Genomic DNA, 144179 nt, shown 5'->3' on the forward strand with positions numbered 1-144179 from the left:
GTTAAACATTAGTTAACCTAATTAACTAAGTAACTAATTAATAGGTTAATTAGGTTAACGTGGCAATGACAGACGGGACCTAACCGTCAGTTTGGCCGGTCAACGGTCAGTGTTGACTGATGACATCATGTTGACATCGCGCTGACATCATAATTGGATTTTCTAAATAATTAATTAAATAAATTCTAAAAATGATTTAAAACTTTAGAAAATCATATAAAATAAACCGTAGCTCAGATGAAAATACTTTCTACAGGAAAGTTGCTCAGAACGACGAGACGAATCCGAATACGCAGCCCTTTCGTCCGCCACACATCCCTAGTATAGAAAACACACAACTTTCCCCCTCCGGTTCGTCTGTCGGAAAACGCGAAACACCGGGGATACTTTCCCGGATGTTTTCCCCCTTCATCGGTATCACCTCCTACCGCGTTAGGGCACACCTAGCACCGTGCATTGTCTTGTCATGCACCGTCATGCTTATGTTTGCATTATATTTATTGTTTCCTCCCCCTCTTCTCTCGCTAGACACCGAGACCGACGCCGCTGCTACCCAGTACGACTACGATGTTGACGACCCCTCTCTCTTGCCAACTTGTACGACCACTGATATGGCCCTTTACACATATATCCATGCATATGTAGTGTAGCTCCTTGCTTGCGAGTACTTTGGATTAGTACTCACGGTTTCCTTGTTCCCCCTTTTTTCCCTATCTCTATCTGATTGCTGCGACCAGACGACGGAGCCCAGGAGCCAAATGCCACCATCGATGACGACTACTATACCGGAGGTGCCTACTACTACGTGCAGCCCGCTGACGACGACCAGGAGTAGTTAGGAGGATCCCAGGCAGGAGGCATGCGCCTCTTTCGATCTGTATCCCAGTTTGTGTTAGCCTTCTTAAGGTAGACTTGTTTAACTTATGTCTGTACTCAGATATTGTTGCTTCCGCTGACTCGTCTATGATCGAGCACTTGTATTCGAGCCCTCGAGGCCCCTAGCTTGTATTATGATGCTTGTATGACTTATTTATGTTTTAGAGTTGTGTTGTGATATCTTCCCGTGAGTCCCTGATCTTGATCGTACACGTTTGCGTGTATGATTAGTGTACGATTGAATCAGGGGCGTCACACGGGGGCGTCGGCCGGATCGAGTGGGGATTGAGGAAGAGTGTGAGTGATTGTGAGTGAGTGAGAGAGAGGGGCGCGCAGGCCGGCATGGGGAGAAGAAGAGGTGGGCATAGCAGCAGCGTGGGGGAATGGGCCAGCGCTACAACTAAAGGGGCCGAGAGCGTGGCCCATTAGCAGCAACACTGGGCGGGAAACCACGCGCTACTGCTAATATGCGTTTGCAGTGCTGGTATTGCCAGGCGCTACTGCTAAATAGTAGTAGGTGGGGTCTTTACCCAACGCTACTGCTAATTGTCTACCTATAAGCATTTTCCTAGTAGTGTTAATTTATCATGAACTTAGTCCTGATAGTTATTTTGCATGTCCATGATATTCTAGATCAATGGCCCGTGCTACCGTTCCTTTTTAATTTTAATGCGTTCCTAGAGAAAGCTAATTTGAAATATGATGGTAGCAATTACACGGACTGGGTCCGTAACTTGAGGATTATCCTCATTGCTACACAAAAAGAATTACGTCCTGGAAGCACCTCTAGGTGCAAGGCCTGCTGCAAGAGCAACTATGGACGTTATGAACGTCTGGCAGAGCAAAGCTGATGACTACTCGATAGTTCAGTGTGCCATGCTTTACGGCTTAGAATCGGGACTTCAAAGACGTTTTAAACGTCATGGAGCATATGAGATGTTCCAAGTATTGAAGTTACTATTTTAAGCAAATGCCCGAGTTGAGAGATATGAAGTCTCCAACAAGTTCTATAGCTGCAAAATGGAGGAGAATAGTTCTGTCAGTGAAAGCATACTCAGAATGTCTGGGTACCATAACCACTTGACTTAGCTGGGAGTTAATCTTCCTGATGATAGTGTCATTGACAGAGTTCTTCAATCACTGTCACCAAGCTATAAAGGCTTCGTGATGAACTATAATATGCAAGGGATGAACAAGACAATTCCCGAGCTCATCACGATGCTAAAAGTTGTGGAGGTAGAAATCAAAAAGGAGCATCAAGTGTTGATGGTCAACAAGACCACTAGTTTCAAGAAAAAGGGCAAAGGAAAGAAGGGGAACTTCAAGAAGAACGGCAAGAAAGTTGTTGCTCAGGAGAAGAAACCCACAAAGGGACAAGTCTGGACCTAAGCCGGTAACTGAGTGCTTCTACCACAAAGGGACAAGTCATTGGAAGCGGAACTGCCCCAGGTATTTGGCGGATAAGAAGGATGGCAAAGTGAAAGGTATATTTGATATACATGTTATTGATGTGTACCTTACTAATGCTCGTAGTAGCACCTGGGTATTTGATACTGGTTCTGTTGCTCATATTTGCAACTCGAAATAGGGGCTACGAATTAAACGAAGATTGGCTAAGGACGAGGTGACGATGCGCGTCGGAAATGGTTCCAAGGTCGATGTGATCGCCATCGGCACGCTACCTCTACATCTACCTTCGGGGTTAGTTTTAGAACTGAATAATTGTTATTTGGATCCAGTGTTGAGCATGAACATTATATCTGGATCTTGTGTGATGCGAGATGGTTATTCATTTAAATCAGAGAATAATGGTTGTTCCATTTATATGAGTAATATCCTTTATGGTCATGCATCCTTGTGGAGATACACATGTTCATAATATTGAAGTCAAAAGATGCAAAGTTGATAATGATAGTGCAACTTATTTGTGGCACTGCCGTTTAGGTCATATTGGTGTAAAGCACATGAAGAAACTCCATGCCGATGGGCTTTTGGAATCACTCGATTATGAATCACTTGGTGCTTGTGAACCATGCCTCATGGACAAGATGACTAAAACTCCGTTCCCAGAAGAATGGAACGAGCTATTGACTTATTGGAAATAATACATACCGATGTATGAGGTCCAATGAGTGTTGAGGCTCGTGGTGAGTATCATTATTTTCTTACCTTCACAAATGATATGAGCAGATATGGGTATATCTACTTAATGAAACATAAGTCTGAAACATTTGAAAAGTTCAAAGAATTTCAGAGTCAAGTAGAAAATCATCGTAACAAGAAAATAAAGTTTCTACGGTCTAATCGTGGAGGAGAATATTTGAGTTACGAGTTTGGTCTTCATCTGAAACAATATGGAATAGTTTCGCAACTCATGCCACCTAGAACACCACAGCGTAATGGTGTGTCCGAACGTTGTAATCATACTTTATTGGATATGGTGCGATCTATGATGTCTCTTACTGATTCACCGATATCATTTTGGAGTTATGCTTTACAGATGACTGCATTCACTTTAAACAGGGCACCATCAAAATCCGTTGAGACGACACCTTATGAACTGTACCTTCTCCCGAATTGGAAAATAGTTCATCACATAAATTAGTTCCAGTGATTCCTACACCAATTAGTGAGGAAGCTAATGATGATGATCATGAAACTTCAAATCAAGTTACTACAGAACCTCATAGGTCTTCCAGAGGACGGTCCGCACCAGAGTGGTACGACAATCCTATTCTGAAAGTCATGTTACTATACCATGATGAACCTACGAACTATGAGGAAGCGATGATGAGCCCAGATTCCGCAAAATGGCTTGAGGCCATGAAATCTGAAATGGGATCCATGTATGAGAACAAAGTGTGGACTTTGGTGGATTTGCCCGATGATCGGCAAGACATAGAAAATAAATGGATCTTCAAGAAGAAGACTGACGCTGACGGTAATGTTACTGTCTACAAAGCTCGACTTGTTGCGAAAGGTTTTCGACAAGTTCAAGGAGTTGACTATGATGAGACTTTCTCACCTGTAGCGATGCTTAAGTCTGTCTAAATCATGTTAGAAATTGCCGCATTTTATGATTATGAAATTGGGCAGATTGATGTCAAAACTGCATTCCTGAATGGATTTCTGGAAGAAGAGTTGTATATAATGCAACCATAAGGTTTTGTTGATCCAAAGGGTGCTAACAAAGTGGCAAGCTCCAGCAATCCATTTATGGACTGGTGCAAGCCTCTCGGAGTTGGAATAAACATTTTGACAGTGTGATCAAAGCATATGGTTTTATACAAACTTTTGGATAAGCCTGTATTTATAAGAAAGTGAGTGGGAGCTCTGTAGCATTTCTAATATTATATGTGGATGACATATTGTTGATTGGAAATGATATAGAATTTCTAGATAGCATAAAGAGATACTTGAATAAGAGTTTTTCAATGAAAGATCTCCGTGAAGCTTCTTACATATTGGGCATCAAGATCTATAGAGATAGATCAAGATGCTTAATTGGACTTTCACAAAGCACATACCTTGATAAAGTTTTGAAGAAGTTCAGAATGGATCAGTCAAAGAAAGGGTTCTTGCCTATCTTACAAGGTGTGAAATTGAGTCAGACTTAATGCCGGACCACTACAGAAGATACAGAGAAAATGAAAGTCATTCCCTATGCTTCAGCATAGGTTCTATCATGTATGCAATGATGTGTACCAGACCTGATGTGTGCATTTCTATAAGTATAGCAGGGAGGTACCAACGTAATCCAGGAGTGGAGCACTAGACATCGATCAAGAACATCCTGAAATACCTGAAAAGGACTAAGGATATGTTTCTCGTTTATGGAGGTGACAAAGAGCTCGTCGTAAATGGTTACGTCAATGAAAGCTTTGACACTTGTCCGGATGACTCTATGTCGCAATACGGATACATAATTTTATTGAATGGTGGAGCTGTCAGGTGGAGCAGTTCCAAGCAAAGCGTCGTGGTGGGATCTATGTGTGAAGCAGAGTACATAGCTGCTTTGGAAGCAGCAAATGAAGGAGTCCGGGTGAAGGAGTTCATATCCGATCTAGGTGTCATACCTAGTGCATCGGCTCCAATGAAAATCTTTTGTGACAATACTGGTGCAATTGCCTTGGCAAAGGAATCCAGATTTCACAAGAGAACCAAGCACATCAAGAGACGCTTCAATTCCATCTGTCATCAAGTGTCGGAGGGAGACATAGAGATTTGCAAGATACATATGGATCTGAATGTTGCAGACCCATTGACTAAGCCTCTTCCATGAGCAAAACATGATCCGCACCAAGACTCCATGGGTGTTAGAATCATTACTTTGTAATCTAGATTATTGACTCTAGTGCAAGTGGGAGACTGAAGGAAATATGCCCTAGAGGCAATAATAAAGTTATTATTTATTTCCTTATATCATGATAAATGTTTCTTATTCATGCTAGAAATGTATTAACTAGAAACTTAGTACATGTGTGAATACATAGACAAAACATAGTGTCCCTAGTATGCCTCTACTAGACTAGTTCGTTAATCAAAGATGGTTATGTTTCCTAACCATAGACATGTGTTGTCATTTGATAAACATGATCACATCATTAGGAGAATGATGTGATGGACAAGGCCCATCTGTTAGCTTAGCATTACGATCGTTATAGTTTCATTGCTACTGCTTCCTTCATGACTTATACATGTTCCTCAGACTATGAGATTATGCAACTCCCGAATCCCGAAGGAGCACCTTGTGTGCTATCAAATGTCACAACATAAATGGGTGATTGTAAAGATGCTCTACAGGTGTCTCTGAAGGTGTTTGTTGGGCTGGCATAGATCAAGATTAGGATTTTTTACTCCGTGTTTCGGAGAGGTATCTCTGGGCCCTCTCGGTAATGCTCATCACTATAAGCCTTGCAAGAAATGTGACTAATGAGTTGGTTGCGGGATGAAGCATTACAGAACGAGTAAAGAGACTTGCTGGTAACGATATTGAACTAGGTATGATGATACCGCCGATCGAATCTCGGGCAAGTAACATATCGATGACAAAGCGAACAATATATGTTGTTATGTGGTTTGACCGATAAAGATCTTCGTAGAATATGTAGGAACCAATATGAACATACAGGTTATGCTATTGGTTATTGATTGGAGATGTATCTCGGTCATGTCTACACAATTCTCGAACCCGTATGGTCCGCGCGCTTAACGTTCGATGACAATTTGTATTATGAGTTATGTGTTTTGATGACCGAAGTTTGTTCAGAGTCCTGAATGAGATCACAGACATGATGATGAGTCTCTAAATTATCGAGACATAAAGATTGATATATTGGAAGGCTATATTCGTACATCGGAATGGTTCCAGAGAAGTTCGGGTATTTCCGGAGTACCGGGAGGTTACCGGAACCCCCCATGGAGTTGTTGGACCTTAGTGGGCTTTAGTGGGAAGGGGAGGCAGCGGCCAGGAGGTAGCGCCAGCCCCCCCCCCCCCAAGTCCAGTCCGAATTGTACAAGGGGTTGGGGTGCGGCCACCCTCTCCCTTCCTTTCCCCTTTTCCTTTAGGTGGAAACCTACTAGGACTTGGAGTCCTAGTAGGATTCCCCTTATCCCAGCGCGCCTAGCTTGGACGGCCGGCCTCCCCCTCCCTCCTTTATATACAGGGGCAGGGGGGCACCCTAGAACACACCAAGTTTTGCGTTAGCCGTGTGCGGTGCCCCCCTCCACATTTACACACCTCGATCATATCGTTGTAGTGCTTAGGCGAAGCCCTACGCCGGTGACATCATCATCACCGTCGCCATGCCGTCATGCTGACGGAACTCACACTTGTCCTCAACTGGATCAAGAGCACGAGGGACGTCATCCAGGTGAACGTGTGCTGAACGGGGAGGTGCCGTACGTTCGGTACTTGGATCGGTTGGATCGCGAAAACGTTCGACTACATCAACCGCGTTACCAAACGCTTCCGCTTTCGGTCTATTAGGGTACGTGGATACACTCTCCCCTCTCATTGTTATGCATCTCCTAGATAGATCTTGCGTGATCGTAGGAAAATTTTGAAATACTATGTTCCCCAACACGAGGAACTTCAACCTTTCTATCAAATAACTCAAGTGACTTGTCTTGTGATTCCTCAACTTTATCCTTATACACATTCCAATGCATTTGGGAGGTGATGGGCATACTCTTTAATCGGGACTTTACTCCCACTCCCACATCATACCTCCCAATAACCTTCACCTCATCACTTGGGTTAATCCAATTTAAGACGGTTCTCACTTTCACTACAAATAATCATAGCTTGGGCTTGTGTCATAAACCATGGCCTCCTCCCCTTCATTGGCATTTCCATTCATAAATGCCGCCTTGTTCAAATAATGCACATTCACTAGTTTATCCATCTAAAAACAATGGAAAAAAATTGAGTCATCCATGGGTCAGCCATTTCATATGGATGAACTATCTACAATATGCATACTTGGAATTAAAGAACTTGTATACCTTAATCATAACATTAATCCAAACCCTAACCCTAACACTTCCCTAACTAAATCACTAACCCTTACACAAAAGCTAGCTTACCACAACTAGGACTGACACACAATACTTAGGCCAAGCATAAATGCACAATAAATGCAAAACTTGAGCAAAAACTAGGGTTTGCAAAACTAGCCGATTCCAACCAAATTAGGTGATTCCAACCAACCAAATGAAGGAGAGTAGGAGAGGTACCTTGGGTGATGCAAATCCACCGGACAAATCTCAAGCAATTGAGGGGGATCTAGTGGGTGCTTTGGTGGGTGAGAAGAGGGGGAGAGAGCTTGAGCTCGTGGAAGAAGATGAGTGTCGTGGATGGGTGGTGGGTGGGCCCCACAACCTTATCCTCCAAGTGAACCTGCCACCAGCCCCCCCCCCCCCCCCCCCCCCCCCCCGACGGTAGGTTGTATAGACCTACCACTGGAGGCTACGGTGGTAGGGTACTTTGCCACGTCAGCGGTTGTTAACGGCCAAACAGTCGTCTTTGGTACCTACCGCCAGGTAGGGCAGCGGTAGGCTGTGTACAGCTACCGCCGGAGGCCATGGCGGTAGCCAAAAGGGTAAAATCCCGAAAAAAATTCAGAGCAGGGTCAAATCTAGGTAAACTATACGGAAAGGGTCAAAACATGAATTTTTTTGCCTCCATGGCAACATTCAACACGTCTTGGATGTCGGAGTGGTGCGATCCAGCCCTGCAGTTTTCGTATTTCAAAACAGACGTCATGGGGAAACGTGCCAAATAGGCTGTTTTTGCAGACCAGCTAACCTATTAAATACGAGAGAGGCTGTCGTCCGAACAAATTTTCAATAAAACAGGACTAATGAACCTCGTAACTGTGTTGTAGCAGAAAGCAACCATGCATGTGGGCAGAGTTGGTGCAACTCTCCTTAAAGCATCTACAATCAGACCCCTAAAACCCGTCTGAAACGCCCGGGCAGGCCGCCCGGTCGCTGCCCGGACACGAAATTTGGATCCAGACAGGCCCCTCAAACGGCCCTCAAACGTCCGGGCTGACCGACACTCCCCATAACCAGCCCAAATATGGGGCGGATATGGGGTCCCTGGGCGCGGCCGGGCACGCCCGCCACGTCGGACCCGGCCCATGCTGGCCCACCCTACCACACTTATATTCATTCCATACTTTTGCGGGACCAAACCCTAGCCATTTCAGTCCAGTCCCCTCGACTCCCCTCCGCCACCCGAGCTCACCTCTGGCGGTTTGCGACCTTCTCTGCTATGGCAGACAGCGGATCGGACTCCGACTAATCCGGATCCGTTGACTGGGGTGTCGTCTCGTGTGGGTTGGAGGAGGCAATGGCAGTCCGCATTGCACTACGCCGCTCCCGGGAGGACAGTTCCCGGCCGACGGACGGATCCATTCGCCGCGACGCCATAGCGTCGGCTCATCGGGCGCTCGGGTCCTCTGGTGCTAGATCCTCGCGGTCCAGGCCGGAACACCTCTCCTTCCCCATCACTTGTCGGGCAGATTACGAGTCCCCCCAGGAACGGGCGGCCCGCCATGGGAAGAAGAGGATAAGGGCCGCCGAGGCCCATCTCGCGGCGGAAATGGTGGCGGCGGAGGCGGCCGAAGCGGCGGCGCGGGCGTCCGCAAAGGTGGAAGCCATCTGCGCCCGCATTGTGAAGAAACGACGGCGGAGGAACACGCGCGCCCTCGCCCGTGGTCAGTATCGGGCGGTCCTTGCCATGGCCGGACTGCCACCGAAGGAGGATAGCGACAGCGAGGACAGCTCCGGCGACGAGCAGATCCGGCTCGATCCGTACTGCATCTTCGACCGGTACTTCCACGAGAAGGACAGCAAGGGCACCGGGAAGGGCAAGGGCAGCTATGGATGAACTCCATTATAGCCAAACATGCCAAATTTTGGTAGTCCGATGGCATGTTTAGTGTAGAGTGATGGAGTAGCCGGACGATGCGTGTGCGTCGACGTAGTTGCACGAGTTTGTATGGATTTGAGATATGTTAATTGAGGTGTCCGGATGTGGATTCCATTTTTGGAGGAGTGTCCGGCCAGTGCCCGCATTTGAGGGGCCGGATTTGTCAAGTCCGTCTGTTGATGCCCTTATATTATTAAGATTCCTGTACGTGATTAACGGGAGTATCCTTAATGACTCTGCCTGGCACATATCGCCATGCCAGATCGGCCGGCAAATTGGGGTGGAGCTGTGTTCCCTGTTCTCTCAGACTTTGAATCTAGAGGAGAAATATTGAAGTGCATTCCAATAGATTGTGAATTCTTATTTTTCAATCGACATCGGCTTATGGTGGTCTTGCACTTGTATTTTTCTCCACTGTGCGTCTGTGCCTCCGCCAACGACCTCCTCCCACCTGCCACCTACTCTGATTTTCTCATTTCTGGATGGCTATTATTATATATTACTCATCAACTGGAAAATATATTTCTTTTTTAGCCACTTGAACTATAACAATTCTGTAATTAATTATCTTCAAGTTGTCGCCGAAAGCCATTCCTTTCGCCGAAAGCCCTTTCGTAAAAAAGAAAAAGTTGTCGCCGAAAGCCAAAGTTGCTCTGTTGTTGTCCATTCTTTCGGGGCCAGCTAGTGTTGTCAATTATTGCTTCGGTGGAGTATATTGTAAAGGTACAGACAGAGGTGGTTTTTCTTCCCGGTCTACATCTCAATCAATCAATCAAAACTTGTTTTGCGCGTTGTCCTCTATACCACCCTCCTCTGCCTTCTCTTTCTGCTCATGCGAGCCGTTGAAAGCATCCGGGATTAAGGTCTCATCTTCTTCCCCCTCCGGAAGGTACCTCTCCAGGTTAGTCGAGGACTCGAGGTGCATGCTTCTAGGGAATTGCTAGCTACTAAGGATTCCTTTGTCATCCCTCTATGGTCGATTTTTGTTGAAGAAAGCCCCTAGCTTCTTCCCTTTTCTTTTGTTTTCCTTCTAATATTTGTTCTTGCTCTTGTTAGCTACTCCATCCGTCCGGAAATACTTGTCCTAAAAATAGATAAAATGAATGTATCTATAACTAAAATAAGTCTGGATACATTCATTTCGGGGACAAGTATTTTTGGACGGAGGGAATAGTTGTTACAGGTTCTATTTCTTGTTAATTAGCTTGCTGCTGCTTTAGCCACAAAGAAATGAAGAAGTTTTCAGTTAGCTAGCTAGGTATGCAGTATGCTGCGCATCTCAGCAAGTAGGTCAATATGAGATTATCAATCCTAACAGAAAAGCATCTAAAAGTCTGAGTTAGTATCTGTAAAAAGAACAAGGTATATGCTGGCATTTCTATTTCTTCTTTAATTCAGAAACATATACGTTCTTTGTAAAAGTTATGTTTGCAACCTTTCAGCTCATCAATTTGAAACGATTTCTGTGTTATTAGATCGATGGGACATGGATGCTCGTCCTAGCCAGCAGGAGATATAGGATGCCATGGGGAGCAATTTTCAAGATAAAAGTCGACTGACAAACAAATTTACACTCGACTTCTTACAACATATTACAAATAACTTTTCTGAGGACCGCATACTTGGCCGTGGTGGGGGTGGAGTAGTTTACAAGGTGTGATTGTTAATTACTTTTTTTTAATTTTCTTAACTGATCTGCTACTGCACCTGTATACATGTGCCATATCAACAAGTAAGATTTAACAGGGAGTGTTGGAAAATGGGGAAGAGATTGCTCTGAAGAAGCTTAATCAGATTGGGCTTGACGACAAGGAATTTACAAATGAGTTCAATAACATTATTAGGGTCCATCATCAAAATATTGTACAGTTTGTTGGCTACTGCTATCATGAAGAACGTAGATGTACCGAGTACAATGGACAATATGTCTTTGCTCTTGAGGCTGAAGGAATCCTATGCTTTGAATATTTGCACGGTGGTGACCTTGAGAGGCACCTTTCTGGTATGACTGTGCTCTGCTTACACAGTTTGACTATCTTATATTGCATGAAAAAACCATTCTACCTGATTTACGACCTCTTCCATTCTTTAAGTTGACGTCTTTGAATACACTTCATGCTTATTTCTACAGAAGAGCAGCCATGCAGACTTGATTGGCACACATGTTACAAAATAATTAAGGGAGTGTGTGCAGGTTTAAATTATCTTCATAGTGGAAATATTTACCATCTAGATTTGAAGCCTGCAAACATATTGCTGGACAATAACATGATGCCGAAAATAGGAGATTTTGGTATATCAAGAATCTTTCCTTCAACAAAAACCATTACCCCCACAACAAGAACATTGATAGGGACAGTGTGAGTTGCTACCTTATGAAAAGTAAGCAATTCTTATATAACTTTGTTGCAAATTAATTGGATATGATACCATGCAGGGGATTCATGCCACCGGAATATATTGACAAACAAGAAATCTCACCAAAATTTGATGTGTTCAGTGTGGGTGTTATAATTGTACAAATGATGGCAGGACGCAAGAACTACTTTGATTGTGGAAGTGTTCCTTCTGAAATTTTCAATGAGCTTGTAAGTCAAAATGTTCCAATTCACGAATACTCGTCTTCTCCTAAAATTATGGTTTGTATTATTCTTGCTACGTACAAGTATGACATTTGTTTCGACTTTGCAGGTATGTGAAATATGGCGAGAAAAACTAGGTCCAACAATGTTGTCACACACATGGAAAGAAGTTAAGACATGCATCGGAATTGCATTAAGATGTCTGGAGGATGACCGAAATAAAAGGCCAACTATAAGAGAGATCGTCGATGAGCTTAACAGGATTGATATTGAAAATTTAACACTTGCAGATGAGACCGTTGATAAACTTGATAGGATTGATATTGAGATTTTTTCACTTACGCACGAGGTATTGAAAGATTAGTGATATTTCTACTCAAGCTATTGAGACTTATTTTAGCAAACAATAGAACTACATAGTGAAAACCAATATTTCTTGCATATTGAAGTATTAGGGTTTGTAGAGTGTTTATAGATGTACTCCCTCCCTTCCGTCTTATAAGATCGATGATCTAGAAATAACATGCAACCCTTATAAACCACAGGGGGGGGGGGGGGGTAAGTAGATAGTTGGATCTGTAATATTTTTCCAGCACACCATTTTACCATTTTCCCAGGTGACTAAATCGTGAAGTGTTATCCAGGCCAACTAAAATATACCAAAAAACGTGTGCAAATTTGACACCTCATTATTTTGTGGTTTATAGAGCACTAGTAGTTATTCTCTGCAGAAACTTCCAAGCAATCGCTGATCACTGAAATCTGGTTTACATACCCCTAAAAATATTGTCCTAGTATAGGATGCAAAATATCAAACAGTACTGCTTTAGGATAGGCCTCTATGAACATGGAATAAACCTCTACAATTTTTGTTGTCTGTAGGTTACCAACTTACAAAACAGGGTGGCATTGGCCTATAACCATTACAAGAACGCAGGTAAGCATCTCCATTAAAACAAGGTTTTCGCTTGGGTCCTCTGATTAGAAAAGTTTGGTATTTTAAGTATGGATCAACAGTGGTGTTTAGAATGTCTCATTAGTCATCGCTATGGTCAAGGTGTCACTCATCGTATATTATTGTCCTCATCATTTTCAAGTAATCCCGAGCAGGCATTAGTACAGAATTGGAACTAAAGCCCTTGGAGGCGGTTATTCCTCCACCTCAAGGAACTGATGATCGGAAAAAAAATCATCCACCTCAAGGACTTTGTTTGTCACGTATTATTTTTGAGTAAATTTGTCACATATAATGCTTTGTCACTATTTCAATTGTTAGAAATAATGGTCCTAGCCCATGTAGAATTTCGGAAATCTCAAAGTAAGCTCATGAATAGATGGCAACTGGTGGTTCTGAAGTTTAGTACCACCCTAAAAGTTGAGGAAGTGTGAGACCTCTTTATATAGTGGGTTATCTCCACCACACTAGGTGATGTGTTGAGGAGAGAAAGAAAATACCACATGCGCGCTCGCTCACCAAACCCGGGGCGGCGCGTGCGACATGCGTATGAATGGTTTGCCAAAATCAGGTCGCTGGCCTTGCAGGAGCACGGCCTCATTTAACCGTTTTTTTGGTGTCTTGGCGGACCTTGGTCGCTCACCTGGTTACAACTACAGCTACAAACCAACCGGATCTTGGTTATTTAGAAATGGTATTTTTTTTAATGTTGGCAGGAGAACTGTCAAATTCATTGATCAGAAGAAAGCGTTACACCTTCACTCTTAGCACCATCCTTAGACATGGACGCCTTCTTTGCAGTGTCACTGTTGTACCCATCACTGCTGTGATACAGCAGGGACACTGCAAAAGACAGTCCTACATCATCACAACAGCGAGAAGCCAAAGACCTTTTAACCAACTGTTTTCCCACATCCTCCTGAAAAAATATTTCTGGGGAGTGTGAACATCTACACTTAAATACGTAGAACACCACATACGTACCAAAATTGGCATTTCTAAGATCACAACTGAACTAAAGAACAAATAATAAATAAAAATGTATCCCTCTGTTTCTACATACAAGTCTTTTTAGAGATTTCAATATGAACTGCATACGAAGCAAAATGAGTGAATCTACACTCTAAACTATGTCTATATACATCTGTATGCAGTCCATATTAAAATCTCTAAAAAGACTTATATTTAGGAACGGAGGGACTGGATGCCAACACATTAATTAAATTGAACTATGTTCTGGCATACAAGTTCTAAAATTAAATATTCTTGTTAGTAGTTCCCAAACCATGTCTGACAAAGGAAAGATCATTTATGTACTATATATTCAATAACATTAATTGTACTACTAATATTTAACCATGCATCATTTTCATTTAAATACTAACAAGTTAGAATAATAACAAAATGCCACACGATAATCCAAGTACCTAAGCGTCTGTAATGTAACATTACCTAGAGTAAATTTCATATATGCCACTGAAATTTTACCGATATGTCACTCAAAATTTTCCTCTCCCGTGTATGCCACTGAAACTTAGCATCTGGTACACCTATGTCAGTACTGCTAGTTGACCGCTAGTTGCCCGTCCAGTGGTAGTTGCTATGATGTTTGCCTTTGAAAAAAAATGGACTAATTAGTTCAAGTTCGTACCCCCTCAATTTTGCAAAACCATTAAAAACATATAAATTTGGACAGCGGTTTGGACTGCCCAAGTGGCATTTGTGTTTTTAGCCCCGAATAAGTTGGGGTAGGCTTAGAGGTGAAACCCATAAGATTTCGTGACCAACTCATGGTTCTGGTACATGGATAGGTAGCTTCCACACAGCCTTGTCCATGGCTACTTCTTTGACGATACTCCTGTCCTTTAGATCTTTCTTTATGAACTCCTATCATGTCAAGTTCGGTCCACACCGACCTCTCTTGACATTATCAGCACGCTTGAGCTGTCTGCTATGCACTGGAGTTTCTGGAGGCCTACGTTGAATATGCTCAAGCCATCTCAGACGATGTTGGACAAACTTCTCTTCAATCGGTGCTACCCAAGTCTATCTCGTACATCATCATTTCGGACTCGGTCCTTCCTTGTGTGGCCACACATCCATCTCAACATGTGCGTCTCCGCCACACCTAACTATTGAACATGTCGCCTTTTAGTCGACCAACACTCAGCGCCATACAACATTGTCTGTCGAATCGCCATCCTATAGAACTTGCCTTTTAGCTTTTGTGGCACGCTCTTGTCATAGAGAATGCAAGAAGCTTGACGCCATTTCATCCACCCGGTTTTGATTCGACGGTGTACATCTTCTTCAATATCCACATCCTTCTGCAGCATTGACCCCAAATATCGAAAGGTGTCCTTCTGAAGCACCACCTACCCACCAAGGCTAATATTCTCCTCCTCGTGCCTAGTAGTACTAAAACCGCACCTCATGTACTCAGTTTTAGTTCTACTAAGCCTAAAAACCATTCGATTCCAAGGTTTGTCTCCATAACTCTAACTTCCTATTGACACCCGTCCTACTACCGTTGACTAGCACCACATCATTTGCAAAGAGCATACACCATGGGATATCTCTTTGTATATCCCATGTGACCTCATCCATCACCAAAACAAAAAAGATAAGGGCTCAAAGCTAACCCCTGGTGCAGTCCTGTTTTAATCGGGAAGTCATCAATGTTGCCATCACATGTTTGAACACTTGTCACAACATTTATCATACATGTCCTTGATGAGGGTAATGTACTTTGCTGGGACTTTGTGTTTCTTCAAGACCCACCACATGACATTCCGCGGTATTTTGTCATGGCCCTTCTCCAAGTCAATGAACACCATATGTATGTCCATCACTTGCTCCTTGTATCTCTCCATAAGTTCTCATATCAAATAAATGGCTTCCATGATCAACCTCATAGGGATGAAACCAAACTAAATTTTGGTCACCCTTGTCATTCTTCTTAAGCGGTGCCCAATGAATATCTCCCATAGCTTCATTGTATTGCTCATCAGCTTAATTTCATGTTAACTACTCCAACTCATCCAGTTCAATAGTAGAGCTCTCATTCTTTCCATTGAACAGCTTGTCGAAGTACTCCTGCCATCTATGCTTAATCTCCTAGTCCTTCACCAGGAGCTGACCTACTTTGTCCTTGATGCACTTGACTTGGTCAACATCCCTCATCTCCTCTCTCGGTCATCTTATAGATGTCCCTTTCGCCTTCCTTTATGTCTAACTGCTGGTAGAGGCCCTCATATGCCCGACCCCTTGCTTCACTCACTGCCCGCTTTGCAGCCTTCTTCACCATCTACTACTTCTCTAAGTTGTCTCACTCCTATCCAGGTATAGGCGCCTGAAACAATATTTCTTCTCCTTAATAGCCTTTTGGACATCATCATTCCACCACCAGGTATCTCTAGCTTCGCTTCTACTTCCCCTTGACAGTCCAAAATCCCCGGAGGCACCTTACGAATGCAAGTCGCCATCTTCATCCACATATTGTCTACACCCCCTCCTTCCTCCCAAGGGCCCTCCTTAACGACCCTCTACTTGAACGCCTGAGCTCACTCCCCCTTGAGCTTCCACCACTTCGTTCTAGCAACTTTGTCACGCTTATCCCGCTGGACACGAATTCAAAATCGGAAGTCAGCAACCACAAGCTTATGTTGAGGGACAACACCCTCTCAAAGTATTACCTTACAATCTAGGCATGCACGCCTATATTCTCTTACCGAGAGGATGAAATCAATCTAGCTAGAGTGTTGACCACTAGTAAAACTCACTAGATGTGATCTCTCTTTTTAAAGAGGGTGTTAGCTATGATCATGTCGTACACTCACTACTAGGGAAAACCCTAGCAATAGCGTGAGGTTTTTGTCTCGCAGTAAAGTGGGTCCCCGCGCTACTACTAGGGAGCTAAAGCTAACTTTTAGCAATAGCGCGGGTATGACTCAGTTAGCAGTAGTGTGTGTTCCCACCAGTGCTACTGCTACTTACTAGCAGCGTGCGCTCTAACCCGTGCTACTACTATTTGTCTGTATTTCATTTGTCTTTTGTTTTATACTGTATTTCTACACCATTATACATGTTTTGATATAGTAGAAATTTAGAGATTGTTATATGATTATGATCATGATGGTCGTCCTACTAATCCAACTTGGTCTCTTCGAATCCATCCACTTTAATCTAATCTGCGTTTCTTTCATCCAATGATATAATAACTCATCATCATCATAATAACAACTCATTATCATCATAATAACAACTCATCATCATCATCATCATCTTCATAACAACTCATCATCATCATCATCATCATAGTCATATAACAACTCATCATCATCATCATCTATGAATCATATAACAACTAATCATTCTAACACATTGTAGCACATAACCTGTCATCATCATAATAAGAACTCCTCCTCATCATCATGGTCATAATCAACACTAGCTAATTTTTCTTACTACCTAGGACCTACTCCTCTCTCTTAGGTAAAATAGCATAAAACAGGTAAACCGGTCCATCTCCAAAATGGAGAATGGAGATCCTCCAGTCGCCAACTTGTGACTTGCGCACATTCATGTTATCTCCAATTGGTTGCCTACCCACATTCATTAGTTTGCACCATTCTTTAATATTGATCCTTTCATCTTTAAAAAATGGAGTATGCACTTTGGTAAGCCGTCGGCGGAAATGGTTGTAAGCTCACGATATGCATATGACCGTCGGTAAACATCATGTCAGACACAACCTCCTTCGGGGGCTTCTGTTAAACAACATAATAGTAACATATATCATTAGCACTGTAGTTTAATTAAGAAGAATATGTGCAATGAAGTTACCATCATTAACAAAATCATACCCTATTTTTTGCAATGAAGTTATCATCATGCAACTCGTGGACTAGAGGAACATATCCACTAAAATTTGGGCTGATAAAGTGATTGGTCTTAAAAGTCTCAACAACTTCTATAACTGAGACAAGATATCCTTTCTCCTCACAATTTAAGCTCGAAGCCATAGCTATAGTACGTCTTCTCTACAACCTTCCGAGTATTTCTTTAAGATAAGAAGTAAGATGACAATTATAAATAAAAAAGTTTAGTAGGGATGAACACCAAATATTTTCAAATTAACAATATAAATTATTTAACAAATTTGTTTGACAAACTCACATTTAGCCAGAACTGGAGGCATATCCACATCCACCAAAATGTCGATATTATCTTCAATATCATCTTCAGGACGAAGATCGAAGCTTATTTGCATATTCCCCTCAAGTACGTAGGCCTTGCAGAGAGCTCCCCAATTAGAGCAACCAAAATGTGAGTGATTAAGTGCATTGTAGAGATTAACCCGAAAAGCATAACCATGTTTAGTCCTGAGGTGAGATCTCCTCGTCTTCATATTCCCAATCTCTTGGAAACTGAGCTTCTCCAAGACATACAGTCTTGCATGGCAGGGGATGTACTAGTCGAATTGATATATTTTTTTGGAAATTACACGTTGAAGCAAAGAAGCACAAGCCATGGTTAATTACGAAGGAATACTTGTCATCATTGCGTACCATAAAAACATCGAAGGTCTCTTCTAGGTTGACCGTGAAGAACCTACCGTTTTGCAGGTGAGGCCTGTCGCATATACCCCGATCGTCGTAGCAGTAATCGCACTCAGGTATCCTATCATCGTCAGACATTCCCTATGTTCAAAATTCAAAGATTATAAATCGACGACAATTACCATGAACTTGACACACAGATCAATATTCACCATGGGTTGACTTTCGGTCTATCGAGCCTTTCCTTGAAAACTCTCATCCTACGTGATGTATATGTGGGCACTCCCTCTCTGATATATTCAGCCATCGGTGATGGTTGCTCCTCCCTTCGTGGGAACAAAGGAGAAGCGACCCCCACGACAATAGTCGGGATTCTTCCTCCCTGAGATTTGCAACCGTAGATGATGGTTGCTCCTCCTTTCATTCGAAAGTGCATTACACCAAAATGTCTAGCACCTTCAAATGAATAAGAAGCGACATCCATGACAACAAACATGATTCATCCTCTCTCATATATGGTGGACACTGCCTCACTGATTTTTTGCCCATCTGTGATGGTCGCTGTTCTCTTCCTTCCCGTGCATTACCAAAAGGTCTATCATGAGAAAGAAGAGGAAGATGGACCCCCATGACAATATTCGACATTCTTCTTTTCCCATATATGGTGGACACTCTCCTTCACTGATTTTTTGACCGTCATGTATGGAGCCCCGATAGACTAAAAGTCAACCCAAAATGTCGTTTAATTCTCTTTCCGATACATCTCACGCACTCGACATCTCCTACATTCTAGCACAAGTCATGCCAAAATTCACGAATTTTTTTGGCATGACCATTGCTAAAAAACAAAACATATCGAGCGCCTGAAATTTACCGACACGGAAATGAATCGAAAATCCGGCAAAACATAGACCACTCATAGTTTCCATGCAATAGAAAGAGATATATGGGGCCATCTTTGGCACAAAATACACAGTAGCTCGAGATCAACATGTCCATACACATACACATGTCCAAATAGTACAAAGTATCAATATTGAAATGATCTTATACAAACTTCCTATTGGTATTAATTCGGAAACACTAGATATAGCCTAAAAACTCTAAATAATCTAGCCTAAAACAATTTGGCCTAAAAAACCTAAAAATAGTTGTAATAGCCCTAAATATAGCAAAATAACCAAATAATGAATTGTGCTCATATATATGAACACCTAGGGTTCATATATATGAACACCTAGGGTTACATATATCTACATTGTATTATACTAAAAACCCTAGTGTTGTAATGATGAAATGGGCTCATATATATGAACACCTAGGGTTCATATATATGAACAAAATTAGTAAAACAAATTGAACATATTGCACATGCTAACTAATCCAACACATTCAGAGATACCTAGCTAATTTGTTTAATTCATCCATTCATTCAAATATACAATCAAAGGAAAATGAATTGAGAGAAGAAGGAGCTGCTCAAGGTAGGCAGGGCGGTGACAAGAAACAGATGGAGTGGACCGGCGCCGGGGAGGGCGCCGCGCATGGAGGGGGGCCGGTGCGGGGGCGGGCGGTCGGAGTAGTGTAGTGTGGGGGCGGGCCGACGAGCCTGGGGGAGGGACGGCCGGGAAGGGCCCCACACTACTGTTACATGTCTACCTTTAGGGTTTCCGCTAGCTGTGGCTAGAGCAAAGCATAGGAAATCTTATCCTTCTTGATTCCTTATGCCACGACCGAAGTCCCCATGCACCCCTTCAAAACCTGTGTCAGACGTACCCACGTGGTCATTGAGGTCTCCTCCTATGAAGAGCTTCACACCAATCAGTACACTCCTAACCATGTACTTCAGGCCTTCCCAGAATTCCCTCTTGGTGTTCTTATTGTGGCCTACTTGTGGTGCATAGGCGTTGATAACATTGACAATTAAGTTCTCAACTACCAGCTTGACGAGGATAATTTGGTCCACATGTCTCTTGACATCTCCGACTTTATACTTGAGGCTCTTCTTTATCAAGATGCCTACGTCATTTCTGTTTGCCGCCGTCCGTTGAGGGTAAATGGCTAACGACAAACCACTTCACGTCATCCATTTGCTGCCAAACCATCAAGTGCTTTCCTTTTTTGTTTGCTGATGGAGAAGGCATGACAATAACGATGAATTGCTTGTCGTTAGCCTGATAGAAAGCTTACGACAAAGTACGTCTTTGTCGACAATCTTTGTTGTTAGTCAGCTGACGGCCCAATCTTTGTCGTCATGATATCAGCCTTTGCCATTTCTGTTCGGCTGATGGCAAATTACCTGATTCCTAGTGTGTACCACTACTGGAAGCCGATATCTTCCACCTCCTTCGCCTTCTGTCCCTCCATCTGGTTTCTTGGAGGCAAAGGATATCTACACCTCTACTCATCGTTGCGTCAACTAGCTCCCGAAGCTTACCTATCAGGGACCCTACATTTCAGCTACCTAAATGGATCCTCCTAGGCTCGGCTAGCTTCCTTACCTTTCACACTTGTCGAGTCAAATGCGAAGACCCTTACTCATTTTCTACTACACCCATGCATCGATGTAGCGCGCTCACTTGCCACCCTATCCAGATCAATATATGGCGTGCCACCGCAGGAGTGATGGCCCGCCCATTGCCCATTTCACACCACACCCTGGTTCTGATATAGCGCCTTGCTGAGAGGGTTACGCCGCAAACGAAATCTTTTGAGTTTCATCTCCATAAGAGTAGTTGAGTTTTGACTTGGCTCACCAAGCCTAACACAAGCCCGCTCCTTTACCCGGGCTTGGGTCCAGATATGTTGAGACAACAAAGATGAGGTAAACAGAAAATAGTGGGCTATAGCGCTGCTAATAGCATGCTATATCTGAGTAATTTCTCGCCAAATGAAATTGGTGTACAATTATTTTCTATAGTGTGATATAGCATCTCTATAGCATGATATAGCTTCGTTATAGAGGAATTTAATGGTTGCACTATTTTTCACAACACGCTATTTTTTTATTGGGTTGGCTTCAACATAGACATACTTCACCTCGATGGGTGCGTTCCCCATGATGTCGAGTGTTGCACCATAAGCTCGATGAAGCTATGGGTGTTCCATGTGTTCGCGAGTGCATGAAAGTCGTAACGACATGAACGTCTTAGTGCTCCCGCGACATCCGGCCGTCGGACAAGGACACGTAACCCATGAAGACCAAGCTCGAATCGGCGAGGAAGGGCTAGAGCATGGTGGCACTACTAGGGATAACCCTAGCAGTAACGCTGGATTTATAGCTCTTAGTAGCGCTTGTACAAGCGCTACCACTAAGGCGCTACAGCTAACTGGTAGCAGTAGCGCTGGTTTTCCAGCGCTACTACTATACCTAGTTAGTATAGCGCTCGGTAGGGAACAACACTACTGATAATAGTAAGTAGCAGTTGCGTTTCTTATGAAAAACGCTATTGCTAAATTTTCATGTATTTTTGAAAATGCAGCTTATTGTCACTGTATTTGTATAGGTTTTATATAAATTACTTTCATCATATTAGATTCAAGTGGAGGCAACATGTGATGCACATATCGAAAGTAATTATACTTAGTACTTTTGATATGTGCACCACGTGTTGCCTCCACTTGAATCTAATCCATATTCATTTCACCCACTGATATATATATATATATATATATATATATATATATATATATATATAATAACTCATGATGCTCATATAACAACTTAGCATCATGCATCATCATCATAATATATAACTCATCATTGTTATCATAATAACAAGTCCTACTCATCATCATCATACAATTCTACTCGTTATCATAATAAGAAGTCATACACATCATCATCATAGTCATATAACCAACCCTACTTAATTGTTCTTAGCACAATATCATGAGTATTAGCTAGGACCTACTACCCTCTCTAAGGTAAAATAGCATAAAACAAGATAGGCCCTGACTCTCCATTATGGAGAATGGAGATTATACTGTCTCTAATTCTTGCGCTTCGTACAATGTTGCTTCCATGTAGCTCCCTACGATTGTCCATACATTTTTTCCAATCTTTGATTGTCATGTCTTCATCGGTTTTTGAAATCCGGTATGAACAACAGTGAAGCCTAGGACGACCTGGCTGCAAGCTAGTAACATCAAGGTGACCTTTTGAAAACGTCAGATCAGGCACACAATCCTTCAGGATTTTCTGTTGAAAAACATAGTAATAACTTCGTAGTTAGCAATGTAGTTTAGCATTAGAAGAATTTATGCAAAAGATATACGGATGTCGTAACAGTAAAGAATCTTACCATGCCATCTCCATGGATGTTACTGTAGTTCAAGACGTGCACTAGTCGCACGTAATGACCATAATGTGCAGGAGTTTGATAATTGATATTGTAATTCTCAACATCTTTAATAAATGAGATAAGTTGATCTTTATCCTGATAAGTTAATTCTGCGCCATGAGTGTAGTAGGTTCTGTCTACCATCTTCCGTACATTTTTTGAAGAATGAAAATATGCTGTCAATGAAAATAAGTTGTCAACTATTTTGAAATAAGATGTCAATTATTTTGAAATAAAAAATATAAATTACTTCATAAATATGTTTGAGAAACTCACGTAGAGGTAGAGGTGGAAGCATACCAACAAGGACCCAAAGGCCATCATCATGATCACCAAGATAGAAGGTGACATACATACCCTCCTGAAAATCATATGCCTTGCATAATGCTTCCCAATTAAAGCAACCAAAATGGGATACACTCTTCGAATTATATAGCTTTACAACAAAATCATAACCATGATGGGTCCTGAGATGAATTATCTTTGTCTCCATATTTTCATGATCTTCGAAATTCAGATGCTCCAAGACATAGCGTCTTGCATGGCAAGGGATAAGCTAGTCGAATTGTAAAAGATGAAAATTACACATTGAAAAAGCATAAGTCATGCTTAATTACAAAAAAAGACTTGTCGTTGCGTACAGTTTCAACTTCAAAGGTCTCATCGAGCTTAACACTGAAGCATCAACCGTCTACCAGGTAAGGCTTGTCACACAGACCCCAGTCTTCGCCGCAGTAGTCGCACCCCGGGATCCTATCGTCGTCGTCAGACATTTTCTATATTCATAATTCAAAGATTAAACTTGTAAAGTTCAATATATGTACTAGAAAAACTAAGTTATATCATTATTATTCATAACGGGTTGACTGTCGGTCTGTCGAGTCTTTTCTTGATTGGACCGCACGTGGTGTATATATGGTGGACACTCCCTCGCTGATTTTTTGACCGTCACTGATGGTCGTTACTCCTCCTTCCCATAGTGCATAATAAAGGTCTAGCATAAGGATAAGAGGGAGAAACGACCCCCACCACAACAGTCGGGATTCTTCGTCCTCTATCATATATGGTGGACACACACCCTCACTGAATTTTCGACCATCGGTGATGGTCGTTATGCCTCCTTCCCCTAGTGCATAACAAAGGTCTAGCACAAGGAGAAGAAGGAGAAATGACCCCCACGACAACAGTCGGGATTCTTCTTCTCTCATATATGGTGCAGACTTTCTCCCTCGCTCATTTGTTGACTGTCATGTATGGAGCCTCAACAGACTTAAAGTCAACCCGAAATACCGTTTAATTATCTTTCTACAAAATTCGGGCGACTCGATATTTCCTACATATTCTAGCACAAGTCATGCCAAAAATCATGAAAAAATCCAGCAAGACCTTTGCTAAAAAGGACAAATATCGAGCGCCTGAAATTTGCCGGAATGGAAATTAATCAAAACTTTGGCAAAACATAGGCCACTGTGAGGTGTTCCTTGCAAACATAGGCCACTTGGGCAAGCACTAGTACTACAGAACACTACATATCACATGTCTAAATCTCCATCATATTTTAAAGATCTACATTGAAAATTTTCTATTCCATGAAAATTGTCACAACAACTCGATCATATGTAGCTACTACTCTACTACAACTATCAAAATATCTACATCATCGTCGACATGGGGATTTGGCTGGTCCCACCTCAAGGTCGGAGGGGGTCGGTGACGGGGAAGGCGGTGGGGATGATGCAGGGGCTCCTTGATTTCTGCAAAAACAAAATATAAACAAAAACATTATTATCCTAATCTTAGGACTTAGTGAAACCCTATGTCTAAAACTTTCTCCTAAATCTATAAAACCTAGTTCTAACCCTAATAATTTGTACTGCCTATTTATCCATCCGTTTGTCTAAACCTAGTTCTAACTCTAAAAATTTGTAAAACCTTGTTCTAACCCTAAAAATTAAAAGACCTATACATTTAATAAAATTCCGTAGTTCTAACCCTATCATCTATCCATCCATCCATCTATCTATATATCCATCAATATATCCATCCATCCATTTTTCTATCTATGTAATATATAAAAAAAACATTGTTCTAACCATCTATCTATCTATCTATCCATTCATCTATCTGTCCATCTATATATGCAATGCAACAGGGATCGGGGGAGGGAGAGGGTCGGAGTTAGAGGGCTGGAAGGGAGAGGGATGAAGGGAGGGACAAGGGCAAGGGATGGAGGAAGAGGCAGGGTCGGAGGGAGGGAGGGAGGAGGGAGGGAGGGAGGAGGGAGGGATGGAAGGAGAAGGGAGGGAGGGAGACATACCGGGCGACGACGGTGGGCGGCGGCAGCCGGGGTTGGACGATGAGAGTGTGGGAGAGAGAGTGATCGATCGGGCCGGCGGGGGAGAGGATAAGATAGCATTAGCACTAGCGTTGGCTGGTGGCCCAGCGCTATTGCTATGCTCTAGTAGTAGCGCTGGTTCCAGCCAACCGCTACTACGTGTAGCCCCTGCCGGTGGCCATGGGACAACTTATCAGTAACGCCGCCAAGGGGCCAGCGCTACTGCTACTTTGCTACCTATACCGCTTTGTGTCAACCAACGCAACTACTAAGTGGCAGTAGTGCTGGACCATAACCAGTGCTATTACTAAATTTCTATCTATAAGATTTCTCCTTGTAGTGTGGGGTCGGATTTGACATCGACCTAGTCGAGGTGGAAGATGAGGAGATTGTAGTAATCGCGCTGCAGGGTGGTCGGCGGTAACGTCTGCTGCCCATCCCCACAATCTACGATGAGGCGGACTGGGTCAGCTGGGTGGTGGCGCGACTGGGTGGGTGGACTGTAGAGTCAGACCAGGAGTTGTTGTCGCCTCACTTATGCTTGATGTTGTTGGACACGAGAGCCGAGGCCATTGCGGCCTTCAACTTGTGCCTTCCTTGCCGCACAGTGTCGTGAGAGGAGGAACAAGTCCGAATACGCCCGTCAAGCGCAGAGCCCTCACCACCACTGCCCTCATGTGTGCGATACCTGCATCGCACCATGTGAGGAGGCGACCACTGACGCAAGTTTGAGGCGGACTGGGGGTGCAACACGGGTGGGGACCACGGCTGCCGCCTGGGGAAGTGTGGTGGCAATGATGTGGGATAGCAATAGCGTTATTGCGGGGATGAGGTCGGTTGGTTCGTGAGAGAATTAGGGGAAGAGTGTAGTGTGGGAGAGAGAGAGAGTACATGCCCCCCCCCTCCCACCCTCTCCCCCTTTCTAAACGTGTGGGCGGACAACACAGACAGGAGAGAGTAAAAAGACACCCAACCGAACCCCCCAGTTTCCCCCTATATGTCCGGACGGACATGCACCCTAAGAGCAAGTCAAACAACTCTTGTATCTCAAAAAAAAAATACCGTCTACGCGAAGTTGGGGCAACAAAAGCTCGTCAAGAGCTCCTGTAAACCCGAAATAATTTTATGGGTTCCTGTAATCTAACCTCAAACTCTCCCGTGTTTAAGGGAAGATGACCTTCCTCAAATTGTAGCGCCACTTCTATCATAATCGCCTCCTTGCCTCCTGCCCATGTGCACCTTCTCGCGTCCTCCCGAGCCTATTGCCGCCGCCTCCATGGAGGCTCATGACGGTGCCGTCACAACCGTCGCTGAAAGTCGGGACAACACAAGGGCGTGAACAAGTGGAGTCGCACGGCTGCCGCCGATCCAGGTCAGCCCCTACCGTGTCACGTTACGCGTCTTCCTCACCGTCGAAGAAGCGTCGTGCTCTAGGGAAGACGAGTGACGGTCCTGCCTTGGCTGGCCCTTCCTCCATGTCGCCTCCACCTTCGGCATGTCCTTTACCGATCCTCACCTTTGATGATGACACATTCAGTACATAATGAGAACTTAAAATGTATACTCTTGCAGCGAGAAGGCTCAATAAGGAAAGGGAAAAGAACCACATAGTTCAACCTACCACAATGCAAATTTAAATTAGGCACTAGATTTCTTTTTCCATCGAAGTCACTCCATTAGGACCACCAGTGTGTTCTCATTCAGAATACTCTAGATCAATCAGTCAGGATCAATCCTGATTCATAGCGCAAGATTAACTTAGGAAAATCCCACATCCTTTTTTTTTGAGAATCACCGGGGGGGGAGTTCCCCACCTGAATATATTGCTCAAAACGGCTGTAGAAACAGCAGGTCCAGATTACATAGACACGAGGCATCGTGCAGAGAGGTAGGAACGCCACGAGGAGACGTCCTCCTTGTCACCCGTATCAACAAGACGGTGTGACCAGAGATCTAAGTCCGACAGAGTTTTTCTAATAGTTATTACAGAGCGTTGATCGACATTCCTAAATAGCATGTCATTCCGCGCTGCCCAAATATTTGAGAGGAGCGCTAGGAGGAGGAGGGGCCATGCATTTACGGGCATGTGCTGAGGTAGTGGAGCATCCCAGAGTTCATTAAGGTCATCTTCGTGTGGCAGTATCCCCAATCGTTGCCAAATTCTGTTGGCAAGGGGGCATGTGATGAAGAGGTGAATGGAGTCTTCGGGCAGCAAAGCACACCATGTGCAAAAGTCGGAGGGAATTATATTCTTGTGGGCAAGATTGACTGTGGTGCTTAGGCGATCTTTGAAGAGAAGCCAGGCGAAGATCTTTGTTTTGCGAGGAGCCTTGGTGTTCCAGATGAGTGGAGCAAGGGGGTCCGTTTCTGGCCTAGCCATGATGGTGCCCTAGGCCTGCCTGGTGGAGAAGGTATGACCCCGAAGGAGGAACCGTTGATCTTCTTCTAGCGACGGCACGAAGTCCTGCAAAGCAGCCAAAATCGAAACCAGCTCTGTTTCTGCTGTGAGAGAGAGACGATTACGGAGGTTTGTTTCGATGCCGAAACGCAGGATGTTATCCACTTTAACCAGCTTTTGTGTTGAGTGTGAAAAGATGTGTGGGTAGGTGGTGGCTAAGGGTTTTGGGGTGAGCCAGGTATCTAACCAAAAATAAGTATGTGTTCCACTGTTTGTCAAAACGAAGGAGATTGTTTGGAGGGTGGGGAGTTGTTGCGAGATCGTGCGGCAAAGAAAGGATGTTTGGGTTCCCGCAGAAACTAGGGCATTGGGATGTTGTAGGTCTAGCCAATCTAGCCATGGTGATTCTGTGGATGATAAAGCTTTGGCAGCAAACTTCATTAGTAGGCAGTTGTTTTGTACCTGTAGGTTCATTAGCCCTAAACCACCAAAAAAAATTGGCGTACATACATTTTTCCATGCAATCAGGCATTTAGCTCCCGAGCAGGCGTCCTCACCAGCCCAAAAAAAAGATCTTCTCAGGGAATCAACAAGCTTGAGGGTTTTCTTGGGAATTCGAAAGACATACATGAAGTGTAAGAATGGAGTCAAGAACTGAAGAGATGAGAATGAGGCGATCGCCCCTGTCAAGAAGCTTTGCACGCCAGCCGGTGAGAAGTTTGCGAGAACGTTCAATCGGCGGGGCGAATACGTTGGAGGGAGGCTTGGTCGGGGCAAGTGGGAGGCCGAGGTAGGTTTGAGGGAGGGAGGCACGTGAGCAGTTCATGGCGAGGGCAATGCTGGCAGCTATCGTTTGTATGCAGGGTTGCTAGGGTGGTTTTTGAGAAATTGATGGTGAGGCCAGTGGCCTGGGCGAAGAGCTGGAGTATGTTCTGGAGTGTGGCAGCAGCGTTGGGTGAGGCAGCAACAACGATCAGTGTGTCGTCGGCGTATTGGAGAATGGTAGGGGGCATGTGGGTGAAGATGGGATGGTGAAGATTAGGGTCAGGGTTTTGGAGGATAAGCTGCTGGAGCAGGTCGGCGACAATTAGGAAGAGATAGGGGGAGGCCGGGTCTCCCTGGCGCAGTCCATTCTTACATGGAATCCATCGACCTGGGATGCCATTTAAGAGGATGGCAGTCTTGCCAGTGGTGAGCATGTTCTGAATCCAGTTTCGGAAAGTTTGGGAGAAACCACGGACAGCCAGTATTTTGTCTAGGGCGTTCCAGGCAACCGAGTCGAAGGCTTTTCTGAAGTCAAGTTTGAAGATCATGGTGGGGCGTTTGCGAGAGTGGCAAGAACTGATGAGATCTGCTGCAAAGACATAATTTTCGGCAATGTTCCTCCCAGGAATGAATCCAGTTTGATTACCGTGTACTAGAAGTGGGATGAAGGGTTGAAGTCGTGATGTGAGAACCTTGGCACTGGCTTTGACCGGGCAGTTTTGCAAGGATATGGGCCTGAAGGCATCAGGTGAGTTTGCAGAGTTAGATTTTGGGAGGAGGGCAATGTGGGCGCGGTTTAGACGCTCCGTATCCGCAGTACCCTAGTGGAACTGCGCGAAGAGGGAGAGAATTTCGTGTTTGATAGAGTGCCAGAAGGTTTTGTAGAAGGACGGGCCAAAACCGTCAGGGCCAGGACTTGCTTGTGTTTTCATATGAAAGAAGGCTTGTTTGATCTCTTCTTCAGTGAACTACACATCAAGAGCATGGAGTCTGGGCACTAGGTGGGGATAGATCGATTGTAGGTCAAAAGGACAGGTTGTGGAAGTAGTAGATCCGATTAACTGAACAAAGAACTCTCGCAAGATGTCAGCTTTTTATGGGTGTGAGGTAAAAGTCGAGCCGTCTTGGGTGAGGGAGAAGATCTTGTTCCTACGCATTCTATGTGAGGCAGACATGTGAAAGAAACGGGAGTTTTCACCGCCATGGATCGCACGTGACACTTTAGCACGCCATTTCCAGTAGGAAACTTTTTCTAGGATGGTGCTCTTTAGGAGAGAAACAATGATCTGTCTTGTGAGTTGTTCTGGGCGGGAGAGGGGCCTAGATTCTTCTACGAGGTCAAGAGCAGAGATGGCTATTTTCCAGCGTGACTCACGTAGTGGGGCGGGAACGCGCGAACGAGCCCATTTTTTGAGCGTGGCACGGGTTTGTTTGAGCCATGAGGCGAGGGAAGCGCCGGCGTTCAGCAACGAGGTGGGCTGAATTGTGGCCCAAATCGATGAGACAGTATCACGGCAGGGTTGTAGTTGGGCCCAATGAGGTTCAAATTTGAAGAAGTTTGAGCGCGGGATTGTTGTTGTGACGGTGATGATTAGGGGAACGTGATCTGACATGAAACGCGTGAGAGATGTGAGGGAGGAGTTGGGAAAGGCATTTGCCCAAGCTAGATTGAAGAAGGCGCGGTCGATGCGTTCGAGGGTGGGGGTGTTTCTATTATTGGACCATGTGAATTGTCGATCAAGAAGCGGGGAGTTCAATGAGAGCCAGGTCATCAATAGTTTGGTTGAAGGCGTTGGCCTCTGCCTGTCTAAAAGCCGCGTTGTTTTTATCTGAGGGGAATCGGAGGAGGTTAAAGTCACCAACGAGAAGCCAGGGTGAGTTATCTGGTTGGGCAATAAGCAGTAATTCATTGAGGAATTCTTGCTTGAGGGCACGCGAGGAGGGAGCGTAGATGTTGGTGATGCCTATGTTTTGGTCACTCATCGTTGATCGCAAGATTAGGGTTGAGGAGAAGGAGAGGTGTGAGAAGGAGATTACTTGAAAGAAGGAAGGGTTGACGGCAGAGATGGTGCCGCCCGCAGAGCCTACATCTGGTAAGGAGAAAACTTGGTCAAGGTGGCGGGGCATGAATGACCGTAGCTTCTGGTCGGGTAGCGTTTCAAGTTTGGATTCTTGAAGAAGGGCAATATGTGGGTTAATGGAGATTAGCTCTGAGAGAATGTCAGTGCATTTGTCCTGATCACCGAGGCCGCGCACATTCCACGAGCATATAGAGAAGGCTGCGTTACTCATGAGAAAGTTTCATACACCATGGAGGTTTTAAGACCGGACTACAACAGTTGCACATAAGCAAAAGATACACCGCGGCAAAGGGACAGTACATGTTTGGGCGATCACATGCGAGGGTCCAAAAGTACAACGACAGGACTGGAGTAAGTAGAGCACGAGGTACTGACGGCGGCGGCAAGGCACACCCATCCGAGCGTGATGGAGGCGTGCTAATCATGGAGAGTCTTCAGCACCAGAGGCCGCGTCATCGGCCTCGAGGATGGCATCAACATGGTCATCATCTGCACCGCAGAGCAGGGCGATGGTGGCGAGGTCTTGTGCTGAGGCAGGGGGGCACACATCCTTTTGTGGAGATGCAAACTAGACTATGCAAAGGTAAATTACATGATATGTTCCTTTAGACTCAGCACCTCCCCCGGCTGGTGTGTTTTCATACAAAATCCTCCAGAGCTATCCGACAAAACTGATCTTGGTTCAAAACACATGATTAATGCCAAATTAGAACACACAATCCCATCTTAAGTCAACACACAGAAGATCTTAAGTTCATCAAGACATGCTTAATAAGGTTTCAAATTTCAGTTCAAATGAGCATCTCTACCATATGGAAAACCAGAAACTAGACTAGCGACAACAGTCACACAAAATAAAATAAATGGCGGATCACGGATTAAATTATCACTAGAATAGAGACTTCACCGGTAAATGCAAACATTAAGAGAAATTAACTGCGACAGAAGTATTACATGGGCAGTCTCGAAAACAACTAATAAATCTAGCAACAGTAGATGAGATTTCGCTTTCAGGAAACACAACTATAGCCTCCTGGTCCAGCAGCTTGTAGCTTCCGAGCACACAGGCGGTCCAACGAACCTGGGCTCACTTTGTACGATGCCACCTGGTTCTCCGACATGGCATATTTTCATCTCGGCAATGCTAAGGGAAGCATGCGACTACACCGGCCTGACCTCCGATGGTGCCCTCTCGCATTGTTCATACCTAGCCTTCGACAGGACGACCCGCAGCACTTCGCCTCCGGTCCAAGCTCTGCAACCGCCCAGCTTGTCGGACCGATGTTCCTCCTTTGACCCCCTCTGCATCTAAATTTCCAACGCCCCATGCCGCCTTCCACACGTGCCACATCTTACCTCCTCGCCTTCGAATCCGTCAACGTGGTCGCTCTCCTGTCTCCCCCTCAACCCTATATTGGAGTCTGTTCTAGAAGATTTTCCTAGCTATGGGTGCTTAGACCTGAGCGAAGGATGTCTTAGCCCCTGATTTTATCTATGTTGCACAGTTCTTGACGACGCCTTGTTCCTGATTATGTGGCAACCATGTTTGCATGGGGTTCAGCATGCCACAAGAGGCAAATATTTTCAGTCCAAATATAATTCAAGCCTTGTATGTGTATAAAGTGTTTGTTCTAATCTCCAAAAAAATGAATTGTGCATGTACAAAATAAAAAATTCAGTGATCTGTGTTACAATATTCAAAGATCCCAACCACAACAAAAATACTTGAGAAAAATATAGATTTTTTACGAAATCTGAGTACTAGAAGTGCATTTTCATTGATATGAATTTCTAAATGAAAAATCCAAAAGTGTGAGCAATTACATTTTCGGATTTTCCTGTTTGATGTTTTTGACAATTAGATATATTTGAAATGCATGCAAAGGGCAAGAGCGACTGTTTTAAATTATTGCTTGCACCATGATTTTGCAATACCATAGAAAAATATTATTTTTCTTTATACAAAACGTTGTGATATATAAATTTTATTTTACAACCTCCTCAGCTTCGATCGGGGTACATGAGAGCAACAGCCGGTTTATGTCCCCACCTGACCCGATGGATTATGAACAAGAGTCCATCATGAGGTTAATATACAATGGCTGCCCCCTTTTCCTTTACAAGAAGATGTGTGTTCTACTTACTCTAGACTTGTCACTTTAATGTTTCAGGAACCCCGAGATCCGTGCTATTGGAGGGTGTGAAGGTGTGACTAGAGCCGATGATGGCAATCGCTCGCGGGACCTAAATATCAGGTTGATCCTTTTGTAAAACATATATGCCATTTGAGATTTCAAGAATACGAATATTTTCATTTTAGAACGCAATGGAACTACTCAAGTTCGTTACATAAATAGTACTCAAACCACACAATCTGAATACTAGAAGTGCATTTCCATTATTATATATCAGTTAAGAATAATTTCATAATGAAGTTTTTTATTAGGGATGTTTCACTTTTTGTACAACAGCGGATTGGTCAAACTCGTGTATTGGATGGTGAAATGTCAAAACATAAAGTTTATTTTAAGACCATGGAAGAGTTAACGTGTAGCTTAAGCATATGCTAGGGTTACTGGGACGTATTACAAATTTCTAGGTTTTAGAATTTTGTCAATTTGTGTGGGACTTTGGAATAAATCACAGCATTGCAACATAAGAACTTACTAAACATAGTCATTGTCGTATCGTTCTAACGCTTAGTTTGTACCTGAGTAGGACCTTGAGTAATTGCAATTGAGTAGGATCTTGAGTAAAAGACATACTAAACATGGACATCTTCTATTATTCTAAGGCTTAGTTTGCAATTATTCAACTGTGATACATTGTATCTATTTTATAATTTTCTTTAAGAAATTATCCATGAAGTAGGATAAAGTGAGTAAAACAAACACAAAATCTTGTTAGGCAAACGCGATTAAGATAATCCATCTCAATCTGGCCCCCAAGTCGAGTAATAATCCTACTCATAATGCCCGAGGTTATGTTGAAAGATAGTAGAATGGCGGTTACCCGATGTTTGCCAGAACGATTAGGGCTTCTATCTTTATGCCTTGTAGATTGTGTGTGTGTGTGTACGTGTTCCTTTTGCGGATCGTCATATCACTTCATTATGGGGAAACGTTGGCGGTGGTAAGGGCATCTCCAACACCAACTCTCAAATCGCCCGCAACCGCCCGGACCGCAACATCGTACGTGTTTTCCCATCCAATTTGGTCCTGTATCGGTCCGCTCAGCGGTCCATGCGTCATTTTTCCCGCGACGTCATTTTTCCCTCAGACCACTGCCACACAAGCGTCTGACATCCCTAGCCCACCCAAGCCATCTCCCTCGCTCGCGCCCTTTCCCGCCCGAAGCGGTCAACGCTACTCCAGAGCGTCATCATGCAGGCCCAGAGCGGAGGTGACCTATCACGTTGCCCTAGCATGATGCAGCGAGTTAGAGTGTCGTGCCACTTCCCGGTGCACGTGAATGTTCCGCTATCAAACAACAGCCTGTCCATCCGCCTCCCTTCATTAAACATGTGTGGTGGCCGAGGAACCTTCTTCGGCGGCACCTGTCCACCCTTATGCCGCCCACCATTGACCACCTTGCGTCTTGCCCTGCCATCCACCCGCTATTTAAATTTTAGGCCTGGCCATAGCCGCATCCAACCTCCTCTGCTCCTTATCTCCTCTCTACTGCACGGCCGCCGTGGCCTCCTCGAGCTCCAAAGCCCTCTAGGACAACCTCTCATCTGAGCAGAAGAAGGATATCACCGGCATTGCAGCTGGCTGCATGCTGGCAGACCAATGAGCTCACCCGCAGCCAGTGTTGCAGATGCCCCAATGGAAAAGGCGGTCGACAACGAGCCGGCGCCACCGTCCACGCTGGCATCACTACACAGAGATGGTGTGGGCAGAGCAAGAGGTCGAGTTCTGGCAGGCGCATGCCGACCAGGCCTAGAACCTCCATCTCCTCGGCGAGCACTGATGCGTGCAGGAGAAACTCGCTGCTGACACATGCATCACGCCGAATGTGGAAGTATGTGACCAGGAGATGTTGTTCCAATCCTACCACACCGGCCCTGACATCCACCACCACTGTTGGCGGTACCACTTCCATCAGATGGAGTTAGAAGCCACCTTCAGGGACATTAACAAGGCGGCGGACGAAGTGTATGGAAATGACGAGGATGGGGATGAAGCCGACACATTCACAGGCTCTGCCGGCAGCGAGGAAGAGTAGAACGTGGGAAGACGCCAGCTCTCGAGTCTTAGGAAGTCCACCACTCCTCCCTTTACATTGAAGCTAATCTTGGCGTGCTCATCATCGTCGGTTGATTAGCTGCTTGGAAGCTACATAGGTGAAGCTTCATTTTCCGAGGATCATGGTTGTTCGGCATGGAGGAACGGGGGCGGCGGTCATTTAGAGTACGGTTTAGTTCAAATATGCCAAAATATAACGAATTTGCTCCGGTTTAGATGAAAACATTCGGTTTTATATAAAAATTATCCGAGTATGATTGAATATCGTCTGACTTGTTTAAATTTGCATATTTATTATAGTTAAATTTCGTTCGGAATGTAACCGGACATTTGCGGCTACGATTGGATGGACGGCTCCCACATCAATGTACACGGACTGGTCCCCCTCCATTGGTTCACAGACCGATGTGGTGTCTAGTTTACTGGACAACATTGAGGATTACCTAAGCCCCCATTTGTCATTCCCAAGTTACATTTCTGGATTGAGAATGTGTTGGACTCATTTCCCTACCCACCAAATCGATTTAGAGTTTTTTTAGGGTAAGGCGGTTTAGAGTTTAAACTACCCCCTTTTATGAGTTCGGATATTCTTAATGGAGGATAACCCCCAGCATCTGCATCAGGTGATGCACACAACCCTATATTATTTGTTATTCGGAATTCAGTAGCCGAACAACATCGACCTGGAAAATAATGCACTACAGGAATCAGGCACTTTGCTATCTGCCATGGCTGAAGGCAAGGCATGCATGGCGGACCAGCATACAGCACCACATCTGGTCGAACGAACTATGGCAAAGGGCACGTTGCCGTCTGCTTGCAGACAGCAAAGACCTTTGCCTCTTTGCTATCTGCCAGCAGACGACAAAGGGCCTGGACGGCAGACAGTAGAGCTAGGTCTGTTAAGGGGTTAACGACGTGCTTTGCCGTCTGTGGGCAGACGACAAAGATCTTTGCAACTTTGCCATCTGCCAGCAGATGGCAAAGCAACCAAATACAACAAGCATACATAGGTCCATATCCAACATATCCAGCAACAAGCGCATATAGGTCCATATCCAACATATCCAACAACGCAAGCATATATAGAATGGTTTCATCCATACATATATATATTATTAGCAAGTTTAACATTGTTCATCCTACAAAATCAAAACAAAAAGGAAGGACAAGGAGAAGAGTATACTCCATCAACGCAAGCTTCCGTGATCTAAAGCAAATCTGCAAATTGGGAAAGAAGAAAGTTAGAACATGAAGAAGAATAAGAAGGAGAAGAAGAATACTAGAAGAAGAAGATGAAGAATTTTTCTTCCCTTTCTTTTTCTCCTCTTCTTTCTTCTTCTTCTAACTAAGCTACCCTAGGTATTTTTGTAGCTAACTAAGCATATTAAGTCATCTTGGAGGAAAAAAATGTGAAGTGTAGGTCATTTTAGAGCTAACCTAGGTTAATAGTTCATTTTGGAGCTAAGTAAGGTTATTATGTCATTTTCAAGAACAATAAGCTAAGTATATGTCATTTTGGAGGTAACCAAGATTATTATGCCATTTTTGATCTAAGTATGCTAAGTATGTCATAAATGAACTAAAGAAGCTCAGTATAGATCATTTTTTAGCTAACCTAGGTAGTTATGCCATTTTTGAGCTAACTAAGCATATTTATTCATTTTGGAGGACAACATGGTAAGTGTAGGTCATTTTAGAACTATCCTAGGTAGTTATGCCAATTTTAGCTAACTAAGCATATTAAGTCATTTTGGAGGAAAAAATGCTAAGTATACGTCATTTTATAGCCATCGTAGGTAAAATATGTCACTTTGGAGCTAAGTAAGGTTATTATGTCATTTTCGAGGAAAATAAGCTAAGCATAGGTCATTTTGGAGCTAAATTGAATACCTAATAACATGAGCTAATGAATAATATATGTGTACATAATAATAATTGAATAACTGACATTACTAATATTACTCTTCATCGTCTATAAATGCTTCGAGATCTATAAATGCATCATCATCATCACTATCGGTAATGACATGCTCATCATCATCAATAAATGCATCAACATGTGGAAGACCTCCTTTACGTAATCGGTCAAGCATTAACCTCTTCGTGTTCTGGCTCAGGGGTGATGTCGGATTCATTATTGCTGTCTACTTCAATGTTCTGGGGTGACGTAGAGCGGTTCTTGAAACGTTTTTTGGAAAGACATGTTTCTTGGAAGAATTCTCCTTCATATGTGTATGAGTTAATGTGAGGTTCATAATCCTCTTCATTGGGGGGAGGTGGTCTAACACGTGGAAGCACTTCATAAACGACATCCGAACCATTGAGATTTCGATCACTTTGACAGGCCCACGATAGATAGAAAACTTGGGTTCTCTGCTGAGCCGTAATATAGACATGGGGAACATCCAAATGGGTGCTTTGTTTAATTTCCACTAGCCCTATATATTCATGAATCCTTCTAGTCTCCTTCGGCTGGAACCAATAACATTTGAAGACTACGACATTTGGTGGGTTTGCCCCATAGAATTGAAGTTCATAAGTTGCTTCAACTCTTCCATAATACTCGGTATCTCCTTCGCCAATAGCAGAGACACAACAATTTGTAGACTTCTGGTCGGCCATAGATAGCTCTTTGCCATAGGTACGAAAGGGATACCCGTTGATGTGATATTTGTCAAATGAACAGACCTTAAATTCAAAACCATTAGCGACTTGTCTCAATTCAGCGTCCATAAACTCTGGATGAGCCTACAAGTTTAATACGAAAGGATTGTTGCATTAAACGCAAATTAGACGAAGAAATGAAATGGTCTAATGGAATTTACCGTTTGTTTGAACCAAGAGATGAAACCGGGATAGCCGCCTCCATGCTTTGCTAGAAGCTCATACTCTTCGACGGAATCCTTTTGGATCACCGCTCCATACGAGAATTTGGCGATTTATCGACTGTATCAAATATACTCGGGAATAAGAGCTGTTCAAAGGAATTAGAAGTTGTGAAACAATGTACCGAGATCTTACTTGATCTACCGTCGCACTTCTGATAGGTTGTTGAAGATATACAACAAAATGGTCCGCCATTCTTCGACATCTAACGTTAAGGAATTAGAAGCACCGGATGGTGCGAGATTCCCTTTGAATAAGCTAAGGTTGGATCCACCCTTTTTAGGGTCCCCCGCATTGTACCGAGGCTTCGGATTATGCAAATAACGATTTTTGGCTTCGCAGTGTGATGTCATGAAGTTTTCCGCCTCCTCATTAATGGATTCCTCGACCATCGATGCTTCAATTCTATGTTTATTTTTACATTTTTCTCGAAGCGTCTTCTGCATCCTCTCAGTTGCGTAGCACCAACGATTTTGCATGGGCCCCACCAATCTTGCCTTGGTCGGGAGATGCAAAATCAAGTGTTGCATTAGATTAAAAAAGCCCGACAGAAAGATCTTCTCTAACTTGCATATTAACTCCGGCACCAACTCTTTCATTTCTTCTAGCAGGCCCGACGATAGTTCTTTCTCACAAAGAACACGGAAAAAATAGCTCAGCGCTGCCAGTACTAGCCATTCATCCTCAGGGATGAAGCCACACAACATCACCGGCATTACCCGCTCAATCCATATGTGCCAATCATGACTCTTGAGACCAAATATTTTCAATTTTCAAGACTCGCCCCCCTCTTTAGATTCGTTGCATACCTATCGGGGAACATCAACTGCATTTTCACCCACAAGATAATTTCCCTCATAGCTGGCCTTCCAAGATTGAACCATGCCTTTGGCTTCGTCCAATTCTGCTTTCCTTTTGGTTCTATCATGTTTTGTAGCAGTCTATCACATATCGCCTCTAGATCGACTCTAGCCTTAGTATTATCCTTTGACTTCCCCTCTGTGCCGCAATGTACCAAAAAGTGCCTCAATGATATTCATTTCAGTATCCATCACGTCGATGTTGTGTGGGCAAAGGAGGTTTTTGAAGTAAGGCAAATCCCACAAGAATGTCTTGTGAGTCCAGGCATGTTTCGAATTATACCCCTTGAAATACCCTGGACGCTCTCGATCTGGCTCAAGAGCATTTAACTAATCCAGGGTCTCTTGGCCTGTCAACGCAGGTGGTGCAGAGTTTTTGACAACTCTATCTTTGATGAAGTTCTTCTTGTCTTTCCTGAACTTATGGCGAGGATCCAGGAACTGTCTATGCAAGTCGAAGCAAGAAAACTTGTGACCGGCCTAAAGCCAACGAAACTCAAGAGCTCCCTTGCATGTGGGGCACGGGAACCTTCCATGCACACACCAGCCAACGAATAGCGCATATGCTGAAAAGTCATGCGTCGAGTACATGTACCAGACATGCATTATGAAGTTATGTTTGCTAAAGGCGCCGTATGTCTTGAACCCATTATCCCATGCTTCTTGCAATTCGTCCTTAAGCGGCTGCATGTACACATTCATATTCTTCCCCGGATAGTTGGGCCCTGGAATTATAAATGTCAGGAAAATGTTCTTTCTTGGCATAATCTGTCCGGGGGAAGATTGAGTGGAATGACAAATACGGGCCAACAACTATAATGGGCTGTGGTCAGACCGAACACACTAAACCCATCCGTGCTGATGGAAACTCACGGATGTCTTGGATCTACCGCTTTGCATGCATGTAATGCATCGAAGCACTTCCACACTTCACCATCCGATGTGTGCACCATCGTCAGCTACCCATCTGAATCTAGTTGGGTTCTTTTGCCCTTTTTTCCATGTCATCTGTCTGGCCGTCTCTTGGGCCATGAAAATACATTGAAGTCTTGGTACGATTGGCATGTACCAAAGAACATTAATGGGGATTTTGGTCTGCGTCTTCTCACCCATACCATTGTCTACCACAACATACCTGGATGACCTGCAAATGGGACAATAGTTCAAGTCCGCATACTAAAGCCTAAATAAGGCACATCCATTCTCATAAGCATGTATCTTCTCATAGGGCATCTTAAGAGCACGGAGGATTTTGTCTGACTGGTACAAGTTTGCAGGTAGTACATGGCATTTGGGTAGAAAACATCCAAATACTGTCATCATCGCATCGTAGCATTCTCTGCCCAAGTTGAATTGAGCCTTCAGAGCCATTATTTGTGAGATGGCATCCATCTGAGAAAGCTCAGTGTGCTCGTGGAGAGGATGTTTTGAAGACTCCAACATTTCATTGAAGGCCTTTGCAAATTCCTCCATCTCTTCGAGTTCCGAGCATCATAAAAGTTTTGCACCATGTCTTCCATCCTGGCACCATGGTCGTCAGTGCGACGATGAAGCACCTCAGCTCTGGGACGTTGGGCAGACTCGCCATGAAATATCCACACCGTATAACCGGGCGTAAAACCCCTCTTCTGCAGGTGTTTGCCCATTTCATCCTATGTCCTCTTGTGCCAATTGTCGCACCCGGCACAGGGGCACCAGGTTGTTCTCTGTCCATTTACAAATGCGGCTCTCACAAACCCCTTGGTTTTTTAACCATTCATTGGTCATGTCTTTCTGACCAGTGTGACCGGTGTACATCCACACATGATCACCCATCCTGCCTAGCTACTGGACATATAAGAAATATATATATATCAGCATGCATATATTCATCAGTTAATGGAGTTTGTCACTTTTATTATGTCCATGCAACCTAGACGCTAATAGGTAAAGATGTGTCCTAATCCCACCCGAGTATGTGTAGATTGGGTTCGTTTTCCCATGCTCTGCTCTGGATCCAACGCAAAATTTTGGCAACACCTCCCGCTATTCTCCGAATACACGTCTCCGCAATAAGCAGAGAGGATGTGTACCCGGAGAACAACAGGAAGGCACTGAAAAAATTATGCATATGGAAAAACGAACCCAATCTAAACATACTCGAGTTGTCCACGGATAACGTTGGCAATTCGAAAGAATCATGGTTATAAATATGCGAATGCATACATATTTATAGATGTAACCCTTTCGAATGGGAGACACATAGTGGTCACGTATCCTGATGATTGAAGACACCTATAGCTAGCAAGTTTCATTTGCACGAAGACCGAAAAGAGAAAATGAAGGGGGGAGGAGGAGATGTCATTTGTGCTCACCCATGAATGCAGGGGGCGGACCTCGTCGAACGCACGGGGCGGTCGTCGAACACCAGACCCTCGCAGTGACGAAACAACTACACATTTAAAACCACCTGATCAACACAAATATGATGTTTTATAACAAAATCGAAAAATATATGACCTAACTCATAATTCACAAATATATGACCTTGTCGGCCTCTAGAAGGCCGAAGAGCACCTTTTTGGGAGGTATGGGGGGTCGGGATGTCGGGGGTGTCATGTCGGGGTCGAGGTGCTGTGTCGGGCTCGGGGTGCTGTCTCGGGGTCGGGTTGTCGTGTCGGGGTCGGGTTGTCGGGGTGTCGTGTCGGGGTCGGGGTGTCGGGGTCTCGTGTCGGGGTGTCGGGGTCAGGGGATCGGGGTTTCGGTGTAGGATGGCAATCCCTCGACCCCTCGGCGACCCTCGATCCTCTACCCCTCGACCATCGACCCCTTTTCCCCTCGACCCCTCGACACCTCGATCCTCGACCCCTCGACCCTTGACTCCTTTTCCCCTCGATCCTCGACCCCTCGACCACTCGGTAACCCTCGACCCATCGGCGACCCTCGACCTCGGCGACCATCTTTTTCTACTTTTCCTACTTCTTTTTTTCATCTTCTTCTTCTACTTCTTCTTTTTTCATCATCATCATCATCATCTTCTTCTTCTTCTTCTTCTTCTTCTTCTTCTTCTTCTTCTTCTTCTTCTTCTTCTTCTTCTTCTTCTTCTTCTTCTTCGTCTTCTACTTATTGTTAAATTTTTTTCATATTTTTCTTCTTCCTGTTCTTCTTCTTCTTCTTCCTCCTCTTCTTCCTTTACTTCTTTTTTTCATATTTCTTGTTTATTCTTAAAAAACAGAAAAAAACCCTAAACTAAACTAAACTAAATCTAACCTAAACTAAACTAACTTAAAGTAAACTAAACTAACCTAAACTAACCTAACCTAAAATAAACTAAACTAAACTAACCTAATCTAAACTAAACTAACCTAATCTAAACTAAACTAACCGAAACTAAATCTAAAAAAACACCAAAAAACACAAAAACCCACCACGGGGAGGTGGCGGGGTTGAGGAGGCTGAGGGGAAGGGCGGCCGGTGATGGTGCGGCTCCGGCGACGGGGCGGGGTGGCGTAGCGCGGCTCCGGCGATGGGGCGGGGCATGGCGGCCGCTGCGGCCTGTGTCCGCTAGGCGGGGTGGGCGGGCGGGGCGGCGACGGGGCGGGCTCCGAGGGGCGGGCTTGACCGGCAGCGCCTCGGGCTCGGGGGGTGGCGCGGGGCGGCGGTGGCTCAGGCACAGGGTGCGGGTGAGGTGAGGGGAGAAAGGGAAGGGAGAGAGGGGGGTGGGGCGCTGGACGCTGATCGTTTTTTAGTTAGGGCAAATTTCTTTGCCGTCTGCTAGAAGTGCCGTCTGCTAGCAGACGGCAAAGAGCTTAGCTAGTGGGTTGGGCCCGGGGGGAACGGTCTTTAGTTGGCCACTTTCTTTGTCGTCTGCTAGCAGACGGCAAAGAGGGGGGTTGTTCTCATTAGTGGGCCAACCTCCCTCTTTTCCGTCAGCTAGCGGACGACAAAGCTTCTATGTCGTCTGCTAGCAGACGGCACAAAATTGGCTGATGACAAACATGATCTTTGTCGTCAGCCCTTTCTTTGTTGTCAGTTTTCTGCAAGCTGATGGCAAAGACCTTCTTCGCCATGAGCTAGCAGACGGCAAAGAACTGGCTGATGGCAAAGATCCTGATTCCAGTAGTGATACCCGAGGCCGCATATGTGGCGACAGTAACTCCACCGAACATCCACTAACCCTATGATAAAAGACAAGAACAAAACGAAAAACACACAACTCCTAGGCTAAGCCTTCAATAGGGAATCACCACATGTGCACTGATGATGACGAGTCCAACCCAAGGTCAATCTCTAGATTTTTCATCCCCAAAACCAAGCTTCAATACACGACCTTCAGTAAGGGCACGAGCAGGCGCGCGTCGACATAGCCTGATCGCAGGTCTAATGTTTCCAGCGGAGTGTGCATGCTCATCGTTGAAGTCGCCTCTACCATCAACACTTGTCCTGCTACCAACACCTTGGTAGCTGGATACCGTAGGTGATACCAGAAGACAAAGACGTCTACTGCCTCACCATTGGTCACTGCCGCACCACCTTTGATTTGGCAGTTGATTGTGTCCCAGATTGGTGTTCACTCACCATCTCCTGGTCGGATGGGCGGGCCGAGGACCACCCCCCCCCCCCCCCCCCGCCCCCCCCCCCCCCCCCCCCCCGTCGTTTCACCAGTGGGCCACATCAGGGCGGCCCACGGCATATGAAAGGAAGGCTCGCGAACACTTGTCATATACTACATGGTGTTAGAAGTCATCTACAACCAATTCTCTTTGTAATCAACCGACTAGAATGATACCCCCTTGAAACCTATATAAACCGAGGGGTAGGGCACGTAGAAGACACACAACGATCTCGTGCTAGATTATCTCTACTTTGTACTCCACCCGAAGAAAATAAAAGACAAGTAGGACATAGGGTTTTATTCAATGAGTGCCCGAACCTAGGTAGAAACCCGTGCCCCTGTTACCATCGTGTCAAGACTACTAGCTCTGGACAACCTACTCGAGCTTCCACATTTCACTCCGTCGACAGCAATAGGAAAAATATGACACCTCCTCCAGATCCACCAAGCAGCACCTGGCGACTGTAGGCATGACTTGATGTCTCCACATAAGACTTCGTGTGTAGCACCCGCTCGCGACTTTACCTGTCGGCGACACACATGACTTGGCGCCTACAGAAGGGATGCATGTGTCGCCCATTGAGCCGCATTCAACCCGATCTATTGGTGGAGGGGGCGTTCCATACCGCCGCCGGCCTCATAGAGGTCGTCACCACCTCGAGACCCAGCCTCCACGTCATTGCCGCCACCGTCCAAGATCTAGGGTAACCGCCCTAGAAATAAAGCTCCTATGCTGCCAATCCCAGCGAGCAGATCTCGCACATGAAATGACAACATCTAATCGCCCGCCCAATGGGTCGTCGTGCGATCACCAGGCCAACGGAGCCTGCAAGGCCCCCGCCAGCAGACCCATGATGGGGGCACCTGTCGTGCGCCTTCCGTACAACGCACACCACATATCCTTGTTGGGGCAACGCCCAAGCACCATGCACACACGCACACCCCAGATCTACTGGCCACCATAGCGTCACGCAAGCTAGTGCCCTCGGCGCCTGCACACAAGCACCACACTCCTCTGCGCATACCTGCTGTGCCCGCCGGAGCCAGCTTACCGCGGTGCCCACAATCATCGCCTTAGTCAAGGCTCACCGCGGTGCCCACACTCATCGCCTTAGGCAAGCGCCTCGCAGTAGCCCAAGCCTCGAGATAGGGGAAGATCTAGGGGCGTTGTCACCGATGCCATCCAGGATTTGCCTGGCGGCACCTTCCCCTCAGGCTATCTTCTAGATTCTAAACCCAAGTTCTATAGGAACTAGGTTGGTGGACCCTGAGTGGCCTTCTAAGAGTGCAATTCTTGTTTACCTACAACCATTAAACCATATATAGATATATGGTACTACTTATCAATCTTCATTCTATATCGAAATAGCTAGATCCCACTAATGTATTTCTCTCAAAATGCAAGCATGCCACCTCACCATGCAACATGCATGGAAACATGTCCACCTCAACATGTAACCATGCATAGGAGAAAGTTCACCTCAACATGCAAACACGCATGAGAATTTCTATTATATTATGCTATATAGATTTAAGAAATATTTTATAATTTTACAAAAATCAAATACAATAAATCATATTTAGTTTTAACTTTTGTTCTCATATTATTACTTCAAATAAGCATGTTTCATACAACCAAATATCATTGAAATATACTGCAAAAATATTTCCATAACAAAGTGTGGGTATCATCGAGTATACTATATGAACAATCCCCACTGCAAGTCAGAATTGCTATTTTCCCGCGCATGCGTGCTTCTACATGATCCAAATTATTATAGCCATTGGATTTGCTAGCTTAGTCAACTAACGACCGTCTGAGCTGAATATGCGAGTCAATCTACCATGCCACATCCATATTGGATTTTAAATGCCACAGCATTTAATTTATGAGATGTTCAACTTTTGTATTATTATTTTTTGGTTTTTTGGTTAGTTTCTATAGAAATTCCCACACGGTTTAAATCTTAAGTTTGAATTTATATTGTGTACAATATTTAGAAATAAAATCTCTAAATTCGCGGCAGAACGCAGGGTATCGCTTAGTACGGTATATGTCTTATTCCTAAATATATGAAATGGTTTTATCTTCCAAAAATGTGTCTAATGTACAGGCCGAAACTATATAATTATTTATCACTATCACAATCATCTGCATCATCGTCATCATTATCATCATCATCGTATTATTATTATTATTATTATTATTATTATTATTATTATTATTATTATTATTATTATTATTATTATTATTATTATTATTATTATTCAATGGGCTTATATTTTTGTTACTTTTCTTTCCATTTACAAACATAAACTTTATTAGTAGTATACATATATCATTGAAGACATATTTTAAGTCACTTCCACAAATCATTATTCTTTCTGAACTTCTTCATGAACTATACATGGAAACTACGGCTCAAAGGGTAACCACACAACACTGGAAAGACATATAGTGTATATGTTTGCATCACATATAGCTTACCGTACTTATACCTTTTATTAGCATCCTCTGACCACAAAATATATTTGCTCATTTTGTACATTTATTGTCAATAGGGAGAAAGGAAGTGCTCATACTCTTGGCATCAGGGATATAATGGTTGGCATTGCTGGGGTCCCTAGTGGCATCAGTGAGTTTGACAATATTTTTGAGTGGGCTAGATCTGCTATTTCGTCTAAATGGGGAGACACTCGAGAGGAAAGGTTTCAAGATGAGATATGTCAGTTGCAGAGTGGCTTGGAATTTCTGAGGGATACTCTTCCGGCAATGCATGACCTCATTGATCGAGCAGAGTGGAGAAGCCACAAGGATTGTGTTGCCAACCTCATTCCATACCTCAAGGATGCAGTCTATGATGCTGAAGACCTTCTTGATGATCTTAAATGGTACAACCATAAGGTGAAAGTGGAAGGCAATGAAAGCAAATTATCTATTAATGAATTCTTTCGCAACTTCAGCAAAGTCAATGATATCCATAAAAGGTTGGTTAATATTTCCGAATACCTAGAGAAAATGGGGTTGTGTGAAGTGACACCACGGTTTGACAAAACAGTCAGGCCAGAGACTACCTCGTTCTGCAATGAAACAAAAATATTTGGTCGTGATGTGCTGCTAAAGAAGATGATGAGATTGCTCAATGTGCCTACAAATATTAGCGCTGGTTCAAAACGCAAGTGGAAACCTAGTGCAGATGGTGCATCAACGAGCAACCAAGTTAGTAATGAATCAAGATTATCTGATCTTCCAGTTTTACCATTAGTGGGAATCGGGGGTATTGGAAAGACCACTTTGGCCCAGCATATTTGTAGTCATCCAATAGTGAAGTCTCACTTCAAAACAATAATTTGGATTTGCGTTTCAGATGATTTTGATGTGAAGAGGTTAACTAAAGAGGCTATAGGATCCTATCCAGGTAAAAAGGCAACAACTGACAATCTAAATTCTCTCCAGCATGTTCTTTCTGGCATACTGAGCAATGAAAGGTTCTTGATTGTCCTCGATGATATGTGGGATGATGCTCTGAAGGAACATGGCCTACGCTGGAAGACCTTCTGTGCACCATTCAAAAATGTGCTACAAGGAAGTATGATGTTGGTCACCACTAGATCACAAAAGGTAGCTCGGTTAGTGCACACTATGGAACCAATTATACTGGAAGAATTAAAGGGTGACGTCTTTTGGGATTTCTTCAAACTATGTGTGTTTGGGTCTGGTAGTTTTGATGATTATCCAGGGTTAGAGCCCATTGGTAAAGACATACTCCCTAAGTTGAAGGGCTCACCATTAGCCGCTAAAACTCTTGGACGCATGTTACAGAGTGACCTTCATACATCACACTGGAAGAGAATACTAGACAGTGAATTGTGGGCATTGGACCAAGAGGCAACTGATATTGTGCCAGCTCTTCGGTTGAGCTACATGTATTTGCCGTTCCACTTGAAGAGATGCTTCTCATTCTGTGCTGTGTACCCCAAAGATAAGGAGTTTGAAAAGGACAGCTTAGCTGAAATTTGGGCGGCAGAAGGCTTTGTGAAACGCCAGGGTGTTATTCCAGTTCAAGATATTGGATGTCAATACTTCAATGAACTTTTAAATCGGTCATTCTTTCAAAAAGTTCAAGGTAAATACGTAATCCATGACTTGTTGCATGATATGGCACAGAAAGTTTCAGAGGATGATTGTTTCATTGTGAAGACGAAGGATGACTTTAGAAGAATTCCTCCAAATGTCCGCCATCTGTCAGTACTATCTAGCAATGACATCGACAATTCTTACTTGCCAATCCTATGCCAGCACAAAAAGCTCCGTACCCTACTTTGCGACAAGCCTTTAGCAAATAAAAAAACTACAACTGGTTTTTTGGAAGATTGGTGCAGTGAACTTTTGCGTATGCGTGTCATTGTTTTTGAGTCTTTGAAAGAGTTACCAGCCAGCATTGGCAAATTGAAGCATCTTCAGTACCTTAAGATATCCAGAGCTTGTTCGGTGACAAGTCTTCCTAGAACGATCTGTATGCTCCATAATTTACAGGTTTTATGTGTCAAGAAATGCAAGCTTGAAAGCTTGCCTAGTGACTTCAGTATGTTGGTCAACCTATGGAGATTTCAATCTCAGGGATTTAAATATGGTCCAAATATTAGAGGATTCAAAAAGGAAGGATTTTATTATGGACTAAATCTTGATGCAGCCAGTGATGAGCAGGGACTAGGATGTAGGTTCATAAAGAATATGAAGCAACTTCGTGGACACTTGGAGATAAGTAATGTTGACAAGCTAAGAAAGGATCATTCAGCAGAAGCCGAACTGAAAAATAAGGAATATCTTGACAAGCTAACGCTGGGATGGAGTTCCTAGGTGAGTCAATCTGGGGGTAATGAAAACGGGATAGAAGTCCTTCGACATCTACAACCTCCTGCTGGTGCCAAGTCTCTAGTCCTTGACTGTTACCCAGGTGTTTCGCTTCCCAGCTGGTTTCAGCCACAAAGCCTGGCAGGCTTAACATCTGCTACATTATCTTGGTGTGTTCGACTCGAGATACCTACAGTGCCAATCAACATCATCAGTAGCAACATGGGTTTCTCGTCCCTGACAGAGCTAATCATTCATCGGTGCGACCATTTATCAAGTCTCGAACAGTTTCTACATCCGACTTATCTACCAGTCATCAGGAAAATTGCAATAACGAATTGCGAGAACTTAATATCAGTACCCACCGAAAAATTCAACGAATTTTGTTGCATTGAAATATTCAAGGTGGCGGCATGTGGGAAAATAAACTCCCAAAGTTTGGCTGCACGTTCTCTCAAGAAGCTCGAGCTAGGTAGCGAGGGAAATGATTGCGGGAATCTCACTGCAGCCAATATCCAATGCTTCTCTCTCACCTACTTTTCCTTGTCATGCCAGCGTCTCACATCCATCCAACTACAAATGTGGAATCTTCCAGCTCTACAGGAACTGCGCATTTTGGATTGTGTATTTCTTACATCTATTGGACAACCAGGACATGTCTTCACCAACCTTACTTCCCTAACCATCAGTGACTGCTGTCAACTGTCAACCATTGATGGTCTCCTAGGAGAAGAATATCTACCTGCCATTGAGAGTATTACAATTATCTGCTGTGAAAAGTTGTCGACCATGACCATGCATGGCAGAAGGTATGGGAGTTTCTCTTCTCTTAAGAATTTGGAAGTTACTCAGTGCCCTATAATCAACTGGGGGGGATTTGTATTACCATCGTCCCTCCAAAGTCTCCACTTACAAGCATGTGGGGATATTTCTTCACTTATCCCCAGCGGCCTAGAAAACCTGCAGTCCCTTGTTTCACTAAGATTATTGGACTGTCGGCATAAGATATCCATTCCAGACCACCTTTGGAGCAGTACCCTCTCATCACTTGAGGAATTAGAGCTTCGGGATTGTCCAGAGCTTGTGTCCGTTGGTGGAGCAGATGCCATTTCAGAAATACCAAATGTGTGGATTAAGACCTGTAGAAAATTGAAGGGGATAAAACAGCCCGTGAAAAGAGGCAGCTTCTTGTGGTAGCCAAGAAGTGAGAGCAGCCTGCGAAAACAAGGTACGTGTGCTTACACCATGCAAGTCTTTTTTGTTCGAGTGCCTCATAATTTGTTGCACCCTTTTTGTGTAGGATTAAACATGTATACCAAGTCTATATTTTCTCTGAATGTCAAACCTACGGCAATAGTTCCAAATAATTCGAAGAACTAAATGAACATGGAAGTAATATGAAACTGTCTCTCGCAACTAAGTTGTTTTGCCAATTGTTAATTATCGTTGCAGCATGTAGTCTCATTTGTTTTTTCTACTACTCAGTGCACTTCCTGATCACTGTTCTTTCTCATGCAGCTCAAAATTCCGTCTGGTGCATGCCCACGAGGGGTTGATGAAGGGGGTGATGCTAGCTAGTGCGGCTAATGCCTCTCAGCAGCTGTCATCTTCTTGTGTTTCTTGTACTGCTATTATGTCCAAACTTGATTGGCGGGGCGGATTGATTAATGCGCCAGGTTTTTCGTCCCAGAGGTTATACTCTAGCAGAGTATAACTAGTGGGTTTTCCTGGCGGATGTCAAACTCACGAACCTTTCCCTGTTTCCGGGTATTGTTGCCGAGTATAACCGGTGCTACGTGATTCTGTCGAAAATTTAGTCAGAATATGCATGCTATATTGTTACTTATGTCGGAAGTGTTTTATATGTGAGCTCTCTTGTTATGTCTACCAGTTTTAATTCTGAACAACTTGTTGATGTCAGAATAGCAGTTTTACTTCTGAATAACTTGTTGATGTCGGAATAGCAGTTTTAGATCTGAATAACTTGGTGACTACGAAATGGTAAAAGTCATTATATTAGTTGATCATGAATCCTTCATTTCGTGCTGGGTTGACCAGAAGACTGCTGTTTATCATGAATCCTGCCCGTTCTCAATAACTTTGTGACTACAAAATGAAGCCCCTGAGTTTAGATATAAATGGATCACCCAAGTTTTAAAGGACTAGTTGGAATAGAACTGAATCCTTCACAAAGCACATTAATCTCTGTTCCGTTGACCAGAAAAACTCACGCAAGTGGAGAACATGTTCTATAAGTCAATGAGGGAATTTAAACAGGTTTGTTCGAACTTAATTAGCACTTCACTTTTCCGCTCAGACTGAAACTAACTGACCAAAGTGGCCTGATAAAGTCAACCAAGATCAGTATGTATTCCGTGGTACAGTATCAACCTACATAAGTACCAAACTATCCTGAGTTTTGAGTTTTGAGTTCATGAATTAGGTAATGTGATATACATTGACAACACGGCAACATATGCTGGTACTGCTCTTCAGTAGTACTAGTAGCAGGCTATTAGGACATCAAGTGTCATTATTACCCGCGAGGAGCCGGGACATAGCAGAGTAATAGAGCAAAGCAGAGCACAGAGGGCGATAGCAGAGTGACAGAAAAGAAAGCAGAGCACAGGGGGTGACAGCAGAGTGAGAGGGGGTGAGCGATCTACTCCCTCCGTTCCAAAATAGATGACCCAACTTTGTACTGAAGTTAGTATAAAATTGAGTCATCTATTTTGGAACGGAGGGAATACATGCCACCGCCTGTTCCGCGCAAACGTACCCGTACACCACAACCCCCGAAGGCTACCCTAACTCGACGAGCGAGGCAGACTATCGAGGATGACGGCGGGCAGTGGCTGCTGACCTAAAACGGGTGGGACTCGCGACTCGCGACCGAGGACCAGCGGGCTCGCGTTGCCGCTTCGTCCCCCGAGGAGGAGGAGGAGAGCCCTCGCGTCTTCATCGCCGGAGGGGGAGGAGAGAGCCCGCCCGCGTCGCAGCCGCCGGAGATTTTTGCTTTGCAGCCGCCTAGCCTATGAAAGGATTTACGGAGCCCGATATTACTACACGCGGCCCATTGAGGCCCAGTAGCCAACAGAGGAAGGAAAACCGAAGGAGTACCTAGTTGACAAGTGCTACTTCGGGAGCCTCACAAAGATCAGCGCCACTTGGCACGCTCTTAGCCGCCCGCCACGTGTCGCTATATTGGTGCTTCCTCCGGATTTTTATTCCGCACACGTTTTTGCCTTTTTAAACGGTTTTTTTCGGGGTTTTCGACGTTTCAGTTTTTCACCGGTCTTTCTTAACTTTTGGATCAATTTTTTTTTCAAATTTTCTTCCGCGAAAAAATGTGTTTTCTTTCGTCATGAGAGTCACGGTTTTGCTTTCGCGAGAATCACCGCATTGCCTCTTGGAAACGGAAAAAAATCACGTTTTCTTTTTTCCCTTCCGCGAGAGGCACGGTTGTGTTTTCCCAAGAGGGACGGCCTTGCCTCTCGGAAACGAAAAAAAAATTTGTTTTCTGTTTTTTTTCCTTCTGCGAGAGGCACGGTTGTGCTTTCGCGAGAGTCATGGTCGTGCTTTCCCAAGAGGGACGGCCGTGCCTCTCGGAAACGAAAAAATTTGTGTTTTCTGTCTTTTTTCCTTCTGCGAGAGGCACGGTTGTGCTTTCGCGAGAGTCATGGTCGTGCTTTCCCAAGAGGGACGGCCGTGCCTCTCGGAAACGAAAAAAATTGTGTTTTCTATTTTTTTTCCTTCTGCGAGAGGCACGGTTGTGCTTTCGCGAGAGTCATGGTCGTGCCTCTCGGAAACGAAAAAATACGCTTTTTTTTGTTTTTTCCTTCCACGTGAGGCATGGCCGTGCCTCTCGGAAACAGGAAAGATAAGCGTTTTTTTTTATTTCACGAGAGGCACGGTTTTGCTTCCGCGAGAGGCATGGTTGTGATTTCACGAGAGGTACGGACGTGCCTCTTTCGGAAAGGGAAAAAACCCGTGCTCCCGGTTCAGTTTTTTCTCCGGCTTTTTCGTGAAAAAAAAGTTCGTCAAAACCTATCAATATGGAATCTAGTTTTGAAGATCTCGGCACGAGGAATCCAATGATAAAAATGGTTCAAGATTTGAACGCACGGTTTAAGACATAAAATATTTTGAATAAACAGATTTACGAAAAACTAGAAAACTCCCAGGTTGCGACAAGTGGCACACATACAAAGCGCCACTTGTCGCAATCCGGAAATATGGGAGTGCTCTTTGCAATGAGTACTCCTTAATTAGTGATTTTGATCGAAAGAGCTTCTTATTTCTTCCCTTTTTGGACCATAGTGCTAAATTTCCGAATCTATTATCACAGACCTTGAATCTGTTATTTCTTCCCTTTTGCGGGTTGTGTACGGCTTTTGGAGGCGCCTCGATGTGGATTGCGGGGAGACTTTTTCGCCTCGCGTGGCTGGCCAGTCAACCAGCTTGGCTTGAAGAACCCATTCCTTCACTAGACACTCAACGAGGAGGTGTTCTGCCTTCAACTTGTCGGCTTCATCGACACTCCAAACCAAAACACATCTGACTCGCCTAACAAAGCCCCTCTACAGCCTCAAGCAGGTATCATGTTCAGGCTAGTCCGAGTGCTCCAGCCTGGATCGGTGCTAAGCCTGCCAGCTTAGCAAAAAGCTGATGTGTCACGTTAATTAATGAGGAGAGAGTCTCGTTCAGTAACCCCGCGAGGAAACGGTGCCAGACGCAGATACCTAGGCAAAAGGTGGGGTTACTCGATCCCATGCGCTGAACTCAGTCGTCGCCTCCCTCTTCCCATTCTTCCCCAACTCCCCCAGGTGCAGCCCCTGCCGCCGCTTCTTCCCAGCCTAGCGTCGTCGCCTCCACCCGCAGCACCGCCTCGCCCCTCATCGTCGCACGCAGCGCCGCCGTCCCATCCTTGATTTCAGCCAGCCACATGGACCATGGTCGGGAGAAGGTCGCAGCGGCGCTGCGTGGTCCTCTCATCTGTTAGCTGCAACACCACTGATTCCGCCTTTGTTTGCCGTGCCACCACCGGCTCCTCCTCTATTCGCCGTCAACAGCAGCTCCTCCGGCCAGTCTCCGCCGTATCATAGGTCCATGGATTCAGTATGCAATTGACTGGAAGAGGAAGAGAAAGTGAAAGACAGAAGGTTCATATAAACTGCAGTCACCCATTGATTCGTATCATTTTTTCAATCTATTTATTCACTTGTGCCACTACTCGTGCATGACTGCAGATTGATAGCATCAGTTCTCTCTTACTCTTTGAATCTAATTTTTCACAAGTCCATGGATTCCTAGTTTGATATAAACTGCAGTCAGATTGTCAAATACTAACTATCTAGTTTGATATAAACTACAGTCATCGATTTCTTTTGCACATCAGGACCATCTAATTTGAGTGTTTGTCGAAACGTACTTGCTGATTTTACTCTACACAAGTCAGCTTGTATCACTAGTTAATTTTTTCTAGACAATAAGAAGGAATGTCGTATGCACAAATGTACGGGTATTAGCATATTCAGAAGTATCACTAACTGAAGGACAGCTGCATAAATATGCAAATCTGTAGCAATGTTTGTACAGAATCAAACTGAGTTCAGTTCAGTTCAAAGTTTTGCTATCTAGTCATACAAATTACCAAATATGCTCAGTACTTATTTGAGTGCATGTCACAAAGAGGCCACAAAGTTTCCATACTACTTAAGATCCCACAACTAATTAAATGATGGAACCTTAGCTACAAGAAACTAAGCACCGGTGCATTGGGAAGTACTCTCTCCTTTCCGGTTTATAGGGTTTATCTCAAAATTTTAGTTTTTCCATTTTATAAGGCTCAATTTGGTTGTTTCCCATCACATGTTCAGATTTCAATGTGCATTAAATCATTGCATGCAAGTATTAAGAGAAAATTGACCAATGCATGTAATTTATGCATGCATGCATTGCAATTAATGCATTGGTAAACATACTTTTTTGAGGAAAACAAGAGTATTAATTGTGTGCTTTTGCAAACTACAAAAAGTATTCCACCACTCATCATCTACCTTGGTTGGTGAGATTTTTGAATTGAGCCTTATAAACCGGAAAGGAGGGAGTATAGTTGCTAAGGCATTTAATACACTTAGCACCTCTTCTAAGCACCGGTGCATTGGGAGCAGCCTCATGGTTTATTCGCTTCACCTGCTTCCTCTCGACCATTGACTTTGTTGCCACATGCTCTGACAGCTCGCTGTTCTTCTGCAAACACGACGCAACCACCTCCTACCCGTTGTTGTATGTGGAGATATTGTCCTTACTGCATACAGTTTGTCGCTTCTGTAGCACATCATCACCAAGCTCACCATCTGAGTTACGGTGAAGTGGCGGTGAATAATTTTGCCAACGGCTCCAGGCTAGAAGAATCTACGAGTGGCGGGTGAAAACTTTTGCCAGCCACTGCAGATCATGTACCCTTGGTGGGCGCCTTTTGTTACCCGTCACTGAAACTTCTCTAAAATAGCTATGGTGGGTATCCAGCTCTGCCCGCCACTAAATTGAGCCCACGTATAAGCCTTTTCTGAGTAGTGCACTTTGGTAACTTAGGATGGAATCTTCTTTGGTTACGAGTACTAATAAAGCAGGACTTGTCGCTCGAGGATGGGGATGAGATCTACGTGACCAAATTTTCTGCAGTGACTTCCCACAAAAGATGTACTAATATACTAGTAGAGAATTAAGCCTCATTCGGTAACACAAACAGGCTACTCATTTGGTTTTATCATTTTACTATTCTGAGGAGGTATGTATGCCTCCGTGGTGTTCTAATCTACTCCCTCCGTTTCTAAATATTTGTCTTTTTAGAGATTTCAAATGGTTACCACATACGGATGTATATAGACATATTTTAAAGTGTAGATTCACTCATTTTGCTCTGTATGTAGTCATTTGTTGAAACCTCTAGAAAGACAAATATTTAGGAACGGAGGAAGTAGATCTCAATTAGAACATGTGTGTGTTGAGACGTCACGACCTACTCTATGCCACCAAGTTGCTTGAACTATAGCAATAATTCTCAAATCAGTATCTCCAAAACGTCGCCCGAACTCAAATTTGATCGGTTATTGTCCATTATTACGTGGCCACCAAGTTGGTGAGCTATCAAAATCAATTGTCGCTATTCGTTGGAGATATTTTTTTCCCATTTCACTGTGTACTGTAAAGGTACAGGGCTGGTTTTTCTTCCCCGGTTCAACCAGTACATGTTTTCAATGTAGTCTGATCACTCCCTTATGTTCCTTGTCTCTGGTCATACGTGCAGTGTAAGCATCCTCCAACGGCCAACCATAAGGGATTAATGTCCCATATGGACGGTGAGAACACAAGACTGCGGTGCCAGAAAGTATTGATTCCTCGCTCCTCTGATCAATACTCCCTCCGTCCGAGTGAAAATTGTACATATAATTTTTTTAGAACAAATTATAAAGTGGAGTAAAAAAATGCATTAGAAAGATACAAACCCTCATCTCTCTCCTTTTTAATTACTCAACCCCCAATAAGCTAAGTGCATGTAGAAATAAAGAAAAGCATGTGTAAAATGTTATTGGTGCTGATTACCGTGTGACGAGAGAAGCATTTTTTTTTCTATTTTAAGATGCATTAGGAAGATAAAAGTATACTTTTTCGTGGACAAATTTAAAATCAAACGTACATTCTTCACCGGATAGAGGGAGTAGCTGGTTTTCTTTAATCAATACTAGTTAGTTTTATGACAGCTGACAAGTTTAATCGGAACGATGTAACTTCAGGTCCCTCAGATTCTTGATGAGAGAGGTACTGGGTTGTTGAGGCTGGTTGTAACGGGAATATCATACACTAGTATCATATGCATATACTAATATTATGCATATGATACTAGTGTGTGATACTACATCCGTAATGCATATTATCGTAAGTTGGTATCATATAGGTCTATATTTATTGCCATGCATGACACAAAGTAGTACACCATTTAATATGATACGGTATCATGATATGATACTCAAGCCTCTCTTTCTTTATTTAATTCTACGTCACTTCATCAAAGTTGTTTAGTTGGCATGCATGATACTACCTATGATACTCTCATTACGACCAGCTTGAGTGGCAGATATGAACATCCTAGGCCACTTTGCGTGGAGATCATCAATATATTTCGCCTCCCCACGTTATTGGCACCCCAGTCCTACATTCTAGAACGCCAAGATGGCTGTAAATGCAAGCCAGTGGCAGTTCTAATTAGTTGATCGTCAGTTTGGTGTGTCTCCATTTTCCAATTGTTTGACGTGGACGTACCAACAAGAGCGAGGATGTCGACATCATATGCATCTCACTACTTGTTCCTCAATTTCTCGGCCTCCCATCCTTCTCTATAATTAGTCATGCATCTCTCTCATGATGGAAATGGCTACCTAGAATTGGTCCATCCTCATTAATCGGAAATATCAGCATATAATTTCTCTTCTTTTTGTGACCATAGTTCTTTCTCTTGCTCGCCCTCTTCTTCACACGCACATACTCTGCTTCCGCCTTCGGAAAGGGCCCTCTCCAGGTTAGCTAGGGTGTGAAGATTCCTCTGTTCCTCTATCCTTCTCGTCGATCTGTGTCTAATAAACCTGCTAGCTGCTTTCCATTTTGTTTTGTTTCTTCCATAGTTTTTCTTGATCTTGCTGGGTTCGTTGAAATCACGGAACTAACTAGTGCTCTTTTGGAAGTTATTGCTTTGCTCGTTGTACCAATATGGACTTTATATCTTCTTAATTACCTTGCTACTGCCCTTGCCACGAACAAATGAAGTTCTTACTTAGCTAGGTGTGCTACGCACCTCAGCAAGTAGGTCAATATGGGTTTGTCCATCCTGATATAGCAATAATACCAGAGCATCTGAGTTAGTGTTTGTAAAAATAACAAGGTATACCAACAATTTGTATTCTTTTTCTTTGTGAAGATTATGGATACAACCTTTCAGCTTATTTTCAACGATTACTGTGTTATTAGTTCGATAGGACATGGAGGCTCGTCCTAGCTGCCAGCAGGAGATATAGGACACCATGGCGAGTCCAATGACAAGGGAGTTTACACTAGACTTCTTACAACATATTACAAATAATTTTGCTGAGGACCGCATAATTGGCAAGGGTGGGTTCGCAGTAGTTTACAAGGTGCGATTTTAATTAATCTTTTATATTTTCTTAACTGATCTGCTACTGTGAACATCAAGTACCAATGTCCCATATGAACAAGAAATACTTAACAGGGAGTATTGGACAATGGGGAAGAGATTGCCCTGAAGAAGCTTACTCACATAGGGCCTGAAGACACGAAATTTGCAGACGAGTTCAATAATATTATTAGGGCCCATCATCAAAATATTGTACAGTATGTTGGCTACTGCTATCATCCAGGTAGATGGATTGAGCACAATGAACAATATATCTTTGTTCATGAGCCAACAAGAATTCTCTGCTTTGAATATTTGCACCGTGGAGACCTTGAGAGACACCTTTCTGGTATGACTGCGCTCTACTTGGTGAATCTTATTTTGCATGAAAAGAAAACATGTACCTAATTTACGACCTCTTCCTTTTCCAAAAAATAATAATTTATGACATCTTTCAATATCTTAATTGACTCCTTTGAATATGTTTCATGTTTATTTGAACAGACAAGCAGCCATGCGGACTTGATTGGCAGACATGTTACAATATAATTAAGGGAGTGTGTGCGGGTTTAAATTATCTTCATAGCGTACATATTTACCATCTAGACTTAAAACCAGAAAATATATTGCTGGACAACAATATGATGCCGAAAATAGGAGATTTTGGTATATCAAGAATCGTCCCTTCAACAAAAACTATTACCACCACAAAAGGAACATTGAGAGGGACAATGTGAGTTGGTACCTTATGAGAAGTAATCAACTCTAATATAACTTTGTTGGAAATTAACTGGATATGATACCATGCAGGGGATTCATGCCACCGGAATATATTGACAAACAGGAAATCTCATCAAAATATGACATGTTCAGTTTGGGCGCTATAATCATACAAATAATGGCAGGACGCCAGAACTACTGGAATTGTGGACGTGTTCCTTCTGAAACTTTCATTGAGCTTGTAAGAAAAAAAAATCTCCAACTCATGAATAATACTGGAATTTTTGTAAAATTATGTCTTGTCCTATTCTTGCTCGATAAGTGTGTGCCACATGTCAACATTTTGTTTCCACTCTGCAGGTACGTAAAATATGGCGAAAAAAGTTACATCCAACAATGTCATCACACACATGGCAAGAAGTTAACACATGCGTCAGAATAGGATTAAGATGTTTGCAGGATGACCGGCATAAAAGGCCTACAATAAGGGAGATCGTCGACGAGCTTAAGAGCATTGATATTAAAAACATATCACCTACTGATGAGATCATCGATGAACTTAATCAGAACGATAGGATTGCTACTGAAAAATTCTCACTTGCAGATGAGGCAAGATTAGTGCTATTTTCTACTCTATCTATTGAGGCTTCTTTTACGAAACAATAGAACTATATAGTGAAAATTATTCTTTCTTGCGTACTGAAGTAAAACACGGAAGTCTACTATCAAATATACCAAAAATATTTGTGCAAGTTTGCCACCTAATTATTTTGTAGTTAGAGTGCTAGTAGTTGTTCGGTGCAACAAGTTTGAAGTAATCACTGATCACTGAAATCTTGTTTACGTTCCTCCTAAAATATTTTCCAAGTATAGGATGGAGAATTCCAAACAGTATTGCTTTATGATACGCCTCTATGAACATGGACTCAACCCTCAATATTTTTTCTGGTTTGTAGGCTACCAACTTACAAATGAGGGTGGCATTGGCCTATAACCATTACAAGTACTCAGGTATGAATCTCCAATAAAGCAAGAATTTTTCTTGGGTCACCTGTGTAGGAAAGTTTCATAATTTCAATATGCATCAATGATGGTGAATCGGAATAGTCTCATCAATCATCACTACAACATGGTCAAGGTGTCATGGTGCTATTATGCGCTGAGCTAGAGAGCTGGTCGTGAAAAGAGTTGTTCTTTTCACCCAGCGACGAGTGAGTAACACACCTCCTGATCTTCATGATTAAATAAAATCATCATGTAATAACCCAGAAAATACATCACTGGCAGTGTCAAAAAATTTCTTACATTAAGTTAGAGAGGGATATATTGTTGCATTATATTCAGGAAGACTTATCACTTTCTAGTCATTCCAAGCAGTCTTCTTTTTGTCATCCCAAGCAGTCACTAGTATCGAATCGGCCATGACTGTGAGGAAACGCATGTGGCTGAATCCATATTCCTCGGGGACGTCATGTGTGATATGGAGAAATTTTCATACTCGGATCTTTTTCCGTCTCCTGATTCGTAAATAGAACACTCATACGTAGAGAGCTCAAAAACACCCAAGAAAACCTCCCAATCAAAATAAATAAATCAGGAGGGGTTATCGTCTCCTTCCCTCATCAGTTCTGGCTGCAAGGCCGACCAGGGCGCCTCCTCCTCCCAACGACATCCACATGGCACACCCGTGTAGCCGTGACGGTTGGTGGCATCAGTGTTTTCGCCCGTAACTGCCGAGCATCGCAAACCGCCGGGAGAGGGGGGGCGCCATAGGGCGTCTGGGCTCTACGCGATGGCCACCATTGGGCACCTCAGCAGCACATAGGCCCGCTCTAGCTGAAGTGGGGACGGGAACGATTGTGGCCGTTCTGTGATGGAGGAAGTCAGTCACCGTTGTGTAAAACCATGTGTGCACAGCCACGGAGATCCCAAGGTCGCCCGCCTCGACACTTCCTCATCCGTAGCATCGAAGGTCATCATCAGAAGACCGCAACGCCCGCGTGCTGTATTTGGCCTTTGAGTTAGATCTGACACCAGCTCCGGCAAGTGACAACAATTGAATCTTAACCCATATTTTACTTCCCTATTTGATAATTTGCCACCATCTAAGAATAAGCACCTGCCACTTGCCACTGAGACAGCTCTAGGGCAATTGGTCTAACCCCTAGCAAAGTGGGGCAAATGCTATAATCCTCGCATGTGACTACGTTTGATGCTGCCGACGACAACGCAACTATGATGAAGCATGGGCTGGCATCGGGTGAGAGTGGCCATGCATTGAACAGTATACTCACATTTACTAGCTAAATTGAAATGGCTTGATCCTCTCCTACAACTCTTCACTTAGGGAATTTTATCATGCTTGTACACGCAACACCAGTACACGAACATGCCTCTATTGGATAGTGTTATTCTTGTAGCATGACAACAATGCCTCTTGAACAGTCTTGCTCTGTAGCACGATGCCATCATCCCCTTGCCTCAACTTAAAGGTGACGTGTTTTATACATCCTTTCATTCAGTGCAAGTGCCAAAGTCAGTCCCTGTGCTGAAAAATACAAAACATACAACTATTTGTATGCATAAATAAACACATATACTCAATTGAAATACATCTACAAAGATTTATTTGTGTTGATGAAAGTTATTGGTGATGATGATGGTGCATCATGGTGGGTGCAGTTGAACGTTGTGCCGCATGCGGGGAAGAGACTGTGAAGTTTTCTTGTTTGAACCATACAAGTTCAAACAAGGGTTGAATTTCAATTATGCATAATCACAAATTTCTTCCCTTTGGGCTACAACTGCAAACCATAGATGACATTCTGGAGCAAAGGATAACAAGTTAGGATTGCCTTTACCGAAGGATTATTTACACATCCGAATGACTTTTTGGCGGTGTCATTGTTGTGGTACAATAGGGATACTACAAAAGAAAATCTTACCGTGTCACGATGGCGACGGGAAACCTAAGATCTCTAAACCCAACAATCCCCGCCAACCTCCTGAAAAAACATATGTATAAATTCTGAACATCTACATATAAACACATAATGTGTAACAACTCATAGTATCAACATGTGCATTGCTAACATCACACCAAACTAAAGAACAAATTAACGAAAAATAGGATAGCCACACACATTACTTAAAGTGGACTTTGTTTTGCCATTCAAAGTTTCAAAAAATAATAAAAACCATGCCACGCACACATCATTTTCGATGGTGTCGTAGGTCATATGGAAACATAGAGGAGGAGATTTCCATGCGATCTAAGATCCAACAAGATCGATGGCTAGCTGCAAAGGATGTGGAGTAAGACGGCAGGAGGTAAAAATGGCTAAGGGATGTAGATGCTAACTAAACTCCTTACATGCTTACAATAAACTGGTTAAACTGCCAAAGTCGGGCAGGTAGCTAGGCCCACTTTAGATGTAACATTACCAAAGACAAGAGGCCTACAACGATGGTTGTCTGCATATAATCGGCAAGCATCTACAACTTGGTGTGAAATAAGCCTACCATACACGGATGTTAACGAAGCCCGACTGTGATGATTTTCCATGCCCACTATGGCATATCACAGATGGCTTTCAAAAAAAACTGCCATGGCCATCCTAAAGCGCCAAGGCTATACATCGCATAGTGGGAGACCGAAAGACGACTCGCCTCTGGTGCTCCCGCTAGCAGGTCGGCCCAATAACGTGGGTAATGTAGTTTTCTGGGAGCGGTTTTTGTAAGCTTCTATGGAAACCGGTTTTAGAAGTTTATGCGTGGTTTTTCCTTCTGTGTGTTTTTTGTATCGGTTTTCTTTGTTTTGTAATTCATGATTTTGTTCTTCAATAGATGTCAACTTTCTTAATACAAGTTGAACATTTTTGTACAAATGTTGAACAATTTTTAGATACATGTTGTACATTTTTCAAATCCGTGTTGAACATTTATTTGATTACATGCTAAATATTTTTCAAATGCACATTGAAGAAAATAATATACAAGTTGAAATTTGTAAGATATAAATGTTGAATATTTTCCAAATACACATTGCACATTTTTCCTAATACATATTGAACATTTGTCTAATTCACATAAAACAGTTTCTAAATACTCAATGACCATTTTGAAACACATATTGTACACTAATCATAAATGTCAAGAACATCCTTTAAAAACATGTGCACTTTTTTAAAAGTATTATGAATATTTTTCAGTGTCATAAACGTTTTTTGAATTGTAAAAACCATTTTCCCCAAATTATTTGAACAAATTTTTACATTACATGATTTTTATGAAAAGCACAGAGCAAATTTTTTAAAACATGTGAACAATTTATTAATGTGATCAACATTTTTTTGAATGACATGAACATTGCTTACAAATTATGCGGACAAAATTTCGCATTGCATGAATTCTTTTTAATGAATGTTAAAATTTTAAAATTAAGTAAAGTATTTTTTAATATATATGTAGAATATTTTGAAACATATAAAATATATGAGAAAACAAACAAACAAAAACAACAGGAAACAAGCAACGAAGAAAACTACTGGCTCCCTATTGGGCGAGGCCACTACCGCCACCCCTAGAGGCGAAGCAAGCTCGCTAAAAGCGAAACATAGCAGCGCCCATTCTCTAGATCCATCTCTAACTTGGCTGTGAGAAACGGGTTTCGGATTTCGCCTCTAATAGGCCCGATTGCGAAAGTCGCATTTATAGTCGTGAGTTTGCCATCACGTTTGAAACACATATCCTATATACCTAACAAGTTCATTCCCATATCTTATTTATCTTGATCTGCAGCCTATACACCTCAGCACATATGTCCCACACATGTCACCTCTCATTTAAATGCACATGCAAGCCATCCACATCGTCAAGCGCATGCAATCAATCAACTTTTCACTTTCCACTATGCATGCTCTCCACATCATCACGCGCCCATGCAACCATTCAACTTTTGACTTTTCACTTTCAACCACGTGCAATCCGTCGACATCATCAAAGAACATAAAAGCCTTGACATCATTATTTTATATTTTATACTTTTTGACAATAAATAATTGAAGTTAAGTGTCACAAGATAATATAATATGCATCCACCCTCCATTACCTCTAGGTTAAATATTGTGTGGTACTATTCTCATATGTTCTAATTTTATTTTTGTTAAGTTCATTGCTAAAAATTTCCGCAGCAATGTGTGGAGCGTTATCTAGCTAGTATATATAGTTTCAAGCACAAACTCTCTAGAATATTTCAAATTAGCAGTTCCTAGAGATGCCTAAGAGCGTATGTACTCTAACATTTAGCCTCACTAACAAGCTCCACATGTTCGAAAAAAGTAGTATGATCCACGTCATCATGTCAATCCTAACCAGACCTAGCGCCATCTCTCTCTCTCTCTCTCTCTCTCTCTCTCTCTCTCTCTCTCTCTCTCTCTCTATCTCTGGATCTGCAATAGTTTTTTTTAGAAGGACCTAACCGGCGGTCTAATCGAAAAAGAAACAGAACCGAGGCCCTGTTTGGTTTTCTAAGACGGGCCGGTCTTTAAAAAAAAGAACCCAGCAAAATATCAAGAAAATCATGTGCAAACTAGAATCAATTTTTTGACCTTGAGCCACCGGACGTTTAAAGTCCCAATACCAACTAGGCTAGCTACAAATCTTCTCTTTTTAGATGGCTTGCTGATTCTTATGAAAGGTAATCGGCACAGTGCGGAAGTTCAGAAATCGGCTCTCGATTCATACTGTGCGACCTTGGGGCAATTGGTTAATATTGATAAATCCAACATCTTTTTTAGCGCTAACACGAAAGTGGAGATCAGATAACAAATGTGTACCTCACTGAATATAATGACTGAGGTCCTCGACGGTAGATATTTGGGCTTGCCAGCCAATGTGGGACTAGATAAAACCGATTGTTTTCAATACTTGATTGATCGTATTATCATGAAAATCAGTGGTTGGAAGTAAAATTTATTTTCTACCGGAGGGAAGGAGATCCTTCTCAAATCTGTTGTCTAAGCCATACCCACATATGCAATGTGGGTCTATAAAATTCATAAAAAAATTGTAAAGGATTTATTGACTTGATGACACACTTTTGGTGGGGAGACAAGGAGAAACAGAGAAGGATGCATTGGGTGGCTTGGTGGAAAATGTGTGTCACTAAGAACCAAGGAGGGATGAGTTTTCATGCTATTCATTGTTCCAATTTGGCAATGCTGGCCAAACAGGCTTGACGCCTTCTTGAGAATCCTGATTCCTTATGTGCCTCTATTCTAAGAGCTAGGGGCTATCTTAATGGCAATTTGCTGAATACTAAGTTAAAGAAAGGCTCCTCTTTTACCTGAGGCGGGCATGAATTCTCTGAAACATGATTTTATTTGGCGAGTGGAGAATGGCCAGAATATCAATATTTAGGAAGATGATTGGAACCCAAATATAATATCATAGTTAACCCTATTTGGAGTAGGATATGGGAATTGTCTTGCCCGGCAAAGGTTAAAATATTCGCCTGGCATACGCTACATGGTACTCTCCCATGCATGGTGTGTTACAGTTGCAAATAGACATGAAAATCTTACCCAGTTGTCTTTCTTGTTCGGCTGGTACAAAAGATACAAAGCACCTGCTATTTCTCTACAACAAAGTAAGGGGTTTTTGAAAAGGTTGGGAATGAATGATATTATTGATAAAGCCTGTGAAGTTGATTGTGATGGTTACATGGTGTTGGAGTATTTACTTCTTCGGTCAGAACAAGAATTATGTATTATTGGTCTTTAGAATGTGTGTGAAATGATTGTTATCTCAGCCTGGTATTTGTGGTGGGAAAGATGAAAATAGGTTGGAAAGGGAGTGTGTGCAAGTTGTCTATTTCAAGAATAGATTGGATCTATCCGACTGCACTTCATAAGAAAAGGGTGCATGCTAGCATCCCATTCGTAACCTACCAGTGAGATTTCTTGAGGGGGGTTGCGGACAACTCAGAATGTGCAGCAGGTCCCTATGGGGATACTAGCTCTAACGACCAACTTTGGTACTGCCTCCTCTCCAAAAGTTTCTATGAGGGGGGGGGGGGTCTTGCCCTCCAGTGGGCTTTGTTAAACTTAATGTTGATGCTTCTTTTGACCATGACCTGCTTAGGGGCACGACGGGGCAGTCCTAAGAGAGACAAATGTAGATTTATCGCAGGGGGAATGGGAAGATAGACAACTGCGCAGATGTCTTGCCAGTTGAAGCTTTGGCCCTCTCATTCGGTCTATCAATTGTGCAAAGGATGGGATGCAATCACCTTATTATTAACACGGACAATTTGGAGGTGACTGACATCAGGAAGGATGGAGGACAATTGGTGGGAGCAGCGGCCGCAATTTTGATAAGTGTTTTCATTTGCCATGTGATTTCATTATTATTAGGTTCGAACACTATAATAGAGAAGCTCCTAAAGTTGCTCATGAGCTCAACAGATTAGCTAGATTTTTTTGACTTCTAATTGGTTTGAGGAGCCCTTGAATGAAACTATAACAATCCTCATAAACGATGTATTGGTTATTTCTAATAAATAAAGATCTAGTTTAACTCGAAGAAACTAGGCTAGCTACAATTTATTTTTTGATTTAACTAGTAAATGCATATGTGCGATGCACGTTGATATTATGGAGAAAATTAGTTGCAAAATGATATTAGGTACGATATCAGTCAAGCGTTAATTACGTCGATAATGTAGACAGATTGAGTGCTCGTCACTGGAGGAATATAAGTGTTGGATTGACATGGTTTGATGGCCGAGATTTATTGCATCTGACCCTCTGGGCCTTTTTATATTTGTATAGATATTCGATTACAACCAATATTATGTCTATTTATTCTATCAGTGGTCAAGTTTTTAGAAAAATAACTTAAATATTTTAGCTATTGTCGCTATTGAACCAGTTAAACCGGCGGTCTAACCCGTAAAATCTAAACCAATAGTCTCACCGGTTCGATTGCCGTTCCGGCCTTTTAAACTATGATTCTGCCACCATTCCCCACGTTCTTCTGATTGGACCCTAGAGTTGATTATAGTACCATACAGTCGATCCATAGAAAAATTTCTTAGCTATGGGTTCTCCAGCCGCTAGACCCGAGCTGAAGATGTCTTAGCCCCTGGTCATGCCCTAAGGATGTGCTGTTCCTGAATATGAAGCAGCTAAAGTTTGCTTGCGGATCAGCGTTCCAGAAGGGGTAAATATTTCGGGTTAATAGAATGCAAGCCATGAATGTGTATGTTAAAGGAGGGTGATTGTACACAATTCGATGTGATGTAAATGCATGCATGCATCTACAAATCAAGGATATGTGCGGGTACAAAATTTTAGATCGGTAATTTGTGTTACAATACTAAAAAATCCTACCCAGAAACTTCAAAAACATTTTGTTTCTAAAATTTGAGTACTAGAAGTGCACCTCTGCTAAAATGAATTTCTCATTGAAATTCCGAAAGTGTGAAAATCTACATTTTCTTGTTTAGTATTTTGACAGTTTGAAATATTTGAAATGCTTTAAAGGCCAATTACTTTGTAATATTTATACTGGTTTAGTGCACATTATGCTGCAGAGATCAGTGGCTATTGTTTCAAATTATTACACCAGAGTGTTGCAATATCATAGAGCAATATTAATTTCTTGTAGACAAAGCTTTGTGATCTATTTTAAACTCTATTACCTCTTCAGCTTCGATCGGGGTGCATGATAGCAGCAGTCGGCTCAAATCCCCTGCCGACCTCATGAATTATGAACAAGAGCCTGTCATGAGGTTGGTATATTATATCTGGCCCCTTTTTCCTTTTTAATAAAATGTGCTTTTTACTCACTCTAGACTTGTCATTTGAGTGTTGTAGGGACCCGGAGCAGGAGTCCCCAGCTATTGGAGGGCTCGCGGATCTGACCCAGATGGATGGCAACTGTTGCTCGAATAACCCAAATCTCAGGTTTATACCCTAGTGAAAGATACGAGTATATGCCATTTGAGATTTCAAGAATATGAGCATTCTCATTTAGAAAGCGTGTAGAACTATACCAAGGATTGTTACATAAATAGTAGCACCGTATTATGTGTCTACCAGTCCACAGGTTACATATAGGCTTAGGTCATCTTGAACACTATCCCCTAAAACATAAACACTATCGTGTCCACACGATGGAGGAGTCGGTCATCCAGCCCTATACCTTAAATGACCGCCTCTATTAAATTAATAAATATATTAACAAACAATATATATAGTTGTTGCCTGCCGCCAAATCGAAATGCTAGCCAAACAACCTTCTGCCAAATGCTAATCAATAACTAAACAAACTTCCGCCAAATGCTAGCAACACCCAATTAAATTTCCGCCATTGGAACAACCTTCCGTCAAATTGGAACCCCCGCGAAAAAAAAGGGTGTGCGGATCTGGGGAAACCCCTGGCTGGTGCGGCGGCCACACTGAAGACGTCGTCTTTGGGGTGCGGTTTCCCTTGTTGGAAGCTTCGGTGGGCTTCTCCCCCCTTCCACCCCATGCAGTAGCTCAGGTGAAAGGCTCAGCTCCCCCGTTCGGGGCGACGACAACACTTTGGAAGTGTGATCCTTCCTGAAGGCCTCGCGCGGGGATTGCTCTAGTGGTGCTGAAGTTGGTGGTGATTTGATAGCGGAATGTGTTGGCCTGATCTCATCTTTGGCAGGCTGCTCGGGTTTAGGTGTAGAGGGTCCCAGCCGCTGGTGCGAGGGGATGCAGGTCCCTTCCTCGATGTCGGCGGTATGCCTTCGGCTTTGTCGACACCTATCCCTGACCGGTGCATGGGGCTGCATCCTTTTAGCCTCTTTGAGGTTTCAGCGTCTTCGTTCGACAACTCTCATCTGGTGTTCTACCTTGGTGCTGCCGACAATGGTGATTGGGCGGTTAGTATTCCGTTTCATGTAGGTCTGCTCCTGGTGTCTCTCCTTTGGCAGCTTGGGTACTTTGATTTGGGATCTAGGGTGAACCACTCTGCAGGCTGCCGGTGTGGCACCCGTTGAGCCTGGGTGAAATGGTAAGGGGCCTTTGTGGCGGCGGAGTTAGATCTTGTGTTGCCCCTATTTTCTTTGGTGACAGTCAGTAACACAAAACTATGCACGGTGGTGCCCTCCTCCCATAGCCTTAATAGGTTAGCTGGTTTTGACATAGTAACGTTCGATGGCATTGGTGTTGTGTGCTCGCGGCCGCAGTTCATTGCCTTCGAGTTGTTCTACTGAGCATAACCTATCTTTATTTCTGTTTTTTTCTCATTGTAAGTTGCAGTCCTGTAATCTGGTCGGCTGATGATGGCTTTGTTAATTGAAAGTCCGGTGCTTCTTGAGCCTTCGTTCTAAAAAAGAAAAGAGTATGGCTGGTGGGACCAATAGAGAGAGATAGAGGAGCGAGTTTGGAGGAAAATGTCACGGGATGGTACAAGAGATAGAAAATTATAGAGTAGGGAGACGATACGGGTTGGAAATGATTAACGGTGTGCTATTGGATGTTGGAGATGTTTTCGTAATGTTTTTCAATAAATTATGGGTTTTATTAATTAAGGATCTAGAGAATACAAACAGAATGAGCATATACTCGGCGTCTATTAGAATGCATACAATCAACAATAACAAGGGTTAATTAGATAAATGCCACTGTAGTTCTGGCAAATTCAGATAAATGCCAGTCCAGTTTCCCTCTTTGGAAAAATACTACTGGAACTTTGCATCACACTTATAGATGCTAATATGTAACATTTCAGACCAATATACCCCGGTCTTCCTCCTTGTGTTCTTCTTCATCCATCCATCATGTCTTCATCTCCTTTCCTGAAATCAACCATGGCGTAGACCAATCTCCCTCCCTCCCTCTCTCTCTGCTACTGCTACAGGTGTTGCCATGGCTGCCTTGCTGCCTGGGATTTGCTGGTGCACCAGGCAGCAGTACCCAACGCGGCCGCACCCCATAACTCATGCCCACCTGCACCCTTTCATGGCCTCCCGTGCTCTGCACTCATCATTTCGCCCTTGCTCGCCGACAACCAGAAGAGAGAGAGGGAGAGGGAGAGAAGGTGCAGGGAGGGAGGCTCACGGGGACGTACGGCGGCGCTTCATGCAGGTCAAGGCTGCCGGCGTAAGGCGCTGTCGCTGTCTTGTGGGGGCGCTGGAGGCCGTGGGCTGGGCCCTTCTGGAGGGCGGGGGGCATGGGTGCTGGAAGGCGTTGCTGGAGATGCGTGTGGAGCGGTTGGATCTCAATCTGTTTTGCGCTCTGCTTGATCTGCTTGTCCCATTGGAGCTGGCACCCGACGGGGACGTCGCCGCCATGTCCACGGGGATAGGAGGTGGCTGGGCCGTCGGGGTGCTGCTTCAGTGGGGCTCCGACATCATGGGGGCGCTGCCATGGCCTTGGAGGTCATCCGCAATGGCATTGAGCTGCATCTGCTGCTTTTGGAAAGAGATGGGAGATGTCTACTGCTTCGGGTGAGAGGGAGAGGAGGGTAAGTCGGTTGTTTCATTGCTGTTGAGAGAAAGAGGATGGTTAATTTAAGGAAACATGAGGAGATGAGGTTAGAGCATCTTCAGCCGTTGGCCCCCAGGTGGCTCGAAAAATCGCCGCATGGGGCGAACTGGCGCTAAAATCGGCCTGGGGTGATCGGGTTCCCAGCCGACGCCCCCAGGGTCGGCCCAAGGCGGCTGTTTTTAAATTTTTTGAACATTTATTTATCTAAAATTCGGTGAACGGGACAAATATTCGACGAAACAGTACATTATCTCGGCGAACTAAAATAGTTTTTTTACATAGATAAAATACTAAAAAAAACAAATAGGCCACGAATACAGGCAGAATAACGCGTTGAGAGAGGCGAGGTCGCCGTCGTCGCCGCCGTCGTCGTTGTCCTTCTCCTCCTTCATGTAGACGCCACTGCTGGACCCCTGCCCGGGGTCGCCCCGGCGGACCAATGGCGGCGGCGTGTCATCGTCGCTGTCGTTGTCGAGCACGACAACGCCTCCCTCATCGCGGCCACGGCGCCGAGTGGCAGACAGCTCAAAGGCGCTGCGTTGGTGCTCCAGCTCCGTCCGCGCCCAGTCTTCGCGCCCCCAGTTCAAGCCCGCCGCATCGTAGAGCCCTGGCTCCGCCTTCACGTCGGTGAGCCCTGGCTCCATCTTCACGGTGGCGATCTCCGGCTCCGTCTTCGGCTTGACGAAGCGGGGAGGAGCTGAGGAGGAGGCGCGCCCGCCCTCTTTGATGACAATGCCGGCGCTGCGGGTGCACCGGCCGAGCGGCGTCTCGGCGGTCTCCGCGGGCTTGGCGTTGACGTTGAACAACGCCGACGAGCCGGAGGAGTGGGAGGAGTCGGACCGGCGCGACATCCATTGGCCGCCGCTCCGGCGGGGGACCGGGGCGGCAGGGTACGTCAATGGCGGGTTGTTGCCGCCCTCGAGGTGCTCGAGGATGGCGTGGAGTGTGCGGCCGGGGGTGCCCCACCACAGGCGGCGTCCCTCTTTGTTCTTGGACCCCCGCACCACCGGCGCTTCGTTGGTGGAGGCCAGCCGCTGCGCCTGCCGGTGCTGTACGCCGCCCAAGCCTTGTGGTTGCAGGCGGCGTACTGCAGGAGGGCCCACTGCTCCTCCGTCAGCGACGCTCGCATGAGGGAGACCTCGTCAGCGAAGTAGTCGGCGCGCACGGTGACGTCTGGCAGCGGGGGAATGGGGACGCCATCGGCGCTAAGCTTCCACCACCCCGACGCGCGCATGTCCGGCGGCGCCGGCTTGTTGACTTCGAATAACAGGTAGGCCTCCCACTCGTGCAATGAGCGGCGGCCGAAGCCATTCGCCGCCGCCCCATCGCCGGGGAACCTCTCGCCCATCGTCGCGGTTGGGAAAGAAGAGAGGGGAGGAACATCGCCGGTGTCGGGGCATGGGAAGAGAGCTCGGTGGCGTGGAGAGAGCTCGGTGGCTGTGGGCGGGGTGCGGCCTGAAGCGAGGGGGAGGCGTTGCTTATATAGCGGCTGGGGGTGGACGCCATGTCTACGCATGGCGGGAGGTGGTGCGTCGCCGCGGCCGCACCGCCCGCTCCTCCTGTGAGGAATCAATGGAAGGCTGACCGGCGAGCAGCCTTGGCATTGATTCCCCACGGGAAACTGAGGCGATGAGGATGACGAGGTGCGTGGGTCGCTGACTCAGCGGGCCCACCGCTCTTTCATGCCAAAATCGATTGCCCTGGCAACCCCCAATGCGCCGGGTTCGGTCTGGGTCTGTCAACGCCAATTTCGGCCCAGACCGGCGAAAAACATGTTCCTGAGGGCGTGACTGGGCCGATTTTTGAGCGCCGGTGCTTAAAAATGCCTGGGGTCCTGTTCGGGCACGGCTGGAGATACTCTTAGGTGAGTGGAGGAGGAAGAACACAAGGAGGAAGACGGGGGTATTTTGGTTTGAAATGTTACCTACTGGCATAAGTGTGATGGAAAGTTCCTGTGGTATTTTTCCAAAGAAGGAAATTGAGTGGCATTTCTCTGAATCGCCAGAACTGCAATGCAATTTATCTAATTAACCTCAATAACAAACATACAAGAATGTTCCAAAAAAACATACAAGAATCATTCCAACAAAGAGCACCAACCATATGTCATACAAGAACGAAGCTGAAGCACCAACCAAATCTTGACACCACAAGAACAACCAAAAAAGTTCTCCGGCGGAAAATCCTCCTGGAAGGAAAGGATGCTCAAGCTGTTATCGTCGGATCCAAACACCGAAAGTCAGATCCCGGGTTTTCACCCTGAAGATCAAGTCTGAACAAATCCGAGCAATGACTTCAACAAGGTAATTGTGCAAAAGCAATATCATTACCAGGTATAACCAACTAGGGTTAAACCTAGAGTTTTCGCCCTGTCGAGGTCGGATACTCGAGAAGCACCACCAAATCAAAGTCATCATGCTATGTTGGCACCACTTTCCATCATTCGAGAAGCTACATGTGTAGCACGATCTTGACGGGAGATGCCACATGCATGAAGATCATGGCCACACAAGAAGGAATCAAGTCACGGGTCGGAACAATGAAGATTGAAGAGGGAGGAAGGTCACCGGCATCGTCAAAATTCCAATTCGGGACACTCTGGCAGTCCCACACCATTCTCATGCTTCACCTTTATTTCTTTTGGCAGCAAAATAGTTCGGCAAACGTATTCATCGTTGTCGCCAGATCTGTAGGTCCAAGACCCTCTAACATGTTGCGACAACCTCCTAGTAGCGCAGAACCGCGACACCATCCATGTGTGTGAGCAGAGGACCACCTCGTCAAGACGTAGAAGGCCTCCATTATCGCCTGCATACTACAGTTGTGATCGCAGCCACCGACGCCTCACCACAAGAGATCCCCACCTCGGCTGGAAACACCACCTCCACCGCTCCACACCCATACTCCATGCCTCAATTGATTGCCCATTTATCGCATGCCCCGCCGAAGGCAACTAGAGCATAGACCTCCATGTTTTCGCCTTCGACCAATTCTACGGCTTAGCCCACCCACTGTTCTCTAACAAGTCATGGGAAGGGAGGACAAGGTATAGGAGGCAGAGGCTATGGGGAAGAGAGGGTGCGACGGTTGTAGGAATGGAGGTGGTTGTTATTAGCTTGTTTCGTTCACAATTGTGGTGGTAAGATCCGAAAAATGTATGAGTCAATGTCAAATGAGGTAGACTACTAAGAAAATGTGGCATTCGACAAGTATGACAATGAAACAAACATTTACCATAGACAGTTAACACACTTGTGGTAAAAGTATGGCAAGGTTTTGCTAGGAACCAAACACGCCTGAGTCAAGATGGCAACGAGGACGAAACCCACCGGTTTTACTTGCCCAAACCCACCCCCACGAGAAAATTGCAAGTCCGTCCTCGTCCCCATCAACGAGCGCGGGGGTAACTTTTTGCCCGTCCCCTAAACCCGTCCGGTTTTTTAAAAACCACGGGGAACCCATCCACACGAGCAGTCAATGAAAATAGCAACATTTGAAAGAAAAACAGGAGCATATTACAGCAGCAGACCACGGCTAGGGGATCTAGGTTTAGGTTTAGGTGTGGTTCTATGTGGGAGAGAGAGGGCTGAAGAGCGAAGACACTGCATCGACCGAGGGAGGGCTTTATTTGTACTCTACGGCCTCGACGCTGGGGGCTCGTGTGCTGTGACTTTGGGCCACTTGAGTTAAGATGAATCAGTGCATGCTAAAAAACGTATTTTGACGGGTATTGTCGGGTTTGGGTGCGGGTAGTACGCAAACGGGTTTAAACCCGCAAAATATGCTGGGTTTTATAATGTACCCACCAACAGCCCCGTGGGGATAGAAACTCGTCCATCCCCATCCCTAATAGGGTAAAAATCCGCGGGGACGTGGGTTTCGGGGCCTCATTGCCATCTTGACGCGTGAGGTATGTTAGTGCTCAGACGCTTCATTTGTGAGGTAGTTTGCTTCTCAACCTTTAATTCTCTCAAGATGTAATTATGCTAACTCAACATGCCATCATCCATGGGAAACGTCCCACCTTAACATGAATCATGCATGTAACTTATATTTAATTAATATTCTACAAGTATAAAATTATCAAATATAATAAATTACATTTGTTTCAGTTTCAGTTCATATATTATTGCACAAATACTAATGTTGCATATAATCAAATCTCATTGAAATAATTACAAGTAATTTCCATAGCAATGTGCAGGGTGTCATCTCTATTTTTAGTACGTTTGTTCCATGAGAACACGCGTCTAATTCATATGATTAGCTGGGTAATAAACATCAGCCAGTTATAAGAACATAATGATTCTTCTCTGTTGAATGCTTGCATAATATTGTTATTATAATCATTATTTAGTAAGGATGCAGTGTTGTTACTTTACTTTCCTTTTACAAATGCAAACTTTATTACTAAGTTCATATATTAATTATCAATGACATGTTTAGAAGTCACTTTCACAAATCATTATTATTTCCTAAATTAGCAATAACTATATATGAAAACTAGGGTTCAAGGGGTAGCTGCACAATCATACTTTATTATAGAAAAGAGATGTGAATTATATAACAGAATCACATCAGTTTATCATATTTATACCTTTAGCAGCACCTATTTCCATGAAATATGTTTGTTCATGGTGTCCTATAATTTTCAACAGGGAGAAAGTGTGTGTTCATACGCATCGTGTCACCATGGATACTAATGGGCTCACTAGTGGAACCGATAAGTGTGTCAATCTTTTTCAATGGGCTAGATCTGCTATTACTTCTGACACTAAGGAGCAAAGGTTTCAAAATAATCTATTTGACTTGCAAAGAGACTTGCAATGCCTTTGTGACACTCTTCCTGCTATGTATAGCCTAATTAATCGAGCAGAGTGGAGAAGCCACAACGATGATGTGGTCGGGCAGCTTCCAAAACTCAAGGATGCGGTCTATGATGTTGAAGACCTTCTTGATGAGATCACATGGTACAACCATAAGGTCATAATGGAGCGCAATGAAAGCCAATTATCTTTTACAGACTTCTATAATAGCTTCAAAGAAGTCAATGTCGTCCGTGAAAGGCTAAAAACTAATTCCAAACTCCTAGAGAAAATGGGGTTGGTTGAAGTGACACTCCGGTTTGACAAAACAACTAGGCCAGAGACTAGCTCTTTCCCCAATGAAACAGAAATATTTGGTCGTGACATGGTGCTAGAGCAGATTATGAGATTGCTTGGCGTGCCTACACGTAGTAGCAAATGTTCGAAACGCAAGAGGGAAATTAATGCAGATGAAGCATCAACAAGCATATTAGCGAGTGGCCAAGTTAATGAATCAAGATTACGAGATCTTCCCGTTTTGCCCATAGTTGGAATTGGGGGTGTTGGAAAGACCACTTTGGCCCAACATATCAGTAGTCATCAAAAAGTGAAGTCTCACTTCGACACAATAATTTGGATTTGTGTCTCCGATGATTTCGATGAGAAGAGATTAACTAAAGAGGCTATAGAATCTTGTCCTGGTAATGAGGCAAGAACAAGCAATTTGAATTCTCTTCAGCATGCTCTTTCTAACCTACTGGACAACAGAAAGTTCTTGATTGTCCTCGATGATTTGTGGGATGATGCTCTGAAGGAAAATGGTCAGTGTTGGAGGAGGTTTTGTGAACCTTTGAAAAATGCACTACAAGGAAGTATGATGTTAGTCACCACCAGATCTCCAAAAGTTTCTGATTTAGTGCACACTATGGAGCCAATTATATTAGAAGGTTTAAAGGATGATGTATTTTGGAAGTTCTTCAAAGTATGTGTGTTTGGATCTGAGAGTTCTAATGATTTTCCAGATTTAGAGCTCATTGGTAGAACGATACTTCCTAAGTTGAAGGGCTCTCCTTTAGCTGCTAAAACTCTTGGACGCATGTTACGGGATGACCTTCGCACATCACATTGGAATAATATACTAGAAAGTGAACTGTGGGAGTTGGACCAAGAGACGACTGAAATTGTGCCAGCTCTTCGGTTGAGCTACATGTATTTACCATTCCACTTGAAGAGATGCTTTTCATTCTGCGCTGTGTACCCCAAAGATAAGGTGTTCGAAAAGGAGAGCTTAGCAGAAATTTGGGTGGCAGAAGGCTTTGTGAAGCATCAAGGTGTTATTCCAGTTCAAGATATTGGATGCCAATACTTTAATGACCTATTAAATCGGTCCTTCTTTCAAGAAGTTCAAGGCAAATACTTAATCCATGACTTATTGCATGATATGGCACAAAAAGTTTCAGAGGATGACTGTTTTATCGTGAAAAACAATGATGACTTCAAAAGAATTCCTCAGAATGTTCGCCATTTGTCAGTACTCTCTAGCACAAACATCAAGAATTCAAACTTATTGAGCCTACGTCACTGCAGAAAGCTCCGTACCCTTCTTTGCAACAAATCTTTAGCAAATAAAAAAACTCCAGCTAGTTTGATGGATACTTGGTGCAGCGAGCTTCTGCATATGCGCGTGATTGTTTGTGCCTCTGTGAATGAGTTACCAGATAGCGTTGGCAAATTGAAACATCTTCGGTACATTGAGGTAGCCAGAGCTTGTTCTGTCACCAATCTTCCTGCAACGATCTGTAGGCTCCACAATTTACAGGTCATATGTGTCAATAAATGCAGGCTAGAAAGCTTGCCTAGTGACTTTGGTATGTTGGTCAACCTATGGAGATTTGAATCGCAGGGATTTAAATATGGCCCAAATATTAGAAGATCCCGAAAAGAAGAATCTTTTTACGGAGTAAATCTTGATGCAGCCAGTGCTGAGCAGGGACCAGGATATAGGTTCATAAAGAATATAAAGCAACTTCGTGGACATTTGGAAATAAGTAATGTTGGCAAGCTAAGCAAGTACCATTCAGCAGAAGCCCAACTAAAGAACAAGGAATATCTTGACAAGCTGACGCTGCTGTGGGGGGATCAATCGCTGGGTGACAGAAATGACATAGAAGTCCTTCCGGATCTACAACCTCCTGCCAGTCTCAAGTCTTTAGTCCTTGAAGATTACCGAGGTGTTTCTCTTCCAACCTGGTTTCAGCCAGAAAGCCTGCCAGGCTTAACATCCGTTTCATTTGTTAGTTGTCATGGACTCGAGACGATACCTACAGTTGACATCAATAATGGCAGCATTGGTTTCTCGTCCTTGACAGATCTAATCATTAATGGGTGTCCCTGTTTATCAAGTCTCGAACAACTTCTAGATCCAACTTATCTACCAGTCATAAAGAGAATTGCAATAATGAAGTGCCTGAACCTAATATCGCTACCCACTGAAAGATTAGGGGAATTTAGTTCCCTTGAAATATTCAAGGTGGTGGAATGTGGAAAAATAAACTCCCAAAGTTTGGTTGCGCCCTCTCTCAAGAAGCTCGTGCTAGGCAACAAGGAGGCATCGTCTAATAATGATTGCGGGAATCTCACAGACAATATCCAGTGCTGCTCCCTCACCTACTTTTTCTTGTCATCCAGCCGTCTCAGGTCCATCCAACTACAGATGTGGAATCTTCCAGCTCTACAGGAATTGTGCATTTCAAATTGTCGATCTGTTACATCTATTGGGCTATATGGACAGGTCTCCACTGGGGGAAATGGCAGCGCTAGGGTATTATCATCCCTTACTTCCCTAAGCATCAACGACTGTGATGAACTATCAACCATTGATGATCTCCTAGAAAAGGAATATCTACCTGCCATTGAGATAATTTCTTTTTCTTGTTGTAAGAAATTGTTCATATGGCCTAAAACGTTTGGAGTTTTTTCCTTTCTGAAGAAGTTGAAATTTTATGACTGCCATAGAATCAAGTGGGAGGGATTGGAGTTACCATCGTCCCTCCAAAATCTTTGGATATGTTCATGTCAGGATATGCGTATGTCTTCATTTATTCCCAGCTGTCCAGAAGGCCTTCAGTCCCTTGTTTCACTAAAATTGTTGTCCTGTCGACATATGAGATCCATCCCAGGCCACCTTTGGAGCAAAACTCTCTCATCAGTCCAGAAATTGGTGATTTATAATTGTTCAGACCTTGAGTCCATTGGTGGAGCAGATGACATTTCAAAAATACCAAATGTGCGGATTGAGGACTGTCGCAAGTTGAAGGGAATAGAGCAGCCTGTGAAAAGAGGCAACTTTCTGATAGCCAAGAAGCAACAACAGCCTGTGAAAACCAGGTACGTGTGTTTAAACCAAGTCTTCTGCCGAGTGCATTCTCATAATTTGTTGCAGCTTCTTCTGTACGATTAAACACGCCAAAATGTGGGGTATATACGTTAGTACCTAAGTTTCCACAAAAACTGTCAGTCTCTGAATGTCCTGCACCTACAGCAGTAGTTCCAAATAATTCGAAGGACTAAAAGAACATGGAAATTGAGAGGAAAAAATATTATCGTTGCAGCGTGTAGTCTCACTTATATCTTTTTCTATTACTTTCTGATAATTGTTTATTTCTCATGTAGCTCGAAGTCCGTCTGGTGTCCATGAGTGATTGATGAAGGGGATGGTGCTACTGTGGCTAATACCTCTGAGCCGTTGTAATCTTCTTTTGATTGTTGCTTTAATTTGTGATGTACTGCTTTTTGTAAAGACTTGATTGGGAGGGTGGATTGATTAATGCGCCAGGTTTTTTGTCCCATAGGTTATACTCGAGCAGAGTATAACTAGTGGGTTTTCCTGGCGGATGTCGAATTCGCGAACCTTTTCTGTGTTTCTGGGTATTGTTGCCGAGTATAACCAGTGCTCTGTTGATTCTGTTAAGAATTTAATTAGAAAGTGCATGATATACTGTCGCTTACTAGGCCAGAAGTGCTTTTTTATGATTGATCTCTTGTTAAGTGTACCCGTTTTAGTTCTCATAAATAAGTTGCTGATGTCAGTTTAGGTTCTGAATAACTGGTGACCACTAATGCTAGAAGTTATTAGTAGATCATGAATCCTTCATTTTGTGTTGGGTTCACCAGAAAACTGCTATTTATCACGAATCCTGCTAGTTCTGGATAATTTGGTGACTAAAAATAAATCCCCGACTTAGATATAAATGGATCACCTATGTTTTTAAGTAGTAAGAATGGAATCGAATCCTTCACAAGCCACATTTATCTCTGTTCCGTTGACCTGAAAAACTCACACAAAGTAGAAAAAAAATTATACCAAAAAAACTCTTCAGAGTTTCACCATATCTTTGCAGACTCTCAAGCAAGCATGCTTATTCATCTCAACTTCATATATATCTGCATCATTCACCTACCTTAACACCTCATCTTCTGAAAACATCTGAAAGAAAGGCATGATTTGGACATTTAAATGAGTGACAGCAAGTTTCCAAGAAATGGACATCAACATCATGCAACTGGTGATACATTCACAAAATAGTACGTGCAGTTTACCTCACAAGGACCGTAAACTTCTTCAGGCCACCATATTATTTTCAGCACTGTTGTAATTTTCAGTAAGCTCCAATCCTCACAGTTGATGCCACACACATCCATAATGACATCACCTGCATCGTGCAGGGCTGTAGAGTAATCCTTCTCAACAGAATCGCGCGCAAACAAGGCAGCAGCCATCTCAACAATTTAGCCCTGAAGATGATCGAGGATGACGGCGGGCGAGTGGCTGACCTGAAGCGGCGACTCGCGACCGAGGAGCAGCGGGCTCGCCTGGCCGCTTCGTCACCGGAAGGGGAGGAAGAGAGCCCTTGCATCGCCGCTCGCGTCTTCATTGCCGGAGGCGGAGGAGACAGCCCGCCCGTGTCGCCGCCGCTGAGGTTTTTTGCTTTGCGGCCGCGTATGGAAGAATTTACGGAGTCGATTACGTTAGGGACAGTATATACATGCTTCTAATTTCTTCCTTCCTACAAGCAGCCCACTGAGGCCCAGTAGCCATTGGACACGGTCCGGGACGGTCCAGTCCCGGTCCGAGCCGTCGGTTGGACCGCCTGCCGGCGCTCCGGTCCGGACCGGACCGAGCAGGGCAGTGGTCCTGATTTCACGGACTGGGCCGGCAGGCGTGAAGCTCGGTGCGGACCGGCGGTCCTCATGGTCCCGGCGACGTCCAATCACTGCCATGTGGGCCCAGGGTGTCGGAGAGGTCGTTGGAGTAGCAGCACGGTGGCCGGAGCCGGAGATGACACACCTGAGGCGTGGCGGCACGAGGGAGAGGCACGGGAGAGAGAGGGAGTCGCACGGCTGCGCGGCCGCGCGGGGGAGAGGGCGAGCAGCCGCGCGAGGGAGCGGCGGCGCGAGGTAGAGGCGTGGCGGCGCAAGGTGGAGGGGCGCGGTACCGGGGAGAGGGAGGCAACGCAGGGGAGAGAGGAAGCAGCCCGTGCGGCGCCATGGGCATGGACGTGGACGGCGGCTAGGTCACGCACGCACCGTGTATATGTATTGGGCTCTCCAAATTAGCTCTAATTGGGCTGGGCCTTCGGTCCTCCGAGCCGGACCGAGCTTTTAGCAGACCGGACCGAACGAATTTCGGTCTCCTTTTCACATACCGGACCGGCCATGTTATTTAGCGAGCCAAGACCGTACGGTCCGGTCCATAACGAGCCGCGAGCCGGGCCAAAAGCCCGCTCGCCACGTCCACCCTGAGTAGCCAACAGAGAAAGGAAAAATCGAAGGAGCTTCTTATTTGTTCATTTTTGGACCATATATATACTGCTAAGTTTATGAATCTATTGTCACAGACCTTGCGCGCTCACGCTTCATTCCTAGATGTGCTTCTGTAAAAAAGAATCCGTTCTCCAGATGACTTTCTTCTCTATAAGAAGTTTGGTCACCTTCCAATTGGAATTGCTGCATATAACAGCAGGGATGGCCCCTACTGTATCCTTCTGATGTGAAACATTTGATGTCAAGTTTATTGTGGCGTGTGAAATAAGTAGTTGATGGTGCAATCATAAGTAGAGTGAAGTGGGTTAATAAGATGTTTAGATCATCACTTATTTTTTTCATGGTTGATGGTTACTTGTTTTCTCGCATTGTATATTTTCGGTATATATCAAGACTATTTTTCAATACATGTTTAACATTTTTGAAATATAGGATCAACATTTTTTAAAGTTTATATTCTTATGTTCAATTTTTTATTACATGTTCTACATTTTGCGTGTACACCAGAACATTTTTTGTATGCGTTTCACATTTCTGAAATAGATGATTAACAGTTTTTCATTTTCTTTTCGTTTGATGACTAACTTTTCTCATGCACATTGTATATATGTATGAGGAATAAGTTTTTATACATGTTTACCATTTGAAATATATGATTAACATTTTTTATACAAGATGAACATTTATTCGATTGCTTGATCAACATTTTTTAAATACATGAACAAATTTTTACATACACGTTGTATATTTTTTATATATTGATTTTCCGTGTATATGAGAAACAGTTTTAATATACACATTTAACATTTTTCAAATGCTATATTAACAATTTTTTTTAAAAATGTAGATATACTCAAAACATTTTAAAAAGTTAAAAAATTATATATATATAATCAAAACATTTTAAGTAAAAAAGTAAGAAAATAAAAAATGAGAGTAAAAAATCAAAAAGAAAAAACATGGAAAAGAAACGAGGCTGTGGATGCCTGCGAGCTGGGCCGGCCCAGTCTTGCTCTCCCACAGGCGAAGCAGCCTACGTCTCGCGTCAAGCTAGATATAGGCGCGCCCGAAAATCTTGGAGGTGAATAGGGAACTATGCTTTCTGAGTGTGGTGTTTTAGTGCTCGGGTTCCATGGAGCCCTTTATTTGAATCATTCAAAAATCACATTCCGAAGTATGAAAAAAAACAAAAAATGGACATGTGTGTAAATTGTCAGGAGAAAATACATTGTTTCACGAGCTACACAAAAAAGTTAAAATCATTGGTTTTATATGGTGAACAATGCCGTTTTCAAGATCACCAAATTTTCATTTTGGTATAGCTCACTGTCAATGTATTTTCTCATGAAACCCCAAAAAAGTTAAAATTGTTGGTTTTATATGGTGAACAATGCCGTTTTCAAGATCACCAAATCGTTGGTTTTATATGGTGAACATGCAGTATACATCCCTACGACATTGTGTATTTTTTTCAGAATATTTGAAAACATTGAAACATTTGTTTTGAATTTTTCAAAAAACAATGCTCAATGGAGATAGGGCACCAAAATTTCTGACTTTACATTTCTTAGATGGAAGAAAATATTAGTGTTTTCCTCTTTGATTATTAAATAAAATAAAACGTAAAATCCCAAGGTAAAATCATCGACTGTAAAATGGAGTAATCAAGTAGTCACTTGGACGATAGCAATAATTCTACAAATAAAAATCTCCAAGTCGTGGTTGCAAGTCAATGTTGATCGGTTCTTGTCCATTCTTTCGCTGCCACCAAGTTGGCGAGCTGTCAATTTGTTATCACTTCGCAGGGGACATTTTGATCACCACTTGTTTTCATTTTATATTCCCATTCCACTATATATTGTATAGGTATAGAGCTGAATTTTCTTGGCCGGTCTACATCGCAATCAGTAGATGTTTGTGTAGACGTGAGGAGTTTCCATGTCGTCTTCTTACTGCCTTCTCTTCCCTGCCTCTCGGGCCATATGTGACAGCCCATCCTGTGGTGGCTAACCATAGGGAGGAGATTAAGGTCCGTCCCATCTGCACGGTGGGAACACAAGACAAGCAGAGCTCGATCAACGACTGAAGGTTAAGCTCATCGACTCCGATGCCAGGTATCTGAGTCAGAGTGCATGTAAGAAGAACAAGGTATATAAACATGTTTATTCTTTTTTTAAATCATAAGCAATTCTTTGTGAAAGTTATGCATATATACAACGTTTCCGCTTATCTGAAACGATTTCCGTGTTATTAGATTATGGGGACATGAAGGCTCGTCCTAGCCGCCAGCCGGAGATATAGGGTACTATGGCGAGCAATTTACAGAACAAAAGTCCACTCACAAGGGAGTTTCGACTCGAGTTCTTACAAAGTATTACGAATAATTTTTCTGACGACCGTATAATTGGCAAGGGTGGGTTTGGAGTAGTTTACAAGGTGCGATTTTTAATTATGTTTTGTATTTTCTTACCTGATCTGCTACTGCAAACTTCAAGTACCCATGTGCCATATGATGAAGAAATACTTAACAGGGAGTATTGAACAATGGGGAAGAGATTGCCCTGAAGAAGCTTAATCACACAGGGCTTGACGACAAGGAATTTACAAATGAGTTCAATAACATTATTAGGGCTCATCATCAAAACATTGTACAGTTTGCTGGCTATTGCTACCATCCAGGTACTAGCTGGATAATGCACGATGGACAATATATCTTTGCTCATGAGCCAATAAGAATTCTTTGCTTTGAATATTTGCACGGTGGAAACCTTGAGAGTCTCCTTTCTGGTACGACTGTGCCCTAATAAGACTATCTTATTTTGCATGAAAAGAAGCATTATAGAAATTTACGACCTCTTTCAATCTCTCAATTGACATCTTTGAATACATTACTGTTTATTTCTACAGATGAGCAGCCATGCAGACCTGATTGGCAGACATGTTACAAAATAATTAAGGGAGTCAGTCAGGGTTTGAATTATCTTCATAATGCACATGAAGAATCTATTTATCATCTAGACTTAAAGCCGGCCAATGTATTGCTGGACAAGAATATGATTCCGAAAATTGGAGATTTTGGTATATCAAGAATCTTCTCATTAACAAAAACCATTACCACTGCAACACGAATGATGGGGACACTGTGAGTTGGTACCTTATGATAATTTGGTATATAACTTCGTAGCAAATTAAATGGATATGATACCATGCAGGGGATACATGCCACCAGAATATATCAACAAACAAGAAATCTCACCAAAATATGACGTGTTCAGTTTGGGTGCCGTAGTCATACAAATAATGGCTGGACGCCAGAGGTACCGCGATTGTGGAAGTATTTCAAATGAGAAAATCATTGAGCTTGTAAGAAAAAAAAAGAGTTTCTGAATCATGAATACTCGTCTATCTTAAATTAATGTTTGGTCTTATTCTTGCTCAATACATGTATGCAGTATGTCAACATTTTGTTTTGACATTGCAGGTATGTGAGAAATGGCGAAAGCTACATCCAACAATGTCGTCACACACATGGCTAGAAATCCAGACATGCATCGAAATAGCATTAAGATGTTTGGAGGATGACCAAGATAAACGACCGACTATAAAAGAGATTGTCGGTGAACTTAATAGGATTGGTATTGAAACGCTGTCACTTTCAAACGAGGTATTGAAAGATTTGTGATACTTATACTCTAGCTATTGATACCTTTGTTTATGAAACAGTAGGAGCTACAATACTGGAAAACATTTTTTTCCCTCAGGATATGTCAAACGTACTCCCTCCCTCCTGGTATATAAGACCTGAACGTATTTTTTTATAGGAATACACATGAGCATCAAAAAACCGAAAGAGAGGGAGCAATTAGATAATACTCTGTAGCTTAAAAAAATTGAGTTCATTACCCCGTTGTTGGATCTACATCAATATCTCAGCACAACATTTTCCTAGATGAATTAATCATGAATATTTATCCCGGACAGCAAAATATACTATATCAACTACTCCCTCCGTTCCATAATATAAGATCTTATTACACCCAATATATAAGTATACAATAATATCTTATATTATTGTACGGATGGAGTACTATATGTACCCTAAATGCGAATGAATTATTCTGCCAGTTTGCCACCTAAATATTTTGTGATTAGTGCGCTAACAGGTGCAGCAATCTCCAACCACTCACACTGATGATTGAATTTAGAATGTTTTACATGGACTAAACCTCTACAATTTTTAGTTTACAGGCTACAAACTTACAAAGTAGGGAGGCCTTGGCCTATAACCACCACAACAACTCAGGTAAGCATCTCCACCAATTCCAGGGTTTTGCTTGTGTTGCCTATTTAGAAAAGTTTGCAAATTTGAATATGCAACAATGGTGGGGATTCGACATAATCTTATCAGCCATCACTACAACACGGTCTTAATGCACATAGCTAAAGAGCTAAGGGTGTCTCCAAAAGAAATACCCAAACGAATGCCCCATTTATCCATGGACACACCCGGGTGTGTCCACGGACATCCGGCGGGCATCCGACCACCTAATGTCATCACTCATTTCGCCCCTATTTTAAACACATAAAATGTGAAATTCGGACTGTCTCCCAGAGCTGCCGATTGAACTCGGTCTCTGGCGGTTGCGAAAACTTTGGCTCCTGCTTGAGGCCGGACCAGTTAACGTTGTGTTGGACGATGGGACATGCAACACGTGGCGGCAAGGCGATGTGGACAGGCAAGCCCATGACGGTAAGATGTCTCAGTGGCAGTGTGGACGAGATTACAAACTCCATCTAGATCCTTCATATGACAGGACGACGACATGTTGGTCGGTAGCCGCCGAGCAGCCACAACGCTTGCGCTCCTCTGTGATTTATTTCTTGTCCTTCAAGCGGATAGGGTTTTGATGAGAGTGAAGTGGAGTGACAAGGTGGGGAGAGTTAAAATGGGTGGGAGGACCGGGATGTCCGACCAACCTGGAGGACAGTAGGCACTCCACTACCCCGCCCCTCGATTTGAGACCAGGATTTCAGACTATTTAGGTCAAATGAGTGTCCATGTTAGAGCATCTACAACCAGGAATTCTCCCTTAAATGTCTTGGGACCAGCCCGGACCCGAAAACTCCACCGAACCGGGCGCCCCAAACCCAGTCCATACTCATGAGCTGTCTGGCAACCCTCATATCCATACATGCGTGGGGCGAATATGGGGCCGCTCGGACACTCTAAAACACGTCTGCCACGTAGGACTATTGGGTGGGACCCATGCAAAAATTCATCAGGCTGTCGGGAGGTCCCATGTGATAGTGCTTTCATGGCGTAGCTTCGGTGCATCACCCGAGGGCCCAAGAACGCGGCTATTTAAAGCAGGACAGCGAGGGAAAACCGTAGCTGCCCCAATTTGCCTCTTTTACCACTTGTACGTCCAACCATCCCTTCCCCTCTTGTACGTCCAGCCATCCCTTCCCCCTCTGCTTCCCCTTCCGCTCTGACCTTACCGTCCGCCATGGTCCATCACAAGATCATCTATTACAAAATGTTATCATCCGAGTGTCAAGTAGAGATCGCGCAGAAGATGCACACCATCGAGGCACATCTCGTTGATCTCCCTGCGAAGGAGGAGGTGTCGGACCAGGATGAGGGCAAGGCAGAGGAGGAGGTGCCGACGGAGGAGGAGGAATAGGCGGGCATGGGGGTTGAGCCCCGCGGATTTGGGATGGAGGATGCGCATGAGCAACTCCACATCACCCAGGCCATGGAGGCTGATCACCTCGCGACGGAAGCATGGGTCGAGGCCGAGCATGTAGATGATGTCTCCTTCATAGTGCTCGCCGCTAGTCCCAGCTTTGTGGCAAAAAACCAAGCCATCCTAGAGTCGATATGTCCATTGGGAGGTTATGATGATCCTCTGCCTTATGCACCTCACCGACATGTGACGTGAGCGGACCTTGGCAGACAACGATGAGGAGGAGGAGGCATCAGAGCTTGCCCCATAGTAAATGACCAAGGGCCCGATGGCTTGGACCAGGGGGTCATCGACATCTAGATGAAGATGAGTAGCACAAAAGAATTCTAGTATGCGAATATACGCGTAGTCATGGCAGTAGAAAGAGAGATGGCGATGCCCGGCCCCCATCTCCTCTAGGAAGAATTCTCAAAAATCTCCTCACAGTTCCTTGAACGATTTGTTAAAGCGTAACAGATGCATTGCCTCCCAGGTATCTGCATGCAAGGAGGAACCTCGGGCGGTGGACTTCTAAATTTGATCGCATGACATGGCGTGGGAATGGTGCGACTAGGTCATGAGCGACTGTCGAACCCCTTCGAGATGGGCTTAACACTTGATGCACATTAGGAAATTGTTCCCAATTCCACTCAGATCCAACCCGAATGGGTTCCTGCACTATAAGTGCATGACCATATAGGTTCATGTACACATGGACACAACCCGAGCCGATAGCTGGTTAAGCCTCCTATGAGAATGTGCCAACTCCCCTATATGCACAAAGTCATATTGATGAACCTTGATAATGTCCCACATGCAACATTACTTTTTCTCATGATATATATTGTCAAACTTAAGGCAAGTACTTGTAACCCTTGCTCAGCCTCTCTTCCTAAAACTGTGATATAGATTCCCAAACAAGGATTAGCACATAACCAGAGTCGCATGATCATGATTTCTGAGTACCATTGCTCGAGTGGAACCAAAGAAGATCTCTTTGAATCAAAGGAGAAATCTCATTTTGTCCCACCAAGTCTCATCACAGTTTCATGACTAACCCAAAAGCCACCTTTGTAACTATTATGTTACAGAGTAGCGTTTTATAGATCCTAAGTATGCCAATTCATATCCCGAGTACATGCGAATACATCAAGTCTAGGACATAGCATATACATTGTACTTGAGAATAGCAAATGACTGTATCTTGCTGCATATCAAAGTGGCTCTATCTAACTTACTGAGCTCATCCCCGAGTCCATATTATCGGGGTTAGATCTCTATGCCTTTAGCTTGCAAAATAGTCATCAACTGAATCGTACGCTAGTCAAGGGATATATGTCCGCATAACCTTATGGATTAGGGACCATTAGAACAATCATCATGAAATATATAGTATCACAAACAAGTCACATTATTATTTATACATATCATTCTTTTTGTTCAAGGACAATACAAATGACTGATGAATACATAGGAAAATAACATCATCATATGATTGCCTCTCAAGCATACTTCCAATAGGAAATAGGACGTCGAAGGAGCGTCCAACCTCTTCCGTCTAACCAGGTGACCACCTCCGTCGTCTTCAAGGGAGAGGGACGCAGAGAGGAGGCTGGTTGGCATGACGGTCGTCCCGTGTTAGTCGTGAGAGCGACCCACCTCTATCAATTATTTCTTGTTGCCTTATATTCATAACTGGGTGGCAGGATCTCAATCTTCCACCCACCTCTCTCTCTCTCCCTCTCTCTCTCTCTCCCTCTCCCTCTCTCTCTCTCTCATTTTCGGCAATCGCTTCACTGATCGCAAGCTCCCTACCTCTTGGCACCACCACGCGCCACCCCGCACCTCCTATGGTGGACTCACGTCATTTCATTCCTACCATCGCCTCACACACCCCTCTATGAAAAGCTATAGACCAAGCCCTACCTAACGCCAAGGTCGACACGATTATGCACACCATTTCACCTTCGACCAAAGTTCCCCCACTACATAGCTCACCGAACCCCTGTTCCGCCTCTTGCCCCATATGCCCCAAGCTTCCTTTCACCGCCGCCTTGTACCACATCTAACATAAACTTCATTGAATCCATCAGTAGTGGCGCTCTCCTCTCTCAGCTTCTCCAAGCCGTAACGACACATGACTCTGGCACTAATGCCTTGCCTTGATTCATTGTAAGGTCAAAGATAGGGGTCTACTCTATATTTGAGTTTGGTCTACAAGATTTTCTTAGCTATTGGTGCTTATACTTGAGCCCAAGATGTCTTAGCCCCTGGTTTTGATCAATGTTGCACAATTCTTCTTTTTGAGTTGATGTTACACACTTCTTAGTTTTGAGTTGATGTTGAACACTTCTTGATGATGCCTTGTTCCTGGATATACGGAAAATAAGTTTGCTTGTGGATCAGCGTGGGAGAAAAGGAAAATATTTCTAGTACTAACACAATGCAATCCTTGTATGTGTATAGAGCATTGCTGTAATATCGAAATTAATGAATTGTGGAGGTACACAATTTAAAATTCAGTGGCTTGTGTTACAATATTCAAAGATCCCAGCCACACGCAAAATTTTCGAAATGTACAATTATATTTCTCTCTCTCTCTCTCTCTCTCTCTCTCTCTCTCTCTCTCTCTCTCTCTCTCATGTTCGGCAATCGCTTCACCGATCGCAAGCTCCCTACCTCTTGGCACCACCATGCGCCACCCCGCACCTCCTATGGTGGACTCATGTCATTTCATTCCTACCATCGCCTCACACACCCCTCTATGAAAAGCTATAGACCAAGCCCTACCTAACGCCAAGGTTGACACGATTATGCACACCATTTCACCTTCGACCAAAGTTCCCCCACTACATAGCTCACCGAACCCCTGTTCCGCCTCTTGCCCCATATGCCCCAAGCTTCCTTTCACCGCCGCCTTGTGCCACATCTAACATGATCTTCATTGAATCCATCAGTAGTGGCGCTCTCCTCTCTCAGCTTCTCCAAGCCGTAACGACACATGACTCTGGCACTAATGCCTTGCCTTGATTCATTGTAAGGTCAAAGATAGGGGTCTACTCTATATTTGAGTTTGGTCTACAAGATTTTCTTAGCTATTGGTGCTTATACTTGAGCCCAAGATGTCTTAGCCCCTGGTTTTGATCAATGTTGCAGAATTCTTCTTTTTGAGTTGATGTTACACACTTCTTAGTTTTGAGTTGATGTTGAACACTTCTTGATGACGCCTTGTTCCTGGATATACGGAAAATAAGTTTGCTTGTGGATCAGCGTGGGAGAAAAGGAAAATATTTCTAGTACTAACACAATGCAATCCTTGTATGTGTATAGAGCATTGCTGTAATATCGAAATTAATGAATTGTGGAGGTACACAATTTAAAATTCAGTGGCTTGTGTTACAATATTCAAAGATCCCAGCCACACGCAAAATTTTAGAAATGTACAATTATATATCTCTCTCTCTCTCATGTTCGGCAATCGCTTCACCGATCGCAAGCTCCCTACCTCTTGGCACCACCATGCGCCACCCCGCACCGCCTATGGTGGACTCACGTCATTTCATTCCTACCATCGCCTCACACACCCCTTTGTGAAAAGCTATAGACCAAGCCCTACCTAACGCCAAGGTCGACACGATGATGCACACCATTTCACCTTCGACCAAAGTTCCCCCACTACATAGCTCACCGGACCCCTGTTCCGCCTCTTGCCCCATATGCCCCAAGCTTCCTTTCACCGCCGCCTTGTGCCACATCTAACATGATCTTCATTGAATCCATCGGTGGTGGCGCTCTCCTGTCTCAGCTTCTCCAAGCCGTAACGACACAGGACTCCGGCACTAATGCCTTGCCTTGATTCATTGTAAGGTCAAAGATAGGGGTCTACTCTATATTTGAGTTTGGTCTACAAGATTTTCTTAGCTATTGGTGCTTATACTTGAGCCCAAGATGTCTTAGCCCCTGGTTTTGATCAATGTTGCACAATTCTTCTTTTTGAGTTGATGTTACACACTTCTTATTTTTGAGTTGATGTTGAACACTTCTTGATGACGCCTTGTTCCTGGATATATGGAAAATAAGTTTGCTTGTGGATCAGCGTGCGAGAAAAGGAAAATATTTCTAGTACTAACACAATGCAATCCTTGTATGTGTATAGATCATTGTTGTAATATACAAATTAATGAATTGTGGAGGTACACAACTTAAAATTCAGTGGCTTTTGTTACAATATTCAAAGATCCCAGCCACACGCAAAATTTTAGAAATGTATAATTATGTTTCCAAACTCTGAGTACTACAAGTGCATTTCCACTGATATCAATTTCTCAATGAAAATGCATAAGTGCGAGCAACATTTTCATGTTTGGGTTTTTGACACTTTGTAATATTTGAAATGCCTGCAAAGAACAGGAGCAACTATTTTAAATTATTACACCATCATGTTGCAATATCATAGAAATATATTATTTTGCTTTATGCAAAATGTTGTGATATATAACTTATATTTTACAACCTTCCTCAGCTTCTATCGGGGTACATGAAAACAACAATTGGTTCGAATCCCGTGCCGAGCCCATGGATTGTGAACATGAGTCCATCATGAGGTTAATACACAATTTCTGGTCCCTTTTCGTTTACAAGAAGATGTGTGTTCTACTTACTCTAAACTTGTCAATTAAATGTTTCAGGAACCCCAAGATCCATGCTATTGGAGGGCGTGAAGATGTGACCAGGGCCGATAATTGCGATGGCTTCCAGAACTCGAATATCAGGTTGATCCTTTGTGAAACATGTATGCAATTGGATATTTCACAAATAATAACATTTTCATTTTAGAAAGCACATGGAACTACCTCAGGTTTGCTATATAAATAGTATTATTAATATTTCAGTGCAGAATAGTTCCACGGTGAATTTTTTAAAATCAGGATATTTCACCATTTTGTACAAAACGCGATGGTCAAACTTGTGTATTGAAGATGGTGAAATGTAAAAAAGGGTTTATTTTAAAACCAAGAAGGAGTGTTAATGTGTAGCTTAAGCATATGCTAGGGTTCAAGAGAAGTATTGTAGTAGGTTTTTGAGTTATGTCTATTGGTGTGGCATCTTGAAAGTAAATCACAGTATTGCAACATAAGAACTTACTAAACATGGTCTTAGTCATATTGTTCCTCCGGAAGAACCCACCTCCCACCCCTCGCACACCGCACCCATGTGCGACGGGGAGGGCAACCTAGGCACCGCCGAGACCTCCCTCCACCTCCCTCGCAACCCATATAGGGTGCAGTTGGGCGAAGCCCGTTCAAAGGTGGCAGCGGTGTGGTTCCCTTATCTCCTCGCACGACAGTCTCAGCACAGGACAATGTTGTGTTGGCCGAGATTCCGCACTAGCAGCAAATGTTGCTTCTTGGTAGCACGCTAGAGTTGAGATACGTGGGTGACGTGCTGGCGATGCGGCGGGCAGCACGAAGGCGGAGCGTGCTCGGCTGGACAACGAAGGCGGATGGGGCAGGTGGAGTGAAGGCAATGTGTGCTCTGCATGACAGTGACGATAGGTGTGGCATGCATTGTTCATCCATATCTTGCTGGATAGGCGGTTTGGGCAGAGGCTTCTATCGTGCCTTCCAGTTGTGGTGGCCGACAATAGTGGTCATCTATCTTGGCTCGGTTGCGGCGGCTTCATCGTCAATGGCGTGTAGGCGGGTGCGGCTCGCTTCTCTGTGGGTGCGTTGGAGTTGGGAAGAAGGTGTGATGGTGGTCCATAGTGGGTTATGGTGGAGATGACAGATAGTGTGGGTCATCGGGAATGGCTGTGCTCGGTGCTATTAAGGCTACCTGGCGGTACCAAAAACTGTCAATAGTCCCGATAGGTTGGACCGCATGACCAAAAGTACTAGAGGGGACCAAACACGAGGAGTCTAGCCAAGTTCTGTCCCTCAGATCGAGATAATACACTAGTCCTGCTTTGATTGAATTGATGGTGGAATGTCTCGTATGAGGGAGTTACAGTGTGATGGTAAAATTGCTATTGAGACTAATGGTTCCGTGGGAGGATGCCTCTAGCTATCCCCTGGACTTGTCTTGTATAGGGGTGACGAGGCCTAGGGTTAGAGGTTTGCTAACCACCATATAGTGTAAATTGGATCAAAATATCCATGACTTGTCTACCAAGTTACTTCTCTTCTGGAACGTAAGTTTACTCCAGGGCAAGGGATCTAGGCCACGCTTGGGCCTATCGGGCCCTAAGGTCGGCCCACCCTTCGGCTTCCCTACATACAGGCCACCCATCGTACATGTGTACCATTAGTAGCCTCCAAACTGTGTGTGGAGTTTTGGAACCATCCCCTACGGGTCTTCATACAGGGCCAAATTCTGACGGGCTCCTCTCGTGTTAAAGTAGCATCTTGATCCAACTTCTTCTATCCCAGCTCTAATCCTTTTGGCTCTGCATATGCTCGAGAGAACCCATGGACCACCTCAATCCTCCTTGGAGAAAGCCTAATTGATTTCCAGGCCTTGAACCCCCAAGCCCCATCATTCCTTCGGTCGTATTTATGTAGGTCGCCAAACAGTTTGGCGCGAGAGCCCAGGGTGATGTCAACCATTAGTCATCCTACTCCAGTTAATGGTTCTGGAACTTGACGCGGGAACCGAGGTAGCGCCGGTCCCACAGAGAGTCTTGTTCCACTTCTACCATTGTGCCTTGTTCCTTGTGCCCAGATCAAATGTGGCTGATGGATGTGAAATAGTTTTGACCCCTTTTTATTACGTGGAGCTGCCTCCTCATCTTGTAAAGAGAGAGAGGGGCGATAGGATATTGATACACGTCTCAATCACCCTTATTCCTCCTCATGCTCACCATTGGACTGTTGCGAGATATCGAGTTTCGTTGTCTTATGTTTCCTTGCAACCTAAGATCATTCCGATGGAGGGGAGCAGCTCGGCCTCCGGCGGTGAAAGATGTGGTCATGCCATCGGCGAGAATGCCCTGGGGGTGCTCCCATGAAATCAAGGGAGTGCCCACCATCATTAGGAGAAAAGGGAGATGGTCGGTATCTCCATGACATGGCGCCATCTCCAAGATCTGATGACTCAGGGTTTCCTTCCGGCACAAACCAAGCTCTTGTGGCTATCGGCACAGAAGGAGAGCCCTACTGGCACCTGATGATTGCGATCACCTTATCACCATGTTGTTTCTCTATCACGACCAGTCTATGCCTCTGCATATATTCATCAACGGGCTCCTTCGATACAATTGTTACTGACTTTATCACCTTATACCAACGAAGTTATCCACATAGCAAACCTCATCACATTATGCGAGTGCGTCCTAGGGACCTAACCACATTCCAGGCTCTAGTGCTACTTCTCCTGTGTGAATCTGCGGGGAGATGACAACATGGCTTATGGTTGCGCGGGAGCTAACATTACTTGATGTCAGACTCCAGCTATTTCGTGCTCCCACTACTAGAAACACCCCCGGTGTGGTAGAAGGTCTCGTATGACGCCCCAGACTTCTCTGGGTATTATGAAAACCATGGGATTCCAGAGTTCTCCAATACTCCACCGAAGGAAAGGGACTCCTAGAAGCTATAAATCCGACCTACATAGGAGGTTGGATTACTGGTTAAGGGGTTTCAGCGCCTTAACGGTATCATACTTATGGGGAAGCAGATTATGGCGTTGGAAGGTAAAATCCCGCCTTTAACCAAGAGGAAGCATGTCATGTATGAATACGAGGGGTCCAACGGTTCCTACCGTCTGTAGTGGGATGACATCGCTCCGCTAGGACTGAAGTAACAATGCACTTTGTGACCCATGTTACCTTGACGGAAATTTCTCTCAATGTGGTTGTACAACATTTTTGTCATGGCTATCTCCCAAAAATGTGAGTCTCCATTATGCTCTATCTCAATTTTTGCCTCATCATCCTTCTGAGCCCACACTTATTCTGGTACTTTTGCAGGGCTTTAGTTCCTTTTCCTTTCTGTTTCCGTTGCCCCTACAAGTGTTGTTGGTAGTGATGTAACACTTTATATATAGGAAGGGCGATTCCCAGGCGATCCCTAACTAGTGGGGCCAGCACATCCGTTGTTTCGTCGATGCTGAAGAAACAACGTAACCCAAACTCTTATGGCGTTGGAGATCATACTCAAGTTTTTGACTTGGAACACTTGAAGAGGCCTCGTGCCGAAGCTGAGGTAGGAATCGTGGATCTATCCGAGTCGAGAATTGGCGCAACAGTGCTAGGTTTTGCACCATGGTCCGAGGTAGTTATTCCTTTGCAGTAACCAAAAATGGTTGCCCGGAAGCCGCCGGAGGAGAGCGGGTAAGTGCTAGCCATAGACTACCTTGCAAGTGCTTGCTTTGGTGTTGCTGTTTGCTACCCTCGATCTTCCGCCGTAGGTATTGGAAGTCACCCGAGAAGAAGCTGGCGGGCCACAAGTGCCAATTATCTACTCCTTTTACAAGCGAGGTGACATGCAGTGGAGCGTTCGGGCTCGATGTGATGGCCTCATCATTTCAGATAGCCAACGTCGTAGGTCAAGGCGAGGCCATATATGTGGAGTGTTTAGGGTATGTGACACCATTTGACCACGCGGAGCTTGCTGGGTCCACGGCACCTGATGGGGCCTCTTTGGAGAAAGAGTTTATGCCTGGCCTGTAGCCTAGACCGTGTTCTCGAGTGCCCCTCGCCATTATGAAGGCACATGGTCCAAAGTTTCAGCTCCGGTTGTGATGCTTGCTACAAAATGTACCAACCCGGAGCCGGTGAGCGTATTTATGTCGCGCACCCACTTTTTCATTGGAGCACAAGGGCGTCAAAGATCTAAATTTTTTCCCCAGGTCATGCTACTAGAGTCGATCAAGGAGGTCGCGGTCGCTAACCAAACATATTCAATGTCAGGGCCACATTTGAAGGATAACGAGGCCAGTCTGGTGTGTCAGAAGAAACAAAGGTGGCTGTATCAGAATATCGAGCCCAGGCTCAAGCGCCATGAATATCCCTTTGCAAACTTGGAGACCGATGCGATCTCTATGGCGAGAAGACATGCCGATTTGTCTTAGCGCTTTTAGTCCCCCCAAGCCTTGGTGTTGGTTTCCTACAAAGCGGGCCTGGGGCATCCATTCCTTTGCATTTTGGTTTACTTTCAATTTTTCTTCTTGTATTCCCAATAACCCCTGGGCTTGGGTCATTCTCATGGCTAGGTTGATAACCGAGGCTTGCCTTTTGTTACTTCAGTTTTTGCATGATAGCCCCTAGGCCTGCAGGTGACCATTGACGGTACACTGTACTAGGGTGGCCCTTTTCTGGGAAGCCCGTCAATGCATCGTCCTCCAGTCCCAGGTAGCATGGTTTTAGGCTCGGCCCTTGATCGATAGGAAGCCTGACTTTTAGAGGACTACCATCTTGGCTCACAAGGCAATGATCTCTTTGTTGTTTCGGTACCAAGGTCGGTTAGGAAATTTGTAAACCCTAGCTATTCCCCTTTTATAAGTTGAGGGGGAAAGCCAAAGGTCATCTGACTCATCTTAAAGACCTCACTAGGAAAGTAGAAATATCCAAACCAGTGACCCCCACAGACGAGGAGTTTGTGCCATTAATCAAAAACAAAACATGAGTAGGGTGGTACCTCAAACCATGAGGGGTTCAACCTAGGTAAAATCCGCATGTGTGTTCCCCTCTGATACATCCGGCACGGCTTGCATTGCCATTGGTATGGTCTAATAAACTGACACTAGGGTTCCCACCCCCTCCCGCTGCCGCCCCCCTTGCCTGCTCCCGTCGCCGCAGGCCGCCGGGCGTGCGCCTCCAGGCCCGCCATGCTCCACCCTCCCCTTCTCTTCCCCTCCCGCTGCCGCCCCCCTTGCCTGCTCCCGTCGCCGCAGGCCCGCCATGCTCCACCCTCCCCTTCTCTTCCCCTCCCTCCCCTCCCCCCCCCCGCGCGTCACGCCCGCGTCGGGGGGGGGGGGGGATCCTTAGCTACCGCAGCCTTCGGCCCCGCCCTACCTCCCCTCCCCCCCGCCACCACCGGCGAGCTCCGAAGGGCAAAGCCCGGTGGGCACAGCGACGGCGGGGCCCTTCTCCCCCTACTCGCGGGACGTCGGCGCGTGATGTCTACTATGCAACCTTCTTCTTGTAGACGTTGTTGGGCCTCCAAGTGCAGAGGTTTGTAGGGCAGTAGCAAATTTCCCTCAAGTGGATGATCTAAGGTTAATCAATCCGTGGGAGGCGTAGGGTGAAGATGGTCTGTCTCAAATAACCCTGCAACCAAATAACAAAGAATCCCTTGTGTCCCCAACACACCCAATACAATGGTAAATCGTATAGGTGCACTAGTTCGACAAAGAGATGGTGATACAAGTGCAATATGGATGGTAGATATGGATTTTTGTAATCTAAAAGTATAAAAACAGCAAGGTAGCAAGTAGTAAACGTGAGTGAAAACGATATTGCAATGCGTCGAAACAAGGCCTAAGGTTCATACTTTCACTAGTGCAAGTTCTCTCAACAATGTTAACATAATTAGATCATATAACAATCCCTCAACGTGCAACAAAGAGTCACTCCAAAGTCACAAATCATGGAGAACAAACAAAGAGATTATTGTAGGGTACGAAACCACCACAAAGTTATTCTTTCTGATCAATTCATTGGGCTATTCCTATAAGTGTCACAAACAACCCTAGAGTTCGTAGTAAAATAACACCTTAAGATACATATCAACCAAAACCCTAATGTCACCTAGATACTCCAATGTCACCACAAGTATCCGCGGGTATGATTATATGATATGCATCACACAATCTCAGATTCATCTATTCAACCAACACAAAGAACTTCAAAGAGTGCCACAAAGTTTCTACCGGAGAGTCAAGACGAAAACGTGTGCCAACCCCTATGCATAAGTTAACAAGGTCACTGAACCCGCAAGTGGATCACCAAAACATACATCAAGTAGATCACGTGACTTTTCCATTGTCACCATAGATAAGCACATGCAAGACTTACATCAAGTGTTCTCAAATCCTTAAAGACTCAATCCGATAAGATAACTTCAATGGGAAAACTCAATCCATTACAAGAAGGAAGAGGGGGAGAAACATCATATGATCCAACTATAATAGCAAAGCTCGTGATACATCAAGATCGTGTCATATGAAGAACACGAGAGAGAGAGAGAGAGTGAGAGAGAGAGAGAGATCAAACACATAGCTACTGGTACATACCCTCATCCCCGAGGGTGAACTACTCCCTCCTCCTCATGGAGAGCGCTGGGATGATGAAGGTGGCCACCGGTGATGGATTCTCCCTCCGGCAGGGTGCCGGAACAGGGTCCCGATTGGTTTTTGGTGTCTACAGAGGCTTGCGGCAGCGGAACTCCTGATCTAGGTTTCTTTTCGGGGGTTTCTGTATTTATAGGAATTTTTGGCGTCAGTTTCATGTCGGGGGGGGGGGGGTCTCCGAGTCAGCCACGAGGTAGGGGGCGCGCCCAGGGGGTAGGGTGCGCCCTCCACCCTCGTGGATGACTCGAAACTCTTCTGGCTCAACTCTTTTGCTTCGGGGGCTTCTTCTGGTCCATAAAAAATCATCGGGAATTTTCAGCTCGTTTGGACCCCGTTTGATATTCCTTTTCTGTAAAACTCAAAAAAAAAAGGAAAAACAGAAACTAGCAGTCGTCTCTAGGTTAATAGGTTAGCCCAAAATCATATAAAATAGCATAAAACATCCAAAACAGATAATATAATAGCATGGAATAATAAAAAATTATAGATCCATTGGAGACGTATCCGCGCGAGGCGGCCTCCTCGAGCAGCGGCGCTGGACATCGCAGGGTTCAGCAGCTCGGTGGCGGACTCGCGGGGCGGCCAACTGGTGGCGGCACGCCGGCGCCCTGGATCTCGCGCGTGGCGGGGCGGCTGCGGCGCTCCCGTCTCGGGAGGTGGCGCGCGGTCGGCCTCCTGCTGGATCCGGCCGGATTTGGCGGTGGGGGTTGTCCGGCGGCGCGTGGCGACGGTGGTGCGTGCCCGGCGGCTCCGGCGCTAGGAGCTCGCCGGAGGACGTGGGTAGAGCAGCGGCCGGGTGTGGCCGTTGCTCCGGCCATGGGCGGCGACGCGTGGAGGTCCGGCGGTGGTGGACTCCCGGTGTCGTGGCGGCTTCATGGTGGCTTGGCTGATGTGCCTGCGGTGGCGGCTAGCCTTCTCCGACGTCGGCTTGTCTGCGATCGGCCGTTTCGGCCTTCACCCCATCTCCTCGGCGCCTGATCGCTACTCCCTTTGAAGGGTTGACCCTTTCACTCGTCTCGCGCCCGGTGCAGTAGGACCAAGCTCGTCTCGCGCACAGTGCCGCAGGACCGAGCTTGTCTCCCACACGGTGCGGCAGGACTGACCTCGTCCCCCCCCCCATGGTGCCGCAGGACCGAACTCGTCTCGCGCTCCGGGCTGCAGGATGGGTCGATGGATGCTAGTGCTGGCCGACCTATTGGATCTCGACGCTGGGGGTGGACCAGGGGTGCAAAGGTGGGTCCTTTTCCACTCGTCTCTTTAGTTGGGGTAGCGTCGGGTCTTGGGTGCGGTGGTGTCAAGGTCTTGGATGCCGGGGCGGCTGCCCTGGTGGTGGTAGCACGGTGCTCTTGTGCAGAGCCCGTGTCTTGGCGCTGCCCGGTGGCCATGGCCGTGTGGGCGGCGTGGTAGCCGGGGTGTAGTGTTCGGTGGCGGCGAGTGTTGGCCGGGATGAAAACCTGCTCTATCTTCGGATGGACCGGCGACGGCGAAGCTTGTTCCCTCTTGAAGGCGTCGTCGTGGCTCTCACTACCCGTCGTGTGGCTCCAGGGGAAATTCTGATCCTCGGATTGGGCGGTGGCGGCGCTCCGGTGTCGTATCCTTCCTGAAGGCGCTGCCTTGGAGTCCACGGTTCGTTGTATGCAGTTTCATCTCTTCGTGGTAGTGCGCTAGGGGTGGTGTTGCTGCGCTCATCGCTTTTGTATCCTGCCTTCGGTGTGTGTGGTGTTGGCGTGCGTCTGTTTCGGATGATATTGATGTTTGCTTTATATATAAAGCCGGGCGAAAGCCTTTTTTGATATACATCCCACACGCTCTCGACCCTACCGAGGACACTGTCGTCTTTTGGTACCATCAGTTGGCTTGCCGGGCATGGGCAGCGCCAGCAGGAAATCAAACCCAGGTCGGATCTCCAATCATGCCTGGTAGCATAATACCAGGACAGAGCTTCTACTTCGGCTTCACCTTTTTCGCGAATGAGGCTGGGCGGCTCTACATCAACTTGTCGCCCTCCCCCGTTCGCACCCTTCTCTTTGCATGATTGAGTTCATCATTGACCGCTACTGCGATCTATTACTCCATGTGCCATAACTTCCCCGGGAAATAGACGTGACCCCCAAACAGGATTTGGAGTATGCTCCCGTAGCCCTAGCCCCGAAACCCAGCTTTGGGCGCGACAATCGACCATATACGACCCCGTGATTAAAGACGACGCCCCAATCTCTGGATTGGGATGCTGCACAACGACTATAGAAACCCACCAGACTGTCCAGGCATCCAATCTGGTCGCCATGATGTGCACCAATCGCCCACTCATTGACGTTCATGAGCAGGAGGATTGCATCTAGTATGACTATTTCTGGGACAATGGAGATATCTCTCTAAGACTCGTCTCACTCCCGAAAACAGAAATCTGCGGGGATAACTTTGCAAGGCTCATCTCAGTCCCAGAAACTGAAGACGACGACCCACCAGAGGCCATCATGCTGGAGTGGGTCATCATGATGGCCCTGGGCACAACTCTGGAGTTAACACGAGCAACAATTGGTCTTCCGCCTCTAGCTAGTGGGGTTTCCTTCACGATCATGCTACCACCGGCCACCACCCCTTTGATCACCGCCCCTCCAATCATAGCTCCGTTAGTACCTCTGGCTTCAAAAACCTTTGTTAGGAGCAATCTTAGCTTCACGCTCCAAGGACTGGACCTCTGGGCTTCTCATGACCCCTGGAGCTGGCCCATCGGGATTTTCTGCACTAATGATGACCCCAACAATCATCTGGTATGAATACCTATGGCTCCTAAGCACACCCCTAGCTAGGGATGATCCTACTATCATAGCCATGGAGGCCATTAGGCAAGACATAGTTTCTACTAATCTGCAGCCGCACAAGTATAAGGACGAGGCCGTAGTAGAACATGCCTGTTGGACAGAGATGATGACCAACAAGCACTACAGGCAAGCTCACCGCCAATCCTGCTTAACCACCAACGCCCTTGCAACTCCAAGAGCGAGATGGCCAACGGCATCGACAACATCAACGAGCCTGATTTCGTACAAACTCCGGCCTAAAATCTGGAGGCAGCCGTAACACTCACTGAGCGGCTCCAAGCTATCTTGGGCGTCCTAGGCGCAAACATCATCGCTTCTTTGCAAACCCTTCTCTGAAACGCCATTGTGCTCTAGGAAAACGTGAGCAATTCAATACTTCGTCTCACCAACAACGATGGTGTTCTCTCCACAGCGGGACAACCCCGGCAGCACAATCGCCAGGGCTCTCAACCCAGAGTGATGGCACCACCAGACGATTAACCTAGAAAATTGCGTCAACAGATGTCGGCAATCATAGGCCGACAACCAGCACTTTTTCCCTGGCCTCCACCGATGCACGAGCATTTGAGGCACCAACCCGGCCACCGTGATCGCATCGGAGCCCGGGAAAAGGAACGGTATGGATATAGCTACGAGCCAGCAGCGACCTCGACACCCCTCACCGCCAGCAATGCACCATCATGCTTCTCCTATGAAGTAATAACCCATCCCTTTACAAAGCCCTTCATCGTATGCGGTGTTGATGAATACGCCAGAGATTCGAAGCCAAATCACTGGCTTAGCGATTATCTCACAACAGTGGACGTGGCGGGTGGCGATATCGACAACACCCTCGATACCCATAGCCTTATGGGGTCGACAAAACGTGGTTGAACGAGCTTCCAGTGCCCCGGTAGCACGTATGACCTCCATAACTACATCCGGGCCGTCAAGAGCTAGTCTGCGACTTCATTGCTAGCTGGCTCAAAACTATAACACATTGACGACGGCCAGTTAGGGTTGAGGGAGAATGTGGAGGAGACGAACGCGTCGGATCAGGGAATCGTGAAGGATGGCCGATTCGGCCTCTTCTTCTTTTTCCTTATTATTATTAGAAGAGGGAAATTACGTCCAACTACAAAAAAAATGTCAAATAAGAAGGAAACAAAGTTTATACAGTGTTAGATAAGAAATTTCTCTAAACTATACATATGGAAACAATGGTTCAAAGGGTAGTCGCACAACTAATACTTTACTCTGGAAAAGAAATGTGGTGTATATAATCACATCACATCTAGCTTATTGTATTTATACCTTTATTAGCAGCCTCTGACCACAAAATATATTTGCTCATTGTGTACATTCTTGTCAACAGGGAGAAAGGAAGTGTTCATACTTCTGCCATCATCATGGATATAATGAACAACAATACTTCAGTTGGCACTCTTGAGGAAAGGTATCAAAATGATCTACTTCAGTTGCAAAGTGGCTTGGAATTCCTGAGTGATACTCTTCCTGCAAAGCATGACCTCATCGATCGAGCAGAGTGGAGAAGCCACAAGGATAGTGTGGCGATCCTCCTTCCAAAGCTCAAGGATGCAGTCTACGATGCTGAAGACCTTCTTGATGATCTCAGATGGTACAGCCATAAGGTGATAGTGGAAGGCAATGCGAACAAATTATCTATTACTGGCTTCTTTAGTAGCTTCAGCAAAGTGAATGATATCGATAAAAGGTTGGTTAATATTTCCGAATGCCTAGAGAAAATGGGGTTGGGTGAAGCGACACCACGGTTTGACAAATCAGTCAGGCCAGAGACTACCTCATTTTGCAATGAAACAAAAATATTTGGTCGTGATGTGCTGCTAAAGAAGATGATGAGATTGCTCAATGTGCCTACAAATAGTAGCGCTGGTTCAAAACGCAAGTGGAAACCTAGTGCAGATGGTGCGTCAACAAGCAATCAAGTTAGTAATGAATCAAGATTAGCTGATCTTCCAGTTTTACCATTAGTTGGAATCGGGGGTGTTGGAAAGACCACTTTGGCCCAGCATATCTGTAGTCATCCACTAGTGAAGTCTCACTTCAAAATAATAATTTGGATTTGTGTTTCGGATGATTTTGATGTGAAGAGGTTAACAAAAGAGGCTATAGAATCCTGTACAGGTAAAAAGACAAAAACTGACAATCTAAATTCTCTTCAGATTGTTCTTTCTGGCACACTGAGCAATGAAAGGTTCTTGATTGTCCTCGATGATATGTGGGATAATGCTCTGAAGGAAGATGGCATGTGCTGGAAAAAGTTTTGTGCACCATTAAAAAATGTGCTACAAGGAAGTATGATGTTGGTCACCACTAGATCACAAAAGGTTTCTGAGTTAGTGCACACTATGGAACCTATTATATTGGAAGGATTAAAGGATGATGTCTTCTGGAATTTCTTCAAACTATGTGTGTTTGGGTCTGAGAGTTCGAATGATTTTCCAGATTTGGAAGACATTGGTAGAGAGATACTTCCAAAGTTGAAGGGCTCTCCTTTAGCTGCTAAAACTCTTGGACGCATGCTACAGAGTGACCTTCATACATCACACTGGAATAGTATACTAGACAGTGAATTGTGGGCGTTGGACCAAGAGGCAACTGATATTGTGCCAGCTCTTCGATTGAGCTACATGTATTTACCGTTCCACTTGAAGAAATGTTTCTCATTTTGTGCTGTGTACCCCAAAGATAAGCAGTTTGAAAAGGACAGCTTAGCTGAAATTTGGGCGGCAGAAGGCTTTGTGAAACGCCAGGGTGTTATTCCCGTTCAAGATATTGGATGTCAATACTTCAATGACCTTTTAAATCGGCCATTCTTTCAAAAAGTTCAAGGTAAATACGTAATCCATGACTTGTTGCATGATATGGCACAGAAAGTTTCAGAGGATGATTGTTACATTGTGAAGAAGAAGGATGACTTTAGAAGAATTCCTCCAAATGTCCGCCATCTGTCAATACTATCTAGCAATGACATCGACAATTCTGACTTGTCGATCCTCTGCCGGTAGAAAAAGCTTCGTACCCTTCTTTGCGACAAGCCTTTAGGAAATAAAAAAAACTCCAGCTGCTTTTTTGGCAGATTGGTGCACTGAACTTCTGCGTATGCGTGTCATTGTTTTTGCTCACTCGAGTGCTTGTAGTCGTCACTAGATGGTGTACGGACCTGGATGCAAATTTTACTTGTACTATTCTTTATACTACATTGACAATTGATGAATAAATTGAAAGTTTTCTCGCAAAAAAAGAAAAGAAAAAGAAAAAATCGCTACCCTCCTAATCTCTCCCGCTTGTAACCTACCTAGTACAGCCGGACGCCGGTCCCCACCGGTACGCCCATTCCACCCCTTCGTCAGTTGGCAAGCCTCACTATTGGTAGATCCGACCATTACTTCCAGCCCCGTTCCCGCCTGATCCTGTCCCGAAGGAGCACTTCCCCCGCTGCTAGCCAGGAGCAACATCCCCACTGGTAGGAGACGCCCACGTTGACGTCATTGATGTTGGTGCTTACCATGTCGTCGTTTCAGCCCACCTCCTCGCCCTCGCCCCCTCACACCCAAACCCAAGGTGAGTTCGCCTTTGCTACTTCCCTATTGCAGTCATGGTGATGCTATTGTACATTTACCGGGATAAGCTGCCAAACAAGCCGAATGCATCACAATCACCAGGTGAAGCGAGAAGCTAGCTCGGGTAGCTGGATTTGCAGATTCTGTGGAGTTGAGGAAGGTCCCGAACAGGCTCGAAGTGGCATGGAATGGAATGATCTCATGGAATTGTCACCGAATGACACGAACCATTCGTCGTTAGTAGAAAAAAGGCCATTTGTCCTTGCCAAAAAAAAACACCATTTGTAGGTACACTTATTAATTTTGGACTTGCCAAATTTTGAACTTGCCAAAATTTTGGGTCAACTTATTAATTTTGTGACAAAACCGGCCCCGGATCTTCTGTGTCGTGTGGTGTTCGTGTGTGCCTCCCCATTTTCCTTTTCCCTCCGGTCGACACGCCGCCCGCCCCGCCCACTTCTCCATTTTCCCATTCCCGCCGCCCCAAGCCTCCAAAACCCTACCCACATCCACCCCCGCCAGCCATGGTGCCGCCCCCCACCTCCGGTAAGCGGCCCACCTCCCCCCGACCCAGCCTCCTACCCGCATTGGCCCTAACTTGTCCCTCCCCTTTCCTTCCCCCACCTGCAGCCGCAGGCCCGCAGCAGCGGCGGCTCCTCAAGGCGGCGGCCGACGGCAACCTCGGCCGCTTCAAGAGTACGCCCGCGCCTCCCTCTCCCCGTGCCGGTTTCCCGCTGGGTCGTTTGCGCGTCTGTTTGTATCTGCTCGATTCTGATTTGTGCGCGATTTTTTTTCCGTCAGGCATCGCGAGCGCGCTGGACGCCGGGAAGGGCCGCGTCAGGGAGGCGGTGGAGGCCGCCAGGGACGGCGGGTCCGGGGCGCTGCACGCCGCCGCGCGCCACGGGAGGATGCCGGTGTGCGCGTACCTCGTCGAGCAGCTTGGCGTGAACGTCGATGCCGCAGACGACAAAGGTGCTCTGCTCTGTTCGGCTCGGCCTCCTTTCGTTTCGCAAAATGTAAATTACCCAGCGTGCCTAGAAATTGAGGTGCCGCCTTGACGACAAAGCTGCTCTGTTCACCAGGGACGCAGTCAGTAGGATGATAATGTACACACGGATGCTTTAATTTTGCTGCATTTTAGGGGAAAAATTGGCGAAAACCCACCCACCTGCAGGGGGTTTCAGACACCCACTTGCCAGCTTAGTCCTGACGTTCAAACAAACACCTGCAGGGGGCAATAGAGACATGTTTCATAGTAAATACAGATAATCTTAATATGGATTTTCTTCTTTCAGAAAGCAGAACATATGATTTTGTTGAACTTCTTATTCTGATGGTTTCCATAGGTGATACACCTCTGATGTATGCAATTGGTTGGGGGAATTTGGATATTGTGAGGTATCTCCTTGATCATGATGCTGATCCAGAAAAGCCTGGTGAACACGGAGCGACCGCTCTCCATGTGGCAGCTGGAGCAGGTTCCCGCCATGCATCTATATATGTCATATTTCTTTTTGTTCATACTGTTATGTGTACATGTCACCACTTATGTAAGTATTTGTCAACATGTTTTGGTAGGATGCCGACTATGAAATTTACCAATATCTCTATTTTTTTATTTGTTCTTATTGACTTCTTTGCATTTTTCGAAGTTCCATTTTGGTTACTACTTTTTTAACATGGTATCAATATGTACTGATGAAATTATACCTTTATAATAACAGACGAATCTTGATCGACATCGACATATTAGTGGTTAAACCTCTAAATGTTTGACTGCACGTGTTCTAAAAGGACATGTAAAAAGGATTGGACGTAGTATAAGACCAGCAATGCCCCATGTCATAGACTCATAGTTAGTTTGCACATGGTTATGCTTGTGTTCTTTTCTACAGCTATTTAGAAAGTTTCCATGGTCAATGGAGTGAATGTGTAGGCTTTCTGATTGTTCCCTTGTTTATGCCACTGCAACAATATGATGTTTGTGGGACTATTAGTTAAAATCTATAAACCAATAGGATAATTTCTGCATGTTCCGTCTTGATACATTCTGTCAAAACGGGTGCTGTATCTAGACGAAGTTATGTTATTAATAATTTGATAGTTTTAAGGCAGAAACCATAAAATTAAAGAGCTCCCTCGTATAGGATAGATGGAGATTATATATTCAGATTAATTATTTCTAAGGTGTCTATTTTCATTTGATCTAGTGCTATACATTTGTGAGTAGTAGTAATGAACTCAGACTAGAATAGCTGTTCTCCATGAGTAACAATTAGACAATGATTTTCATTTTACTCTCAAATGTGGTTCTTTTAACCTGTCTTAATGTACTAGTACTTTTTTTGGTGTTGCATTGAGCGTCTCAGCCACGTGGATCCTAGCGTGATTCAACATTAGATGTTCAATCTGAATTATCTTCCCTATTGCAGTCATGGTGATGCTATTGTACATTTTACCAGGATAAGATGCCAAACAAGCCGAATGCATCACAATCACCAGGTGTAGCGGGAAGCCAGCTCAGGTAGCTGGATTTGCAGATTCTGTGGAGTTGAGGAAGGTCCCAAACAGGCTCGAAGTGGCATGGAATGGAATGATCTCATGGAATTGTCAGCGAATGACACGAATCATTCGTCGTTAGCAGAAAAAAAAAGCCATTTGTCCTAGCCAAAGAAACACCATTTGTAAGTACACCTACCAAATTGATGGCCTTAATTTTGAACTTGCCAAATTTTGGGTCAGCTTATTAATTTTGTGACAAAACCGGCCCCGGATCTTCTGTGTCGTGTCGTGTTCCTGTGTGCCTCCCCATTTTCCTTTTCCCTCCGGTCGACACGCCGCCCGCCCCGCCCCCTTCTCCATTTTCCCATTCCCGCTGCCCCAAGCCTCCAAAACCCTACCCACCTCCACCCCCGCCAGCCATGGCGCCGCCCCCCACCTCCGGTAAGCGGCCCACCTCCCCCCGACCCAGCCTCCTACCCGCATTGGCCCTAACTTGTCCCTCCCCTTTCCTTCCCCCACCTGCAGCCGCAGGCCCGCAGCAGCGGCGGCTCCTCAAGGCGGCGGCCGACGGCAACCTCGGCCGCTTCAAGAGTACGCCCGCGCCTCCCTCTCCCCGTGCCGGTTTCCCGCTGGGTCGTTTGCGCGTCTGTTTGTATCTGCTCGATTCCGATTTGTGCGCAATTTTTTTTCCGTCAGGCATCGCGAGCGCGCTGGACGCCGGGAAGGGCCACGTCAGGGAGGCGGTGGAGGCTGCCAGGGACGGCGGGTCCGGGGCGCTGCACGCCGCCGCGCGCTACGGGAGGATGCCGGTGTGCGCGTACCTCGTCGAGCAGCTTGGCGTGAACGTCGATGCCGCAGACGACAAAGGTGCTCTGCTCTGTTCGGCTCGGCCTCCTTTCGTTTCGCAAAATGTAAATTGACGAAAAAGGGTTTCCCCCCGCTTTATATTATAAAGCATACCACCAAGCATCCAACAACAAGCATCCAACCACAAGGTTCAAGTACAAGAAGTCATAAAAAACATGCTGGGGGCACAGCAAAACAAACCCCAAAAGAGAACGCGACGGCGCTAATCTGGCTCAGGAGGAGGCGGAGGGGGGGGGGGGGGGGGGGGCGGAGGAGGAGCGAAGGAAGCCGCCGAAGCACGAAGACCCGCCATGATGCTGTCGATGACGACTCGATCGCTCCGCTTGCTAAGCGGACTCCAAAGCTGCAAGGAGCCACACATTTTGTAGATCACATCAGTCACGCGTGCTGGAATCACTCGTTCGACAACTAACTTATTGCGGGCGCACCAAAGTGACCAAGCAAGGGTGCCTAGCGCGACCCAAATGGGAGCGCGCCTAGGCCCGGGGAGCCGGAGGGCCTCCCTGAACAAATCCGGGGTGTTGTCATGGCACCATGAGCCTCCAACGACCTCCCGGAAGCAACTCCATAGAAACTGCGCTGCCGGGCACCGGAAGAAGATGTGGTTGCAGTCCTCCGGAACCAGACAGATGGGGCAAAGACCATCCCCGGGTCCATTACGCTTACGGACCTCAGTGCGCGAGGGGAGGCGTCCCCTAACCCATTGCCATAGGAATATACGAATCTTTAGGGGGAGTTTGATCTCCCAGAGCATCGTGAGCTCCACTGGACCAGGTGTAGGCAAAATCGCCTGGTACAGGGATCTAGTCGAGAATCTACCACTTGGCTCGAGGTGCCAGGAGATCGAGTCCGGTTCCTGGCGTGCCTAGAAATTGAGGTGCCGCCTTGACGACAAAGCTGCTCTGTTCACCAGGGACGCAGTCAGTAGGATGATAATGTACACACGGATGCTTTAATTTTGCTGCATTTTAGGGAAAAAATTGGCGAAAACCCACCCACCTGCAGGGGGTTTCAGACACCCACTTGCCAGCTTAGTCCTGACGTTCAAACAAACACCTGCAGGGGGCAATAGAGACATGTTTCATAGTAAATACAGATAATCTTAATATGGATTTTCTTCTTTCAGAAATCAGAACATATGATTTTGTTGAACTTCTTATTCTGATGGTTTCCATAGGTGATACACCTCTGATGTATGCACTTGGTTGGGGGAATTTGGATATTGTGAGGTATCTCCTTGATCATGATGCTGATCCAGAAAAGCCTGGTGAACACGGAGCGACCGCTCTCCATGTGGCAGCTGGAGCAGGTTCCCGCCATGCATCTATATATGCCATATTTCTTTTTGTTCATACTGTTATGTGCACATGTCACAACTTGCACTTATGTAAGTATTTGTCAATGTGTTTTGGTAGGATACCGACTATGAAATTTACCACTCTCTAATTTTTTTATTTGTTCTTATTGACTTTGCATTTTTCGAAGTTTCATTATGGCTACTACTTTTTTAACATGGTATCAATATGTACTGATGAAATTATACCTTTATAACAACAGACGAATCTTGATCGCCATCGACATATTAGTGGTCAAACCTCTAAATGTTTGACTGCACATGTTCTAAAAGGACATGTAAAAAGGATTGGATGTAGTATAAGACCAGCAATGCCCCATGTCATAGACTCATAGTTAGTTTGCACGTAGTTATGCTTGTGTTCTTTTCTTCAGCTATTTAGAAAGTTTCCATGGTTAATGGAGTGAATGCGTAGGCTTTCTGATTGTTCCCTTGTTTGTGCCACTGCAACAATATGATGTTTGTGGGACTATTAGTTAAAATCTATAAACCAATAGGATAATTTCTGCATGTTCCGTCTTGATACATTCTGTCAAAACGGGTGCTGTATCTAAACAAAGTTATGTTATTAATAATTTGATAGTCTTAAGGCAGAAACCATAAAATTAAAGAGCTCCATCGTATAGGATAGATGGAGATTATATATACAGATTAATTATTTCTAAGGTGTCTATTTTCATTTGACCTACTGCTATACATTTGTGAGTAGTAGTAATGAACTCAGACTAAAATAGCTGTTCTCCATGAGTAACAATTAAACAATGATTTTCATTTTACTGTCAAATGTGGTTCTTTTAACCTGTCTTAATGTACTAGTACTTTTTTTGGTGTTGCATTGAGCATCTCAGCCACGTGGATCCTAGCGTGATTCAACATTAGATGTTCAATCTGAATTATCATTTGGTACACATCCGATTGTTATTTGAGTATGGCTTGTAATTTTTTTTTGAACCGGGCTATTCCCCTTTCCATTATAGAGATAACAGAAATACAGACAACTATACCATCAGAATTGTACTGTTTATATATCTAATAGTCTGTGTTTCTAATTCAGGAATGTGTGAAATGATAGAAGTCTTGCTCTCAAAAGGAGCTGATGTTAATTCCGTTTCTTTCTGTGGGACACCATTGCATGCTGCTATTGTCGGGAAGCATGATGCTGCTGTGAAGACCTTGTTGAATCACCATGCAGATGTAAACTCCTTTCCTGTTATTGGTATTGTCTGATCTACTATATTTAAAATATGCTCATAATTATTGCAACATGTTTTTTACTTGTTGTTTTGTCTGTTGTCTTCTTTCTAGATAAATTGGCTTTGTAGCATTGAAATGACACATTTTCAAAAGTAGTGCTCAGTACTGAACTATTTTGGTGCATCTTAGTATTCCCTTAGTATTCCCACCGACAAGCTTGCGACAAGCTTTCTCGGACGGAGGGAGTACCATTTAACTTTTCCGCCATAAGTTCTGTTTGGGACTGGTAGCGAACCAAAATTTATTTTCGCAACATGCTTGCAACTTTCATCGTGTAACACTATTAATTCCTTAGTTTCTCTTGACAGTGTAACAAGGCAATGGCCATACATTATACGCCTCTGATCGCTGCTATCCATGTTCGCTCACTGAAGTGTGTGAAACTTCTGATTAAGGTAATTGCATCCTTAACCAATTGGAATTTCTTTTCCTTAGTGACTAGTAAGCTCTCTGAGATTGTGTGATTTATGGCACACTTATTTCCACTATGCTTATTTAATTTCTTCTGAATTAGGCGGGTGCTGATGTAAAGGGTGTTGGACCGCTAACCCCCTTAATAGCCGCTGCAGATGATGGTTTAACTGATTTCTACAAACCTTTACTTGCGGCTGCTGCTGATCCTGATGTCCGCGATGATGTAAGGTTTAGTTTCTCATGTTTGTGCTGTTGGTGTCGGTACTTCTGAAAGATTGTCTATTTCTTGATTCAACTAACGGACGTTACTATTGATATTTCGTCTCCAATGGATAGTTGCATCTTAGTGCATTTGCAACAGCAATGCCACCATGACGCTTGAAATATAATGTGTATATGAAGGAGAATGATCTTGATACCATTTACACATTCCTTCATATTTCTGTGTTGAGATTGTGGTGCACATATGTTGAAAGGTTGATTATGTAACTATTATGTTATCCTTTGTCATGAGCGTGGGAAGCTAAGTAGGCACATAGCACCAAACTGGCCGTAATGCTACCGTACATGGGTCATGTGTGCATGGTTGTGCACCTGGCCGGCTGCAATGTAGGTCCTCAAATTAGGGACTCATGTGAGCCCGCGAGTGGAAATGAATGTATTGCCATACCTCTGAATCTTACGTAGTTATAATGATGTCAAGCCGTGGCATTCTCCATGCAACATCTGTCAGTCTATATGTGGGAGTTCCCTTAAAGATGAAATTGTACTCATTTATTGTATTATAAACAGCAAAATAGATTGTCTCGTAAATGTGATGCTGATTTTTTTTGGTTTCTCATTGAAATACCTAAGATAACATGTCTCATAACATGTCACGAAGGACCTCTGGTCACAAATACTTGCTGTTTTGGACATTAAGAAGGTGTCCAAAATAAAAAATTTACCACTAAATTTCTATTATAATGTACAATAGTAGAATCTAATATTGTTAATTGGTTATAATATTTTGGAAGTTAATGTTGAGCTAAATCTTCACATATAATTTTCATGTTTGAAATCTAGTTAAAATTTCAAAAGTTCAACTACATGTATGTCCAAAAATGGCATTACGTCTGATGACCAGAGGAAGTAGAAGTAATTGTGGATTCAGTGCAGTAAAATGTGAGCTTTGTGTTTTTTGCAATGTTCAATTTTCGTCAGCTGGACTGCTTGTTGCAGAAATATTTATATGTGCTTCACATCTGTTTGAGCTATAATGTATAGCGACTGGATTTACTGGGGAAGCCTTTGGTAGCGGACTAGCGGTTATACTATACATGTTTGAGAGGTATTTGTTATTCTCCCATTCCCTCAAATAAAATGTGTCTCTGCTTTATATTAACAGGGAGGTCAACTGCCAATTGAGATTGCTGCACGTCACAATAGACGGAAAGATGTTGAGATCCTTTTTCCAGTAACATCTTGTATTCCATATGTGCGCGATTGGAGTGTTGATGGGATACTTGCGTATGTCAAATCAGTGCCAAATGAGGAGGTATGAATTCGACGATCTTTGGCATATCTAAGATTATTATCATTGTCTTAATACTTGCCCTAGAGCAGCCTACCCCAACTTGCTTGGGACAAAAGGCACTAGAGCATTTTATATTCTTTAGAATCTTCGATGCATCCCTAACTTGTAGCAAGTATATGAAAGATTAAACACATGTTTGTTCCAGACCCAACTTTATAGCTGGAATATCACCATAGGATTGAGTGGATGATATCAAATTGACATAACCCTTTTCTCTTAAAACGTTGCAGTTCATTTAATCTTCAAACTTTGTTATTACCCATTTGAAAGGTTACATTCCATTGACACATCAAGACATTTATTTTCTTTTGGGCGGTCTCAGTTCAAGTGGGTGGTCTTAGTTTGCATGATCTTCTGAGTTTGCCTGTTTCAGGACGACCCATTGTACAAAATGGGGCCAGCTTATCTGAAATCAGAAGGAAATAAGGCATACAAGAGAAAAGATTATGTTTCTGCAATAAATTTCTTCAACATGATATGTGTTGTACTATGTTCTTTTATCAGCTCCAAATTAATAAAGGGCAACCTGGTGCATGTAGCTCCCGCTTGCGCAGGGTCCAGGGAAGGGTCCGACCACTTTGGGTCTATAGTACGCAGCCTTTCCCTACATTTCTGTAAGAGGCTGTTTCCAGGACTTGAACCCATGACCTCATGGTCACAAGGCAGCAGCTTTATCAGCTCCAAATTAATCAGTGCAAGAAAAAAAAATCTCCTAATGTATCATTGTGGTTTATGAACTAGTTGAATGGTTTGCAGAATTTTGCATCCCTTGTAAAAATCCAAATAATATATTTCCATTCCTTTGGTGCATCCACATTCTTATTAATTTAACAGCGTAAATCTGTTCATATGCTGTAAAGGATAAATGCTACAGTCTTGGTTTCAGAAGCAAAGGTAATGGTCGTGAGGGGAAGCCATGGTCCACTGGGTGTTGCGATGCCCTAAGGGTGGTGCATGGACTTGTTATTTCTTAGATTACTCCAAATGAGGCCTAATGTCTTACTACAATGGCCGAATCTATCAACATAATTTAATCCAGCCCACAGTCACCAAGTTCCTGGGCCGATGGGGTCGAAGAATGGGATCAAGGAACAGGGTACACTTGCGAAAGGTTTTGACAGGGCCAGGACAAGATTGTTCCTGTGTTCCTGGGACGAGGAGCATGACATAGTTCCACGTTCCACGTTCCCCATGACTGTGATCTAACATAATCGATATGAATCAAAATGAGATATTATCTTATCTGGTTCCTTCTCAAGCTACACCTTCTTGCTCCTCACATTGTGTCAGCTTGGTGGCTTGGCCTGCCTCCTTCGATAATAGAGCTAGAGCCACACCAAAACAGGAAGCTTGTCGCTTTGTAACAGGCATACAGCAAGTGATCTTCCTGTACAAGGTTCTAAATCTCACTAACCTGTACTTGGCTTGTCTCACCTTGTACCGAGTATATGGAAATTGTCCTTGTGATTTGCTTCATCTCTTAAAGGTTGACTTTAATATGTCTGTTTGTGATCGAAACTCCATTGCGCCAATCAAAAACAGATATTAAACACAAATAAAATGACATGATTATTATCTACTCACTAAATTCCTTCCACAAAAGTTAGATGTGCTGTTGTTGCCTTCACTGAATACTTAGTTGGTTAATTCCTTAGACAAAAGTTAGATGTGCTGTTGGTGCCTTCACTGAATACTTAGTTGGCTAATTCCTTCGACAAAAGTTAGATGTGCTGTTGGTGCCTTCACTGAATACTTAGTTGGTTAATTTCCTTTGACTCCCTTTGTTTCAGAACATTTCTGCATTGAGGAAACACGATTTTAGTTATTTTCTTTTCACTGAAAACAGTCTGGGAGATCTCTAGTTATGACAGTATTTTCTTTTCCCTTGGCCTGTCTCTGTGACTCAACCTTTTGTTGTAATGATAGAAAAGGTTAGATGTCTGGTTATTTAGCATTAATTTTTCTAGTTTCAGTGCTTAATTAGCTTTTGCTTTGGACACAACTAGTGGAACGTAGGAAGTATCCCTCCGTCCGGAATTACTTGTCGCATAAACGGATAAAAATGGATGTATCTAAAACTAAAATACGTCTAGATACATCCATTTCTCCGACAAGTATTTCCGGACGGAGGGAGTAGTACATAGCACCAAGTCAGACTGAATGATCCACTGTGCTCCAGTGTGTTGAAATATATACCCTGTTTTATTTGGACTACTATGTTGATGGTTCGAATCGGCCAGGGCTAATGGTCTCACTCATGCTTTTTGTGGCACGAGCTGCTTAACCGACCTGAATAATTTTTTTAACCAGACTGATTACCTGGTTAGACTTGTTAGCCTACTTGTTTTACATTACCTGATTTAAGGGGGCTTGTATTTGTACTTGGCTGATTAAATTGAGCTACATGGTATGTTTTGGAATATTTTGCATCCTTGACAAGTATGTTACGAAGAGTCTGCAGTACCATGTAAAACCCCATGTATTTTTTATGGAATGCACGACATGTCTTTTGTAAAATGACAGCAAAGTATTATAACTCATCATGAGTTCAGAACTTCATATAGAGGGAAAATGCTATAATTTGAATGGAGACTTGACCAAGTCTGCATCTTTATATATTTATTTTGAGTCTTGAATAGCCCACACCCAGTTTACCACCTAAGGGGCTGTTTGGTTTGCGTCCTGTGCAAGGTGCCTGAAGAAAACTGGTGCCTGAGCTGGGCCTGAAAAACTTGCGTTTGCTGCGGCTGCGTGAGAGGAGTGTTTGGTTGGTGCCCTGGCCTGGCAAAGTATTAGAAAGAATTTTATATGTACTATTGTCGAGCCCACCAGCCCATTAAAGTATAGCAGTACTAGTTTAGCGCCAGGCACGAACTCAGGCGTCCGAAATCGATCGCCTGACTCAGGCTAATGACGACGATGAGTTGACACAGGCTAATGACGACGCAAGGCTCACTCAGGTCAGGCGTAGGATCGATTCCTCCGGACGCCAACCAAACAGATGTCAGGCAAGTTTGAGGGAAGCTCCTGGCCAGGCATGGGATGGATAGGACACGAACCAAACAGCCCCTAATTCTAGTGATGTGACTGCCCATCAATGTCTTGTTTACAGGCGTGAGTAAAAAGTTAAATCCTGTATGTAAGTGACAGTTTCCAGTGTGATTCATTATTGTAGGCAACCAAGCTTGATCCTGAAGATGTAACCTTGCATTCAAATAGGAGCGTTTGCTGGATTAACTTGGGTGAAGGAGACAAGGCCTTGGAGGCAGCTGAAATGTGCAGGATCATACGTCCTGATTGGCCAAAGGCCTGTTACAGGCAAGGGGCGGCCCAAATGTTTTTGAAGGTGAGATAAAACTTCACAGTTTACAGCTACTCCTTCTGCTGTGGCCAATCCCTTTTTATGCACTGATGACACTACAATCCATGTCTTCAGAACTATGAAAAGGCATGTGATGCATTTCAAGATGGTCTGAAGTTGGACCCAACAAATGTTGAGATTGAGAACGCATTATGGTAACATACTTGTCCCCAACTCCCCATCTCCATGTCTATGTCAGAAATTTTAGTGTAAACGTAAACCTCAATCAGGATTCCATTACTCGTGTCCTGATAAATCATATAGAGCATCATACTGAAATGTGCATACGGTGAATATGTTGTGCACACCATTCAGTTCAATACACTAGTTTGATACTCCCTCAATTCCTTCGATCACAATTATGTCATTTTAGGGTTGTCCATAGTTAAACCTTCATAACTCTGTCCACTGATAACACAAGGTCAATACTGCTAAATATATCATGGAAGGTAATTACATATTATCTCCGCCCCGAATTACTTATCTTAGATTTGTCTAGAAATAGGTGTATCTAAAAAACGTGTCTAGATACATTTGTAAATGGACAAATCTAAGACAAGTAATTTGGAGGGAGTAACTTACTACCCAAAACAAGATATATATAACGCGCTAAAGTAAGCGAGCACGCATAATAGGATATCCTACGCGCTGGCCTAATTAGGTAGGCGGGTCGCTCCACTTCTCCCCACTAATTAGTTAGTTGAGGGTAAAACTGGTTGAAAAAATAGTAACGGAATTAATTTGGTTACCATAGTATGCGCGTACGCCCGCTTCTCCGCCATCCCCGCTAATTAGTTAGTCGAGGGTAAAAGTGCTTGAAGAAATAGTAACAAGATAAATTTTGTTACCATCATATGTGCTGGTCCACGTATGCATCACTTCAGAAGTTAATAATTATTGGCAGGAAAATGGATAGAATAGGAGGTAATGGAAGAAAATACTTTACCAAACAGAGAGCTACAGGTTGTTTAGTCCGTTGGTTCTTAAGCCTAGTGAAATCATGCTAATATCTAGTAACAAATTACTATATGTGCCTTGCTCACAAAATTGGTAGTAAAAAGGATGAAGTAGATAGTAATGAAAGAACCCCTGAAAAAAGATAGCAATGAAAGAACATGCTTTTTACTAACCAATGAATTAGAGATGGTTCAGTCCGTTGCCTTGTAAGCCTTGTAAAACCATGCTAATATCTAGTAACGAATTAAAATGTGCAAACTCTAAAGACTTCCCTTTTCATTTGTAAGATACACTTGAAACATAATTTTTTTTTCAAAAAGGACGGAGTAAATGATAATGGAAGAAAATGCTTTACCGATTTGATACATTTTCACTCTATGGCTCATATTACTAACCATGGTAAAATGCTATCCTGGATCTTGTAATACACGCTAGTAAAAAGACATGTTCAATAAAGTAACGAAAATTAATGAGTTACCATCAGGATGCAACATCCCCTTGCCACGTTCTCGTTACTCATGCTAATAAAAGAACTTGGTAAATATAGTAACAAAACTAAAAAGGTTACTATCAACATGCAACGTTGCTTGCCTTGCATTCTTGTAACTCATGGTAGTAAAAAACATGGCATATATAGTAACCGCATTACCATATGCATGCACCGGCCCGTTTAACATTTCGTTTCCTATACTAGTAATTTTTTTGGCAAAGATAGTAATAACAGAACTAAAAGCTTTACCACAAGTATTCAACCCCCAACACCCTGCATTCTCGTTTCGACCCTAGTAAAAAACCGGCTAAATAAAGTAACCAAATTAAAAGATTTACCATCTAGATGACGTGGTGGTGTTAACTTGAGAGTGGCGTAACTAAGCGGGCAACTGGGTGCGCTCAGTGGGGCGGAGCGTAGGATAAAATACAATGTGCTCGGGCTCACTTTAGCAACCCTCAGCGACTTGTATACACACTCCTTAGAGCAACTCTAGCAGACCCCGCATCCCGCCGACCCGCATAACTCATTTGCAGTTTGCGCAAAACAACTTTTGGGGGCCGGCGCGGGCTGGCACAGATGCAGACCCCGCATAATGGACCCGTAAAAAAGCATATTCACGGAATATACTTTTTTACGGGTCGGCTTATGCGTGTTCTGATCTGGCGCAACTCGTCCCGGCCCGTGAAACTTAGATTGATCTATCATAATGCTTTTATTTGCTTTTCCAACAACTTTCGATACAAAATATATCACCAAATCTTGGCTAGAATAGCAAATCCAAAGAAAACAAGAACGACAAGAATGCACCGAGCCTGGTGGACGGCCGGACGAGTCCATGCCCGCAAACCTTCGGCGGTGGCGGGCGGACGAACCCGCGCCTGCATGCGGCGATGCGCCCTTGCATGGGCTGCGGGAGAGGCTTCCCGACCACTCCATCGCCTGGGGCAGCAACCGGCGGCCGGAAAAAGGCCAAATCCGGCGGCCCGCGATGAAGCGCCGCAGATCTGCAAATCCGGCGGTCCGCCGACGCAGGGAGGAAGGGAAGGGAGGCCTCGTGCGCGTGGAGGCCTTCCGGCGTGATCCTGCCGGCTGCTCTCACCGGAATCTTGGGCGGCGGCCGGCGGCGGCGCGAGGCGGGAGGAGGGGTGGTTGGTGGGAGAAAGCGTGGGATGAAATGTCCCCCCCCCCCAACCGCTTCCGCTTATATGCAGGGCACCGCAGCCGCGGGAGGAAACCCGCGTTTTCCCGGGTTGGGGCGGAGAATTTGCCGCGCCCCGCAAATTTTTTTGCGGGTCGGGGCGGGATGCGGGTTCTGATCGGGATGCTTTTTCGGCCCGGACCCGCATTTTGGCAGTTATTTTGCGGGTCGGGCGGGATGCAGGGTCTGCTAGAGTTGCTCTGATATCGCAAAGTTGCTAGGCGGGTCAAAATTTCACCTTGTAAGCCATGCTGATGTCCTAAGCGACTTATATTCGTGATCAGATGGAGCATACGACTTTTTTTCTCAAGATTGAATCCTTTTTGTCTCAAGATTGAATCCCAAATTGCGTCGTCATGCATTTGCTACCTCAACACATCAGTATAACATATATAATGTCATAATTTGATTATGCAGGGAGGCATTCAACTCGCTGAAGATATCTCGTGCCAAAGCAGTCTCATGAACCGTCATCCTTTGATCAGAAGAGTCCTACCCAAGGCCAGGCTGTTTCTGTGCTTGCTTCCCCTTCAGTGTTTTAACACATTGAGTTGAGAAGTTCCGTGTAGTACTGTACACACGAGCTTATCTGGCTTCTTTGTATGTAGTATGCTGGGCCATTAGTGTACAATCTTTTAACTGGTTCTCGATATTCAATGCCGATCGTAAGTTTGAATCCTGATGCGCGTCGACAATTTGACTCTGCATTCGTGCCAAAATGCGGGAATCCAGTATAAATTGATAGCATGAAGTTGGTCGGTTTCAGCCACAAATTGGAGGTGTCTCGAAGGCCTCTACATTTCATGTTTTCTGTTTGGGTTTATTGCATTTTTTTCCTCGTAGCTAGTATGTTGGTTACCTTACCTTGTTTTGCAAAAATAGCTTTCTGGAGGAGATGATGATGTGGATTAGGTCATCGATTGCTTCCCAAGTCTCCACGCCATGAATCAGCTCCTGCTAAACTACGACAGCTTCAACGGTGTGATGGTTTCACCCTGGGCATTTGGGTACCCGAACCGAACAGAATTAACCAAATTGTTGGCGACATGGTGTGAAAATTATCTTGCCCGCGTGATCCCTCCAAACCATGCCAGCTCCTTCATTTTGATCAGTCTCTTTTCTGGGGAAAAATATCAGATCGTGTGGTGCCGTCTGCCCTGGACTTTTACCGATCGTTGTTTTCTTTTGAGATCCAACCTAGCGGCAGGGGCAATCATGTTTTGGAGGCAGCAGCAGTGCCATACGATATAACTCCCTTTCCTTTCGTAGCACGCGAGTGTTGTGCAACATTCAAAAGGTGAGTTAGGGAAGGTCCATAAAAAGCTTCTTGAAACCTCAACCAATGGAGCAGCCTAGCCATGGGTGATCTCATTGCATACATGCAAAATGGACTAGAGCATCATGAATAGCACAATAAGACATTGGTTAGATCAAGATGAACTTTTATTTCTACCAGGAGAAACTTGATTACACGTGCTCATACAACCTTCAAATTTTACAAGTTTGTCTCACTGGATGCACGGATCAGATCAAGTTCATTGCCAGCCGTTTTGTGGGTTTCAGATATGGAGGATGGTGGCCCAAATCAGTGATGCCGTCTACTGATTAGCAGACGCCTTACTGCATCGTCTAGCGCACCTCTCTGCCGTGTATGCAACAAATTCCACGTGAACAGTCTCATATTGTTGCAACAGGGCACCACTGTCCCATCCTTGAATGTCTTGGTTCTTGGGTTGTACATCCGCAATACCTCTTCGTAGACGCTGCACCCCTGCCGGAGCACCCGCATCCACATCACAATCCTCCCGTCATCCAGCACTGCTAATGGCTTCTCGAAGTACTCATAGGTATAGCACATCAGTGGCTGGTGGGTCTGGTGTCATGGCATGGTGATGGTGTAGCGTTTAAACCAGAGAGACCGGTCCGAGTCCATGAGGAACCATAGCTCAATGGAGGAGGTGAGGCGATCGGCGTGGCATGTAACAAGATGGCCATCCAACTCGGCCAACCTGGTGCATTGACAGTTTGCGGGGCCTTGGAGGGAATTCGCTGTGGACCGCCACACCTCGTTGTTAAAGTAGAACGCCATGATCTGGTGGTGCGTGTACAACTCCTTGTACTTAGCATAGTAGGACAGAAAGTAGGCAACCCCATTGATGACAGTGACGCCTCCGGCCAACGTTAACGGGGGATTCGTTGTATCCCTCCAGCCACCGTCACTGAGGCCGAGGGTGAGGATCTTGCACACCTGTGAATCTTGGTGCCAACTGGTGGCGATGGCGAGCACCTTGTGCTTTCCCGTAGAGCTCACGCGCCCGACCATGCACCAGGTGAATGTGTAGCCGAGCGGCAGTGCATGGTCGGGCAAGAAGGAGACGATGCCGTTGGTGAGGTCGAGCAGGCGGAGCCGATAATTGGCAGCGACACAGACCTTGCCGTCTTGAATCATGCCGCGCGCCTTGCTGTATGGAATTTGTTTGGCAGCGACGTTTACCCGTGAGACGGCGTGGCCAGACTCCATGTCGAGGACGATGACATCATTGCTTGAAGTGTAATCCTGTATACCAATAGCGAGGAACATGCTAGAGTTGTGGGCAGCGGCGATGAAGTCCGGGTGGCAGAGCAGGGACGACCACGACGTGCAGACGGTGCGGAAACGGCAGAGCGCCTCGGCGGGGAGGCGGAGCAGGATGTCGTAGAGAAGGTCCAAGGGCAGGACGCCGTCGTTGCTGGTGGCGACCACCGGAGGAGGAGGAGGAGGAGAAGCGCCGGATCGCCGCCGGTCTGGTGGATGAAGCGTCATCGCCGTAGCCCGCAGATAGGATGCACGAGTTGCGGACTCTATCCTGGAGGCTGGAACATACCGTATTACCAATAACCAATTAGAGTTGTACCCTAGTTCAAAAATAATAATTAGAGTTGTACCCTAGCTTTCGTGCAAAACTGCCCTTTCCAATAGTAAGGGCAGCTAAATATGGTACCCTGCGACAAATATGGGCCGTCCAATCATGAAATCTAACGGTGAAAACCGACAGGTACTGCTCAAATTTGCCAATAAAACCACGAGCAGTATAGCTTGCACTGCTTGGCTCTCGTCCGCCAGGCGAAGGCCATCTATATATGGCGGATCAAGAAGCTGCAGAGCTAGGCCTCTCTTCCTCGCCATCTAAGTTGCATTGTACTCTCCAGTCTCTCCCTCCCTCCCTCCTCCTCATCCTCCCGCCGCGAGGAGCTCGAGGAGGACACGCCACCCAGGACGCCACTACTCCCCTCCCCTGGGACCTGACGTGTTTCAGGACCGGTCGGCGCTCACCCGTGACTGCTCTTGCCTCGTCTTCGTCTCCACGGAGGTCCCTGCCGGCGTCCCGCCGGAGCTGTGCACCCGTCTACTCCGGCGACCTCCCCTCCGGCAGGTCGTGCAGCTTCAACCCGACTTGACAAGTGACAACCGCCGCCTCTCCAGGCGAGGACGGCTGGTCTGATGAAGCTGCAGGACCTCCGAACCGACGTCCAGGAATTCTGGACATCCGATGGCTTCCAACGAACGCTGCTCATCGCTACAGCCGCCGCTTGGGCTGGGCAAACGAGACCATGGCTCCCTTAATTTTTAAACAGAGAATGTCAATCCTATCCTCAGAAATTCAATGGTCAGATATTAATATACTGCTCCCTCCCCTGTCAGCAGTATAGGGTACTGTAAAAACGGTCAAAAAAAATAAGCATGCAGCAGCTACGGATCACCCGAACAGCCCCGCAAAAAAGCAGTCGTTGGATCGGTCAACACATTGTCGGGTCCTTTTCCTTCTCATCACAACTGCAGTGAAGCAACGACCCGCGTCGCCGTGGGGAAGCAGCGCCTCATGATTCGCAGCAGGAGTCCCACCTCCCTCGCCGGCAGCGCATTGATGTTCCACCGATAGGCGCCAACAATGCTACACTAACACTGCAACACCAACCCTAGCGCGGCGGTGATCCATCGCCGCACCCGGCACCGGCAATCGCGCTCCATCGCAGCCCCGGGGCACTGGCGAACGCTGCGTCATAGCAGCGGCAGCCCACGGTGAAGCTCCATTGCAGCATCGCCCGCTCCAATGCAGCACCAGCAGCTGCCGGTGAAGCTTCATTGCAACACTATGTGCTGCATCGCAGCTCCGAGCTGCCGAAATGAATGCTCCACTGTAGCAGCACCACGCGACCCTCCGCTCGTTGCAGTACCGCCGCACGACCCCCTATTGCAGCGTCAGTGACCCCCCCGCTCCAGCATCCACGGCGGCTTGCAGCGGGTGTCGCCTCCTAGCTGGCCACTATAGCGCACGGCTTATGCTTCGATTTTCGCCGGAGAAGAAGAGATGGGGCAAGGGGCAGTGGAAGAGCATCGGCCGAAGGGGAGAGCGGGTCAGAGGTGCGGGAAGAGCTGTGGGTTCTTCTGAACGAAACCTGCCCGGTTGGAGGATTATACACTTTCCGCATTATTCTTCACGAGAGAGATCTTCTACGGGCTGGCTTGGTATGGCGCATCGGTGATGGCTCGAAGGGTAATAGCGATCATGACCAATGGATCCCACGGAGTGGAAGCTTGGTACCTCTGGGTGCCGAGTACGTTCCAGGGATGACGAAAGTTTGTCATCTTTTAGATCAGTCAGGGACAAGATGGGACGAGCAGAAGGTGGGTGCAATGTTCTATGAGGATGATGCGAGGGGTATAAAAGAGATTACTGTTGGGGGACCCGGTGTTGATGATCATCTGGCATGGAACTATACCAAGAACTGGTACTTGATCGGCATACTGTTAGGCAATTAATCCCGTAGGATCTACTTAACAGATCGTACTTGATACTATACCAAGAACTGGTACTTGATCGGCATACTGCTAGTTGCGGCTTGGTACCACCTTTGCCCTCTCTCCCCCTCCTCTCCCCCACTTTGCCCTCTCTCCCCCTCCTTTCTCCTCTCCACTCTCCACCATTGTTGCTCTTCTTCTCTCTTCCTCCTACCTCTCTTCTCTCATCATTAATGTCCCCCTCCACCATAACTCTCCTCCATAAATGGCCTCTCTCACATCTCTCTTTCTCCCACCTCTCTTCCTCTCCCCATTAATGCCCCACTCCACCATAACTCCCTCTACATTAGTTAGCTAGCTAGATTCACCTCTCCTCCCCAACAACTAGATCTAGCTAGCTATTTAGCCATCCACGCGTGCTCTGTCGATCGGTCTCTCTCGTCATCTAATTTACCGTGTGCTCTCTCGACCGGGCTCTCTCGGGAGATATATAGGTGAATGAAAAAAGTTGTTCATTTCAAGAATGGGAATATGTGTGTTTGGGATATATATATATGGAGAGATTTGTGCGAGTGTGACATGCCCTCGAGTTGCTTATGTTTTGCCGAAATGTCGATTTATTTCCGTTTCGGTGAATTTCCAGCAAACTCAATATGTCCTATTTTTAGGCAAGGTCATGCCAAAATTTTATATGACTTTGAAACATGCATGCATTATTTATTTTACAACCCTTTTGCTTGTTATACCGTGCAGTCGATCATGAAGTTGAGTGGATGGAAGGTGGAGCGGTACATGCAATCCGCCGTGTGGACATGTATGCAAATAATCGGACTAGGATAAGATGTCCATGTGCAAGATGAAAGGAAGGAGTTCTTTTGGACCCTTTTGATCGTGGCAATTTGAAGGCTCACCTGCTGATGAATGGTTTTATGGATGGCTATACTCAGTGGATAAGTGAAGAAGATGATGATGATGAGGACGTCCACATGGCAGGGAATAACGACATGGGGCTAGACGAAGAGATGACCAATCGACACGAAGACGATGGCGCCGGACATGGCGGTGGGGAAGATTCCGGAAATGACGGCGGCGGAGAAGATTCCGAACACGACGAAGAAGAGTCCGGACATGGCGGAGAAGAGGAGGCAGTCATGCCGCAGTCTTCGACGCTACTAAGTGCAGTCGTGCAGGACCCTCATGTTCAAGACCTCTTTCGCAAGAGTACGACTAGCGAGAGAGTTGCTTCTAGAGAGGAGGCCTAGCTGGCGCAACTTGAAGTAGACTCGGGGACTCCATTGTATGACGGTTGCGATACCGAGGTGACCCGCTTGAGTTTCACGCTTGAACTTCTAAAGACGAAAGCCAAAAACAAATGGACAGACAAAAGCCTCGATGAGCATTTGAAGTATCTACATAATAAAGTTCTTCCCGTGGTGAACCTGTGTCCTACTAGTGTCGAGGAGGCCAAGAAAATCATTTGCCCTTTTGATTTGCCGCACATTAGGTACCACGCATGCATCAACGATTGCATCATTTATCGGGGGAGCACGCGGAAAAAACCAGCTGTCCAGTGTGCAATGCTTCTCGATACAAGAAGGCAGGAAAGAAAGCTCCTTAGAAAGTTATATGGTACTTTCCGATCACTCCCCATCTGCAGCGGTATTTCATAGATCCTAAGGAAGCAAAGCTCATGCGCTGGCACGCGGAGAGGAAGAAGCCCGAAGATGGAGATGATCTGAGACTGAGACACCTCGTAGATGGTAGCCAGTGGAGAGCATTCAACGCCGTATATGGATTTGCTGCAGAAGATCCAAGAAACATCATGCTTGGTGCGAGTACCGATGGCATGAATCCGTTTGGAAACCAGAACACCAACCACAACACATGGCCCGTGTTTGTATGGATGTACAACCTCCCTCCATGGAAGTGCATGAAGACAAAGTACATACACATGTGCATGCTGATTCAAGGGCCGAAACAACCAGGAAATAATATTAACCTGTATATGGGGCTTCTGCAAGAGGAGCTAGACACGTTATGGAAATCACCGGCATGGACATGGGACGCCAGCAAAGGAGAGTATTTCCATATGAGAGCCGCGCTAATGACAATGGTGCACGACTATCTCGGTTATAGGTACACCTCAGACCAAGTGTGCCACGGATACTGCGGATGCACGAGGTGCATGGATGATACAACGTCTCAGTAGCTTACGTCAACGAAAGATGGCGGGTCCGGGAAAATTGTGTACATGGGGCATCGTAGATGGCTGGAGAAGGATGACCCATGGAGAAAGCGTGGAGATCTATTCAATGGGTTGGCTAAGCCTCGAGGACCTCCACGTAACAGGAGCGGCGCAGAAATCGACGAGCTATTAAGAAACTGGGAACAATGCCCCGCACCGGGAATGATCAAAAAGGCGCCGGAGCCGCTGCTAAAGATATGGAAAACGAGGTCTGTTTTCTGGGACTTGGAGTACTGGCCCAATCACGACACACCTTATTGCCTTGATCAAATGCATATCACGAAGAATGTCCTCGAGAGCTTGCTTGGCACACTGATGAACATGCTGGATTAGACCAAGGATGGGCCGAAGGCAAGGAAAGACTTGGAAGATTTGAAGATCAGGAAAGATATCCACCGTAAAAAGTTGATGGAGGAGACGGAGACGGAGACGGAGGAGGGGGCAAGGGGCAGAAAAGTCAACAAGAAGGAGGAGAATTATTGCCCCCCTTCTTGCTTCACCTTAAGTACGAAGGAGATCGATCAATTCATTAAGTGCCTTATGGGAATCAAAGTCAGTTCCGGTTACTGTGGGAAGATAAGCAGATTTCTTGACCCCAAGAAGAAAAGGTTCAGCGGGATGAAGTCTCATGACTGTCACGTGATGATGATGCAGATACTCCCGGTTGCCATTAGAGGGATAATGGACAAGCACGTCCGTGACACGCTTACTGGTCTCTGCAACTTCTTCGACGTTATCTCTCGAAAGTCCATAAGTGTGACGCAGCTTCGAAGGCTACAGGAAGAGATCGTTGTCATACTATGTGAGCTTGAGATGTACTTCCACATCGTGGACGACATCATCGACCTCGAGCCGACATTCCTTCACAGCATGATGCCGTTTGAGAGGATGAATGGGGTCATCAAAGGATTTTTTTCATAACAAGTCCCATCCCGAAGGGAGCATCGTCCAGGGGTATCTGACGTATGAGTGCGTCTCCTTTTGCAAGAATTATATAAGCGTCGGAGACCCTATTCTTGGTTTGCCCGTCAAGAAGCACGATGGGAAGCTTGAAGGAGATGGTCACAACAATGGCCGGAGGGAATTGCACGTGGACTACTCGGATCAACGAAACGACTTTGACAGGGCTAACTTAGTAGTTGTACAACACCTAGATGTGGTAGATGATTATGTGGCACGGCACAAAGAAAGCATCACAAAGAAGTACCGTGATAAGGGGATGCTCAAGACGGACGGCGAAGTTACTGTAGCGCACAACGCAACTTTCTTGTGTTGGTTCAAAGAGCAAGTTCTTGAAAATACCCCGGAAGAGGGAAATTTGGACGGATTGCTCATACACGCCTTAGCACATGGCCCCGCGCCCAAGCTCGCGACCTATCAGTCCTACGATATCAATGGGTACACATTCTACACGAAGGCCACAGACATGGACAGTGATTACCAGAACTCCAGGGTGACAATTCAATGCGTGACCGATGCCAACGGCACAACTGAAAGATTCTACGGAAGGGTCGAAGAGATCTGGGAGCTTGACTATGCTGGAATGCACAATGCAATGATGTTCCGTGTCAGATGGGTCAAGGATGTCGTAAGAGAAAACAAGTATTTCACAACCATCACTACAAGAAATATGTCAACTTGTGACCCTCACTATTGGTCGCTGAAAGGTCATAGTTTTTCATTTGCGACCTTTTTCTGACAAAAAACAAAAGGTCAAAAGCTGGCGGTCGTAAACTGAAATTAGCGACCTTTAACAGAAGGTCGTTGAACCCATGACCTTTTGTTTTGGTCACCGGCTGTCTGTCCAGGACACGTCGGATCCGACATGGCAATCTGACATGGAAAAATTGCGACCAATTGAGAAGGTCGTTGGTAAGATTCAACCTGGTCCAATTCAACGCTTTACATGGGCCGAGCCCAACAATTCAGCTCATTTAGTACATTTATTTCTGTTATTTTTTGTCAGCTACGTGGGCCAAGCCCAACTGGTTAGCCCATCAATTTTTATGCACGTTTGGCTTTTAAGAATATAGGTCAATTTTGTGCAGCCCATTTCTGGTTTACATTCAGCCTTTTTATACATTCAAATAATTCAATCCTGATGTTGGTCCAATACTCTTTTCAGCCCATTCACATATTCGTACAAATGATCCTCCTTTTCGACAAAATTTGCAAATAATTTCATATTTCAGCACTAAATATGTTTACATCACAGGCCATAAAGCCATACAAACTAGTATCACTTGTTCCTATACAAAACTATCAAATGATACATACAACAAAACAGAATACAGAAAATTTAGTTCAACAAAAATAAGTTTTCTTCCTCTTCCATCTTCCAGAACACAAAACACCTGTGAAAGTAAAGATGCCACAACAAAAATGGAAGGATCAGCCATTAGAAGCATATTGAGTACAAGGGAAACACGCACTGTGAAAATTTTGACATCACGAATATTTTTTATATTACAATAACAAACAGAAATGTAATCTGATTGCTTAAGACATATGGCATTATCAACAAGACAAAGCAAAATTTATAGTGCCAACTCGGAATAAGATAAAGCAAAATTTATAAATCTATAGCATCACACACGAGGTCTAAATTTATACTATGTTCCTTTAGAAGCAAGAGTTGGTTCATGTCTAGCTTTTATTGCAGATAACTAGTAAATTTCCGCAAAAATTAGGAGCGACATATGTTTTAATCTCGTGTTTGCGGTATATATTCACAGCATGTAAGAATACTTTGATTAACAAACTAACCAACCATCAACTAACACTTCATAGTACCAACTAACACTTCATGGTACCAAAAAAATGGGGTGGCGCTCACCAATTCACACGTGCAGCAGCCATGAGGGCTTCTTCGTGTTCCATCTACAGCTGTGGCAGCTTCTACAAATTTGAGACACAAAACAAACGCATGCAGAAGGAATCAGTGGGAGGGGAGATGAAGAACATGGCAGGCATTTATATGATGGCAGTACATATGAAACAAACAACAGTCCATACTTGCATCATCATGTGTATACCAAAATCACGGTCGCCTCTACAGATAGCACTACTAGAGTAGAGAGCCAAGCATAATAATTCTACCAGGAGACAATGTAAACACAGAGTCACACCATTGACAGATTAAGCCTTACAACATCTTTGGTGGCTCAGTGGGCAGATGTATGCATGCACAAAAAGGGGGGCAATTTTTTTCAATCAAACTGAAGAAAAACACACATCATTTGGTAACCAGTACAAATCCCGATAGCTGTAGGTGCATGCATTGTGTAACAATGAGTAATCAATAGCATTTCAGAGTTGTGCAGTTACTAGTGTGTCGTCCTCTGTTTACCACACCACACATGGGCATGAGAAAATTGCTAAAAACCACTGATCGTGTGCTAATCTACTTGGAAAATATGGCACATGATGGCAGGCAATAGATATGAAACAAACAGGACTCCACACATGCATGTGCTATTATAATGTACAGAACAAAATCAGTCACCTCTACGACACTAGTAGATACACAGCCATTATTTAGTCATTACAATTACAAGAAGCTCTTGACTCAAGGCTCCATACTTAAGAGTGCTAACACTAGATGTCCAAAGCAAGAAAGTTTTAGCTAGGTTTTGACTTTTTTTTCACTTTTTACACTACAACCGTCAAGGTAAGAAAGTTCAACAACAGGCTGTACGTATAGTATGAGCAACACAGGACAGTAAAAACAGTGAGCAAAAGCCAAATGAATTGATTTATCTCTAACTAGTTGGTAACGAAGCATGGCACAAGAGATACATGTCATAATGCCTATATAAGATGCAAAAAATATATGTGCATCTCATATCAGACTAAGAGCCAACTCTGCATAACAGTTCTGAACTTCTGCCAAAATTGAACACAACATGTACCAAGGAAAATCAACACTTGTAGATTCATATCACAATAACAGCCAACACTGCATAACAATTCTGAACTTCTGCGAGAACTGAACACAACATATACCAAGGAAAATCAACGATTCTGAATTAATATCAGACTAACAGCCAGCCAACACCGCGTAACAATTCTAAACTTCTGTCAAACTGAACAAAACATACACTGAAGGAAACAATCAGCAAACAAGATGAAAAGTGTAACAACCTGAGGTTCTGTCAATAGGATTTCCTCCGACGCAAGTGCTCACTCCTCTTCCATGCTTCGGAGCCATCGCTTGAACTGTATCGGTGCCCGATTCACCATCGGAAGCACCAACCCCATCACCATGATGATTCATAGTGGAATCACGCGGCTTGAAACACCTCGCCCACGGATCCTCGGGCAGGCCTCGTGCACCAACATCACGCGGGCGTGGCACGTTCTTCTTAGACCCGAGGTTATCAGAGGCTCCCTCTTTGAGCACCTTGAGCCCATGGCCACTACCCACATGGATCATGCTCCTGTCGGGAGTGGCGTGGTGGTGGTGCTGCTGCTGGCCACAGAGATGCTGCATGAAGGACGCCTCCATGGAGCTGATGTACATGTTGTGGGTGTCGTTGGTCCATCCGTCCGACACCAGCCCCCCAACCTGATCACCCTGCTGAAGAAGAAGGTAGAAATCAGTTTAAGTTTTACAGGTGCAAAATCACATCAAACAGCTGTCCGACAGTAATACTGGACATCCAGATGTCCAAATGGTTATTATATACAGCATACACGATCCATTTTCTTGGCTTTGTACTACTATGTAGCACTATGTAGCACTAGGACATCTTGATATCATCACAGATCAATCAAGTGTAGCACATGATCCTAGTTTCGGCATCACATCGAATCCTAACTAACAATCAAATCAATAGATTAAAGCGCACATCACCTAGTGGACAAACCTGAAACACTGAATGAGTTTACAATTAAGACTAAATTTTCATACTCGACATAAACAGGAGCATATAACAGACACGAAGGTACAGCTTCAGACGTAAATCACTTGATCCTAATTGTGACACCACACCACACCTAAACTGACAACCGAGTCAGCAAAAGCACACAGTAGCAGCTTGCCAGACCTCCTGAACCACTGACATGACACAACAGTTAGGACTGTAGTTCCGCACTCAGCATAGATCGGAGCATGTAGCAACCACAAAAGGCGCGGCAGCTTATAACTAACTAACTAACTAACAATTCCATAGTCCCATCCGGGTCTACCAACCGAACAGCCCCCCCAAAAATTCCACGGGCACACGGAACGGATCAGATGACGAAATTGGCTTACCCGGCCTCCGGGTAGTGCTGCTTGAACTCGAGGTGGTGGGAGGCGACGGGGCTGGCGTGGTGGTCGTAGATGATGAACCTGGTGCTGGTGGTGCCCTGGTCGATCGACGCCATGTACACCTCCTCCGCCTTCCCCTTCCCCACCATACTCCTTCCCCTTCCCCTTCCTCCACATGCCCCAGAGCACGCTCGCCGAAAAAACAAGCGCCGAACCCTCGCCGGCGGGCAAACAGAGGGGGGCGGCCGGAGCAGTGGACTGAGTCGGTGGAACAAGCGAGGAGGCGGTCGACATTGAAGTGGGAGGCAGTGGGAAGCAGATCCTGGTCGTCCTCCTCCTCATTGTCGATGTCGTCCATGGAGGTCACCTGTCAGTTCAAATCCAACCCAATAAAGGGGATCAGGCAAGGAAGTAGAGAAAGGATCGGGGCTGGGGAAGGGGAAGTAGAGACAAGGAAGTCGGCGTCGCGCTCGGCGTACTTGCCGGCCTTGAGGTAGCGCGCGATGCGGCCGACGGGGAACTGGAGCCCGGCCTTGGACGACCCCAACACCGACTTGGTCGCCTTCGCCTTGCCACGGCCGATGACGCCTCCGGTGGAACTCATCGCCGATTCGCCTTTGGGGGAGGTTCGGACGCGGTTGGTGACGACGAAGGAGAAGACGATGAAGACGCGGCAGGAGCAGCGCCTCCAGCGTGATGACCGGCCGCTCCAGGAACCACTCGCAGTCGATGGCGGTGGCCCGATGGCTCAGCCAGATGCCTCCGCCGAGGACGACAAGAGGGACGAGGGGGATCTGGATCGGGGGAGAGGAGGGAGGGAGAGAACGAAAGAAAGAAAGGAGGCGGGGGGGGGGGGGGGTGGATGGAACATGCCAGCTAGGGTTTCGCCTCAGGCGGGGAGGCGAGGAGCGACGGCTACCGTTGGATCCGGGAGGATCCAATGGTGTTTTGTGCATGATCCGTGTGCCTTGTCCATGGACCAATCAGAATGCAATACAATATTATGACCAATTGAATTGGTCGTGATAAATTTAAAAATAAGATGTTAGATCATCTTAGCTATTTACTTGACCTGATAAATTGGAAAAAAATGAAACAAATGAAAAACCTTCTCATCATGTCATCAAATGTGACCTAGTTTTTAGAAGAAAAAAATAACAAAATAGTAATAAGGAACTTTTCATTTTCTTTGCACGAAAATTCATTTTTCATTTTTCGAGTGCTCAAAATGAGTTTTTTTGTGAAGAACATACCAAATATTTGTTGCAAACTTGTATCAAATCATATTTCTAAAATACTAGACCATATTTAATGTACAAATAACCAAATGGTTGGGTGTCAAAACTTTTAATCCACCTCTCGTGAAAAAGACAAATTTCCGCCGATTCAGTTGGAAGCGGGTCAAATTTGAACTACAGCCGCCTCATAGTTTGCTATTTATTTTTTCCAAAAATCATTTCTAGGTACATAAGTACCTATTTAATCAGAGAAACACCATAAAAATTCCAAGATTCAACCACTAGCTACGAACGGTCAAGCCCGCCGTTTTGACCGCATTTTGAAACGGGCATAAAAAAATCAAAAAAAAATCAAAAAATGGAAAACCTTCGCATTGTGTCATTATATGTGACCAAGTTTCCATGAAAAATAATAAACTTGTAATACGGAAATTATTTTAGAAAAGTATTCTCAGAAATGAGCTATCATGTGTGAAGATTCATGGATTTCAACCCAAACGCTCAACCTCATGGCCACATTCATGGCATAGTTTGTTCAAATCATCTCATATTGTGCACAAGGGTGCATCTTGGAATTCCAAACAATGTTGCCAAAGGGAGTTTTCATTTTCTTTGCATGGAAAATTCATTTTCCATTTTTCGAGTGCCCGAAATGAGGTTTTTTTGTGAAGGACTTACCATATATTTGTTGCAAAATTGTACCAAATCATTTTTAAAAAATACTAGGCCATATTTAATGCACAATTGAAAAAATGCTTGGGTGTCAAAAGTTTTGATCCACCTCTGGTGAAAAAGGCAAATTCCCGCCGATTCAGTTGGAAGCGGGTCAAATTTGAACTGCAGTTGCCTCGTAGTTTGCTATTTATTTTTTCCAAAAATTATTTCTAGGTACATAAGTACCTATTTAATCAGAGAAACATCAATTTTTTTCCAAGATTCAACCACTAGCTAGGAACGGTTAAGCCCGCCGTTTTGACCGCATTTTGAAACGGCCATAAAAAATTCAAAACAAATCAAAAAAATGGAAAACCTTCGCATTGTGTCATTATATGTGACCAAGTTTAGACGGTGGCTGAGGGCCCCAAGTCTAGAGCGCGTAAGCTCGCATGCCCGCCGCGTGGTCACCGCGTGACCGTGGCGTTGCCATGTGTTCTGGGCGGCCTAGGCATGTCTAGTGGGTTGGGCACTCCCCAGGTAGGTGTTAGGAAGAAAATCACAACATAAGATTCTCACGAGGAGACCGATCGATGCTCAAACATGAATAAGCAGCCAAGTGTTTGACTTGCGGTACGTGAAATGCACATGGCTAATGGGCGTGAGTTTTTGCTGAGGATGATTAGTTACTCAAAAGACCGTCTTCACAAATTTTCACCTCAAAAGGAGGAGCCTAGGTGGTACTTGCTTTACAAAGTACCACAGTGGACATAAATACGAATGTTGAAGTTGTGCTCAAAATATTGTATGGATTGAGCTGTCATTTGGTGGAGGATGGTTATTTGGGCATAGGAAAGCACTGTAGAAAATGGATACCATTTGGACATGCGAAAGTGGCACTTCCTTCACAAAGTGCTGCTCTGAGCAGAATAGGAAAATGAATATTTTCGAATTATTTTTGAACTAGGCAAGGAATGTTTTTGACATAGTTGATGAAGATATGATCCAAAACATTTATGAGATTTTTTTGGGAATTTTTGGAATAACAGAAATATAGGTTGCTTCACAACTTAGGGCAAAAACTACCACATGGACATGACACATAGGCAAAACAGCACAACCCAGCACAATCGACAAGGCTCTGACCATCTATATTGGTAGTTAACAACTAGAAATAAGGCAGCGGACTAGCACTATTTGCTTTGTGACCATTTCGTGTAAGGAAATTATGACCTTTCTAACCAAAATGGTCGCCATGGTTTAGGGTTTGGAGCCCCCCGAACAGCTTTTGACCAATTGGTCTGAAATGGTCATAGATCTATGACCAATTCTTCCAGGGTCACTGACAGAAGGTCACTAGTTGACATATTTCTTGTAGTGCATGTCTATACCCGACGCGAAGAGGACTCCCGTGAACGTTAACGTCATCACCAAAAATGAGCCATGGGTACACGCTAAGCACGTGACACAATGCTTCTTCATAACTGACCCGGCCAATCCCAGCCGTGTTATCGTGAGGAGATCCAAAAGGAGCATCATCAAAATGGATGGAGTCGCCAATGAGGAAGACTATGACCAATATGGCAACCCGATGAGAGAAGATGACGATGACGATGAAGCATACGTGAAAATAAGAATCAAGACTACATTACCTAAGAAAGATCGTACTCCATGGCTCCAAAAAATCACAAGGAGGGGCTAAATTACTCGGCAACGAACAAGAAAGGGAAGAAGCTCAATGTGAAACATCGTCGACGCAGCTGATCAGAAACCTACATTTATATACATGTATCTATTTTGTGTACGCACTTAAGTAACCGTTGTCGGTGAAATGATGTAATCGCATCCCCTCCAATTACATGCATGCATGGTTTCGGTGATATTCGCGCAGTGTGGGAGGGAGACGCCCGTAAGGATAAAGCAATACAAAAGAAAAGAAAAGTAAACAGAAAAGAGAAGGGATAAAGCAATACAAAAGAAAAGAAAAGTAAACAGAAAAGAAAAGGGATAAAGCAATACAAAATAAAAAGACAAGTAAACACAAAATAATAAAAAGAAAAGAAATGTAGCAGTAGCGTTGGTTCCTAACCTAGCGCTACTGCTGCTTGTACTTTAGAAATAAATAAAATAAAATTGGAATACTTAGCAGCAACGCTGGTTTACGGAACCAGTGCTATATCTAAGTTGCTATAGCTAAGTTTAGCTATAGCGCTTGTTCCTAACCCAACGCTACTGCTACTTGTATTTTAGAAATAAAAAAAATTGGAATACTTGGCAGTAGCGCTGGTCTAGGAACCAACACTATAGCTAACTTAGCTATAGCGCTTGTTACTAAACCAGTGCTACTGCTATTTTGAGTTAACCACCACCCGCGTGGTCTCAAATTTTTGCAAAGTCCCATTCCCCTCCCCCACTCTCCCAGCTCTTCCCTTCCTCTCTGCTGTCGTCGCTCGCACCGCCCGCGCCGCTGTCGTCGCCCCTGCCCGCCGGCCATCACCCCTCGACCTGGACCTTGACGCCGGATCGAGCCCCTGCCCGCCCTCGGCCTCGACGCCGGCCTCCACCTCGTCCTCGTCCGCGCCGCTCCGACTTCCTCCTCCTCCGCGCCGCCGCCGCTCCGACCTCCTCCTCGTCTGCTTCGGCCTCCACCTCCTCCTCCTCCCCTCCGGCCTCCTCCCCCTCCTCTGGTACTGCCGACCCCCTGCCCCCACCCCCTCCCCCTCCGGCTTCCTCCTGCCCCTCATCCCCATCTAGGTTTTCAATTTAGGGTTCAATGCAGTTAGCAAGTTTCAAATTTTTGTAGCAAATATTAGCAAGTTAGCAAATTTTTGTAGCAAGTTAGCAAATATAACAACAGTAGCAAATAAAAAAACAATAGCAAATTTTTAAAAACAGTAGCAAAAAAAGTTAACAAACAATAGCAAAGTTTTAAAAAACAGTAGCAATTTTAAAAAACAGTAGCAAAAAATTAGGTATAAAAATAGTAGCAAATAAAAAACAGTAGCAAATTAAAAAAACAGTAGCAAAAAATTTTAAAAAATAGCAAAGTTTACAAAAATAGTAGCAATTTTAAAAAAGCAGTAGCAAAAAAATTAGGTATAAAAACAGTAGTAAATTAAAAAAGCAGTAGCAATTTAAAAAAACAATAGCAAAGTTTAAAAACCAGTAGCAATTTAAAAAACAGTAGCAACAAAATTACGTAAAAAAACAGTAGCAAATAAAAAAACAGTAGCAAAATTAGTAAAGTTAGCAAAATTTTGAGCAAGTTAGCTATGTATGAACCCTAGGAGCAAGTTTGAGCAAGTTTGTAGCTATTTTTGTCATTTTTGTGTATTTAAGTACAAGCATGCTTTTGCTTGAATGATATATGTCATTGATGTTATATGTTGGTTTTCCAATGTTGGTTGAAGGTCGAAAAATATCCGAGTGGCCTATGTTTTGCCGGAATGTTGATTTATTTTTTGTTCCGGCAAATTTCAGGCGCTCCATATGTCCACTTTTTAGCAAAGGTCATGCCGAAAATTTCATGCTAGAAACTTGGACATATGGAGTACCCGGGATTTGCCGGAAGGGGAATGAATCAACATTTCGACCAAATATAGGCCCCTTTTTCTCTTCATTATATCTTTTATTTACAATTGTTTAATAGGAAACATGTCTACCGACGCCGAAGTCGTGGGTGGTTCTGCTCGCCTCGAAAACCCCATCGAGGCAGCAAATCACTATTTCGATTATCTGGACGAACACCAGATGTGGTTGCATGGTGGCGGCAGTGGCCCCAACCCCGACACCAACCCCGACACCGGCACTGCAACCGACACCGACACCACTCCCGAGACCGGCAACGATGTTGTTTTAGCCGGTAAAGCATTGAATAAGAAGAGGACACAAAGACCAAACAAGCTTGGCATCGGACAAATTGTGGTCACGGAGATGCACACCAAGAAGTTAGAGCCAACGGCACCAGAGGAAGCGCGCTCGTGCTGGGGCAATCAACTTGGATGCATCCTTAGGGAAACCGCCAACATCAACGACGAGAGGTTGAAGCAGATACCACATATGGAGCACATGCTCCTAAAGAAGTTGCACAATGGGTTCATGTTCCCCGGCCGGGATGAAGGCAAATATAAAGAGTAGTGGGACGACGTCGCCATGACAAAGATAAACTACAAGGCGATGGTGACGTTCACCAGCGACTTGTCCTCCTGGAAAGTTTGGGTGAAAAAAGCGATTGCGAAGAATGAACCGTGGTCCAAGATTCATGCTGGTAACCCGACAATAACGGAAGAGGACTTTGCAAAATTCAAGGAGAATTGCGGTAAAGAAGAAGTCAAGGCAAAGTCGGAGAAAATGAAGGCACTCCAGGCCAGGAACATGCCTCCCCATTTCCTTGGAAGCCGTGGTTACGAGGGGAAGAGGCACATATGGGCCAAGGAGGATGTAGAACGTGAAAGTCTCGGAATCCCAGACCCCTTGGCGGAGTTCACCGACCCGCTGGAGCATGACTGGATCAGGGCCTGGTACAAGTGGGACAAAGTTAGAAAGATCTTTTACACGCACCCGAACACGAGGGAGTTCATGAGACTTCTAGTAATTGTTATATTACCACATTATCATATTAGCTTCCAATCAATTTGACTGCAAGGTTTGTCACATTAGTAAACTATCCACGTTCCTTTTGCAGAAAGAGCAACACCAAAAGGCAGCCGAAAGCGACGAGTCGTCATAATTGTCGGCGAGGCCCAAGTGGGACACCCCATTCAACCGGGCCCTGAACATACTGAAAATGGTCCTGGTGGACAAGCCGCTGTCCTATGGACGTGTGCACAGGGTCGGAGATGGCGCCTCATGGAAGACGTGCTACCTCGAGGAGCCAAAGGAAATAAGGAAGAGACGGTTGGGATTTTGTTATGGGTTTGGCCCGGATGTTGCTCCCAGGTGTTCGGGTTGACCTAACACAACCGGGTGGAGAGGTCCACTGGTCAAAGCCCGTCCGCGGAAATTCAAAGGGCTAGATCTCGTGGTCAACCGCTCCAGGGTTAGGCGGGACTGGGACCCTGGGGATAGCAATGCCACCAGAGTGTCGCATCGGGCCCTCATACATGCGGGGAGGTGTGGTTGCATGTTTGAAGAGGTGGCGCGCATCTCCAAGGTGTGGCCCGCCTCACGGACGGCGCCGCTACCGGCACGTATGTGGAGGGGGGAAACGGCCGCGTCGGGTCTACACGGACGAGATCTTGCTGTGGGTTTGGCTTGGATGTTGCTCCAAAGTGTTCCTATGGGCTGACCTAACACAACCGGGTGGAGAGGTCCACTGGTCAAATCCCGTTCGTCGAAAGTCAAAGGGCTAGATCTCGTGGTCACCCGCTCCAGGGTTAGGCGGGACTAGGGCCCTGGGGGGAGGGGGGTAGCAATGACACCGGAGCATAGCACCGGGCACTCATACATGCTGGGAGATGTGGTGGCATGTCTGAAGAGGCGGCACACGTCTCCGGGGTGTGCCCCCCCCCTCACGGAAGGCGCCGCCGCCGGCACCTGGAGGGGGGAAACGGACGCGTCGGGTCTACACGGACGGGATCTTGCTCTTGGTTTGGAGCGGATGTTGCTCTCGGGTGTTCCTATGGGCGGATGTAACACAACCGGGTGGAGAGGTCCACTGGTCAAAGCCCGTCTATGGAAAGTCAAAGGGCTAGATCTCATGGTCAACTGCTCCAGGGTTAGGCGGGACTGGGGCCCTGGGGGTAGCAATGCCACCGGAGGATACCACCGGGCCCTCATACACGCGGGGAGGTGTGGTGGCATGTATGAAGAGGCGGCACATGTCTCCGGTGTGTGGCCCCCTCATGGACGATGCCGACGCCGGCACGTGGAGGGGGGGAACGGCCGCGTCGGGTCTACACATGTAGCCTTCCACCGAAAAATAATGTATGTATGCTTATATTCACACATGCTACATGTAAGTTAATCAAATAATAATACATAAAAAAATATAAAAATATAGCTATGCAAAAATACATATAGATATGTGATGGATGGTGCGCAGCAGATCAATGACATGTCATCTATGCCGACGGCGACCATCGGCATCGTTTGCCACATGGCCCCCTAACCTATGCCGATGGCTAAGCCGTCTACATAGTTTGCCTTATCCAGTCGAAGGGGGAACCCCCTCCATCCATTCCCCATCGACGCCCAACCCGACCCCGCTACCCACCCACCCCGCCGCGTCGCTGCTCCACCCCGACCCGCGCCACCGCCGTGATCCTCTCCGCCCCCTCCTCACGCCGCGCCCCTCTCTTCCCCATCCTCGCACCGCGCCGGCAAGCCTCGCCACCCTGACCCGGCCGCGCCGCCTCCACCAGCCTACCTCCTCCTCATGCCGCTCCCCTCTCCACACCCTCCTCGTATCGTGCCGCCATAGCCACGCCTCCCCGAGTCCACCCTTCCTCTCCTGCTCGGTCCTCGGCCCTCGCTGTGGCGGCCAGGGCTCGGAGCCTCCCTCCACCGACGCCCTGCAGTGGCGGCCCCGCTCCCCGTCGACCATTCCCCAGCCCTACCCCCAGCCTCCCCGCTTGCCCATTGCACCGACTCCAAAGGTGAGCTTTTTTTTCAATTTTTTCATTATGTTCAAGTTTGTTATGTGCATGGATGAATGGATGATTTTTGTTAGATGGATTGATGAATATTGGTAGATAGATGGATTGATGAATGTAGTTATGTTTTGTTGGATGGATTTGTGATAGATGGATGGAGTAATGAATTTGTTAGATGGATGGATGAAATTTTGTTAGATGGATGGATTGATGAATATTTGTAAGTTTTGTGTTTGGTCAAGTTAGTGTTAGGTCATGTTGTTTCATATGACACGTTATTTGTCATGTTTAGTGTTAGGTCATGTTGTTTCATAGGACACTTAGTGAAGCTTTTTTTTGCAATTTGAGATGTTGTTTCATGTTGGTTTATAATATAGAGTCAATGCTTTATGTGATATGTGATGAGCTAAAAAAGTTTCACTCGGTCAATTTTATAGGATTTGTGGTGTTTCATCTCCGTGGAGTGATCTCTGACGTTGGAGGTGTTGGTCCACGGTCATCCCTCCTCTGATCGACTACATCCTCTACATCCGAGGGTGAGCAACAATTACATGACCTCCTCTGCTTTTTTCCATGTCACTAGATTTCATTTTCACATCAAGTCGCGTAACCTAGGCGTCTCCCGTCCAAAAGGGTTGCATCGATAAATATGCATTCAACTGCATATTTATCACCATAACTCTTTCGGATTGTCCAGCGCTTTCCACGGACAACCCGAGGGTGTGTAGATTGGGTACGTTGTTCATGCTCTAGCCCATTCTGAGACAGGATTTCGGCGGCGCCTCCCCATTATTCTCCGGATGCACATTCTCTCGGTATTTTGCCGAGACGTGTATTTGGAGAACAACAGGGAGGTGTTGCCAAAGTTTTATCTCGGAATGGGGTAGAGCATGGACAACGTACTCAATCTACACATTCTCGGGTGGGATTAGGACCCATCTTTACCTATTAGAGATATAGGTGGATTAAATGTCGTTTCTCGTCAACCCTGTAAAAAATAAAATATTGATGTGAGTAATTTAATTGAATTCTTCATTTTGTTGTTTGGCTTCCAATAAAGCAGAGATAGCAGATAATCAGTGGATGTATAGTGGTTTTTTTTGTTGGAATCAAGTAACAACAGAGTAGGTCAAGAAAACTGATGTGTTTTTGAAAGAGATATTCCGTAGTCCAATGAGGATTGTGCCAAAATGCCCGTGTGCCAAATGTAAGAGACGTATGCGCAGAGATAAGAGTGAGATGACTAAGCACCTTCGCACGCATGGATTTATGCCCAACTTTAATATGCTTATAAACTTTGCCCAGTGGGACCGTGGTAGAGGGGAGGTGATACGACAATGCGTCGCTGGTTATGAGGACGATAGGGTTAGATACATGCTAGATGATGTCTTTGCTGCACAACCGACACCTCCGTCACATTCAGCGAATGAATCGGAGGAGCCGGAGGAAACCGCAAATGCCTTCCTGGATATCTTGGCCTCGTCAGAGAAACCTCTTTATGAGGGTGCCAAGCTCTCTTTGTTGGATGCCATCTCGCACCTGATGGCAGTCAAGACCGAGTATGGCTGTAGCTGAGGTTGCTTCGAAGCATTTCTGGGAGTATGGGCTAACAGCCTGCCTGAGGGCCATGAACTGCCGAAAACCATGTACGTTACGAAGAAAATCATAAAACGGTATCCATGGATTGTGAGAAAATACATGGTTGTCCCAAGAATTGCCTTTTGTTTAGGCATGAGTATGCGAATGACAACTACTATAGGAAGTGCGATTCTGCTACGTCTTGAGCTTGCGTTGGTTTTCCCCGAAGAGGAGGGGGTGATGTAGCAAGTGTAGCATAAGTATTTCCATTAGTTTTTGAGAACCAAGGTATCAATCCAGTAGGAGGCTCCTCAAAAGTCCCACGCACCTACACAAACAAACTGAGAACTCGCAACCAACGCGATAAAGGGGTTGTCAATCCCTTCACGGCCACTTGCGAAAGTGAGATATGATAGAGATAGTATGATAAGATAAATATATTTTTGGTATTTTATAATATAGATGCAAATAAAAGTAGATTGGAAGAAAATATGATAGGAGATAGACCCGGGGGCCATTGGTTTCACTAGAGGCTTCTCTCGAGATAGCATAAGTATTACGGTGGGTGAACAAATTACTGTCGAGCAATTGATAGAAAAGTGAATAATTATGAGATTATCTAGGCATGATCATGTATATAGGTATCACATCCATAACAAGTAGACCGACTCATGCCTGTATCTACTACTATTACTCCACATATCGACTGACTCCTGCCTGCATCTAGAGTATTAAGTTCATAAGAACAGAGTAACACCTTAAGCAAGATGACATGATGTAGAGGGATAAGTTCATGCAATATGATATAAACCCCATCTTTTTATCCTCGATGGAAACAATACAATACGTGTCTTGCAAGCCTTTCTATCACTGGGTAAGAACACCGCAAGATTGAACCCAAAGCTAAGCACTTCTCCCATGGCAAGAAAGATCAATCTAGTAGGCCAAACGAAACCGATAATTCGAAGAGACTTGCAAAGATAACTCAATCATATAAAAGAATTCAGAGAAGATTCAGTTATTATCCATAGATAAACTTGATCATAAACCCACAATTCATCGGATCTCGACAAACACACCGTAAAAAGAGATCACATCGAATAGATCTCCACAAGAGAGGGGGAGAACATTGTATTGAGATCCAAAAAGAGAGAAGAAGACATCTAGCTAATAACTATGGACCTATAGGTATGTGGTAAACTACTCACAACTCATCAGAGGGGCAAGGATGTTGATGTAGAGGCCCTCCGGTAGAACGCCAGCGAAGCCTCCAAGATGGGATCTCGCGGATACAGAAGGTTACGGCGGTGGAAATTGTGTTTCGGGTGTTCCCTGGATGTTTTCGGGGTACGTAGGTATATATAGGAGGAAGAAGTACGTCGGTGGCTGCCCGAGGGGCCCATGAGACAGGGGGCGCGCCCTAGAGGGGGGCGTGCCCCCCTATCTCATGGCCGCCTCGGCTGCTTCTTGGCTTGCACTCCAAGTCCTCTGGATCACGTTCGTTCCAAAAATCACGCTCCCGAAGGTTTCATTCCATTTGGACTCCGTTTGATATTCCTTTTCTTCGAAACACTGAAATAGGCAAAAAAACAGCAATACGGGCTGGGCCTCCGGTTAGTAGGTTAGTCCCAAAAATGATATAAATGTGTAAAATAAAGCCCATAGACATCCAAAAGGGGTAATATAATAGCATGGAACAATCAAAAATTATAGATACGTTGGAGACGTATCAAGCATCCCCAAGCTTAATTCCTGCTCGTCCTCGAGTAGGTAAATGATAAAAAAGAATTTTTTGATGTGGAATGCTACCTAGCATAATTCTCAATGTAATTTTCTTTATTGTGGCATGAATGTTCAGATCCAAATGATTCACAATAAAAGTTTACAAAACATAAAAATAATAATGCTTCAAAGCATACTAACAAATAATCATGTCCTATCAAAATAACATAGCCAAAGAAATCTTATCCCTACAAAATCATATAGTTAGGCCATGCTTCATTTTCATTACACAAAATACTCCCATCATGCAAAACCCCGATGACGAGCCGAGCAATTGTTTCATACTTTTTAACGTGCTTCACCTTTTTCAACTCTTATGCAATACATGAGCGCAAGCCATAGACATAGCACTATGGTGGTATATGGTGGTTGTGAGGACAAAAAAAAGGGAGAAGATAGTCTCACATCAACTAGGCGTATTTAACGGGCTATATGGAGATGCCCATTAATAGATATCAATGTGAGTGAGTAGGGATTGCCATGCAACGGATGCACTAGAGATATAAATATATGAAAGCTCAACAAAAAGAAACTAAGTGGGTGTGCATCCAACTTGCTTGCTCATGAAGACCTAAGGCATTTTGAGGAAGCCCATCATTAGAATATACAAGCCAAGTTCTATAATGAAAAATTCCCACTTAGTATATGAAAGTGACAACATATGAGACTCTCTATCATGAAGATCATGGTGCTACTTTGAAGCACAAGTGTGTAAAAAGAGATAGTAGCATTGTCCCTTCTCTCTTTTTCTCTCATTTTATATATTTTTTCTTTTTCTCCTTTTTTTCTTTTTTTTCTTTGGCTTCTTTTTTTTCTTTTTGGCCTTTCTCTTTTTTTTCTCATTTTTTTCTTTTTGTAAAGTCCGAAGTCTAATCCCGAATTTTGGGGGAATCATAGCTTTCATCATCCTTTCCTCACTAGGACAATGCTCTAATAATGAAGATCATCACACTTTTATGGAATTACAACTCAGAGCTAGAACAAGATATGACTCTATATGAATGCCTCCGGTGGTGTACCGGGATATGCAATGAATCAAGAGCGACATGTATCAAAATTATGAAGGTGGCCTTGCCACAAATACGATGTCAACTACATGATCATGCAAAAGAGCAATATGACAATGATGGAATGTGTCATAATAAATGGAACGGTGGAAAGTTGCATGGCAATATATCTCGGAATGGCTATGGAAATGCCATAATAGGTAGGTATGGTGGCTGTTTTGAGGAAGGTAAATAAAGGGTTCATGCTACAGGCGAAAGTTGTGCGGTAATAAAGGCTAGCAAAGTAAAAGGATGAGTGTGCATATGTCCATGGACTCACATTAGTCAAAAAAGAACTCATATACTTATTGCAAAAGTCTACTTCACCCTCGAAGCAAAGTACTACTACGCGTGCCCCAAGAGGGATAGATTGGTAGGAAAAGACCAACGCTCGTCCCCGACTGCCACTCATAAGGAAGACAATCAAAAGAACTCCTCATGCAACAAATTTGTCACACAACTTTTACCATACGTGCATGCTACAGGACTTGCCAACTTCAACAAAAGTATTTCTCAATTTCATAATTACCCACTAGCATGACCCTAACATTACTACCTTTATATCTCAAAACAATTATCAAGCAAATACTAATATAATACACAACGCTCCAAGCAAAACACATATCATGTGGCGAATAAAAATATAGCTCCAAGTAAAGTTACCAATGAACGAAGACGAAAGAGGGGATGCCTTCCCGGGGCATCCCCAAGCTTAGGCTTTTGGCTATCCTTGAATATCTTGGGGTGCCATGGGCATCCCCAAGCTTAGGCTCTTGCCATTCCTTATTCCATAGTCCATAAAAGCTTTACTCAATACTTGAAAACTTCACAACACAAAACTCAACAGGAAATCTTATAAGCTCCGTTAGTGAAAGAAAACCACCACATAAGGTACTGCAATGAACTCATTCTTTATCTATTTTTGTGTTAAACCTACTGTATTACAACTTCTCTATGGTTCATAAACTATTTTACTAGCCATAGATGCATCAAAATAAGCAAACAACACACGAAAAACAGAATCTATCAAAAACAGAATAGTCTGTAGCAATCTGTAACTAACGCAAATTTATGGAACTCTAAAAATCCTACAAAAATAGTACGTACTGGAAAATTTGTCTATTGATCAGCAACAAAAAGAATCAATGCAAAAACACGTTTCTGTGATTTATTGAATGTTTTCTCGTGAGCGCAAAGTTTCTGTTTTTCAGCAGAATCAAATCAACTATCATCATAGTTTATCGTATAGGTTCTACTTGGCACAAACACTAATTAAAAGATAAAAACACATCTAAACAGAGAGTAGATGCAAGATTTATTACTAAACAGGAGCAAAAACAAAAAATATAAATAAAAATTGGGTTGCCTCCCAACTAGCGCTATCGTTTAACGCCCCTAGCTAGGCATAAAAGCAAAGATAGATCTAACGAGTGCCTTCTTTAGCACTAAATTCATAATTAGCCCGCATGATAGATTCATAAGGTAATTTGACTTTCTTTCTTGGAAAGTGTTCCATGCCTTTCTTTAATGGAAACTGGAATCTAATATTCCCTTCCTTCATATCAATAATCGCACCAATCATTCTAAGAAAAGGTCTACAAAGAATAATAGGGCAAGAAAGATTGCAATCTATATCAAGAACGATAAAATCCAGTGTCACCAAATTTCTATTTGCAACAATAAGAACATCATTGATCCTTCCCATAGGCTTTTTAATGGTGGAATCCGCAAGGTGCAAATTTAACGAGCAATCATCAAGATCATG

The 144179-nt window shown here is 44.7% G+C and overlaps 3 protein-coding genes and 1 pseudogene across 7 annotated transcripts; all 4 read left to right on the plus strand.

Moving 5' to 3' along the window:
- The first annotated feature begins 10053 nt into the window (after positions 1–10053).
- LOC123114289 (putative disease resistance protein RGA1) lies at positions 10054–49814 on the plus strand (annotated as a pseudogene).
- A 6274-nt stretch (positions 49815–56088) lies between these two features.
- Positions 56089–78055, plus strand: LOC123114290 (putative disease resistance protein RGA1). Of its 5 annotated transcripts, none has more exons than XM_044535716.1 (12): positions 56089–56722; positions 56809–56972; positions 57068–57320; positions 57476–57704; positions 57782–57932; positions 58052–58300; positions 58648–58702; positions 66404–66485; positions 66571–66660; positions 73875–74003; positions 74076–77408; positions 77694–78055. In XM_044535716.1, the coding sequence occupies exons 2-12, from the start codon at positions 56862–56864 to the stop codon at positions 77716–77718; spliced, it is 4707 nt and encodes a 1568-aa protein (XP_044391651.1). In that variant the 5' UTR covers positions 56089–56722; positions 56809–56861; the 3' UTR covers positions 77719–78055. The 5 variants fall into 5 exon arrangements, with proteins under 5 accessions (XP_044391651.1, XP_044391648.1, XP_044391650.1 ...); XM_044535713.1 differs by having other exon boundaries at positions 56092–56362; positions 56526–56722; positions 73875–77408; XM_044535715.1 differs by having other exon boundaries at positions 56092–56362; positions 56608–56722; positions 73875–77408.
- A 3780-nt stretch (positions 78056–81835) lies between these two features.
- Positions 81836–102728, plus strand: LOC123114291 (uncharacterized). Its single transcript, XM_044535717.1, has 10 exons — positions 81836–81992; positions 82099–82280; positions 82376–82631; positions 82752–82986; positions 83057–83207; positions 83326–83508; positions 84093–84147; positions 90093–90174; positions 90259–90342; positions 101039–102728. The coding sequence occupies exons 2-10, from the start codon at positions 82152–82154 to the stop codon at positions 102711–102713; spliced, it is 2850 nt and encodes a 949-aa protein (XP_044391652.1). The 5' UTR covers positions 81836–81992; positions 82099–82151; the 3' UTR covers positions 102714–102728.
- A 1064-nt stretch (positions 102729–103792) lies between these two features.
- On the plus strand, positions 103793–114755 carry LOC123115308 (E3 ubiquitin-protein ligase KEG). Its single transcript, XM_044536496.1, has 10 exons — positions 103793–103964; positions 104070–104240; positions 104615–104746; positions 109046–109185; positions 109554–109640; positions 109760–109882; positions 111047–111196; positions 111609–111719; positions 114420–114581; positions 114672–114755. The coding sequence occupies exons 1-10, from the start codon at positions 103793–103795 to the stop codon at positions 114753–114755; spliced, it is 1332 nt and encodes a 443-aa protein (XP_044392431.1).
- Positions 114756–144179: the final 29424 nt, after the last annotated feature.

Source organism: Triticum aestivum, chromosome 5B (genome assembly GCF_018294505.1).
Source record: "Triticum aestivum cultivar Chinese Spring chromosome 5B, IWGSC CS RefSeq v2.1, whole genome shotgun sequence".
NCBI classification, from domain to species: Eukaryota; Viridiplantae; Streptophyta; class Magnoliopsida; order Poales; family Poaceae; genus Triticum; species Triticum aestivum.

Bases quoted from the DNA above. Each gene is read 5' to 3' on its own strand.
- LOC123114290 (XM_044535712.1), top strand. From the start codon at position 56,862: ATGGCGAGTCCAATGACAAGGGAGTTTACACTAGACTTCTTACAACAT. The intron at 56,973-57,067 runs GTGCGATTTTAA...AATACTTAACAG, and splicing joins GGTTCGCAGTAGTTTACAAG to GGAGTATTGGACAATGGGGA. The intron at 58,301-58,647 runs GCAAGATTAGTG...TCTGGTTTGTAG, and splicing joins AATTCTCACTTGCAGATGAG to GCTACCAACTTACAAATGAG.
- LOC123114291 (XM_044535717.1), top strand. From the start codon at position 82,152: ATGGCGAGCAATTTACAGAACAAAAGTCCACTCACAAGGGAGTTTCGA. The intron at 82,281-82,375 runs GTGCGATTTTTA...AATACTTAACAG, and splicing joins GGTTTGGAGTAGTTTACAAG to GGAGTATTGAACAATGGGGA. The intron at 83,509-84,092 runs GTATTGAAAGAT...TTTAGTTTACAG, and splicing joins CGCTGTCACTTTCAAACGAG to GCTACAAACTTACAAAGTAG.
- LOC123115308 (XM_044536496.1), top strand. From the start codon at position 103,793: ATGGTGCCGCCCCCCACCTCCGGTAAGCGGCCCACCTCCCCCCGACCC. The intron at 103,965-104,069 runs GTACGCCCGCGC...TTTTTCCGTCAG, and splicing joins CAACCTCGGCCGCTTCAAGA to GCATCGCGAGCGCGCTGGAC. The intron at 109,883-111,046 runs GTAAGGTTTAGT...TTATATTAACAG, and splicing joins ATCCTGATGTCCGCGATGAT to GGAGGTCAACTGCCAATTGA.